This window comes from Nuphar pumila, chromosome 2 (assembly GCF_984573655.1).
Source record: "Nuphar pumila chromosome 2, dmNupPumi1.hap1.1, whole genome shotgun sequence".
Taxonomy (NCBI): domain Eukaryota; kingdom Viridiplantae; phylum Streptophyta; class Magnoliopsida; order Nymphaeales; family Nymphaeaceae; genus Nuphar; species Nuphar pumila.
Genome location: NC_143250.1, coordinates 31,517,160 through 31,661,338, shown reverse-complemented (window position 1 = coordinate 31,661,338; position 144,179 = coordinate 31,517,160). Strand labels below are relative to the sequence as shown.

At 38.0% G+C, this 144,179-nt stretch overlaps 1 protein-coding gene across 1 annotated transcript; it reads left to right on the top strand.

Annotated features, from left to right (window-relative positions):
* Positions 1 to 48,179: 48,179 nt before the first annotated feature.
* On the top strand, positions 48,180 to 110,023 carry LOC149845169 (P-loop containing nucleoside triphosphate hydrolases superfamily protein). The gene is made up of 7 exons (XM_089995574.1): positions 48,180 to 49,195; positions 49,299 to 49,610; positions 49,844 to 50,127; positions 50,428 to 51,462; positions 53,299 to 53,467; positions 89,527 to 89,684; positions 109,516 to 110,023. The coding sequence occupies exons 1-7, from the start codon at positions 48,379 to 48,381 to the stop codon at positions 109,756 to 109,758; spliced, it is 3,018 nt and encodes a 1,005-aa protein (XP_089851700.1). The 5' UTR covers positions 48,180 to 48,378; the 3' UTR covers positions 109,759 to 110,023.
* The last annotated feature ends 34,156 nt before the right edge of the window (positions 110,024 to 144,179 follow it).

The window sequence follows — 144,179 nt, the reverse complement described above, 5'->3', positions numbered from 1 at the left end:
AACTGGATCTAGAACCATCTGATTGGATCCAAAATCCTCTGATTGGATCCAGAATAGTCTAACTGGATCCAAAATAGTCTGAATGAATCCAAAACTGTCTGACTGGATCTAGACCATGTTCTGATATGGATCCATGACTGATCCAATCAGACCCAAAATAGTCAATCCAGATCCAGATTTGGTTTGGTCCATATCACACTGGATCCAGACTAAAAACCGAGACCCAGTCAGACCAAACTGGTTTGGTCTGGACCAATTCAATCAGAACCAGTTTGGTCTGAACTAGTTCAATCGAAACTGGTTCCACCAACATATTTGTTTTCTTTGGGTCTGTCTCGGTCTGGGCCGCACCCAGGCTGAACCGATCCTCCTTGTTTTGGCTCGGTTTGGGCATGACTCAGATCAGCAGGTAGAACTGGTCCCCTTGATAAAAACCCAAAAAAGAAAGGCGAAAGGGCATCATCCCTTCCATCTTCCCCTTCTTCTCAAACAGTGAGGGACCGACCGTCGGAGCCGACCCTCTCTGTCCTTCTTTGTGGCAGAGGGGCCGACCACCGGCGTTGGCTGATCCCGTCCTCCTTCCCTCCCTCTCTCTCTCACTCTCGTTCTCTGTTTTTTTTTCCTCTGTAAATCGCCGGCAGCCATGGCTGCCGGCTCTCACTCACCGAAAAAGAAAAGAAAGAAGAAGAAGGTGAAGAAGGAGAAGCGAAGGAGGGTGCTCACCTTGTCGCCGTCGTCGCCGGTAAGTTCTTCTCTCTCACTCTCTCTACTGCTCTCTCTGTCTCTCCCTATGCTGCTCGTTGAGGTGCGATGGAAGGGGCTGTGTGAGGGCCTTTATATCCCTCACGCAGGGTGAGGATAAGCCTCACCCTCCACGGATTTTGGGGGGGTGAGGTTTATCCTCATCCCCTTTGGCAATGTGGTTTCCTCAAAAGGGAAACTGTCATTTCCTTTTTTCTTTTCTGTTTTTGCTTATCCCTTCTAGCGAAATTGTCGGAGGGAGTTACATAGCCTGTCGGGCTCTACTAGTCATTGGGTTGGGACAAGCTAGCCTGGTTAGACCCTAATTGGAATCACACTTCAAATGTTCTACTTTATTTAAGTCTTCGTTTGGAAACTAGTAACTGGGATGGGAGTCAATGGAGTTGGTAAAAACTTGATCAAACTACCATGGTGGTGGATGTTTGGAAACTGGCAGCGGAGGTAGGTGTTTATGCATTTAGAATGGGAAGTGAGCCCTCTTTGTATTGGCAATAAAGAATGAAATTGATAGCTACCACCTCCTAGAGGTGGTAGCTACCAAGTCCACGGTTTGGTAGCTGCCACTTTTTCAAATACGTAATCTTCATCCAATTACCAGTTTCCAAATGGAGCACAAAACAAGGACTTGGTAGCGTACTCAATGCATAATTTTGACATAGCAAAGGGGGGTTTGCCTGCCAGGACATGGGCTGCCCTAATGTCGGCATCCAAGGATGCAAGAGTCGTACCCACGTTTGCATGGCAAGACATGGGTTGTCCTTGTGTACGGGTGCAAACAGGTCAGATTTGGGCCAGATCCAAATCCAAATCTGAAATACAAACAACAGATCCAAATTTCAATCTGGATCCAAATTAGATTCAATAAGGTAAGGTCGAATCCGGATCTGAAATATAAGTGATAGTACTGGATTTAGAAAAAATAGAAGAAAAACAAGCTTACATGTAAAAAATTCAAACAGATCAGATTTTGATTCAAATCAATTCCAGATCCAACATAAAATATTGATCTGAATTTGACATGTATCGAAAAGTAATTTGATTGAACAAATTTGAATCCGACCCGAATGAACATTCAGATTTTACTTAAAGGATCCAAATCCAGAAATAACATTCAGACTCAGATTGGATTTTGGACCATATTCGATCCATTTGCAGCCTTACCTTCATGCCCACATCTTGGGACTCAAACTACGCTAAAATGCATAAACATCTCAATTCTTAATTGTGAAAGTATAATTGAAGCATCTTTGATTGTGTCCCTATCTAGGGCAGAGCCATGTTATGGGGAGGGTGGGCTCATGCCTACCCTGACCCGTAGAAATCCCCCTTAGGGGGCATGGGTCAGGCACTGGTGTCTGACCCAAAGGGGGCTGACGAACTAGCATTGCCTCCCTCATCTTGTCCCTCCAACTCTCAAAGCGTAACTTACCGCTCTTGGCAGGCCTGCCCACCACCAACACATTCCTTATCTTCCTGGATGGTAGGTTTTCTTCCATGATGTGCCTCTCCTTGTTGTCCTCGGCGTAGCTCACACCCAGTGAGTCTAAGATGGTCGAGTAGTAGAGGATAGCCTCCACGAAGCAGGCGATGGAGAAACCTCATGGCTTACGTCTAGCTCCACCAGTGTTACCACCTTGGGCTCCAACCTCTGCACCACCCACAACATGTTTCGGTCTGACACTATCACATTGAACAATGAGTGCCTGGACTAGTGCACCGCCACGGCGTCCACCTTGCTCACTCGGATGTGGTAGGAGTCCAAGTCCCTGACCTTGTTAGCCACCTGGATGAACTCGAACAACAGGCCCAATGTCCCTACGAAGTCTGACAGTTGCTTGCCTGTCGCCTCTAAGGACTCCGTGGAGGAGCCAACACCCGTCAAATTTTTATTTAGCATTTTTTTTAAATAGCATGAATATTTAATTCAGTTTCAGAGTTTTTTATATGTTTTTATAATCATATTTAATTTTTTATTTTTTAAATAATATAAATATTTAATTCAGATATTTTTATGTTTTTTAATTAACATTAAACATGATTCTACATGCTTGAATAACATAAATATATAATTGATGATGTAAGAACTAGGGTTTTAATTAACATTTAGGTTTAGAGTTTTTTGTATTTTTTTTCTTCAATTAACATTTAGGTCTTTAATGAGATGGATATTAATTAGTTATTTTTGTATTTTTTTCAACACTACACATGATCCACATGCTTTATTTTAGTTAAAAATTTGGCATTTTGTTAATTTTCATTTTAATTAGCTTATGTATAAAAACTATGAATGTTCTTTTCTAGGATTGAGGTTTTTATTTAGTTTTTTTTAAATAACATGAATATTTAATTAAGTTTTAGAGTTTTTTTGTGTTTTTTAAATAGCATTTAGTTTTTTATATTATTTTTAAATAAGATGAATATTCAATTTAGGTATTTTTGTATTTTTTTAATTAACTAAACATGATTCTATATGCTTGAATAGTGTAAATGCTTGTGCCCACCTTAACTCGCTGAAATATCTTAAGAGGGATATGGGCCAGGGTGGGCATTGTGCCCAACCCAAACGGAGCCAATCCTTTCGTTCCCCAATCTCAACCCCTCCCCCAATTTTCCCTCTCTCTCTCTCTCTCTCTCTCTCCATAGTTGCACAGGCCTTCACTCTCCTACCCTCCCTACGACCCCAGGGTGCAGGCCCATAGGGGCCTCGCCCCTCTGGCCCTCCCTCACCCTCCCCGCGACAACATGATGCACAATAATGCATGCCCACAAGACGAGGTCCTCTTTCTCTTGTTTTTGGATGCTTTAATTAATACTTTTTAATTAGTATTTAATTAATACATTTTTTAATTAGAACATGGAATTATGATTTTTGTTTGTTAGGATTAGGATTTAGGTTTTTTATTTACTTTTTTTAAATAGTTGTATTTCAATAATTTGGGGGTTTTATTAATTATTTTTTTATTTCAATTAGCTTATGTATGAAAAGTATGAATGATGTTTACTAGGATTGGGGTTTTTATTTAGCTTTTTTTAAATAGCATAAATATTAAATTAGGTTTTAGAGTTTTTTGCATTTTTTTAAAATATCATTTAGATTTTTTTGTTTTTAAATAAGATAAATATTTAAATTAGGTATTTTTATATTTTTTAATTAACATTATACATAATCCACATGCTTGTTTTAGTTAGAAATTTGGTGGTTTTGTTATTTTTTGTTTCAATTAGCTTATGTATGAAAACTATGAATGATGTTTGCTAGAATTAAGGTTTTAATTTTTTTTAAATAGCATGAATGTTTAATTAGGTCTTAGAGTTTTTCTGAATAGCGTTTGGATTTTTATTTTATTTTTAAATAAGATGAATATTTAATTTAGGTGTTTTATATTTATTAATTAACATTAAACATGATTGTACATGCTTGATTAGCATAAATGCATAACTAGAATTAGAGTTTTGATTTTGTATTTATTTAAATGACATGAATTTTAGATTATGCTTTTAGGGTGTTATTATTTTTCTTTTTAATTAGCATTAATTATGAATAATGAATACTTGACTTTGGTTAGAGCTTCAAATTTTAGGGGTTTTTATTTCAATTAGCATAGATGAGAATTTTAATACTTTTCTATTAGTTTTATTATCTTTTGTTTATTGGATTAGTGTTTTTATTTATTAACTTTATGAAAAAAATAAATTTGGTAAAAACATAAAATTTATTAAATGTGTTTTATGTTCCTCTTCATTTCGAATGGCTTATACTTTTTCTAATTATTTATAAAATATTTATGATGTCCTTTATAAAATTTTTGTAAGATTAACTAATTAATTGATTATTTATTTGTAGGGTGTTTGTGTTTCTTTGTCATGTTTTGCTGAATGAATTTCAGGATCGAAACTTGAGCTTAGTCATACCTTCCATTATTTATGGAAGGTACCTTCTTTGGTCTTTATATCAAACAAGCTAAATTTTGGAGTATATATGCATGTTATTATGATACTATGCATATCTTAAATAATTTTATTTATTATTGAAAACATGTTTAATTTCAACCAAGGTTCCTAATTATGAAAACCATATTGTTTAGGTTCAACCAAGGTTCCTAATTATGAATATGACAATATGTAGTTCCTCAATTTTTTTTTCACTTGCTAATATAGTTTATTGACATATAAATTATTTTTCATTTTTACTGTGCATTCATTTGTGCCCACCTTAGCTTAAATTCCTGGCTTCGCCCCTGGTCCCTATATGCATTTAACTTGAAATCCAGTTTAAAGATGGTGGTGCACTTAATGATCCGGGGTGAATTGGCAACTCTGATTGTTGTTATGTCGAAAAATCAGCACGTTCGCGCGCACACACATTCAGAGTGCATGTGCCTTTTATAAGAGAAGGCTCGTTATACCAATAATCTGAACCTTCATAAGTGAATAGTTAAGATTTGTCAAATATAGCACATGAGAGATGTAGGAGCCACTAATTAAGTGGCATTTTCTTAATCCAAAGTCTATGCTAAAAGATATTATTATTATTATGTGACTTATAATACGTCTTTAGTATTCAATAAATTGATTTTATCATTCAAAAAAAAGAAAGTGCTAGGCTGCATCCGTGGAGAAGGATGTAAAAAAAAGATAAATGACAAATAATTAACTTTTTGTGGACAACATACATTTTCTTTAATGAATTCATCTTATCCTTCAAAAAAAAGAAGAAGAAAATGGCCGTCCTATCCAAATTGTTAGAATAAGAATATTATTTGTACTAAACAAACAATGCCATGTTAGTAAGATCTCACAGTACATTTACTTACACAAAACAAAAGCCACCACCTTCACATTAAAGAAAACTAGGAAGCTCTAGATCCTAGAATTTTTTTTTTTAACTTTTTCTCCTCTATATAACACCTGTGAGATGACTCGAAACCTTTTAACAATGTTTGTGCTGTAGAAAATCTCAAGTGTCACCTTTTCCTTTTATTAAAACGAAATTCATTAAATATGAAAAATAGCCTATAAGATTCACGGTCTAAATGAAAAGGAAGGAACTCAGCAATAATTATATGGATACACTTTATATTTGTTTCACAATTATACTCTTTCAAATATCAGGTATTTTCAATTATCATTGAGAGTTGCCAGGTACTCTGCAAGGATTTAAGTTCCATGAGCATTCAACCAAACAAAATCTAAAGCAGACTCAATGATCTAAGGCCAAACACCTATAAGGTGCTCAGCCCCAACCACAGCGCCACGTTATGCCTGTCTGCCTCCATTAAGAGAGGGGCCCCCATACAGAGGCGTAGCCACATTGGGGCCAGGGTGGGCACGTGCCCACCCCGACCTGAAATTTTCCCTAATAGGGGTTCGGATCACGGAGTGCCCACACTGACCCGTCTGGATGGCTACCTAGTGCACACCCTAACTCTTTGTAAGGTCGGATCAAGGTGGGCACAGCTATACTAGACCGACACCCCTCCCATTGCCACATCCTCGACCCCGACTCTCTCTCTCTAGCCCTCCCGACCCTCAATTTTTCCTAATGTTGATCCATTCCCATCCCCCGTTGCTTGATCTTCCACTCCGACGGTGTGTCCCACGTCCGACAGCACCAGCACCAGTGCAACAGTCTCACACTCTCTCTCTGTCTTTCCCTTTCCCTTTCCCTTGCTTTCTTCATCATCCCCGTCCCCGTCCTGACGCCGGGCTCTGGACGCTATTTACGATTGCGCGACACCATACGCCGGGTTTGACGGATCTCTGACAATAAAGCAGGTCCTCTCTCTCTCCCCCCTGCCCGACTTTGCCTTTCCCTTTCCCTTGCTCCTTTTTGTGCCTCTCAACGACGGAACCCTAGCGGCTGGTGGCGAGGTTTTCCGGTGTAGCGTGGCTTCGTGAGGCGTCGGAGGGTGACTATGGTGCGGTAACTGACAGCCACGCAACGAAGGCGTGACCCTCTTGATTCCACGACACATTTTGGGTAGCCCTGGGGTCGCCCAACAGGTCGAACGTCTTGGAGAGGAAGCCGGTTCTCTCCTTGTGCTGCTTCAATCCTCCCAATCCCACTGAGCTCCCGCTGCACCACCTGTTCTGTACTTGCCCCCCCCCCCGACACCTCCATGGTCTGTCTGCCTAGACCCTCTCTCTCACACACACACACACACAACCTGCTCTACATAGGAAAACCCTACCCTGCCTATTCCCCTGCTTCAACAACCACTGAAACCGCCATCGACCCTTCTTCCGACTCATTTGCTGCCCTTGGTTCATCGTTCTCTCTTCCGGCGAGCCCCCTATACCATTGCCCCTCCGGTTCACTCCATCGCTAGAAAGGAGCCGGTCCTCTCTCTCTCTCTCTCTCTCTCTCTCTCTCTCTCTCTCTCTCTCTCTCTCTCTCTCTCTCTCTCTCTCTCTCTCTCTCTCTCTCTCTCTCTCTCTCTCTCTCTGCGAGGCCTTGTTTGTTTGGATTGTCGGGTGAAGGGGCATCGACAGCCAACCAGCGGTGCGGTGACGAGTGACTTGGTGACTGAGGCATCGTCAGCACTCAGCCATGCAGTGGTGCTGTTGTTTGATCAATCCATCGCAACGTGAAGAGCAGGGCTAGGGAGCATGGCCAGATCAGCACTCTTTCTCCCTCTCTCAACAACTTCAAATCTCTGCAACTCGGGAGGCAGAGAAAAGCAGCAGAGCAGGTTTGGTTCAAACACACATGACAGAAATCTAGTGATTCAGGGTATGACACTACAAGAAACCTGTGGATTAGCGACGACCTAAATCCATCGCAAATCCATCGCTAATTCGTCGCTAAACAGTTTAGCGACGGATTAGCGTCGGATTAGAGACGGATAGCTTTCATCGCGAATTTTTTGACGCTAAGTAGCGACAAAACTTATCTGTCGCTATTTTGCGATGGATTAGCGACGAAAATGATCCGCCGCGAGTCTGTCACTATTTTAAATTAGCGATGGATAATATTCGTCGCGAGTCCTTCGCTATTTTAAATTAGCGAAAAATAATATCTGTCACTAATCCGTCGCTAAATTTAAAAAAAAAATTACTCACTGCTGGGAGGTATTCCGGCAGCAATAGGCCGGACTTGGAGCGATTCGTCGGTGACGACGAAGGAGGAGGACGACCCACCACCGGATCTCAGCAAGCCGTACTCCTTCGACCCCAAGATCTCCAATTGGGTTTCGCAGAGGTCGGAATGGACCGATCTCGTTGTTGACGACCATGATGGAGACGAGGCCGGTGTCGGGGCGGATGGCATCGTGGAGGCGGTCGAGATCGAGGAGGTCGTCAGAGCCGACAGGGAGGTAGGTGGCGTGGAAGCGACCTGCTCCCTGGCGCGCTCGACCGCCTCGTCCGACTCCCAGCCGTAGAGGTGAGTGCGGGAATGGGGGTTGCCGAAGCGGCCAGTGAAGGAGGGCAGCATCGCGTCTAGCACCCGCGGGCCCATCGGCGACGTCGCCTGCATGTCCAGGTACAACGACCGCCCCACGATCCGCACGCCCTTCATCGAGATTCCTCTGCCCTCCTCTGCTGCGTCGGAGTTGGGCGACGGCAGTCGCGGCGGTCGACATCGTCCAGCAAGATCGTCCGGTGAGCCTTACTGCGGCGAGCATGAGGCTCGGCTTCATCGACCAGCGGGAGCATGAGGCTCGGTTTAAATCGAACATCAGTTTAAATTTTGAACGGGGGAGAGAGGGAAAATTTCGCGCCATAGGTGGGACGGTTTAAATCGAAAATTAGCGACGGATTTAGCGAGGGAATTTTTCCGTCGCTAATTCATCACTAATTAGCAATGGATTAGCGATGGAAAAATTCCCTCGCTAAATCTGTCGCTAATTTCCTACAGTTTTGCAGTGAAAATTTTTTGTCATCGATCTGTCGATAATTAGCGACGGATTTGAGACAGAATTTATACCATCGCTAATTTCAAAAATATTTCAAAGATTGGCGACGAATAATATTCTCTCACTAAGTCCGTCACTAATTTGCGACGAAAAAAATCCGTCGCAAAGATCCGTCGCTAATAAGGGTTTTTCTTGTAGTGTGAGTTTGTGGCAAGGTTCGGCTCCAACTTTGCCTCCACAGACCTTTCTTCAATGCTGATTTGAGCTTTCGTTGAACAATCACCTTTGCCTTTCTCTCTCTCCTCCTCTATTTGACCAATGCCTCCCTCTTCCCCCTTCTTTTGGGGCTTATGCGCATCACATCCCCTGCATGTCAATCAGCTCGCACTTTCTTCAATTCAAAAGGCTTTGAACGATTGAGGGCTCACTTTCACTCTTCATCGACAGGGTGCTTTTGTTGCCCTCCCGTTCCGCTTATCCTTTCGGGTGTTTTTCTCCCTCTCGAAGGCCTTTGCATCCTGTATCTCTTCTGGATCGCTGCTCCCAAGCGACGTCGAGTGTTTCTTGCGGGCCGTGAGGGTTGAATCCCTTCAGGCGTGCTCTGTTGGTGCTATGCTTCAGGCTCCTTTTTTCTACTGCATCTCTCCGAGTTCAATCACTGGTTGGGGCTGGCAGGAGGTGATCGCATTCTGGCAGTGCTCTTTCTCCAAAAAACTCTCTAGGTCGCATCTTCACCGGGCTTTGCAGGGTGATTGGTGGTGCGCGGACTGTCTGTCTCTCAACTTTCATAGGCGTCGTGCTTGCTTCCATTGCTCTGCGTCGTTCAGGTCTAGGAGGCACCCAGTATCCAGGCTCTCTGCGACGGCTTCCTCTCCTTCCTCCTGTGGTCAGGCCTCATCGCGAAGTTCGTAACTCCCTCACAAAACATCATTCTTGTCTTGGGTCCAGATAGGCAATTTGCAAGATCCTTCGTCGTCGTTTGTGGGTATCAAGATCGACTCCTTTTGGGTGAAGACGCTTTCGTCGCCGGTCGCGCCGATGTCGTTCTTAGAGAAGCGTTTCGGCCGTAACCTTCTCAGTCGCAACCGTCACGGTGGTTCGCTCAAACTTTTGGGTCGGGTCGGGTCGGGTCCTGCTCCACTTTGTCGGTTTCCCCCCATCTTTGTGTTGATGTCGTATCTAAGGGCGCATCTTTCGGTGATTATGGCAGGTCAGGGTTGCAGGTTGCGTGCTCTGAGGTGGCTGCAATAGAGTCACCTTTTTCTATTTGACGGAGGTACTTTTTCGGTTCTTTCTCATTTTTCATTTTCTGAGGTGGTGTAAAGGATATAGGTAAGGCAGGCGGTCTCCCCATGTTGCCTAGGCCATGTCATCGACTTTTTCTGCTTTGGTGGATGTATTGGCCCCTCGATTTTTGTGCTTGCCAACCTCCTGTGGTCAGGGTGGGGCCCTTGTCCAACGTCGCGGGGTCCACATGGGCGTACGGATTTTTTCAACATCCTATGTTGACCTTTTGCTCTCCTTTGGAGGCGGTGGCATACGAGCACGCTTGACAACTTGGCAGTCGTTGTGTTGTTGAGTCTGCGTGCGGGTATTTTCTGTCTCGGGTGAGAAATCATCATCGTCATCACCCGATGTCATCTCCTCCTTTCGGGGCTCGCCGTTCGGAGATTCTCTTCTTTCTGAGAGAACACCTTTTTCCTTTTTGGTGATCGGGATCGATGCACGAGGCAGTTTTGGCAGCACGTTTCTTAATGTCACATCTTCAATTTTGCATGCGCTGTCTTATGGGGGGTCTGAGTTTGGGACTTTCACACAGCAGAGGTTATATCCACCGGAGGCTTCATTTGTTGCATGGACCAATACATTGCCTTTTTTCTGGAGTCTCGGTCCAGAATCATTTTTTCTGCAAGCTCGTGGATGGCCTTTTAGCCTTGGTTTCATCATCCTTTGTCAAAGGCATAGTCAGTCTGCTTCGCCTGGTCTCCTGCAGTATTGTCAATCCTTCTCCATTATCCATGAGTTGCAAAGCTCCGACTACTGTAGACTATTCATCTTCCTCCGAGGAGTGCCCCTTCGATAGCCAGGGGAGCGACCACTCCTCGGTCTCTCCTTCTCTTGCGGCTACGACAGAACCAAGCAGTCCCATCTCTTCCTATATGGGTATGTCTGTGGGCGAAGTTGCTCATCATCTAGACTTATCGCTTCCTCTACCACAACTACTAAGCGTCGAATCCGTTATGCCTGAAACCTTCGCCGCTATCGCAAATGTCTTACTGTCCTTGGTCGCGACTGAGTGGCGTAGGCCTGACATCAGCCTAGCTCCTAATTTGGTCGGGGGAAATCTCCTACTGGGCAGAGTGGTCTCCCAATCAAAAGACGTCGCCGGCCTCTGCATTCTCCATTTGGCGAGTTGGGGGTTTCTCCGAGGCGGTCTGGGAGGATCCGTACTTCGAGGAGATTTTTGGATTATCAGTTATGAAGATCTTGTGTTGGAATATTTGGGGCCTGAATTGCCCCTCTAAGCGTCTTTTCCTAGCAAGTTGGATCCGTCAAGAAAAGTTCGATCTCATTGCTCTTTATGAAACAAAGTTGGAGGTTATCTCACGCCCTATCGTCTCTGAAATCTGGCGTGGTGTAGATTTTTTCTTCAAGCCTGCGATTAACTATGTGGGAGGTCTACTCATCCTTGGGAAGCACTCTCTAGACTTACACCAGGTTGATATAGGAACTTTTTTCATATCAATCGCTCTTCCCCTCTCGCCAAAGCCGGCGCCAGCTGTGGTCACAATGGTTTACGGTCCCACCGCAATTCCCGATGGGAGGAGTTTTGGTCAGACCTGAACAGGGTAATTGCTTCTTTCAAAGACCAGCATATTGTCATGGGTGATTACAACTGCCTTATGTCGCTAATCGACTCAAGATTTTCGGTTTCCTTCTCGGTTTCTATAAGGGGCTTCCAAAATTTTATTCAGATAAACTGGTTGTACCCAGTACCCCATGTAGGTGAAACGTCCTCTTGGACCAATCAACGATCTCAATCGTGCTTTCGTCTGCTAGATCGGGTGCTCGTATCGCCGGATCTTCTGAACTCTATTAATGACATTTCTTGTTGCCTACTTCCACCTTCTGTCTCGGACCATGGTCAGATTGTTATCCGATGGGGTCAAGGCTTCTCTGGTAACAGAACCTTCAGATTTGAGCAATGGTGGCTTAAGGAGGCAGGTTTCGAGTCGTTAGTCCAACAATCTTGCAGTAGACCTTGCTATGCGGACCGAGTGTCTTCACGATGCATGGTTAAACTGTTTCGCTTATCTTGCGACATCAAATCTTGGTTGGTCTCCAATAACATAATCAAATTCCAAAATATGAGGGAGTGAGAGTGTGAGCTGTCTAATATCAATCAGTCGCTCTTGGGTATGTCCTCAATGTCTGCATCCGATATTGAAAGACTCAATGTTAGATCGGTCGAGTTGTCTCTGCTATTGCAATCTTGGCATCTAAAAGATGAGATACGCTGAAAGCAACGATCAAGGATGATTTGACTTAAAGCAGGTGACAGAAACACAAGGTTCTTTCATTCTTTCGCCTCTCATAGGCATAGAAGACATGTGATTCATTCTATGTTTATCGACGGTGTCTCTTACTCGGGCGATCAGGTACTCACTGTTGTCACCAACTATTTCACTAACCTGTATTCCTGCAGCCGAGCGGCAGGTGGCGCGATGGGTACTGCATTATTCTTGACCATGGCTCTCTCCAAATTGATTCAGGTGTCGTTCACCGAAGATGAAATCTTCTCGGTTGTATGAGATTCGTCTGGGTGGAAAGCTCTGGGCTTTAATGGGTATCCGATGGATTTCTTTTGCATTTTCTGGCAATGCATTAAGAGTGACATCCTTAGTGTCTTTGTTGAGTTTCATCGCAATGGCCGTCTGCCAATTCATTCTCACCTAGCCATTGTGTCTCTTATTCTTAAGAAAGTTGCCTCATCGGACATCTCGCGGTTCTGACCTATTTCTGTATTAGGAGGTTTATACTGCATTATCGCAAAGGTTTTGGCAAATAGGATGCGGTCAGTCGCTTCTAGGATTTTATCAGAGGCTCAGTTCGCCTTCATCCCTAATAGAAGGCTTCAACATTCTTTCATTTTGGCCACAGAAGTATTGCATTCTCTCAAGATCAGTGGGGGGCTTTCTTCACTCTTAAGCTTGACTTTCATAAAGCCTATGACTCGGTTCATTGGTCATTCCTTTTCAACATGTTGATGAATTTGGGCTTCGACAAGCACTTCTCTAGCTGGGTTCATGAGCTGGTTACCAATGCACAGACACAAATTCAGATCAATGGGGTAAAGGGCAAGCAGTTCGAACTTAGTCGTGGTCTTCGGCAAGGTTGTCTCATGTCTCATTTACTCTTCAACATCGTTTCTGAGGGCCTTGTGGTTTTGGTCAAAAGGGCAGTGGAGTGTGGTCTAATTGAGCCACTCGGTATACTGGAGTTCTCGTGTCATATCCTGACCTACGTCGACGATATGATTATCTTTGGAAGAGCTTCAATCCTACTTTTTTCCTGTCGATGTCAGGTTTATCTATGAACTATGATAAGTATTGTCTGTCCTTGGTTAATGCCCCTCCGTCGATGTTGGCCATGGGCTAGCGGATATTCGGATACACGGTAACGGAAACCGCCTTTTCTTATCTGGGTCTGTCGCTTCAGATCAGCAGGGTCACAACGGCAACTTGGAACTCGACTCTGCAAAAGGTTCATAATAAAATTTTGGCCTGGCTAGCTTCCTACCTTTTCATCGTGGGTTGACTGACTCTCATCAAACACGTCCTAAATGTTATGCCAGAATTTGTTATGTCAATGCTCCTGATGCCTGTGGGGGTTAGTAAAACGCTATCTCAGGTCTTGGCAAACTTCCTGTGGTCTGGACGTGGCTCCAACAACAAGCGTCACCTGATAGGGTGGGATACCCTAAGGCTTCCTCTTTATAAGGGGGTTTTGAGAATCAAGGACCCCAGATTGAAGAGTATGATTCTCGTCGTGAAGCAGAGCTGGCTTGCGCACCAACATGGGTCCTCGTGTGCCAGCGTTTTCTTGCTAAATACGGGGGTGTGGAATCGTTGGTTGGGGCCACTCGCTTGAGTCAGCAAGCAATGTCAATGCTTCGTCGATCATGGATCCAAGCTTGGTCTGCGGTTCTTTCTATTAATGGCCTTGTTGACTCGCAAACCCAGTTCTTAGGATGCGCCTTTGCTCCGAACGACTCTTTCTACGCTAAAGGATGCTACCTCTCTCTCCTTCATTTGGGGGTGGACCGGTTCCCGGCAAGCCTTATCTAGGGCAAGGGACCGACTCCTCGATCTCGTTTCCTAGCATGGTTCATCCTACATGATCGGGTGCAGACTGACAACTTCCTCAAATCCATCGGATTCCATCTTTTGAGTAAATGTGTATTGTGCGAGGCAACCGAAGAATCTACATTTCATCTATTTTGGGAGTGCATTGTATTTCAAAACATCTTTAAGGTCACCTGGAATAAGCCTGTGGTCTGCATACGTCATGAATCGTTCACAAACGACTTGTTGTGGGGTTCTCAACTTGTTCGTCAGTGCAACAAATGGCGGATTATTTGGCGAACTTGGCTTCTCTCATCCTGGTGGGCCGTTTGGATGACCCGCAACAACGCCATCTTTCGGCATATTTCAGTGGTTTTCAATAAAATAGTGAACCTTATCTTGGCAGACGTGTACGCCATTCTGTGCATCAACCTTCCTGAGCTTCAGCGCAATCAACTCCATCGCCACTTCCTCAACCAGGGTGACGATCGTCGATCAACTGTATTTGTATCTTGCTTTCTTTTCTGGGCTTCTTGGCTTGTATTTTCCGACAGGTTCAATGTTGGTTGAACCTGTTTTTCGCAAGGTTGATGGCTATACTCTCTCTCTCTCTCTCTCTCTCTCTCTCTCTCTCTCTCTCTCTCTCTCTCTCTCTCTCTCTCTCTCTCTCTCTCAGCTTTGACAGATTGGGTTCAGTTGTTCGCCATCTATTGGCCTTTTTTGTGCAAGGCCCTAGCCACGGTGGATAAGACACTGAGTTTCCTCCTCTTTCTTTCCAAGCTTTTTTTTTTAAAGGCTTTTGATTTCAAGGTTCTTTTTTTTTCAATTAGCCTAATGTATTGTTAGGGTTTAGGTTTTTGTTGTAGTTTATTTTTTAAATACTATGAATATTCAGTTAAGGTTTTAGGGTTTCTTGTATTTTATATTCCAATTAGCATTAGGCATGAGCAATGAACGCTTGATTTTGCTTAGAATATTAGAGTTTTTTTCAAATAGCTTAAATCTATCATTTTTTAGGACCTTGGGTATTGATTAGGGTTTTTCTAAATGACTTGAATATGTGTGTAATTAGGGTTTTAGGGTTTTTTGTACTATTTTTTTCAATTATCATTAAGTATGATTCCATTAATGAATGCTTAATTTTGGTTATCAAATCCCTAAATCTTTGATTTTTGCTAGAATTTAAATTTTTTATTTTGGTTTGTCAAATGACATAAATATTTAATTTTGAGTTTTCCTTTTTTTAAATAGCATATTTATGAATGATGTTTGTTAGAATTTATGGTTTTGATTTGGTGTTTTTATATTGACATAAATGAATACTTTATGGTTCTAGCATTTTTTTTGTGTATGAATTGTTGAATATTATGTGATTTGATTTTTGTTAGAAAATTAAGCTTTTTTTATTAATTAACATAAATCATATTTTTTGAAGTTTGTTAGAATTGAGATTTTGATCTGTTTTTTCGGACTTATTATCTTATCAGTAATCATTGTTTTTTGATTCATGCCTAAACTTAATGCAATTCATTTAAGTTCTCATCTTGCATAAATCTCGCAGATACTACAAACGAGTCAAATCCCGAGTTCTAAGGTAGTCTCCAACTGTATTTTAAACACACAATTTATATTTTATTAACTAGGTCTCGCACATGTTCCTCGACCAACGTCAAGAATCATCACCCTAAGTTAGAACATCAGGAATCATCACCTAATGTCTGAACAACAAGGGCATTATCACCCTTCAATGCCACTTTTTTTGGTATACCAATAATTGCAGTTGAGTCAAAACAACACCACCCCAAACAAAGTGGTGAAACTTTCCTACAACTGTATCTAGGAACACAAACCACATATTAGGTTCTTGGGGGTAAACAACGCACATGGCATTCAGTATCCTCACGGCCCCCCATGACCACCATCCAAGGATCTCACAATTTCAGAGGGCAACCAATGTACAAAATTAATTACACTGTTAAGTTTCTTGTATCCTTCTTAATCAATAAAGGGTTCTTCACACAAGAACAACATGCAAATCAACATGCATTATCTGATTGGGCTATCACCCTTGTCAATTACACTATAAGAAAATAGGCCATTACCGACCAAAAAAATAACAACGATAGATTATCATCATCAATAATAATTTAATCACAATGATATTTTATGTCATAGTAAAAACACATGTTGCCGACAATATTTTATCGTCACTCTTATCCCATCGGTAATATGAATAGAAAGATGCGAAAGATGGTTGAAAAGAGATATTGTCAAGGATATTATCATCGATTTTAAAATGACGATAATTAATCATCATCAAATATCATTTATATTTACGATGATAATTAATCATTGACAATAATCACACGATGATAATTACCATCGATTTTATCCAATAGCCAACGATAATTGTCTTCGGCTTAAAATTATATAGCCGACGATATTTATCATCGTTTTAAACTAACATAATCGATGATCATTTATCATCAGTATAAGGCACATACCAATAATTTTATCATCGCCTGTGTCCAATTTTTTAATTTTGAAACTAACATAGCTGATGATAAATTATCATCGCTATAAGAAAATAGCCAACGACTTTTACCGCCGATTAAATCCATTTATTTATTTTCTAACTAAATTAGCAAATGATAAATTATCGTCGGTATAAGAGCAATAGCCGATGATTTTTACCGTCGACTATGTTAGTTTCAAAATTAAAAAAATGGATATAGCCGATGATATTTATTGTCGGTTTTAAACTAACATAACCAATGATAATTTATCTTCGGTATAAAGCATATAGCCAGCGATTTTTATCATTGTCTATATCCAATTTTTTTATTTTGAAACTAACATAGCCAATCATAAATTATCGTCGCTATAAAACAATAGCCGATGATTTTTATCATTGGTTATATCTATTTTTTATTTTTAAACTAAATTAGCTGATGATAAATTATTGTTGGTATAAGAACAATAGCCTGCGATTTTTATCAACTGCTATGTTAGTTTCAAAATAAAAAATAGATATAGTCGACGATAAAAATCGTCGACTATATTCCTTATACCGACGATAAATTATCATCAGTATAAGAACAATAGCTGGCGTTGGCTATGTTAGTTTCAAAATTAAAAAAAATGGACATGGATTTTTGCTAAAAATTGTTGGCTATATTCTTGATACCAATGATAAATTATCGTCAGTATAAGAATAATAGCCGATGATTTTTATGTTAGTTTTAAAATTAAAAAAATGGACATAGCCAACGATAAAAAATTTCTTTATATCGATGATAAATTATCATCAATTATGTTAGTTTAAAGATGTTGAAATGTTTTAACGAGTGTCTTTGAGGTGTGTCTTCCCCTCGAGGCATGCCTCTTCCATGAGGAAACTGAAAGCCCTAATTCTCTCTCGCTATTATAACCTAGGAACAGGAACACTCGGTCCTCATTATCTCTCGCTCTGAGGATGCAAGTGAGGCGATCATGATATTTTTCTTTTTCTTTTTCTTTTTCTTTTTCTTTTTCTTTTTCTTTTTCTTTTTCTTTTTCTTTTTCTTTTTCTTTTTCTTTTTCTTTCTATGATCATCTCTTTGTGATCGCTTGTTTTCTCTGGGATCTTTTTGTGATTATCCTCTTCACCATCATCAGACGCTGGATGCCGGAGGACTCTCTATCCCTTACTGTTGAAGATCACAAGCTAGAGGCAAGATGCTGGAGCATCTCTCTCTGATTCAATAGTGAGTTTTTTGTTCTGTGTCACCCTAGGGCTTTTACCCCTTCTTTCTAGGGTAATTGTGTGTGTGGGTTTTCTATTTTTTCCCTAGGGTTTTTTGTTCAATGGATGGAGTCTTTCCTGCCATGTTACTTTTGCTAACGTAGAATCCCAATTGTGTGGCTCCTATTTCTCCCTTCTATGCTTTATGGAAGACCTCTACGTGTTGGTTGAGTAGTAAAAGGCAACCTCTCTCTCTTTCTCTGCACAAGTTGGAGACCCTGCTCGATGAAATCTTTTGTCCTACGGCGGAGATAGCTATTAGCCACTAGAATCTTTTATAATATTTCATAAATTTTCCATTAATTTTAAGCCTGAAAATATAATTTTAAATTAAATATTTAATTTGATAAAATCATGGAAAATATTCAATTATGGGATGACATCAGCTTGGGTCTGGGCTCGGTCCAGAGCCCACTAACAAGATTTAAATATGTTAAGTAAAATTTGTGAATTCATTTGTTTTTAACCTTTTAATTCAAGCAAAATTTGGGTTAAATTCAGGCTAATTTTAGGCAAAATTCGAAAGCGAAATTGAGCTAAGACCATTGTTAGATCCGTCTTAGAATGTAGATCTCGTAGAAGATCTGTTTTCTCAAAATTGGATACCTATTGGTTTTAAAAATGCATTTTTCTAAAATGATTGGCCTCTATTTTTTTGTCTTTTTCGGTTTGAATCAAACTCGGCCCGCTTAGTTGAACCCATGTTAATAGGGATTTGAACCCAATCTAGGATTCATATTAACTAGGAACTGGTTCGAGTTGAGATCCAATTAGATTAAATATGGATTTGGATCATGGATTCAAGCTGGATCCATAATCCATCTATGTCATTTTAAAACTAAAATTAATTTAAAATTTTAAAAACAAACCTTTTAATTTAAAGACTAAGGATGAGGTAGAGTTCTACCTGGTGTAGAACTCTACCCCATGTGGTTGGCTAGAAAGGGGCATTTTCCCTAGAATATTTTATAGGATAAAATATATATATATATAATATATATATATATATAACAAAATCTAGAAGGATAAGGGTTGTTAGAGGTAGAGTTCTACACATGGAATAACTCTACCCACTAAAGGACTAGAAAGGGGCATCACCCACCTCTAGACCCTTTCTTAAAATTATAAAAAGGGGTTGAGAACCCTCTTTCTCTCTAGAACTCATTTTTTAGAGAGAGAGAAAGAGTGAGAGTTGAGAATGAAAGAAAAAAAAAGAGAAGAGAGAAGAAGAAGCCATCATCTATGGTTTTTCCTCCTTCCATTAGATCTTTTTCAAATAAAAAATCAAGCTACGATTTTTTTCCATAAATCTGAACAGAAAGGGAGTTAGTGTATGTTGATTCAGGCATGGGTTTAGATGAAAAACAAAAATCTGGTCATTAGAACATGTATATATTTTTACTGTTGTTGATTCTGCACATGAATCTGATCATATACATATCGATTTTTTTGTCACCAGATTCATGTGCATGAATCTGATCAGAAATATGTATTTCATTTCAGTTGCCAATTTTATGTTCATGAATTTGATACATGTATTTTTCTAGTTGCCAATTTCATGTACATGCATCTGAAATATGTGTTTTTTTTCAGTCTGCCGATTTCATGAGCATGAATAAGATTGATATATATTTCAATCTTGTTGATTCATGTGCAAGAAATTAATATATATACAGTCTAACAATTCATGTATTTGAACCTGACCAGGCATGTTTTATTTTTTAGTCTGTCGAGTTTATAAACGTGATTGATATATATTTCAGTTATGCCGATTCATGGGCAAGAACCTGATATATATGTCAGTCTGATGATTCGGGTATATGAACCTGATAATGTTTATTCACTTCAGACTGTTGATCATGTATTTGAATCTGATGTGTGTGTGTGTGTATATATATATATATATATATATATATATATATATCAGGTTGCCGACCATATATAAAACCAGATTTACATACTTATTTATCATTCTACAGATTCTTGTGTAAGAATTTGATATATATGTCAATCAATTAATGTTATAAATCTGATATATATGCCAGTCGATTCATGTTGTGAATATATATATATATATATATATATATATATATATATATATATGTGTGTGTGTGTGTGTGTGTCATTTTACCTATTCATGTATATGAATCTGATCTTGCATATGTATTTTTTTTAGTTCATTGATCATGTGCATGAACCTGAGCATAACATATGTCTTTTTTTCAACAGTTGATCATGTACATGAAGCTGATATTTAGCATATGTTTTAATCAGAGTCAGCTGATCATGTACACGAATCTGATTACAGATATATGTTTTTACAGTCGGCTTATCATATACATGAACTTGATTGAAGATATGTGTTTCTACACTCAGCTGATCATGTACATGAACTTGATTGAAGATATGTGTTTCTGCACTCAGCTGATCATGTACATGAATCTGATTGTAGATATTATTTTTATAGCCAGCTGATTATGTACACAAATCTAATTGCAGATATGTATTTCCTGCAGTAAGTTGAGCATGTACATGAATCTGGTCAGAATTTACATAGATTACTTATTGCAGATCAGGTATATAAATCTGGTTGTGAGTGCTGGCATTTCTATCAGTCGATCAGGTTCATGAATTTGATCATGGGTGGCTGAATTTAGGTCAGTCGATCATATAGTCGAAGCTGATCATATGCAGTTGTAGTCAGCTGATCGATTAGATTAAGTGCATATCCTGTTAATCGATCAGATCTGATGAAGAACATATGTGTTTACAGTTTATCGATTAGATCTGATCATAAATCGATGGTTAGCATAAATCTGATCCTAAACAGATTAGTTTACAGTTTCTTATCATACACATGAAACTGATTATAAATAGATGTTTGCATGACTGCTGATCATATACATAAATATGATCTTATTTAGATTATTTACATGTCTGCTGATTATATGCATAAATTTGATCATGAATATTGTGGTTTGCAAGCTTTTTATATGCATGTGTATCTGCTTGGTTAAATGCGTATTTTTTTTTTGTAAAATGGTTCTTATGTAAAGAACATGAAATTGGTTTTAATAGAAAAAGAAACCAAAATAATGTAATTATGTTTTTTTTAATGTCCCTTTTATAGTGTGAGAATCTTGAATAACGGTCATGAGAGACCATGAGGATACTAAAACTCTTTGTGCAATTGTGTCCTCAAAACCCGTTGTGAGGTTTACGTTCCCGACCATGGTTTTAGGAAGCTTTCAGCTATTTTGCACGAGGGCGGTGTTGTTGACTTAGCTATAGTTATTGGTATAACAAGAAAGTAACGTCAATGGTTGATGATTTTTATTGATGTCCCATCATTAGGTGAAGATTCCTAACATTTCGATGAAAGGTGAGGATTCTTAATATCGGTCACCTAATGTCTCAGTATTAGGTGATGATTCTTAATGTCACAAAATTAGGCAAAATCTTGGTCAAGAGCCCGTGGTGGTCCCGTTTGAGATCTTGGGGATAGGATGAGCGTTTATGCGTTTAGGATGGAAAATGAAGTCCTTTCTCCTTTGTATTAACTAAAGGATGGATTTGGCAGGCAAAGCAGCTGTCACTTCCTCAAATGCACAAACTCCATAAACACCCATCCCATCCCAGCTACCGATCCCAAAGAGGCCCTTGTATTTATTTACAGAGATGGGGTTTGTGAAATCCAAAACAGGAATATAGACTTCTTCGCTTATTTCCCATCACCACTATTTGCCTGGTTCTCTGATCCTTAACATGACAACCAGAGGATGAGAAAACAAAATCATAAGAAAAATTAAACATAAGCTTGCTAATAGACAGTAAATCAACCTTCATATCTAGAACATACAAAACATCCTTAAGCTGAAGAGAAAGAGGATGAGTGAAAATCTTAGCATCTTCTGTGTGAGAGATTCACAATCTTTCTCCATTCCCAATCATAACAAAATCATGCCCGACATATGAAACTAAGTTAAACAACTTACCAGCATCTTCTATCATATATGAGGATGCATGCAAATCTACAAACCACCCATTATCTTGAGAATCGACTACAGATAGAGCAACAAGGGCTTTAGGTGTGTCATTCATCTGATAAGAATGATTGAATCGATGATAGCAGTTTAAGGCAAAGTGATTTCGTTTTCCGCATATTTGACATTGCATCCTATAAAATTTGTTCTTGTTTTGTCCAGTATTATGAGATGTGTTAGCCGAAGTCTTGGAACTATCTTTGACAGTTCTATTGGAATTATTTTGACCTTGATGAAACCCTCTACCTTTGCTATTGAACTTGAAATTGTTTTTGCATTTATTGAACTGACCTTGATTTGCATAATAGGCAACTTGTGGTTGGACATCATGCAAGGTGTTCCTTGTCTCATGACTTTGTAACAAGGGCAGTATTGTAAAACCCGCAAAAATTTCGACAATGATCAAAATAAATAAATATTATAATTCCTAGAAATGGATACGATAAAGGGATGTAGAGTCGATCCAAATGGATCAAACAAATCCAGTAATTGGATTCAAATACAATATATGAATTCGGATCTCGGATGGAGTCAAAACCCACTTAAAAAATCAATTTTCAATTACAGCTAAATTAGCAAAGCACATCTCTAAAGTCTCATCTCTTGCGAATATCGCCCTCGTTATGACCATATCCGATTGATATACGCTTTCCAGTAATTCACATGAAATAACAAGGTTTTTTCCTCGTTTGGGTCCCAAATTCGGGGATTTACTAGTCATATGTAATATGACTTTGATTTATAATTCTCAGGACTTGATTTCTCATAAACAGTGCTCACGCTACTTTGTACGTCATACTTACGCGATTCCAAACATCTCTCATCATTGAAGTAGTTCTAGTCGCAAAGAAGTGCAACCAAGTAAGAGTTGGCACACTAGTATGGTTGGTTGCCTCAACAGAAAGAGAACGTGAGTCGAATCTCTGTGTACACCAAAAATTTTGTCAAAAACTGCTAGTTTGTAAATTGCGTTAAAAGAGAATAAAAGGATTACGATTGCAAGAGTATGCAACGAAACAAGAAGTGACGCACTGGTGGGGCTCGTTACCCCTTAGGTTGAAGAACCCTGGTTCAAATCCTCCTGTGTGCCTTGGATACTTTTTACAAAAAAAAAAAATAGATTTGATTGAATTTTTGGAAATTCGAAATAGTCATCAAAGGCTCATTTAAGAAGGAATTAAAGAAATGGTATGCATTTTTTTTTAGAAAGGGATGACTATGGTTGGAAACCCAACCATCTGGAATGGGAAACACCATTCCACAGGTTTCCAGAAAGGGGTGGCCCTATTCCATTATGGGCCTCCTATGAATTTAAGAGGGTGGGAGTTACCATGCCTCAATTATGAGGTAGGTTACTTGAAGAAGAAAAAAATGGAAACTCAAAAGGGGATTACAAAAAAAAAAATGGGTTGCATTGAAACTTGTTCTCTTTCTCTCACGCCTCCCCTTTCAGCCCAGCCGTGTGATCCCTCCTTCTCTCTCTTAAGTTTCCCCTTTTCTCTCTCAAGCCTCCAACCAGCTGGGCGACTCCTCACCTTCATTGCTTGCCGCCATTGATTCCGGCGAGGAGCCGGTGCAAGGCTACCGGACGTCCGCGAGGAGGGCGAACATTTTTTCAACGGATTCACGCTCTCACGAGGTAGGGGTACAGTTCCTTACACATGTGGATAGCGCCATTTGACCTTGTATGTTATGTATAGGGTAATGTATAGGGAAATCCTTTTTTTTGGTTCATATGCGTGTAAGGGTAATTGTATTTTCAGTGAACTTCTGTGTAGCCATGGAAACAAAGCTATCGTACTCCTTATGAGTACACACAACTTGGTCAGATTCATTTTAGCTGTTAATGGATTCATGTTGTGCATACCGGTGTCTCACTTATACTCGTATGGTGGATCATTTATTCATGATAGGTGGACCTATATTTCAATCAGATTTGTCGAGTTGATTTCGGTTGCACATTATTGAATAGCCATACAAGAAAAAAAGAAATGACATTTCGAAGGAATATGTGTTTCATCCGTGGCTAAGAAGATGTTAGCTCTAATACCTCTGGAAACATACTAAAAAGGAAAACAATACTCATAAGTATCGGGTTATGCAATTGCGTACTTCAGCCTGCATACCCATGACAACCGTCGTTTCGGGTGTATAAAGGGGGGTGTTCTCCATCCCCGAGATGACACAGGTCAGGCCCAATCGACTAGTAGGTTTTCAATTATAGATATACCACTATAGATATTAAATTTTTGGATTTTATTTAAAAGTCCTTAGCCCCACGTTTTGGACCTATGTTAGTCCATGCTTAAGTTTAGAAATATCTCATAGAGAACCGTGAGACCATGGCAGTTACTTAGTGGATGAACTGAACTATGCACATATACATTTAAATTTTTTTTATAAAAGACAATTTATGTAGTGAGCGTTTGAATCATTTTTTTTATAAATGTGTTAAATGATGGGTAGTATTGAATGTCAATTAGCATGGGTCTCAACCTATAGGTATATAAAAGGTAATGTTCAGATATGTACATTGTGGAATTAGTAACTCACGTTGCTTAGGATTAAGCATTTAACTAGAGTTCAATGCATCAATAACTTGTGTATTTGGAATTTGCATAAAAAGGGGAAATATGGAATTAACCCTGGTCCAGCGTAACTTGTGCTTAGCTTACCATCCACCACCGATACAACAAGTAAGTATTTGACTCACTACAGGTTCACTTAGGTGAATATACATACAATTTTTTTTTTATTTAGAAATAGATCAGAGAGTTGACGTAAATGTGATTCACTCGGTTAAACCATAGTCTTAGGAAATCATTTACCCTTATGTACATTAGGACTGAATTGGGAAAGTGTGAATTTTCTCCATTTATTGAAACTAGCAAGTATACCTTAATGCACGTATTATACCATCACTGTACATAAAACCACGACATGGTGGTTGGTTGGGGTCGAGTCTGGCAAATCTGAACCAACGATATGGGGTTTGTTATGGGTGCTAAAAATTTTTGTGGCAGCGGGTATGTCTGGACTGTTAGTGGTAGCTGGTGTCACCGGATTTGGTAGAACCAAATCCTACTGGGGCCCACGACGGGTGTTGGCAAATTTACAGTGGTAAGGCAGCTGACCGAACGCACTACTGTTGGTACTACACAAACCATAGTTGTTGAATATATATATATATATGGACTCTCTTCTTTTCCACTGTGTGGCGCATAAGTAAATAACCATTATTGTATCATGCGGAAGAGGCTGGTAGTGGCCACTTCCTTTGTGTGAACCATCCATGTGGGTGAAGTATGGTGGAATGCACTTGGTTGAAAAACCAAAGGAGCCAAATTGTTCGCTCACCCAGAAAAAAGTCGTAGAGCACGACTTGAGTATGGTATAACTCGAGATAGAATTATATGTCAAGATGGATATGTGAATCCGGTGAGCTAACTGGCATAAGAAAACTTTGTCGGGTTAGCCATACATAATATATATGATAAAATAAAGAAGAAAAGTTTTATGAGAACTGGGTATACCGAAATGGGTATATGTTAAGGCGGTGTATGTTACTGAATTCCCGGATTCTGGGTACACTGGATCACAGTGTATGTTACCAGATCCATGCTCCACTTTGGAGAGAGTGGGTGGTACACACTCCGTGGGACATTTTTGTGTTGTGAGAGCGAGGCGTCTCACCCGGTCTCCAGTCCTCGGAGTAAGGGGATCAGGACTACCAGTGAGTCCTAGGTGGTAGGTCTGAGTCTTCTGCAGAAGAGTTATGGGTGCATCCAATGTTAGTTCTTGCCAATTGGGGATCTCTCTCGGTCGAGCACCGTGCCCCTTTTGGGTATTCTTACGGCTAGTTATACGGGTTATAAATAATGAACCCCCGTATAATCTCGGTCTGCTATGATGTTGAATGTCTGTGCATACCCATAGGGTAAGAATGAAACAAAAATTCAAAACAATAAATGTGGTAATAACTAATGAGACATAGGGGTTCAAGTAGAACAAAACTTAGAAAATTGAAATCATAGGAATTCTTACTCAGAAATCATATTAGACATGATAGCCTAGAAAGAAAAGGATTTTTACATAAGTATTAAATCTCTGTTAAATTATAATTCATACATACTTGTTCACATGACACTGCACATATGTATTTTGGACTGTATCACTTACTCAGACAATGGTAGTCTAATTCCTTTGTAGTTTATTGTTTTCAGGTGAAGCTATAAATGAACTATCAGAGTGAGAGTGGCGGCTTCATCGAGGCGATCATGGCACTACTACTCTGTTTTAAGTTTCTGGACTTTGAGCCGATGTAATAAACTTTGTTATGATGTGGAATAAGATTGAAGTTCTTAGCTCCCCATTTGTTTAATTGAATGTTTCAAAAAAAAAAATTGTTGAATTTACATTAAAAATAAATGGAGTGTTACAAGTATATTTCGGTATGTAGAAACCAGCAACTTAAGCATATTGGTAACAAAATTCTCATATCCAGGGCCTAAGCCCTATAGAAGCCAAAAGACTTTTACCCTGTCTTCCGCGGGTTTGCCTATGGTGGCCAGATCATCTTGAAACGTCTAATATAGTCATTAAGAGAATTCATCCATTTCTTGACAGAAGCAAAACTCCCTCTCTTGTGAATCTTGAGCAAAAGAAGTAATCAACATCTCCCATATTTCTTTGGAGGTTTCAAGGCCTACAACAAGGCCAAGAACTTATTCAGATAATGTTGCTGTAATCCAACCTTTAAGCAATCAGTCAGATTTTTTTCATAGCATATATGAAGGATTGGCGACAACCTATTTTTTTGGTCCTTCAATGGTAGGATCTGGTGGAGACATTTCTCCATTAATGAATCCTTGTATGTCTTGACTCTCGATCAAGGCAAGGATCTAAGTGTGCCACATCAAAAAGTTTGAGTGATTAAGCTTCAGTGAAATGAAATTTTAGATGTTTAAGGTGGCAGAATATGGATGTCTTGAATCTCAAGACAATTGAGCCATCACGCGAACCAATGGCATCTTAAGAAAGCAAACTCTAATCAAGAGAGAGACAATGAAGAACAATCGATGTTGTAGCTCTGATACCATAAAGAAATATCAAGCAAAACGAACACACAAAAATCGTTTACGTGGTTCAGTTCTCGAATAGAACCTATGTCCACGGAAAAAATTCTCTCACACTCTTGTTATTGATATTATCAAGAACACAATTGAGATACACACAATGCAGCATATATAAAACATGATCCAGGATTTTCTGTTGTAATTTTTCTATCATGGATCACTCATCCTTATCCACTAAGTCAAGAGTGGTTGTTTATTAGGATTGCGTTGATGGTGCAGATTCTTTCCTTCAATGCCAAGATTATCCTCAGTTGTGATGGGCAACTGTGGTGGCGTGAGTGCTGGATATTTTGGGTTACGGGTCCAACCCACAGTCTGACCCGGTTTGACACCATCTTAGTGGGTCATGTAAATGGCTGTTTAATGGAGATAGTGGGTGGGAGTTACGTGAATGTGGAGAGACCACATTCATGTAACTGCCCAATTCCTCCATTATATAAAGAGGATAGAGGTTACGAAGTTGATGAGAGTTCGTAACATATTCCCTGCCCAAATTCAGTTCTGCATTCAGGCTTAGCAGAATAGGGTCCTGCTCACCGTCGACATTAGGCCTGGGCTCATTGTGGGAGTCGACCGACTGAGGAGAACACCGAACTACCTACACGGACAATGGCAAATCCAGGTACGCTCCCTGTCTTGTTGTTTTTTACAGGGTTTCACCCAACATTGGGTTATGGGCCCACCACGCTTTCGTTGCGCGTGGCAGTGTAGGCAATTTTGGTGATTTGGCGTCGGTGGAGTCGCCGTGGGGCGACAACCACCGATTAGCATCAGACTGTCGCCATGGGGCGACAGTCTTCACCGACAAATTGTCACCGTAAAGGGCGACATCAATTCATGGTTTAGGCAAAACCTGTGGCCGTTGGGCTGCAGGGAGGTTTTTGTCGTCGCCGGGATCAACGCCGGAGTAATCGCCTGATTATGTAACCGGCAGATATCGAAAGGGGTTTGAAAAACCTCTTTTCTTTTTTCTCTCTGTTTTTCCATTTCAGTTAACGGGCAGAGGGCTTTTGCCGGAAAGCAAAGGAATCGGAGGCGGTCATGCCGGCGCCCAGGATACCCCACCTCATCGCCGGAGTGACCGGTAAACCGGCGGCAACAAAAAAAAATATATTTAAACCCTTACCTGTCGCCGGGGAAGGGGTGGGTTTTTCGCCGGGGCTGTCGCTGGATTGGACCATCGTCGTGGGGCGATATGCCGGCTGAATCATCCGCTGGTCACCGGCGATCTTGCCGGCACTGTTGTTCCGGTCGTGCCCTTCTACCATCGGACGGCAAAGTCGTGGATCGTCGTCGTGGGGCGACGTCGTCTGACAGGGAGGGTGTCGTCGGACCGGCGTCACCGTGGGGTGACGCAGGTTGTCGGCGGCTGCGCCGGTCGCCGTGACGGCGACGTGGGTCGCCGTGGAACCGAAAAGGGCGGAAACCGAAAACCCCCTTTTCGGTTTCCCCTAAAACTGAAACAGAAACCATCGGGTTTCTGTTTAAGTTTTTAAAAATTGGACCGGATCGGGTTCGGCGAGGAGACCCGATGACAGACCCGATCCAAACCCTTTTGGGTGGATCGGGTCTGCTCTCTTACTTTTTGGATCTGACCCGGACCCATAAAGATACCCGGTCTGGGTCTGATCCGAAAAGGATCGGGTCTTTCTATTGGATCGGGTTTGACCCGGGTCTATTTTGGACTAGGTCTAACTCAGGTTTGATTTGGATTGGGTCCGATCCGGGTCCATTAAGGACTGGGTCCGGTTTGGACCGGGTCGAACCCGGTATCCGGTTTGGACCGGGTCGAACCCGGTATCCGGTTTGGACCGGGTCATACCCGGATCCATGTAGGACCGGGTCATACCCGGATCCATGAATGACCGGGTCATACCCGGTATCCGTTCTGGACCGGGCCCGACCCGAGTCTGTTTTGGACCAGGTCCGACCCGGGCCTGTTTAAGACCGGGTCTAACCCGGGTTCTGTTCGGGCCGGGTCTGATCCGTATTAAGTATGGGTCGGGTCAGATCCGGATCCCATTTAAAACTGGGTTGGATCCATAAGAAACAGGATCCAAACACTATTGAGACTGAATCGGATCAGGAACCTCATCCGACCCCTTCCGGAACCGGTTCGGAGCCGTTTTCGACCGGTTCTTTCCAGTTTCTCACCGGTTCCGAGATGCTGAGACCCTATTTTCATAAATATAAAGAATTCCAGGGATTTTGGCATACAGTTATAGGGTTTTATGAACTTTTGTTCATATTAAGTATCGGTTTATAAGGTTCAGAACCGGTTCGGACCCTTATATGACCGGTTCGGGGCGGTTTCCGACCGGTTCAGAGTGTTTTTAGACCGGTTCCTACATGTGGACCCTGGGTTTTACCCATATGAGCATGCTTTTGTTATTTTTCATGCTTTATAAAGTATTTATTTTGAATAATGTATGACTTATGCATGTTAATTCATGTGTTTAGCGTTAGTTAAGTTGTGCATGATAATTTAAGCATGAATTATAACTAAATTCATGAAAATTAGTTTATGCATATTTGTTGAAGTATGAACTGATATTAAGTCATGAATATACATGCATTAAAATGTGTGCATGGGCGTGCTCCATAATACGAATAAGTTTTTCGGTAAAAGATTTTGATTAACCGATTCATGTAATCACCAAAGTGATCTGAGTCGCGTTAATTAAGGATTCTTTGGACCGTATTAAGATTCGTAATTATGGTTGTATGTGAATTTATGAAACATCGATTCTACCCAAAGGTAGGTCGTTGTGTTCCAAAATTTACATAGGGTGTGATAGTAGATGTGCATTCCAGCCCATGAAGCATGTTCGTACCCAAAGGTACAATGCTAAATTGCCTCTGGATTCATGATCTACTAGTTTCATCAACTGAAGTCAATTCCTTGAGAATTGAAGAGACGGAGCAATTATGAGTATTGTCGTTTTCACCAAAGTGAAACGATAATGGCTCAACTATGCTTATCTTAGAAAAGGTGAAAATAAAGGGTCTCACTTTTACCTTTTCAACACTAGTCTCATCTGAGCAATAATAGTAATGTCTTTCCGTTTTTCGTTCCTTTGATTTATCAGGTTCCTTCCATATCGACGGTTTTAGTAGTATCCCTATCTTAGACGGATCGAATTTTTCTGATTGGAAAGAAATTATGTTATTCACTTTGGGCTATATGGATTTAGATCTGGCCCTTAGAATTGACGAACCTCTCGCTCTTACAAAGCAGAGTACAGCCGATCAGAAGGCTGCCTCTAAGAAGTGGGAGCGCTCGAACAGACTTAGCCTGTTGCTTTTGCAATCTCGGGTGGCTAAGAACATTCGAGGCGCAATTCCTCACTGTAGGACTATGAAGGAATTTTTGGGAGCCATTGAGGCTCAGTTCGTCACTTCTAATAAGACAAGGGTCAGTACCCTCATGTCCAAATTAGTGTCTATGAAATATGCTGGTAACAGTCACATCCGACAGCACATTTTGGAAATGAGGAATATTGCGACTCAATTGAATGACATGAAGTTCGCCATCTCTGACTCATTTTTAGTCCATCTGATCTTAACCTCGTTACCTACTGAATATGGACCCTTTAAAATCTCCTACAACACACATAATGATGAGTGGTCTTTTAATGACCTCTTGAGTAAGTGTGTTGAGGAAGAGGAGAGATTGAAGGGTGAGAGGGTGCCAAGTGCACATATGGCCTCTCATAAGGATAAACAGAGGTCGAGGCCAAAGAAAAGCTCCTTCAAAAAGAAGAATCAGAAGAGAGCCACTGGGGAGAGTTTAAACTCTCAGACGAAAGCCAAATCCCAGTTAGGTGGTCCTTCTATAAAGTGTTTCTTCTGCAAAAAGAAAGGGCATAAGAAGGTGGACTGTTTGAAGTTCAAGAAGTGGCTCAAAAATAAAGGTAATAAGTCATTTGTTTCTCATGAGTGCAATCTAATTCATGTTCCATTGCATAGTTGGTGGATTGATTCTGATGCCACGGTGCACATTGCCAACTCTTTGCAGGCATTTCTGAACAAAAGGGAACCAACGGAGCATGAAAGAAGCATCTTCTCAGGAAATAAGATGCGTTCGCATGTCAAGAATGTTGGGACCTGCAGAATTGTGTTGGAGTCGGGATTCATGTTGGATTTGGTCGATACTTTCTATGTTCCATCTTATAGTCGGAACCTAATTTCAATTTCAAAACTTGATAAGTTTGATTTTGTATTTAAATTTGAAAAATCTGAACTTATTATTATGAAAAATTCAATGAATATAGGTTCTGCATATATGTGTGATGGTTTGTATCGATTAAGAACCAAACTCCAAATTCAGGAATCTCACTCCATTGAGAACACAATGATAGGCAATAAACATGGTCTAAAGGATGATCAATCCTATTTGCTTTGGCATCGAAGATTAGGACATATCTCGAAAGAGAGAGTCCAAAGACTCGTAAAAGAGGGAATCCTTGGATCCCTTGATTTTACGAATATAGAGCCATGTGTTGACTGCATAAAGGCTAAGCAATCTAACACATACAAGAGAGATGCCAAACGCAGCAATGGAAAGTTAGAAATAGTGCATACGGATGTCTGCGGCCCTTTTTTCACCGTGTTATACGGGTGAAAAGTATTTTGTCACCTTTATAGAAAGTATTTTGTCACCTTTATAGACGATTACTCACGGTATATGTATCTCTACTTATTATCTGAAAAATCTGAAGTCTTTCAAGTTTTTAAGGACTTCAAGAAAGAAGTAGAGAAACAAACCAGTGAAGTTATTAAGGTTGTCAAGTTAGATAGAGGTGGCGAATATTATGGTCGTTTCACTGAGATGGGACAAAAGGAAGGTTCATTAGCGCGGTTTCTAAAAGAGGAAGGCATTGTACCTCATTATACCATGCCTGGTAGTGCTTATCAGAATGGTGTAGCTGAGAGTAGAAACCGTACGCTTAAAGAAATGGTTCGAGTGATGTTGAATCACTCAAACCTTCCTTTGACCTTGTGGGGTGAAGCTCTTAGGACTGCAGTGCATATTTTGAATAAGGTTCCTACGAAGGTTGTTCAAAAGACTCCTTACGAGTTATGGACAGGTAGAAAACCTTCTTTGTCATATATGCACATATGGGGATATCCAGCAGAAGCTAAATTGTATAACCCACATATAAAAGCTTTTGATCCTAGGACAACTAGTGGTTTCTTCATTGGTTATCCAGAAAGATTGAAAGGCTTTAGGTTTTATTGTCCATCTCATACACCACAAATAGTGGAAACAGATAAAGCAAGATTTCTTGAAAATTATTCTGTTGGGATAGATGCATCTCAAAATATTGATTTTGAGGAAATGCAGGATTCAGGTTCTACACCTGCTGAGTATAATGACCCGATTTTCTCTATCATTGTTCCTTCGAGTAATGTAAGAGAAAGTCCAGTCAATGAACATCAATCCCAACTAAATCCGGTTGTTGATGAGGATATACAACAACAACAGGATACAGAGGCTCATTTTGAACCACCTGTAGCACCTGTATGGAGGTCCACCAGAATTAGGAAATCTGCTATCCATCCGGACTATGTGGTGTATTTACAAGAGTCAAATGATTTCATAGACATTGATGAAGATCCCTTCACATTTGCAGAAGCCATTGAAAGTGAAAGATCAACACATTGGATCAATGCCATGAAAGAAGAGCTTGACTCTATGGCAAAGAACCAAGTGTGGGATCTTGTACCTCGACCTGATGGAGTTAGACCTGTTGGTTGTAAATGGGTTTACAAAACCAAAACAGACTCTAAAGGTCATGTGGAGAGGTACAAGGCTAGGCTTGTTGCAAAAGGTTTCACACAGATAGAGGGCATTAATTATAATAAGACTTTTTCTCCTGTCTCAACTAAAGAATCATTAAGAATAATCATGACCCTCGTAGCTCATTTTGATTTAGAGCTGCATCAGATGGATGTGAAAACCGCCTTCCTGAATGGGGATCTGGATGAGGAGGTATACATGCAACAACCACCTAGTTTCAGTATAGATGACTCAAATAACTTGGTTTGCAAATTGAATAAGTCAATTTATGGACTTAAACAGGCCTCCCGCCAGTGGTATAAGAAGTTCAATCAGGTAATAATGAGCTTTGGATTCACTGAAAACATTGTTGATCAGTGTATTTACATTAAGACTAGTGGGAGTAAGTTCATAATTTTGGTTTTATATGTTGATGATATTCTTCTTGCAACTAATGATTTGAGTCTTTTACATGAAACAAAAGACTTTCTTTCCTCTCATTTCGATATGAAAGACATGGATGAGGCCACTTATGTCCTTGGAATCGAGATCTGTCGTAACAGAACTAAGGGTGTCCTTGGCCTATCTCAGAAATCCTATATCCTTAAGGTTCTTAAAAGATATGGGATGGAGAATTGTTCTCCTAGTTCGGCACCTATAGTGAAAGGGGATAAATTGAGCTTGAAGGACTATCCTCAAGATGATATTGCGAAGGCTCAGATGGATGTTGTCCCATATGCTTCAGCAGTTGGGAGTTTACAGTATGCGCAGACCTGCACTCGACCTGATATAGCATTTGCTGTGGGAATGCTTGGTAGATATCAGTCAAATCCAGGCATTGCGTACTGGAAGGCAGCGAAGAAGGTCATGCGCTATTTACAAGGAACGAACGACTATATGTTGACCTACAGGAAAGCTGACCACCTAGAGGTCGTTGGATACTCTGATGCGGACTTAGGAGGGTGTATTGACAGTAGAAAATCCACTACTGGATACATTTTCCTTCTAGCGGGTGGTGTTGTCTCATGGAGAAGCGGAAAGCAGTCTACCACTGCTGCTCATACCATGGAGGCGGAATTTATTGCTCTATACGAGACTTCATCACAGGCCATTTGGATAAGAAACTTCATTATGGGTCTTGGTATAGTGGACTCTATTGAGAGACCACTAAAGATCTTTTGTGATAATGAAGCAGCCGTGTCCTTTTCAAATAACAACAAGAGCTCAATATCGTGTCGACACATGGAGTTAAAATATTTTGTTGTTAAAGAAAGGACTGAGAATCATCTGGTATGTATTGATACAATTGGGACGAAGGAAATGACTGTGAATCCCCTTACTAAAGGGCTAGCACTGGGATTGTATTCCCAACATGTAAAGGGGATGGGTCTTTTTGATTCCTTCTGATGTATGACAATACATTATGTAATCACATTTGTGTTTATGTTTTGATTCTCTAAAGTTTTGAGTTATTGTTGATTTTGCATAAAGAATCTCTCATATGGGTTAGAGAGAATAGCAGAATAACAATATTAAATGACCAATAGAATAGGTGAGAGACCAACCTATTCATAAAGGTAATTTCTTTACATGCCTAAGCACTGAAGGTGAATTGTAGTGTAGTACAAGGAAATATGACATTTCATAAAGGGGTGTTCATATCCTTGACTCATACGATTCATCCTTGTGATAAAGGGTGGCATGTGAACCCACATGAAGAATTAAATTGAGATAACGGTATACACCTCGATTTATTACACTTTTGGTGTCAATGGGTCAAGTGGGAGAATGTTGGACATTTTGGGTTACGGGTCCAACCCACAGTCTGACCCAGTTTGACACCATCTTAGTGGGTCATGTAAATGGCTGTTTAATGGAGATAGTGGGTGGGAGTTACGTGAATGTGGAGAGACCACATTCACGTAACTGCCCAATTCCTCCATTATATAAAGAGGATAGGGGTTACGAAGTTGATGAGAGTTCGTAACATATTCTCTGCCCAAATTCAGTTCTGCATTCAGGCTTAGCAGAACAGGGTCCTGCTCACCGTCGACATTAGGCCTGGGCTCATTGTGGGCGTCGACCGGCTGAGGAGAACGCCGAACTACCTACACGGACAATGGCGAATCCAGGTACGCTCCCTGTCTTGTTGTTTTTTACAGGGTTTCGCTCAACAGTGAGATCTTCTGACATGGTTTATCTAGCTGACAGATGACGTTAATGTTGCATCGTGGATCTGGATCTTCAATAATCTCTCCACAAATTTTTCCTAAGGTTTTATACGAGTTAATTTCTAATGCCTTCTGACTTATTTTTTTTATAAAGTTTCATCATCATCCACGTTATCTATGTTGCTACTTGCAAATTGAATTCTTGAGGTTCCTCCTGCCCCGGCAGCTTCAACCTGCAAGGGTTGTCTCCGTCTCCAAAATCATAAAATGACTTGCAAGGAAAAAAAAAAGATCCTCACACATTAACAGTGGAAGAATTAACACAACCATCAATACCAGTGATAACTTATCACTCGAGGAAACGAAAAGAAAAACAATAATTTTGTGCCCCAACCCATTCCAGGTCTGAATCAGGCCATTTGAGCCTGAGTCTCTGGCAGAGCTCGACAACAATTCCGTGCATAGTAGCTCGAACGTCAGACATCACACCTTTAAAATTCTATTATTCCTTTTAAACCATACAAACCTCCATGGAATCAGAATCTAGTTTCTCCAAACAAACAACCATCTGGGTCGTAAGTGAGCGACTGGTCCAGCCACCAAAAGGTCTCTAACCTGAACATTATCCCCCCAAAGAATCTGCCTGTCCCTCACTTGGAATAAAAAATATACTACAGTAGTGGGCAAAGACAGAGCAGGTGGATCACCATCTCCTCTGGATTTCCACACTTTAGCAGATGTTAAGGTTAGGAAGTGATAAATTATAATGCCACTCACATGCACACACAAACACCAGAAATTCTGTGGTTCGATCTTGTGAAGGATCTAAGTCCACGGGGACTAAATTTCTCTCTATCTCTTCACACGTTTTGGAGAGAGTAGAGGTTCTTTAAATACTTGTTCATGGGTTACATGCAATGGATTATTTTCAATATGTTTGGACTCTCTCTACACGACTTTCTATTTTTTAGATTGCAATCTTATCTAATAGCCTATTATCTTGATAACTCTTCTTGGCTGACGTGTCTTCTTCATTTGATTCATTTATAGGTCTCTTAGACATTGCAACCTCTTCTTTATTTGTAGGACTCTTATCCAGATCAGTATCTATGGGTTGATGCTTATCTGGATCGGTCCTTGTAATCTGGTTAGAATCCAGATTATCGTTAACAGCTCTTCAAGTTGGACGTTTGGGGATGGGTGTTCAGCTTGTCACGAAGCATAGCGAACCTGACTGAAGATAGACGTTTAGTCATGATATCGCCAAGTTGGTCAACTGATGAAATGTACTTCATGTGAATATGTCCTTTTGCCACATGATCCTAAATAAAATGGACATCATTGTCGATGTGTTTGGTGTAATTGTAAAATACGGCAAAACCTCAGTGAATTTTCTTGCGTCAACATTACCAGCCCAGTCAGCATCAGATAATATAGAGATGTGAGGAGTAGGACTCTTGAGAAGCAGAAATCCATAAGCCAAAGTATGTTTAACGGGATGCATTTCACTGCAGTCCAGTGCACAGAAGTCGGTTGATGCATGAACTGGCACACTTTATTAATAGCAAATACCAGGTCTGGTTTGGTCAGGGTGAGGTACTGAATGGCACCCACAACTTGATGATATTTGAATGGATTGGCCATAGGTTCACCATCATGAAGAGAGAGTTTGGCAGAGAAGGCCATTGGTGTGCTGACGGGTTTAGCACCAATCATGTTGGTACGGTCCAATAAATCTAGCATGTATTTTTGCTACGATAAATAGAGACCATCAAAAGTAACTATAGCTTCAATACCCAAAAAATAGTTTAATATACTTAAATCTTTGAGAGCAAATTCTTGTCCAAGCTTGACAATAATGTGATCAAGATACAAAGTAGAACTCCCAGTGATAATAATGTCGTTGACGTAAATGAGAATGTAGACCTGAATCCCATTGCAGTGTAAAACAAATAAAAAGGTATCGACTGGAGAGCTCACAAAACCAATACTGAGAAGAAAGGAGCTTAATCATTGGTACCAAGTGCAAGGAGCCTGCTTAAGACCATAGAGTACTTTGTGTAACTTATACATATGTTGAGGGTAGCAAGGATCAACAAACCCCTATGGTTGAGCCATATAAACCACTTTCGAGAAGACACCATAAAGAAAACATTATGCATATCGAGTTGTCTAATAGACCATCCCCCAAAAAATGAAATTGTGAGGACATACTTAATAGTACGGAGTTTAACCACGGTGCTAAAGGTCTCAAAGTAGTCAATTCCTTCTTTCTGACTATAGCCTTTGGCCACTATGCGAGCTTTATACCTCTCTAGGGTACCATCAGCATGTCGTTTGTTGATGAAAACCCATTTGCAACCAACAAGATTAGTGTCAGACTTGGGAGAGACAAGACTCCAGGTGTCATTGCATAACAATAAACAAATTTTTGTGCCTGAGAGAAGCATATAGGTTCATGGTCTTGGTTGAGCTCAGTGAGGAGAACCATAGGTATATGATAACAGGATGCAACATAAGTTTTGGGTTTGAGAGAACCAATTTGGAAACCGGTTACCATAGAATGGGAACACACATGAGGCGGTTCCAGGGTAGGTTTGATGGGAGTAGTAGATGATGGGGACCGCGATGGGGAGTCCATAGCAAGAACAAGTGTACCTGAGTGTGACACTGAAACAGGGGACATAGGAGAGTCCAAAACAGGTGGGTCAGGGTGAGGAAGGAGAACCAAAGGTGTGAGGGGAAGGCTAATAGGTATAGGGTTTTGGGAAGCAGGTATGGACATGGGTGTGGTTGACGTAGAGAGGAAGGGAAAAACATGTTCATCAAATTGAACATTGTGACTAAATAAAATTTGTTTAGTCGCATGATCAAGACAAAAATAACCTTTGTGTTGACTACTGTATCTCAGAAACACACATTTGGTACTCTGAAACTGTAATTTATAACAATTAAAGGGACTCAAGCAGAGATAGCAAGTACATCCAAATTTTTTAAGAAATTTATAATCCGAGATAGTATAAAACAAAATTTGATAGGGAGACTTGTTGTGGGTGACATTGGATGAGAGTTTATTGATAAGATACACAGTAGTGAGAAACACATAGTCCCAATATTGTGGAGGGATGCTAGCCTGAGCCAAAAGCGTGAGACCAATTTCAACTATGTGTCGGTGTTTGCGCTCAACACACCCATTTTGTTCTTGTGTGTGAGGACAAATGCCACAATATTCAATACCATAGTAGTGAGAAATGCATAGTCCCAATATTGTTGAGGGATGCCAACCTAAGCCAAAAGCGTGAGACCATTTTCAATTGTGTCGGTGTTTGCGCTCAATACACCCATTTTGTTCTTGTGTGTGAGGACAAATGCCACAATATTCAATACCATAAGACTATAAATAAGTGGAAATTGGTCGATATTCCCCTTCCCAATCACTTTGAAGGGCTTCGATCCTACGCCCAAATTTATTTTTCATAAGCTTTTGAAACACTGATAAAACTTGAGACTTTTTTCGATAAGAAACATCCAAGTTGAGAGAAAGCATCCACAAAATTAACAAAATATAAATATCCTCTACTACCCGAAACTGAAGTCAGTCCTGAAACATCAAAATAAACCAAAACAAGTGGTATGTTAACTTTATGTGAAGACAGTTCAAAGGGGAGAGCATGGCTTTTCTCTTTTTGACATGCCTCACAAACAAAACTATTATTATTATTCAGAAAAGGAAGATTATGCATATTCAAAATCTGAGAACCTAAACAAAAAGCAATATGACCTAGCTGTCTGCGCCACTGTTCCACTGAAGTATGCTCTCCTACATAGGTTGACACAGGGGGGAGCTAAATGCTTGATCCACTTTACTAATGTTCACTTTGTATAACCCATGATCATTGGTACCCTACATAATTGCTTGCCCTATTTTGCAGTCCTTAGCATAGCATCGATCATAATGAAATTAAAAAATGACATCATTGTCTTTAGTAAACTTTTGAACAGATAATAAATTGCCAGTAATGATAGGGACATATAGGATATCATTTAGAAGAAATTTAGATTTGGAAGAATTAAACACGTAATTACCAATATGTTGAATCTGTAAGGATGAGCCATTACTGATTTTCACATGATCATGTCCATGATATATTGATTGGAGGGAGTGGTTGTTCGGGTCTGCAGTGACATAAAGGATAGCTTCAGAATCCAAAAACCATGTGCCATCATCAACATGATCCATCACAGTAGCAAGGTTTGCATTGGGAGCACCTGCATCTTTTTAAAATTTGAAGACTTTGAATTGTAAGGCCCCATGACCCTATTTTCGGCAAGCTTGACATGTAGTACGATACTGTGCAACCAGATGACCTTGGTTTCCACATGAATGACATATCATCGAGTTGGTCGAATTGTTTGAGTTGCCTCTATTTTGACCAGTCCTATTAAAATTTCATCCTCCCTCTCTGCCTCTAGGATTGTTAAATCGATTTTGAGGGGGACGATTTTCCTGAAATTGATTAGGATTTGGCTGTCTAACGGACAGGTTTGCCATAAGAGGTTCTGGTTCATCAAGTTCACGTAGCTGAGCTTCGTGAACTAATAACATGCCCAATAGATCTTCGAAGGAAATAGGGTTATCTCTAGTGTTTAATACAGTTCATAGTGGTTCGTACTCACTCATAGGTAGCCTTGTAAGGATATGCATCTATAGATCCTCATTAGAAACAGATTTTCCTGCCATCGCAAGTTGATGGGCAATATTTTTGGCTTTATGAAAAAACTGTTGGATTAACCACCACGATTGGCGTGGTGGTTATCCACGATGTGGATACATCCCCACATTAGGGATGATCCATCCGATAAATGTGCATGCGATTAGGGGGAACGGTTACGCAAACCATTCCCACCATATGCTTTATATTGACTGGGTATCATGAGCGACCTAAGTCGAGCGCAATACATAAATTAAAAAGGGGAAAAAGGTCGACTTACCGGTAGCATTCGGAGGCCTGCGCTCTTGGTGGCTGCATACCGGCTAAGTTGAAGCAAATCTCCTCTCCGGCAAGCACAACTCTTTCAATGGCCGCCTCAGGTACGCCCTGCGTGTTTTCTGTTTGCAATGCAGGGCCACTGCTACAAGGAGGCCGTCTAGTATGCCGCCTCGCCGGAAAACTGTCGCCGGACCCAACATTGGGTTATGGGCCCACACCCCGTTTCTTGCTGCGCGGGGTGTGCTCCGGTTTTGACCAGAAACGCAGGTCACCGTGGGGTGACCCTGCTGCTGGTCACCGGCGCATGTCGCCGGCACCGGCGACTGTCGGCGTTGGGCGACAGATTAAAAAAAAAATCCACTTACCTCTGTATTATTTGGGGGTTTTCTGTCGGCGAGGACTGCACCGGCGTTTCACTCTTTCATCCGGCATTAAAGAGCTACTGGGACCGTCGTCGGCGACTATTAAGTCGCCGGATTTCTGGAAGTGCTTCTGCGGCATCGGTTTTTTTTTTGGCTGGCGGATGGGAGCTTTCGCCGGAGAAGGGCGCCATCTGATGGCGGCGTTGGTCGCCGGTGGATGGCGGCGTTGGTCGCCGGCGGACGGCGGCAATGATCGCCAGCAGGCGCCGGCGTTGGCTGCCGGCAAGCGGCGGCAAAACCCTGCAACAAAATGAAAAGGGCGAAATAGGGTTTTGGAAAAACCCTAATTTCGACTCTTATCGTTTTTGTTTTTCGGGTCGGGTTCATTTTTGAACCGGACCCGCTCACCCGAATCGGATCAAGGGATTCGGGTGGGGACCCGCTCGGGTCCGACCCGGATAAGGTAAACCCCGGGTCAGACCCAGATCCAGCGGTTACCGGGTCCGACCCGGATCCGGTCATTACTGGGTCCGACCTGGATCCAGTTGTAACTGGGTCCGACCCGGATCCAGTTGTACCGGGTCCGACCCGGATCCGATCTTAACCGGGTCCTACTCGAATCAGGATTGTACCGGGTCCGACCCGGATCCGGATAACCCCGGGTCTGACCCGGATCAAGTAAGCAGTCGGGTCTGACCCGAATCCAGTAAGCAGTCGGGTCTGACCCGGATCCAGAAGGGTCCAGGCACTATTTGGCCTGAACCGGATCAAGGACTGACTCAGTCTCCTTCCGGGACCGGTTCGGAGCCATTTTTGGCCGGTTCCTTCCAGTTTCTCACCGGTTCCGAGATGCTAAGACCCTGTTTTCTTAAATATAAGAAAATATAGGGGTTTGGGCATACGGTTATAGGGTTTTAATGAATTTTTGTTCATATTTGACCCAATTCATAAGGTTCAGAACCGGTTCGGACCCTTGGATGACCGGTTTGGGGCTGTTTCAGACCGGTTCAGAGTGCTTTAAGACCGGTTCGTGATACATATGACTGGTTCATTCAGTTTAAGAACCATTTCGAGGGTCATATGTCTAGTCCATTCGGTTTACGGACTATTTTAAGATATAATTTTGCATATTAGCATTAAGGATAGTTAAATGAATCAGTGTTTTTATGTCACCAAAGTGACTGAATACACGTGAGTCATAAATGAATTTTATACTATCATACAGTTCCTAAGCCGATATGCACATTGTACTTATATTCATGAAACGATAGATGACCCAAAGGTAGTTTTATCGTGTTTGGAATTTAAGTAGGGTAGAATAAGGTAAATGTGTCGAGATACATCACACATGAGTATCCAAAGATACCTTGTGTTGATGGTCTATCTTCACAAGAACCTTAGTTTTACCGAATATGGTCGGTAGGCGAAGTGGTTTCGCGTGTCGGAGCTCTTACCAAAGTAGGACTCCGATGACCCCATTCACTCGCCTAGAAAGAAGCATATCAAGGGCCTTTATTATTTTGCTTTTTCCACTAAAGTTTTAGTCTCGTATGAATGTTTCCTGATACGTGTCTTTTGTCATGCAGTTTCTAGTTCTGTGATTTTAGATGGCTCTAGCTCCATACCTTTTCTAGATGGATCCAATTTTAGTGATTGGAAAGAAACTGTTTTATTTGCATTAGGGTATATGGATTTAGATCTGGCCCTAAGGATAGATGAACCTGTTGCCCTCACTGATCAGAGTACTGCTGATCAAAAGATTGCTTTTGAGAAGTGGGAGCGCTCGAATAGACTTAGCTTGTTGCTTTTGCAATCTAAAGTAGCTAAGAACATTCGGAGTGCTATCCCACAATGCAGAACAGTGAGAGAATTCATGAATGTCGTTGATGCACAATTTGTGAGTTCAAACAAGGCCAGAGCCAGTACCCTGATGTCAAAATTGATATCTATGAAATATACTGGAGGGGGAAACATTCGCCAGCACATTTTGGAGATGAGAAACATAGCGTCTCAGCTGAATGACATGAAGCTCACTATCTCTGATTCTTTCCTAGTGCATTTAGTTCTAACGTCCTTACCCTTGGAATACGGACCTTTCAAAATCTCGTACAACACACATAATGATGAATGGACATTTAATGAACTTATGTCCAAGTGTGTTGAAGAAGAAGAGAGGATGAAAGGTGAGAAGGTGCAAAGTGCACATATGGCTTCTCATACGTCCAAGGTAGGACCAAGGAAGAATGCATTTAAGAGAAATGCTAGGAAGAAGCCAACTGGGGATAAGTCATCCCAAGATAAGCAATCCAACTCTGCTCCCATAAAGTGCTTCTTTTGCAAGAAGAAGGGACACATAAAGGCAGATTGCATAAAGTACAAGAAGTGGTTGGAAAAGAGAGGTAATTTGTCATTTGTTTCTCATGAATATAATTTATTACAAATTCCTGAAAATAGCTAGTGGATTGATTCTGGTGCTACTGTTCATATTTCCAACTATCTACAGTTGTTCCTGAGCAGAAGGGAACCAACAATGCATGAGAAAAGCATCTATTCGGGAAACAAGATGCGTTCACATGTGAAGGGTGTTGGAACCTGCAGGATTACTATGGATACAGGCGTAGTTTTAGATCTTCATGATGTCTTTTATATTCCATCGTATAGTAGAAACTTAATTTCAATTTCAAAGTTGGATAAATTTGGATATTGTTTTAAGTTTGAAAATTCCAAATTGTTCATATTCAGAAATTCAATTGAAATTGGTTCTGCATCCGTTTATGATGGTTTATATAGATTAAATGTGAAGATCCAAACTCAGGAGTCTTTGACTTCTGAATGCGCATTAGTTGGAAATAAACGTAGCATGACAGATAATAAATCTTACATGCTTTGGCATCGAAGGATGGGTCATATCTCTGAAAAGAGAATAAAGAGACTGGTAAATGAAGGGATCTTGCAATCTCTAGATTTTACTGATAATGACCCATGTGTTGATTGCATAAAGGCTAAGCATACAAACACATATAAAGAGGGTGTCAAACGCAGTAGTGAGATATTAGAAATAGTCCATACGGATGTATGTGGACCATTTTCCCCCTGTTACACAGGCGAAAAATATTTCGTTACCTTTATTGATGACTATTCTCGGTATATGTATCTCTACTTGATTTTCGAAAAATCTGATGTTTTTCAGATGTTTAAGGAATTTAAGAAAGAAGTAGAGAAACAAACCGATAAGGTTATTAAAATAGTCAGGTCTGATAGAGGTGGCGAATATTATGGTAGGTTTACTGAGATGGGGCAAAGGGAAGGACCATTAGCGCGATTTCTTAAAGAGGAAGGCATTGTGCCTCAATATACCATGCCTGGTAGTGCCTATCAGAATGGTGTAGCTGAAAGGAGAAATCGTACGCTTAAAGAAATGGTCAGGGCTATGTTGAATTATTCAACACTTCCCATAAAGATGTGGGGTGAAGCCTTAAGGACAACTATGCATATTTTGAATAAGGTTCCTACGAAATCTGTGCCTAAAACTCCTTACGAGTTGTGGACAGGTAGGAAACCATCACTGTCTTATATGTACATATGGGGATGTCCTGCAGAGGCTAAACTATATAACCCCCACATTAAAGCCTTTGATCCAAGAACAACCAGTGGATATTTCATTGGTTATCCAGAAAGATCAAAAGGGTACAGGTTTTATTGCCCATCTCACTCACCACAGATTGTTGAAACGGATAAGGCTAAATTCCTAGAAGATGGTTCAGTAGGATTAAGTGCACTTCAAAGCATTGGTTTTGAGGAAATACAGGATCCAGTTTTATCATCTGTTAAGGAAAACATCAAAAGATACCACATTGTTATTCCTAATGATGGTGTGGTTGATCATTCGATTGTTAATGCACAAATCCAAAGTGAACCTATTGTGGACAATGCGGAAGAACACGAGCAGGATGATCAGGTTTCATCTGAGCCTGAGGAACGACCTGTTTGGAGATCCACAAGGATTAGGAGATCTTCCATACATCCTGATTATGTGGTGTACCTTCAGGAGCCTGGTGATTTCATAGATATGGATGATGACCCGTTGAATTTTATGGAAGCTGTTGAGAGCAAACAATCTTCGCACTGGATTGAAGCCATGAAAGAAGAGTTAGACTCTATGGCTAAAAATCAAGTGTGGGATCTTGTCACGTTACCTAAAGGAGTAAAGCCCGTAGGGTGTAAATGGGTCTTTAAAACCAAGAAGGACTCCAAAGGTAACATAGAGAGACATAAAGCAAGATTGGTTGCTAAAGGATTCACCCAGATGGAGGGCATTGACTATAATGAGACATTTTCTCCTGTCTCAACTAAGGAGTCAATGAGGATTATTCTGGCCCTCGTAGCTCATTATGACTTAGAGCTACATCAGATGGATGTGAAAACAGCGTTCCTCAACGGGGATCTGAATGAAGAGGTATACATGGAACAACCTCTTGGTTTCTCTGAAAATGATCGTTTGGTTTGTAAGCTTAACAAATCAATATATGGACTTAAACAGGCCTCCCGACATTGGTATATTAAATTTTCCCAAGTCATTGTGACTTTCGGGTTTACAGAAAACATTATTGATCAATGTATATACCTTAAGGAAAGTGGGAGTAAGTTCATTATATTGATGTTGTATGTGGATGACATCTTACTTACAACCAACGATATTAAGTTACTTTCAGAGACAAAACAGTTTCTTGCATCATATTTTGATATGAAAGATATGGGTGAGGCAGCTTATGTACTTGGCATTGAGATTCGTCGAGACCGAGCAAAAGGGTTTCTAGGCCTCTCCCAAAGATCCTATATAGAAAAGGTGTTAAAGAGATATGGGATGGAGAATTGTTCTCCTACTTCTACACCCATATCAAAAGGTGACAAGCTGAGCCTAAAGGATTGTCCACAGAACGATATTGACAAAGCACAGATGAGTGCTTATCCATATGCATCAGTTGTTGGCAGCTTGCAGTACGCGCAGACATGTTCTCGATCAGATATTTCTTTTGCAGTAGGGGTACTTGGCAGATTTCAGTCTAATCCAGGTTTACCCCATTGGAAGGCTGCCAAGAAAGTCTTGCGGTATTTGCAAGGGACAAAAGACTATATGTTAACGTATCATAAAGTTGATCACCTCGAGGTCATTGGCTACTCAGATGCGGATTTAGGAGGATGCCTTGATAGTAGAAAGTCTACTACTGGGTACGTCTTCTTACTTGCTGGGGGAGCGATCTCTTGGAGGAGTGGAAAGCAGACGACCACTGCTGCCCACACCATGAAGGCAGAATTCATTGCATTGTACGAGACTACTTCGCAGGCTATATGGTTAAAGAACTTCATATCACAGTTAATGGTGGTCGATTCCATTGGGAAGCCACTGAAGGTCTACTGTGATAATGAAGCTGCAGTGTCCATTTCGAACAACAACAAAAGTACTACGTCATGCAAGCATATGGAATTGAAGTATTTTGTTGTTAAAGAAAGGACGGAGAATCATTTAGTGCATATTGTCAATATTGGTACCAAAGAGATGATCGCTGATCCTCTTACTAAAGGGCTAGCACCGGGATTATATTCCGAACATGTAATGAGGATGGGATTGTTAAACTCTTTTTGACATATGCATATAAATAAAGTGATCACTTTCAGTCTTTTGATTCTCATTATGGTTGTTGTTAATCTCATAAGGATTAGAGATTCAACTAAGGACCTTTAGAATAGAATATAAAGGTCATTCTATTCATCAAGTTATTCCTATAAGGTTTTTCTGGTTAAAAAATTTATCGTCGGATCAAGTGGGAGAATGTTGGATTAACCACCACGATTGGCGTGGTGGTTATCCACGATGTGGATACATCCCCACATTAGGGATGATCCATCCGATAAATGTGCATGCGATTAGGGGGAACGGTTACGCAAACCGTTCCCACCGTATGCTTTATATTGACTGGGTATCATGAGCGACCTAAGTCGAGCGCAGTACAGAAATTAAAAAGGGGGAAAAGGTCGACTTACCGGTAGCATTCGGAGGCCTGCGCTCTTGGTGGCTGCATACCGGCTAAGTTGAAGCAAATCTCCTCTCCGGCAAGCACAGCTCTTTCAATGGCCGCCTCAGGTACGCCCTGCGTGTTTTCTGTTTTCTGTTTGCAATGCAGGGCCACTGCTACAAGGAGGCCGTCTAGTATGCCGCCTCGCTGGAAAACTGTCGCCGGACCCAACAAAAACTTGTTATGTTGTCAGATCTCTTTCTCAGGTTTTGCAATTGTGTTTTGAGTTGTTGAACCCGGGCCTTGGAATGAGCCACATATGTTTTCCTTAGTGTGTTTCTCACTATATGAGGTGGTTAATCCAACTACTTGGCAGTGTATTGTATTAGACAATGAAGACAAGATCCAGCTTAATAGAAGCTGATCCATCCTTTCCCATTCAACAAATTCAGGGTTTTTCTCGACCTTTTTGCCAGGCTCACTACTATATTCTTTTGGACAGGGTTTTGTTTCATCCACAAATTCCATGAGTTTATAGCTTTTTGGAGAGAGTAGAGGTTCTTTAAATACTTCTTCATGGGTTACGTGCAATGGATTATTTTCAATATGTTTGGACTCTCTCTCTACACGACTTTCTATTTTTGAGATTACAATCTTATCTAACAGCATGTTATCTTGATGATCTTGATAACTCTTCTTGGCTGACGTGTCTTCTTCATTTGTTTCATTTTCAGGACTCTTAGACGCTGGAACCTCTTCTTTCATTTGTAGGACTCTTATCCAGATCAGTTTCTACGGGCTGATGCTTATCTGGATCTGTCCTTGTAATCTGGTCAGAATCCAGATTACCGTTAACAGGAAGACACCGAGTGTGACACGTTGAGAGAGAGAGTATGTGGTCTGCAAAAAATTGATTTTATTTACTTTACTTGAAGATAGGATCATATATTTTGGTGCTTAAAATATGCCTTATTTGAAAATTTTGAGTCTTGAATGTAAATCTAAAGATTTTTAGTAGCCTCTGCACGATTGAGATGGTTCGGTTCGGTTGAAGGGGTTTCTTTTTTTTCTGTCAATCCATGTAATGCATCATGCTGTTTACCTGTTCTGTTTTGTTTTTTTTGTTATTGGTCATTTCCATGTGTTGCCAAAATGTGGTGTTGAGCATGGAGTTGGCACAAACGTCCTCTTGTGAATGGTGTTGGAATGTCGTGCTGAGGCTGCCAGCTTTCTCAATGCTGTGTTTTGGCAACACCATGAATCTATCTTGATATTATTGTTTAGATGAAGATATCATGTTTATATCGTGATATATATTTTGTATATAATTTATTCTTTACACTTTACCTTTATATTTTTAAGTTATTTATTCTTCTTGTGATTTTGCTGAAAAAATGCAAAAAAAAAAAAAAACTATCACGACATTTTCATTACTAATAAGTTGTCATTTAAAAAGCTTATTGCCATGGGGCATCATTTCTAGCTGGGAAGAAAAAGGAAAAACATCAACAAGTAATTTTATGTGTTCATCTAGAAGCCACATACCGTATACAAGTTTCATAACTTTCATTGGTGACAAAAAGAAGCTCAGAGGGTGGGACGCTCAGGCTTTCTTAAACATGGGAGTGTGATATATACCCAACCCAACCGATATCTCAAACCAGTTAGACCTGGTTTTGATAGACTCCATGAGCGGGCTACAGTCGAATTGGGTTGGATTTCAGTGTCATTTTTAGACCCGAATCAAATTGGTTCGGATTCTAATATAATTGTACATCTGATTTAAAAACGAGTCTTAAAACCGAATCAACTGCAGACTCGATCTCAGTCAAGTTCTTGGAGCAGCAATGAGTCGATGACCAAAAAAATCTTGGGATGAAAAGGAAACATTTGGTGTGGCCCAATAAAAAATGAAGAAAGCAGTTTGTTTTCGTCTCCCGAGAAGGACTGAGTCTCACCGCCTCCGCACCAACACCAACGGTTGTCTGCCTCCCTCTCTCCCATCCACAATTTTCATTCGCGGCCCTCAGGCTCCGCACGCCTCTACGCGGCACCTTCTCTATGCCTCAGTCTTCGCTGCCTTTTCTTCTGCTCCATATGTGATTCTTTTCCTCCTCAAAAAACAATCGGATCATGCCCACCAATGTGATTCTCAAGTTAACTCACACACTAGTCACTAAACAAACAAACACAGAGAGAGGGAGAGAGATGGAAGCATTGTCTTGTTGCTTCCATGTCCTCCCCACGTCCACCCTCTGGTCCAGCTCCCCTTCCTTCACCCTCTTCCACTCCCCACCCCTTTTCGCTTCGTTTACATCTCTATCCAAGTATTCTTACAACCACCATCCTTTCTCAACCCCCTCTTCTCTTTCACTCAGCGTTCATTTCCACAGCGATGCACCCTGTTCCGCTTCCACCACCACCACCAACACCAATGGGTTCCATTGGAATCATGGTCATCGAAGAAGGTGCAGAATGATTGCTGCTGCTAGGCCTGTTCAGGATGCTACCATCTCCTCAGCTACAGATGGTGGTGGTGCTCCATTGCCCGCTCTGTATGAGAACGGGACGGCGAACCCCCTCGGCCGGAAGGATGTTGGAAAATGCGTGGTGAGCTGGGTTTCTCAGGGCATGAGAGCCATGGCGTCCGAATTGGTGTCCGTTGAGCTCCAGGGAGAGTTCCAGGAGGTGAGGCAGAGGATGGGCAGCGGGATGACGATCGTCGCCCAAGCTCAGCGTTATCTCAACGCCATTCCCATGCCCAAGGGCATGGAATCCGCCTGCCTGAAGGCGTCGACGCATTACCCAACTCTGCTCGACCACTTCCAGCGAGAACTCAAAGACGTCCTTCAGAACTCACGGTTGCTCGCGCCTGAATCGTCGGCTCCGGCCTTCAAAGATTGGAGGAAGACCGAATCGTGGAAGCTGCTCAAGGAGTTCGCGAATTCAGGTTGCTTTTCCTTTCTCTTTATCTTCCGATTTTTTTCCTTTTTGAGCGAATTTTGATCGACTGATAGCAAATATGGATCTGGTACCTTTCGCTGCTTGTGCAGCTCAGCACCGAGCCATCGTGCGCAAGTCGAACAAGCCCAAAATCTTGCACAGAGGATTGGGGATGGAGCTTCAGAAGGCCAAGGTGATTCAGGAGAGGATCGATAAGTTTGTCGAGCACATGTCCGAGCTTCTTCGCATTGAACGCGACGCGGAGCTGGAAGCTACTCAAGAGGAGCTGAATGCAGTGCCTGTGCCTCCTGATGAGAACACGGATCAGTCGAGGCCAATCGAATACTTGGTCACCCATGGACAGGCTCAGCAGGAGCAATGTGACACCATCTGCAACTTGAGTGCAGTTAGTTCTTCTATAGGTATCGTGTTCTTAATCAAGTGGCTACTTCCTTTGCCCAGTCAGTCTAAAAAATTTTGGAATTCTTTTCATTCGAATAACAATCACTGTTAAAATCTTACCTTTTGTTCACTGGTGTTGATCCTAAGCTCTGAATTCATTGAATTGATTCTAATGCCTGCATTCTATTCTTAACCAACATTGAACATTCATCAGTTTTGTGGTTTAACATGGAATGCTTCGTGCGTTATACAGGATTAGGTGGGATGCACCTTGTGCTATTTCAAGTTGATGGTAACCATCGACTGCCTCCTACCACCCTTTCTCCTGGAGACATGGTGTGTGTACGTGTGTGCGATAATAGGGGTGCTGGTGCAACATCTTGCATGCAGGGCTTTGTTAACAGCCTAGGGGAAGATGGATGTAGCATCACTGTGGCGCTTGAATCTCGCCATGGAGATCCTACATTCTCCAAGCTTTTTGGTAAAAATGTGCGCATTGATCGGATACATGGATTAGCTGATGCACTTACGTATGAGGTATGGTATGCCTTGGCAGCATTGCTTTTCCTAGTCTGGATAGGAAACTATTAGCACAACCTGCAATCTGTTTTAGTTTTATTGAGAGTCCCCTCATTATTTTCCACATTTTTTTCAACTCTGTTAGAATGAACTTGTAAGACTGCCAGTCTCAGAGCCGACGTTGGTTGCTATAGAAAGAACCTGCAGTTACATATCTCTCTATTTACAAGACATTCAGTAACAATTTTATTTATTGTGTACTAATTACAAAGTTACATTATTTCGATTTTATTTTCATCAGTCTCTTTTCCTTTACAGCGCAATTGTGAAGCATTGATGCTACTTCAGAAGAATGGATTGCACAAAAGAAATCCTGCTCTAGCTGTTGTTGCCACACTATTTGGAGAAGCGGAGCATATTTCATGTCTTGAGCGGAATAATATGGTAGAGTGGGGGGAAGAATCAAGTTTTAATGGGATCATAGACAGTGGTGGGTATGATGAGATGCAGTCAAGGGCAATTTCTTTGGGTCTGAACAAGAAGAGGCCTCTTTTGATTATTCAAGGACCTCCTGGTACAGGAAAGACTGGGTTGCTCAAGCAATTAATTATGCTTGCTGTTCGACAAGGGGAGCGAGTACTTGTAACAGCGCCTACTAATGCTGCCATAGATAACATGGTCGAGAAGCTCGCTACTGTTGGTTTGAACATTGTTCGTGTTGGAAATCCAGTACGTATATCTCCAACTGTGGCTTCAATGTCCTTGGGGGCAATTGTCAATGACAGGCTCGCAGGTTTCAGAAAAGAGTTTGAGAGAAAAAGAGCAGATCTGAGGAGGGACCTTAGGCAGTGTTTGAAAGATGACTCTTTAGCATCAGGCATCCGTCAGCTTTTGAAACAACTTGGAAAAACACTGAAGAAAAAAGAGAAGGATACAGTAAAAGAAGTATTAACTAATGCTCAGGTTGTGCTGTGCACTAATACTGGTGCTGCTGATGTCTTAATCAGAAAGGTAGACAACTTTGATCTTGTTGTTGTTGATGAAGCTGGTCAAGCAATTGAACCATCTTGTTGGATACCTATGTTGCAAGGAAAGCGTTCCATTCTTGCAGGTGATCAATGCCAGCTTGCACCAGTAGTTTTATCAAAAAAAGCTTTGGATGGTGGACTTGCAGTATCTCTAATGGAAAGAGCTGCAAATTTGCATGAAGGTCTCCTAACTACCAAGTTAACAATCCAATATCGCATGAATGATGCAATAGCAAGCTGGGCTTCAAAGGAGATGTATGATGGTATCCTACAGTCTTCACCTACTGTAGCTGCACATCTGCTTATAGATTCTCCATTTGTCAAGGTATGCACCTGTTGTCAGCTCTGCTCTAGAGTATGTGTAAAATAACATCCTCTTTCTACGCAGAAATATTCTGAATTGCAAATATTCTGAATTGCTGTTAGATATATGTAAATGAAAAGTTTGAATGCTAGTTTCTTGCTCTTTTTTTTTGGTTCCCTTCAGTGTTATATTGATTTGAAGTATCAACTAGCTGTCAACAGAACTTGAATAGGCACCAGTCTGAAATTATAACAATTCATGATTTTAATGTGACTGAACTAAGGAACTAACTGCCCAAGTGGATGATAAAGAAATCCTGTATACAGAAGCACTTGTTGGCTGCTAAATCAGTAAAGAGCATATGAATCATTCAGAAAAAGTTATGTGCCATAATGTCATATAAGAGCCGGAGAAAAGAGTCTCATTGTCAAGCTTTTTATTCTGTATATTGAGTTTTTTTGTTTTTTTCACTTTTTAATGGCAGTCTAAGCTGTCCTATGGAAAAAATTTGAGCTTATTTGCCATTTTAAATTCTCTTTACAATTTGGCAGTTACATGTTATGTTATTCAACTAGTATCAATGGTGTATGTGCATATACTACAAACTTTTAAAAATTCAAGTTAGCAAATTTACCAGAAAACAAGGGAATTTGGGAGTTCAGAAATTTACATACCAAATTTTACTTTTTTACATTTGGTAAATGAGTACAGGATTTGTTAATATCCTAGAAAGTTAAGGACAGATATGACATGGAGTGAAAATGCTACATTTAGATAAACTTAGAGACAAGGAGAACCACTGGAACTTTTTGTAAAGTCCACCCAGACAATAGATATACTTTTGTCAGGTTCTTGCAACCCTCAAGTCCTGAAGAAAAAGATTGTCATATTTAAACTACTCATAAATATCAGTCTCAATGATGCCTTTAAAGATAATCTATTAGATTATCCTCAAAACATTTTTTTCAGCAAATATGGTAGAAAGTTTTTGAATGATAAATTTAATGGGACTTGAAAATGATGTGTGTGTGTGTACGTTTATTTTCTCAAAATTCAACATCATATCAGAGCCTCAAGTAGGTGAAGATTGAATGAAATGTAAATCTTTGTGCATGTTATTTCAACAATGAAAGACTGATGAAAGAAAGATAAATAAGAGAAGAGAGGAGAGGAGACGAAGGCTGACATAAACCCTAAACTTCTCAATTGATGATGGACAGCACCTACTTTATACTTTATCACTTTTCAGGATAATAAAAAATAAATTAAATTTTCACAAGATTATATGCCACAGGGGGCATCCCATAGATTTGTATTAAAGTACAAATTGCGTAATTGCTACTTATTAATGCTTTTATAACTTTAGTGGCTCCTTAAGGAACTAATTTAACAATCCTTTTTAGATAAACTGTTTCCCTGAAATTGCAAGCAAATGAACTTTCAACGTATCATTTGTACCAACACCTACTTCATATCCATGTGATATAGCCTTATGCTTGTGTGTGTGTGTGTGAATGAAAGCAATGTGTGTGTGCATGCAGGACATCTTTTAAATAAGCATCCTCCATCATGTGTCAGATGATACATTCTCAACATGTGTATGGAAAGGAAGAAGTGTACATGTATATTTGCATGTTTATTGTTTACCTAAATGCCCTGTGAGCATTGTGAGATTGCATTTAGCCTTGTTTAACTTCAAGTTGATGCCCTTCCAGAGAAAGCAATGAAGTTGTATATTGATTACATGCTTTCAATTAAACCAACAGTCTTTTGATGCACCTCATCTGTGTGCGCATGCATTTGTCTATATATAAATTCTTCTTTCTTCTTCTTGAAATGAACATGTATTGATTGCAGGCCACATGGTTTACTCTGTGCCCTCTGCTCTTGCTCGATACACGAATGCCTTATGGTAGTTTGTCGCTTGATTGTGAGGAGCATCTCGATCCTGCAGGCACAGGCTCTTTCTATAATGAAGGAGAAGCAGAGATTGTTATGCAGCATGTATTTTCTCTGGTTTCTGCTGGTGCGTTTCTTTTAACCATTGATATAAGAACTTATGGTTTGTCTACACCACAGATAACTGTTGCATAATTCGAAAATTGTGAAAAACCATGAGCAGTAGCTTACCCGAAAGTATGTATCTCCATTTGATATGTATTCCATATAGTATGTGTTTCATGCCATAGTTGGCAAACCCATGACTCGGGCTCGGATCACCCGACCCTTGACTCGCGGGTCAGTGGGTCGACTCGGTAACTCGAACAGGTTAGGACCTAATTTTTTTTAATGTTTTTTTAAATAATACTTTAAATATTGAATAATTACAAAGAAAATAAAGGCGAAAAATCTAAATACCTCATTCGTGTTGGGTTACCGAGGTTCAAAACAATCGGGTCAAGGAAAAAAACCTAAATCCCTCAATCATTCATGTCAGCTTACCGAGGTTCAAAACAATCGGGTCAACCCAATTCTCACTCATCGCTACCACTCCAAAGACAACCCTAAAAAATTTTCTAGGGTTTCTCTCTCTTTCAATAAAAGGACGCAGTCGCAGACGTATAAGAGGAGGAGGAGGAGGAGGAGGAGGAGGAGGAAGAAGAAGAAAGAAACAGAGAAAGAGGGAAAAGGATGCCAGCGTGACACGGGGTTCGGTCTCGAACACACACACAGAACCTGGCTGTCGACGGTGTTGGTGGTCGAGTCGTTGGTGTCGCCAGTAGATAGTGATGCTAGGGTTCATCTTCGTTTGGACTCCAGAGCGGGAAAACGGAGGGAAAGAAGGGTCTCAACTATTGACTTTCAAGACCCTTCTAAAAAAGGTTTTTATACCTTAAAACCAGTTCATCTCGGAATGAACCGGTATGAATCCTGTTTTGTCTCGGGACAAACCGGTATTTGTACCTGTTCGACTCAATGAATTAGGTCGAAACTAGATTGTGCAGTCTTGGTCTTGAATCATCTGACTCGACGAGTTGCCGAGTTCATGCCGAGTCAAGCAATTCCTGGCCGATTCACGTCTGAACCTGACTTAAACAGGTTTGGGGTGAATCATTGGCCCAATTAATGGGCGATCTAATCCGACTTGGGCGATTTCCGAGTTGGATCGGCGGGTTTGCCAACTATGTTTCAAGCAACCCATAGAAAAGTTAGAAGTATTTTCGATATAGAAAGGAGAAAATTCCAAAATGTGGACCAAATGTGTGTGCACGTGCATATTGTAATGTACTAATATGGTTAGTCCATTTTTGGTATAAAAGTCAAAGTAAATATTATGGTTCTGCCATGTGTTCATGCTGATGGTCGGTCTGGAGAATTTTATGAAGCCCTTTGCAATTCAGACAATTGCTATAGTTTTTTATATAAATTTCAAGAAAAACTTGTATTAAAAAAAAAGAAATGATACAGAAATAAAAAACGAAAACTAGATTTCAGTAAAATTTTCACAATAATATAAACAAAGTTATAGAAGTTATCAAATTGCTGGAAAATAGTGAATAAGGAAAAGACACATATTTAAATTACAATAAGCAATAAAAAATTAAAACTAAATAGCATATATACATGCATACTGTAAAAATGTCTACGAGGAGACAATACGCATACAAGCACTAATACTTCACAAAAGATGTGCACAAGTGCACTCAAACCACACTTAACAAATATGCACAAAGGCGTAAAATAATGCAAACATGCATAAATGCATGTAACAAGAATATATTGAATGAAAATGAGGAGCTTGAGTCACTCAAGCCTTAACAAAATATAAGGGGAAGACCCCTATTTATACAACTTTAGAGGAGCCACATAGAGGGCTCCCAAAGGAGTCGTTGGGAGCCCCCAACGGTCACATTTGTGACCGTTGGGGGCTCCCCAACGACTCTTTTGGGGAGCCTCCCTAGGTGGCGCAAAAACAAAAAATAAAAGAAAAGAAAAAGAAAAAAGGAAAAAATAAAAAGAAAGTTACAAACATATTCCAAATGGAATATGCATAAAAATATGAATTTACAGAAATACCCTTTTTGGGTATTATAAGCTAAATATATATATATAGGTACATATACATATATACATAGTATATATGTATATGTCTCTCTCTCTCTCTCTCTCTCTCTCTCTCTCTCTATATATATATATATATATATATATATATATATACAACGAAAAATATGATTACATTTTAACACCCCCCCTCAAACTTACGGTGTGATGACCGTAAGTTTGCTCAAAAGAAAATTAAATATGGGGGAGCAAAGCGCCTTGGTAAAGAAGTCTGCTAGTTGATATTCAGATGTCACATATGAAAGATCGATGACTTTCTTCAAATATTCTTCTTGAATATAATGACAGTCCATCTTTATATGTTTTGTGTGCTCATGAAAGGTATGATTTTTGGCAATATATATCACACTCTTATTGTCATAGAATATGAACTCCCATATCTTCTAGTAGACGTCGAATCCATACTATTTTCATGGTTATAGATGCCATGGCTTTATACTCAGCTTCAGTAGAGGACAATGATACCTTTTGTTGCTTCTTGCACCTCCAAGAGACCAATGATTCACCTAAAAAGATACAGAAACCAGTGGTAGAGTGACGATTATTAGGGTCACCTCCCCAATCAGAGGCAGTATACGTAATTAAATTTAATTCAGAGGATGGAGAAAGAAACACTCCCTTATTTGTTGTTCCCTTTATATATCGGATGATTCGAAGGACTACACTCATGTGAACCGATATATGAGCATGTTAGAATTGACTTTCAATGTGAACTGCATAAGATATATCAGGCCTAGTGATGCTAAGATACATCAATGACCCAACCAACTGTTTGTAAGGAGTATTATTATCTAAAATAATCCCATCATCAATCCTCATCTTGGATCCAACAACTTCGGGTGTTTCGCAAATTTTGTCATCAGTAATGCCAGACTTGTCAATTATCTCGCAAGCAAGCTTAGTTTGGGATAAAAAATATTCTCTATGAGAAAAAGCAACTTCAATGCCCATAAAATATGTTAGAAAACCTAAATCGGACATTTCAAATGTTTCAGTTAGCACAAACTTAATTCTTTTAATTTCCTTGATATCATCACCTGTAATTAACATGCCATCAACATATAGTGAAATGAAATGGGGATCTTCGAAACACGAGCTTTGATTAACAAGAGCAAGTGTCAAGAATGACACTAAAGCATAACCCTTAAAAAGGGTATAACTGGAAACAAAATAAAAATAAAAATGTATTCTTTATTGATATGAAAAACCAATTGCTTAAGAAGCATTGGAGTGAAATACAAGAGGGGCTGCACCCCTTTATATACACAGCTGAAAGAGGACTCAATAGAGCTGTTGGGCACAGTCCAACAGCTCTATTTAGAGCTGTTGGAATGTGTCAGTCCAACAGCTCTATTAAGAGTTGTTGGACTGTGTCAGTCCAACAGCTCTATTGCTAGTCAAGTCTGGACAGGACTTGACTAGCAACAGTCATTCTAGTTCAAACTGAACTAGATGACATAAAGACAAAAAATAAAAATAAAGGAAAAAAAATACAGAAAAGAAAGAAATTAAAAATGTATTTATATATATATATATAATAATATAATATTATTATATATACATATATGTACAGTTTTACATTTTAACACTCCCCCTCAAACTTACGGTACAATGAGCGAAAGTTTGTCTAAGAGAAAGTGAAATCGGGGAGCAGCGAGAGGCTTTGTAAAGAGGTCTGCTAACTGATATTCTGAAGTGACATATGGCAGATCAATTATCCCGTGTAGATATTCCTCTCTGACGTAGTGACAATCCATTTCGATGTGTTTGGTGCGTTCGTGGAATGTTCTGTTACTGGCAATGTAGATCGCACTTTTGTTGTCACAACACATTTGTGAAGCCTTTGTTGCTTCAACTCCCATGTCAGCAAGCAGTCGTCGGAGCCAAACTACTTCCATGGTCGTGGTTGCCATGGTTCTGTATTCAGCTTCGGTGGATGAGAGAGATACCTTCTGCTGCTTTTTACACCTCCACGAGATTAATGATTCCCCTAAAAAGACACAAAAGCCAGTGGTTGAGTGTCTGTTATTGGGATCACCTCCCCAATCAGCATCAGTATATGCAATTAAATCAAGAGAAGAGGAGGAAGATAAGAAAAGTCCTCGTGAAATAGAGGACTTGATGTATCTGATAATACGCATGACTGCTCCCATATGAACAGAAGTAGGAGCATGTTGAAATTGACTTGCTGTATGAACAACATGTGCTATATCTGGTCTGGTAATGGATAGATAGGAAAGTGCCCCGACAAGCTGTCTGTAAGGAGTAGGGTCTGCAAGAAGTTCTCCATCATTAATCTTCATTTTAACACTAACAACTTTTGGAGTGTCAACTTTCTTATCATCAGTAATACCAGACCTGAAAACAATATCAAAAGCAAATTTAGTCTGAGATAATAAATATCCTCTAGGAGAATAAGCAACTTCAATGCCTAAAAAATATCTCAACAAGCCCAAATCAGTCATTTCAAAATAAGATTTAAGAAGTGTTTTGATTGTTTCAACTCCCTGTTTATCGCTTCCGGTGATGATCATATCATCCACATAGAGAAGAAGCACAATGATCCCTGCATCAGAATTCTTAATAAACAAAGCAGTGTCAGTTAAACAGAATTGAAAACCAATATCAATCATAACACGACTAAACCTATCATACCAAGCTTTTGGTGCTTGTTTAAGTCCATAAAGAGCTTTTTCTAAGCGAAGGACTTTACCCTTAGGAATACTTAGACCAGGAGGGGGTTCCATATATACTTCTTCAACTAGCTTTCCATTTAAAAAAGCATTTTTGACATCCATTTGAAAAATAGACCATTTTTTGATAGAAGCTAAGGCAATTAAGGTTCGGACAGTAGTCATACGAGCCACCGGAGCAAAGGTTTCTTCATAATCAATCCCATATTCTTGGGCATAACCTTTGGCTACTAAACGGGCTTTATATCTTTCAAGAGTACCATCACTCTTGGTTTTAATTTTATAAACCCATCGACATCCTATAGTTTTCTTCCCTGGAGGAAGATCTTGAATATTCCATGTAGAAGCCTTTTCAAGTGCATCTAATTCAACTTTCATGGCTTCTATCCATTTGATATCATTTTTTGCTTGAAAAAATGTGGATGGTTCTTCATATGAGTGAATTAATGCAATAACTGCCCTATATGTGGGTGAGAAAGACTCGTATGATACAAACTTTTCTGGAGGCCTCGAGATTCGGGATGATTGTCTAGTTGGAATGTTAGAATATTTCTCAAGTGCACATGGAGTATTAGACTCTTGTCGCCTGGAATATTGAATACTAGTATCTCTATGAACTTCTTCATTTTCAACATTAAGATCAATAATTCTTGGATCATCATCAAAGTTACAATCAAGGTCATATTCATCAGATGTTGATATTTTGTAACGAAGAAGATGGCATCCTATTAATGAGATAGGTGGCAGTTAAGGCAGCTTCTGCCTAAAAGTCTTTAGGGACTTGATTTGCTATTAATAAAGTTCTAGTGGTTTCTATAATATGGCGATGTTTTCGTTCTGCCAGTCCATTTTGTTGAGGTGTATAAGGACAAGATCTTTGATGTGTGATGCCATGCAATTTAAGATAATTTTGAAAATCTGTGGATAAAAACTCTCCCCCTGAATCTGTGCGAAAAATAGTAATATCATTTTGAAATTTGTTTTTAACCATATTATGAAAAGTTTGAAAGTATGAAAATACTTCAGACTTATGTTTGAGAAAGTACATCCACGTATGTCGGGAGAAATCATCGACAAAAATAACATAGTAAACAAATCCTCCTTTAGAAATTACTGGTGCAGGACCCCAAACATCCGAGTGTATTAATTCAAGTGGTCTTGAAGAGAAAAAGGTTCTGTTCTGAAATGGTAATCTTTTCATTTTGCCGAGAATACAATCTTTACAATCAAATGATTCAGAGTTACAAAATTTCCCTAGATTTGGAAAATGTTGGATTTTAGCTATATGTGGGTGACCAAGTCTCTTATGCCACAGTTCCAACTCTATTTTTTGAATATTATAACAAAAAGCTTTCTTCGGCATTTCCAAAAAATCCATGTAATAGAGTCCTCCTTCTCTATGGCCTTCCCCAATCAGCTTGCCTGACTGGCGATCCTGTACCCAACAACCATGAGAAGAAAAAGAAATATTACACCCATAATCAGAAATTTGAGATACAGATAAAAGATTTAAATTTAATTTGGGAACATGTCTAATTTCTGGAATAAAAAAATTTTTTGTTTTATAAATTTTTTCAAAATCTCCTATTCCTTCTATTTCAAGAGAAGTCCCATCAGCAGTAAAGACCTTTGACACACTTGTTTTATTTTTAACACATTTGGATAGACTTTGATTATTTGGGGTCATATGAAAAGATGCACCAGAGTCAAGAAGCCAAGAAATTTTACCTAAATCAGAAAAAGATGAGGCTGCTGCGCCGGTTGAAGCTTCAGATGAGGAAGAGGCACCTTTGATGAGAGGCTGAAGGATCTCCATTAGTTGGGCCAGGGAAACTGGTGCATCCTGATCTTTAGGCTCCGATCCAGCAATTGCAGCTCTTTTTTCTCTCAGCTCCTTAAGTTTGGGACATTGTGGCCTGTAGTGTCCCGGTTCATGACAGTGATGACAAATAACTTTCTTCTTATCATAGTCACCATTTTGTCGGTTAAAGTGAGGAGGCCTATATGATCGAACATGATTCCCTGGTCTAGACACGGCTAAAACGGAATCATCTTCAATTTTTAAAGAACCTTTCCGGAGACGATTTTCTTCCATTGTTAACTCTTCAATAGTTTCAACAATAGAAGGAATTTTTCCCCGGTGAAGTAGGGCCGATTTAGTGGTTTCAAATTCCGGCCTTAATCCAGTGATAAACTGGTAAAAATGTTCAACATCGAGTTGTTTCTGACGAAGCTCGATGTCTTCGGCACAATGCCACTTTGGTTCTAAAAGGGAAAGTTCTTCCCAAAGTTCGGACAACCCATTGTAATATTCACGAATAGTTTTGTCTCCTTGTGTCATCATTCGAACTTTTTCTTGGAGGTTGCACACGTGTGCAATATCTTTAAAGGAATACATATTCTTAAGGTATTCCCATGCCTTATCGGCATGATCAAATTTGGCAAGACTTGAGCATTTTTTAATGTCAACGCTATTGATAAGCCATGACATTATCTTCGCATGAGATATTCTCCATTCTTTCCATTTCTTCTCGTATGAGGCAATAGCCTTGATTTTCTCTTCTTCCGATAGAGGGACGTCTTTATCTCCCTCCTTTTTAGTAAGAGATAGCTTAGGTTCCGAATCGGAACCATCCACAATCCCCCATAAGCCTTTTCCCCATATATGGTGCTTCATGATTGAAGCCCATGTTACATAGTTCGTATCGCTTAGTTTCATAGGCATGATGGTGACTTTATCATTGTCATCCATCGATTACAAGGAGAGAAAGAATAGGGATAGAAGAGAAACAAGAAGGAAAATGAGAAAGAAAGAAAAAAAAAACAATACAACAAGATGTGAAATCTTCTCCAATGAAGTGATAAAACACTTCTCTTCAAGTGGCGAACACTTTTGCAAACGGGCACGGAAACCGAGGCAGCTTTTCCTCAAGATTTAGTACTTCCGCGGCTCTGATACCATGAAATGAAATGGGGATCTTCGAAACACGAGCTTTGATTAACAAGAGCAAGTGTCAAGAATGACACTAAAGCATAACCCTTAAAAAGGGTATAACTGGAAACAAAATAAAAATAAAAATGTATTCTTTATTGATATGAAAAACCAATTGCTTAAGAAGCATTGGAGTGAAATACAAGAGGGGCTGCACCCCTATATATACACAGCTGAAAGAGGACTCAATAGAGCTGTTGGGCACAGTCCAACAGCTCTATTAAGAGCTGTCAGTCCAACAGCTCTATTGCTAGTCAAGTCTGGACAGGACTTGACTAGCAACAGTCATTCTAGTTCAAACTGAACTAGATGACATAAAGACAAAAAATAAAAATAAAGGAAAAAAAATACAGAAAAGAAAGAAATTAAAAATGTATTTATATATATATAATAATATTATATTATTATATATACATATATGTACAGTTTTACATTTTAACATATAGCAGCAAGATTACAATTCCTGCATCAGATTTCTTTACAAATAAGGCAATGTCAGTATAGCATGAGACAAATCCATTTTCTATCATTAAATTGTTAAATCGGTCATACCAAGCTTTATGAGCTTGTTTTAAACCATAAAGAGGCAATCCATTCCAGGAGGAGCAGTCATATAAACTTCTTCATTTAAATCTTCATTTAAGAAAGCATTTTTAATGTCCATTTGATAAATGTTCTATTTTTTAATTTATGCGATGATAATAAGGCATCTAACTGTAACCATTCGAGTAATGGGGGCAAACGTTTTATCATAGTCTACCCCTTATTCTTGTTCATATCCCTTAGCAACTAGACGAGCCTTATATTTCTCAAGAGTTCCATCACTCTTGGTCTTGACTTTAAAAACTCACCTTAATCTTATACTTTTCTTTCCTTTAGGAACATCCTGAAACTCCCATATTCTAGCTTTTCTAAGAGTTCTTAGTTTATTTTTCATGGCTTCTACCCATTCATTCATCTTTTTGGCTTCTTTAAAATTTTTGGGCTCAACGGATGAGTGTATGGCACTAAGGCATGCTCTATATTTGGGAGAAAAGGAGTCATAAGATATGAATCTAGAAGGAGGTCTCCTATTTCTCTCAGTTCTTTGAAAACTTTCACTCAAAGTGATTGTTTCACTAAGCTCACTATATTTTTCCATAGCACTTTTAAAACTGCTTTGGTCTTTATGTCTGTATACAACAGATTCCCTAGAAGATCTATCATCAGCCTCATGATAGATAAAAGGCTGAGGAGGATTGACATTCTTTTCTACTTTATTTTCACTTGGTGTGGATTCCTCATCACTAATGTCATCATCCCTTGACAAAAGATCAAATAAAAAAGAATAATCCATATTTTTCTCATGAGATTTAGATTTTTCAAATCCACTAACATTTTCTAGAAAGCTTACATTTCTAGACACATATAGCTTATCATTCTTGATATCGTAGCACCGAAATCCTTTTTGAGTCTCGGAATACCCAAGGAAGGCACATGGAATGACTTTAGGAGAAAGTTTATCATTTTTATCTATCAAAATAAAACATTTGCACCAAAAAACCCTTAACCTACTATAATCAGGATCTCTTTTATACAAAATTTCAAATGGTGAAATTTTATCCAAGTTTTTGGATGGAAGACGGTTGATAAGATAGACAGATGCAAGGGCGGCTTCGGCCCAAAATCTTTTTGGGATGTTTTGGGAAATAAGTAGGGTTCTGGTTGTCTCAATAATGTGCCTATGTTTTCTTTCGGCCAAACCATTTTGTTGGGGTGTTTTGGGACATGATTTTTGATAAATTATCCCATATTTCTCAAGATAACCTTTAAAATAATATGAAAGATATTTTCCCCCATAATCGGTTCTAAGAATTTTTAAATTTTCATCAAATTGATTCTTAATCATTATATGATAAGATTTAAATGTTGCAAAAACCTTGTGTTTATATTTGAGAAAATATATCCAAGTAAATCTAGAGAAATCATCCACAAATATCACATAATAAGCGAACCCTCCTTTTGAAATAATGGGTGTCGGGTCCCCAAACATCTGAATGAACAAGTTCAAAAGGTTTTGTAGTAAACATAGATCTTTGATAATATGGCAAACTTCTCATTTTTCCAAGTGTGCAATCATTACAAACAAAATTTTCTTTACATAAGTGTTTGGCAAACGGAAGATACAAATTTTTTGTGATATTGGGGTGACCAAGTCTTTTGTGCCATACATTAATGTCTTTGTGATGCAGTACATTTCAAAAAGAATCTTTTGAAATTTGGAGAAAGTCCACATAGTAAAGATATCATTTTCTAGAGTCCTCCCCAATCAATTTCCTGGTCCGGCGATCCTGTATCCAATATTTATCAGATGAGAATTTTATATCACATCCATGATCCGAGAGTTAAGAGACAGAAAGCAAGTTTAAATTTAGTTTTGGAATAAATCTAATTTTAGGAATAAAAAAATCTTTTTCCTCAAAATTTTCAGTTCCTTTAATTTCAAGAGAAGTGCCATCGATAGTTGAAACAAAAGATGGCAATGAATTTTTAAAAAAATCGGATAAAGAATATATGTTGGGGGACATATGAAAAGAGGTACCCGAATCTAAGAGCCAAGAGGTCTTACCAGGAGAATAAAAGGTAGATGTAGCGGCTCCAAAAATGGCTCCCTTAAGAAGTGGTTGAAGCGCTTCCACGATCTGATGGAGAGAAAAAGCTTTATTCAAGGGAGGCACATTTTTTTCCTTTTGAGATATGGTGGCCATGGCAAGCAACTTCTTCCATTTAGGGCAAATAAGTTTGAAGTGCCCGGGTTCCTTACAAAAATGACACACAATTTTGTTGTAGTCCTTTCTTCCTCCTTGACCACTTGATCTTTGATTTTGATTTTTGAAGTGAGGAGGCTTATAAGTTTGAATATTGTTCTCTGGTCTTGAAACGACATTAACGACATCACTTTCTTCATTAGTTGTAACGCCTCGAAATTTTAACCCAAATTTTGAGGATCATATATATATATATATATAAACAAATAATACTATAAGGTTAAACATTCTGGAACATTACAATGGAGAGCAAGCCAACACATTTATTTTATTTCATTATCAATGAATAATAACATCAGAGTTTCAATGACATGTTCCAAAAATGAACTCAAACTATCCAGAAACAGTAAATCTAAAATCTCGATTGAAGCCTCATTACGCAGTCGCTCATAAACTCTACCCATCACCTGAAATTTGGTAAATTTATAGGAATTAGACTACAACTGTCTAAATAGAAAATACTGTAAATTTTCTAGTAGGTATATCATGTGTCAAGTATGTGATGTGGGTGCTGTGTATAATTTTCAGCATATACAAAAACAAGTAAAGGAAGCTACACAACAACAATAACATGTATAAAACTTAGCCGACCATTTCAACATCAGCAGGATCTAAATCTCACCGTTATAATTTCTAAAGCATGCTAAAAGTAAAGAGATACATTCTGAAAGAACTGTTTAATTGTGAAACTGCAAATTTAGTAATTCTACTCAGTGTGATACCTAAAATGTTCTAATTAATGTTTATCTTATCTTATCATCGTTTTATACTAATTGCACAACTCATTCAGGGTAATTCAGTACCTTTAAACCAGTCAAACACACAAGCCCCGGTGCCTTTAAACCAGTCAGGCAAAAATATTTATATATTTCAATTTCTATATGAATTTACATTATAATTTCGAGGTTCATGCATTATTTTAAGGAAAATGCAAATATGACAATTTATAGTATTTAAGAGATTTTCCATGCAATCGTTATAAGTGTTAGGCATGCAGAAACATTAAAGCAGAAGCAAGTAACAAACATTTAACAGGCATTAGGAAGTAAACATCATACACTCACCATCATGTAATGATTGAGGGAACAATTAGAATATGCATGATCTAATGCATAGCAGGAAAATGCATGACTTATGTGTAATGCATGAATCATCTTATTATCTTTCATTTAAGTTCTCTTTTCCATATGCATGCCCTATTAAATGCACACAACTTTAAGCTCCTCTTTTTAATTACCATTGCTCGTGGATACACCAAATGGGTACAATCCCCGAGGTCAAGTTAGGTTCACATGGTAGCTTAGCACACAAGTTGTAATTTATTTATTGGGTTATAAACTTAGCCCTCGATCAATATCAGGAAACAACACCATCCATCAGAACATTAGACCTTCACATCTAATGTCAGGGACACCCCACGCCCACAAGTGTCACTTCCTTGGTATACCAAAACAACAGTTGTGTCGAACACGGTAGCCCCAGGTCAAGTGGCGGACTCTTCCTAAAACCGTGTCCAGGAGAAGGAACCTCAATATCGGGTTCAGGGGACAAAATAAAACACACAAAATTTTTGTATTCTCACAGTCTCCCCAAGACCGGATCTCTAAGAACCTTATTCTTCAGATGGGAGATCTCAGAACGTATATTATACTATTTTTAATTATTATATTTTATTAAAAGTCAATTGTTTAAGTTTTGCAACACCATATGCAAAAGTAAAGGTAAAAGCTCGCATCCACCCCTACGAAGACCCTTACGGGACTCTAGCCCGCGAGGACAACAAGAACATCGTAGTAGTGTGCAATACCAACTTGTGTGGTTTAAGTGATACAATTAAATATATATGAAAAGCAACCAAGCTCACGGCTCTTTAGGCCGATGATGATCCATTAGGTCATCGATGCATCATATATCAAAACCAAAGTAATGTGTTATTCATAACACCAGACCAATGTACCAAATGCATGTGCAACCATGCAAAACAAAGCCAATCATAAGCATGTAATTTCTCAAATCATATGCATCTTTGCCATGTGTATTTCTTACTTCAATATACACGTAGCCGTGCCCACGCATACTCCCTTGAGCGCGTGTGCACGTAAACAAACATGCTCATTATGCATGTTCATGTTGAATGAAACATCATTCACATAGTATTTGCATGACCACATAATTTACATGATTTGTTGCATCCCTATGACACCGGCTAACCCAATCAGTCAAGAAAAATCACATGAGTCTACATGATTGTCAATACGACAAGATCAAATGAAAATTTGCTACATGTTAGATGACTAATTAGCTACGTCATAATCTTCAGTTATAGTACATCACTACAAATTCTGTTTAGTTGCAAATAATTTTGAAATTCATTTGATAAATACTCACCACCCGAATTGGATCTAAGAATAAAGATGTTGCTTTGAAATTGATTTTTGACAATCATATGAAATTTTTTAAAGAAGAAGACATCGTGTTTGAAATTAAGAAAGTATATTCATACATATCTAGTGAAATCATCAATAATGGTAACATAATATGAATATCTTCCTTTTGATATTATGGGAGAAGGTCCCCAAACATCTGAATGCACTAATTCAAAAGGTTGGAGACAAAAGTTCTTTTTGGAAAGGGAGTGGATTTAATCTTTCCAAAAATACAATCTTTGCAAACTAATTTTTTTTCATTGCAAATTTTTTTTCATTGCAAATTTTTTTCCCAAAAAGAAGAAGAAATATCTTAGAGAAGCTTGGATGCCCAAATCGTTTATGCCAAGTTTCAATATCTTTATCTTGGACATAATTATAAAAAGAGTTTAGAGAAAGATTTAGATAGTTCATGTAGTAGAGATTGTTAAATTGTAATCCATAAGACAATGTATTTTATAATATATATTTTATATGTATAAAAGAAGATACATATATATATATATATATTTCATATATATGTACATGTATCCATCTACTTATATATAATATATATTTCTTTCTTGTATTAGTTGTAGGGGTATTTTAGTCATTTTACGCATATTCATGTCGTTGAATATGATTATAATTTTTCCTTTTAATTTTTCTTATTTTTGTAACTTTTTCTTTTTATTTTATCCTTTTTTTATGTATTATTTCTGTACACTGACTGTTGTACATAGGTAAGAATAAGAGACGTTGGGGGGTTGACTCCCAACGGCTCTAATTAGAGTTGTTGGGAATCAGCTTAACAACTCTTATGAGTTGCTAAAGCTTATAAATAAGGACTGTAAGCCCATTGTAAAGGTAGAATTTCAGTAAGGAGTTGTCTCCTTAAGCTTATAAACATTGTGCATTTATTACACTTCTTTTGTGGTGTAAAGCTTATAAACACTGTGCATTTATTGCATTTCTTTTGTGATGCAAAGCTTATAAATATTGTGCGTTTATTTTGTGTCTTGAGTATTTGAATTATTAAGTTATTTGAAAACTTGATTGTTTGCAAGGATTCTTCACATGGTATCAGAGCAAGGTTAGAGAAAGAAAGATCGTGTGGATTTTCAATTTTTCGGGTGCCTCAAAAAGCGTGCCCTTGATTTTTTGGTGATTGAAGTGGATCCTCTTGTTCATCCAATATTTTAAAAGACTCTTCTATCAAGAAAGGTCTAAAAATCCTGTGGTACGTATTCTTTTTCATCATCTCTCCTCTCTAATGGGTGAAAAAGACTCATTTTTCTCTCGGCTTCAAACGCAATAGGTCCAACTATCATGTTTGGGCCGGAAACATAAAGGCTTATATTAAAGGAAAAGGTCTTTGGGGCTATGTCCAAGGCTCGATTCTTGAACCGAAGCCAAAGATAACCTTGATGGAAAAAGGAGAAATAAAAATCCTTGATGGCGAAGAAAGAGCCAAGGCTCTTGAAGACTACACCAAAAAGCATGAAGAATGAGAGATGAAAAAATTTAAAATTCTCTCATGGATTTTTTCATCCGTAGAAACAAGAATTAATGTCAATATTATCAAGTTTAAGAAGGCTTATCAAGAGTGAGAGTACCTTGAGAAGATGTACACCTCTAGGTACTTGTCCCATAAATATTACCTCCAAAAGAAAGCGCTAACTCTTCATCAAGGAGAAATGACTATAAGGGAGTATTTTGCCGAACTCTCTTCTATTTGGGATGAGATTGCTATGCTCGAACCCAAGTGGAGTGGAGAAGCTATAGAGTTTCGTTATAAACAATTGGAAGAAGATAGATTTTTTAATTTTTTGAATGGGCTTGGGCCTGAATTCGAACAAATCCAGTATTCTCTTTTATCCGCATTCACTTCCCCCTCTCTTGAAGATGTAATTACTAAACTAAGTAGGGAAGAGACTCGTATGGGTATAAGCAAGAACAACCCAAGTGTTCTAGCTACACCTTCCAATAATGAAGAAAATGAAGGAGTTAATGACGTCTTAAGACCGGAGAGCATGTAACGACCCTAACTCATACCTTTGAAAAATGCAGATTTTTTTTTTCTAAGAGTTGCGAAAAACTCCCCAGAGACCTTGGGTCTCTACAGTTCCAATTTCAGTTAGATAACCACACACCACAAACCAACTTACATTTATCATTCATAACCAACCAACTGAACTCTTTTATTAATGAATCAATAAAAGTCATATTTAATGCCAAAAGTGAAATAGCCATTTGCAGTAAATAAGATGAACTAAAAGAAAATAACAGTAGAGCCACTTTGTCCATAGGTGAAGCAATCTGAAGCAAATGTGACCCTCGTGTCTCCTCAGAGCGAGTCAGTTTCACTGATCACCTGTATCTGGGGAAAACCAATAAAATGAGAGGGTCAGAAATCCGAAGAATTCTGCGTACAGGTTTCCCTAATGAATCAAATAAGAAAAAGAGCATAAATAAGATCCATGTAATATTTTGAGGAATACGGTTATAATCAATTCATAAGACAATTAACCATTCATGCAGAATTGAACATAAGGGAACACGAAGTAATTAACATTGATCATAACTTAATCAATAAGAAAATTAAATGCAACAGTGATCAACATCCTCCAATGATCAACATATAATAACCAAGTGAATAGGTAAACATGCATGAACTAATGCATAGCAAGAATATGTATGATTTATGTGTGATGCATGAACCCTTATTATCTTTCATTTAAGCTCCCCCTCTTTTCATATGCATGACGTATTAAATGCACACAATCTTTAAATTCCTCTTTTTAATTTACCATTGCCCGCGGATACACCAAACGGGTACAATCCCCGAGGTCAAGTAGGGTTCCCGGGGTAGCTTCACACACAATTTGTATTTTATTACCGGGTTCCAAACTTAGCCCTCGACCGATATCAGGAAACAACACCATTCATCGGAACCTTGGAAAACAGCATCCAAAGTCGGGGACACCATGGAAAACAGCATCCACTGGCGCCACTTTCTTGGTATACCAAAACAAACTCACAGCTGTGACTAACACACCACTCCCGGGTAAAGTGGCGGATTCTTCCTAAAACCGTAGCCAGGAGAAGAACCTCAATATCGGGTTCAGGGGCAACAAAACACATACGGAGTTTTTGTATCCTCACGGTTTCCCCTAAACTGCAATATCCAAGATTCCCACGCTAAAGCAGGGACATCAAGGAGAAAATGAATTACATTGTTCTTTACTTTCTTTTATTTGGTTATTAATCCATTTCTTTTACATTTGCAAATTTGCATGCAGAATTAATAACATGAGCTTGCACATCAGCATGTTAAGCTTTTCACGGGACCACAGCCCGTGACAACATAAAACAGTGCGGTAAAACAACAATATCACATTTGATTTGTTGCAATGCATCAAAATAACTAAAACGGAGAACAACTAGTTCTCGAGGCTCACCCAGCCCTGATGATCCAATTTGATCATCACTACATTGATAAGCAAAAATCATAAAGAGTATGCCACTTATGCATTCTTTTCACATGTTTTTCAATGCACATTCATCTATGACAAAATCAATAATATTTAAATGCATGAGCACGAGTTCCCACACCAACATGCAATGCATACTTTCATTCATTGCACAATTCCTGTCAAATGCATCATTCCAATTATAACATGTGAACGATCATGCAAAACTCATAAATTTCAGTGTGCGTGTATGAACAATCGTGAAATCGACACTTTCACTGAAGCATGATCATCTAAGCATATGCACGTGAATAACTCATTCTTTCACAGGGGTACAATTGACTCCATTATCAATAGAGAGAATTCCAGAATTCAACATGCTCGAAGAAACCTTTTATTTGGCTCAATCGAGCCCAACAATTGTACCTGGAAAGCAACTAGTTACAAGTTAAGGAAATCTGAACTGATCCTGTAAGCATATAAAAAAACAAAACCTGGATATTTCAACTGGTACAGACCCTGCTTGGGGGGTCCAACACGGCTGTCAGGTAACTGCTAGGCCTGACAGTCACTGCACAGACTCTACCAGAGCCCACGCAGGAGACTGCCAAGGCCTGGCAGTCAGCCCTTTCTTCAAAGAGGGCCCGAAAACCCGTTCAGGCATAAACGAAGATACCTAGAGGAGGGAGATTAGGAAGGCACCAATGGAACTGCCTCCTTTTTTTTTTCTTTTTGTAAACTTACATTAAAAGTGCAACTTAACATGTAGAAGGTTGCCTCAATTGGTAAATTGGGTTCTGAATGCAAAAAGTAGATGTCTAATCCACATGATGTACATGAGACACAATGTGTTAGTTTGTTTTCAAGGAATCTGATTTCAAGAAATCAGATAGGATCTTGCCAACAACGACAAATAGGAAAAATACATTTTTATTAGCACTGCCAGGCTAACTTACGACAACTAATTTAAGCAATACTTTATGCTCATGTAACTCAGAAACCTAGTTGGCTTGAATTCTTCTTTTGTTACTGGGTCCCATGTCTTTGTCAACCTCTACAATCATGCCCTATATCAACCAGACATCCCTGGAATGCCCTGGGATCAGATATGATATACAACAAAAGGTATGGAAACAGATCTCTTTTCGTATGAGAATAAAATGATAATACCATGAGCCCCCTAAACAAAAACATAATCATGTAAGTTTGACTGTTCTATCAATGTCTTGATTGAACTCTAAGTTGTTGGATTGCATCTGAACTATGTTATCAACCCTAAGCAAGAAACAAATACCCTTTCATCAAATAGTCTGAATACAAAAAGAGTAGGCAGCTAATACATGCACACAAGTAACCAATCGGGTTAGATACAAGTATGTTGAGACATGGTAAAAAAAAAAATCTGAAAAAGCTTTAAATTGGAATCAGGGTAAGTACACAAATTTGGACATCATACAGCAAGAAAAAGATCAATGTATTCATATCCTAATCAGGAACTCCCAACAAAACAAGTGATATCCAACTCATATTAAATCACCGATCGAACTTAAAAATCAATTTTTCACCCAGGAACCCGATTCTTAATGGTTTCAAAAAATGCCATCCTGAAACCCTAAACCCATTCGATCTGAAACTTCCCTTGCTTGCTCAAAATAAATCCTTCTCAAGGAGCATGTGAAAAACTCGCAATTTAACCCCCTGTGATTTGTCCCACTGAAAGCCCAAAAAAAAACACAGAATTTCAAAATGAGATTTCCCAAAAATTTTACATGGGATTCAGTTTATACCCCCTTTCTGACCCGATTTCAAGAGAGAGAGCCCGTACCTCTTGAAGAAATTTTCCGGCGAACTCTCCGGCGATCGAAGGCTGCAGTCGCGAGGGTAGGGCCGGTTGGTGATGCTCCTCTCACTGCCGTGACAGGGTGCTTGCTAGAGGTCGGTGACGGCAGCAGGTAGCCGGAGCTTTGCCGGCGACTGAGCTCCCTCCGGTGAGCACGAAAACGAGAGAGAGAGAGAGAGATGGGAATCGGGGAAAGAGATCCACTTGGGACCCCTTTTGAAGAGGAAGGTCCGGCGAAATCGGAGCCCCCTTCCCTCCAGCGGCTGCGCTTCAAGCCTCCCTTTCTTCCTTTGTTTCAAACATATCGGGCAACCCTTATCGGGTTGCCCTTTTCTTTTTAAAAGGGCTGTTGCAGGGGCGCGGTTCGGGTCCAAACCCGAGACCCGTAACTCGACCCCAATCTATATGGATCCACAAGTTGGATTCGAATGGATCCAACTGTGGATCCTCGAATAAATTAAGAAAAATTTAAAATTTTACTTATTTCTTCTTCTTCTTCTTATTATTATTAGTTTTATTATAGATATGGATATAAAGACCACTTTATGGATCTTAGATCCATATGTTGGATCCATTTGGGTCCAAACACGGATCCAACCTTAAATACTTGGTTTTTTTTTATACTATTAATTATTTATTTAAATATTATAAGTATAGTTTTAATACCCTATTGTGGGTTATTTACTCATTCTTTTATGGATCCGGTAACGGATCCGAGGCCCAAATTTAGAAAAGTACCTGTTATTTTCAAATAAATTTAAATAAATAAATTACAAAAATTGAGGTTATTACAGAGCAACTTAAGGACTTACAAGCCTCCTCACTTCAAGAATCAAAACTCAAGTGGTCAAGGAGGGAAGAAAGATTATAGCAAGCTTTTATGCCATTTTTGTAAGGAACCGAGGCATATCAAGCCTATTTGCCCAAAGTGGAAAAAGTTACTTGTCATGGCTACTACATCCCAACCTCAAAAGGAAGAGCGCTCGTCATCTTCAAATGGAGCTCTCTCATTGCAATAAATCGTGGATGCACTTCAACCTCTTCTAAAATGGGCTATTTTCGGAGCCGCCATGTCAACCTCTTCTCCTCCCGGTAAGACCTCTTGACTTTTAGATTCGGGTGCTTCTTTTCACATGACCCCAAGTTTTAGTTCTTTTTTCGAATACTCAAAAAATCGCTCTCCATCTTTTGTTTCAACCGCGGATGGAACATCTCTTGAAGTAAAAGGAATAGGAAATTTTGAAAAACAAGGGTTCTTTATTCCAAAAATTAGATTTATACCCAAATTAAACTTAAATTTGCTTTCCGTTTCTTAACTCTCGGATCATGGGTGTGATATAAAGTTTTCATCTAACAAATGTTGGATACAAGATCGCCGGTCCAGGAAATTGATTGGAGGAGGCTCTAGGAAGGGCGATCTATACTATATCGATTCTCTTCAAATTCCAAAGAACCCGTTTTGTAATGCTGTCCAACAAAAGGATATTAATGTGTGGCACAAGAGACTTGGACATTCAAATATTGCAAAAATTTCTCATTTACCTTTTGTTAAAAGTCTATATAAAAGTGATTTCACTTGTAACGACTGTATTCTTGGGAAAATGAAAAAAATGCCTTTTTGTCAAAGATCTATGTTTACAACAAGACATTTTGAAATTATCCATTCGGATGTATGGGGACCAGCACCCGTCCTATCAAAAGGAGGCTTTGCATATTATGTCATTTTTGTTGACGACTACACGAGATATTGTTTGATTTATTTTCTTAAACACAAATATAAAGTTTCTCAATTTTTAAAACCTATCATATGATGATTAAAAATCAATTTAATGGGAATCTAAAAATTTTTAGAACCGACTCTGGTGGAGAATACCTTTCAAGTGAATTCAAAAATTATTTTGAAAGTCATGGTATTCTTCACCAAAGATCTTGTCCAAAACCCCTCAACAAAATGGATTAGCTGAAAGGAAGCATAGACATATAATAGAGATAACTCGAACATTACTTGTTTCTCAAAACATCCCAAAAGGTTTTTAGGCTGAAGCGGCTTTAGCATCTGTCTATCTTATAAATCGGCTACTTTCTAAAAACTTGAAAAATATCTCGCCTTTTGAAAAATTGTATACCAAAGAACCCGACTATAGTCGGTTGAGAATTTTCGGTTGTAAATGCTTCGTTCTTACTGACAAGAACGACAAGCTTTCACCAAAAGTCATTGCCTGCGCTTATATTCCCCAAAAAGGGTTTCGTTGTTATGATATTAAGAATGACAAGCTATATGTTTCCAGAAATGTGAATTTTCTAAAAAATGTTAATGGTTTTGAAAGGAGTGAACCCTTTGAAGAAAATATGGATTACTCTTTTTTATTTGAAATGTTAGAACATGATGATGATAGTGATCATAGTGATGACGATTTCATTCATAATGACGTCAATGACAAAGAAAATGGCTCTTCCCATCCACTTGTCTCCCAACATAGAAATGAAGGAGCATTGAGAGATCCTATAACATATACCCATAGAGATAGAAACAGTTTTAGGAGTGCAATTGAAAATTTTAGTGAACCTAGTGGGTCCAATTCAACAAATGATGAAAACCTACGAAGATTTGAGAGAAGTAGAAAGATACCTTATAGGTTTATTTCATATGATTTGTTTATGTAATGAAATGGTGGTCTTCAACAAATGCACGAATAACTCACAAACAAGTATCTATTGGAGACACTACAAGCATGACCCTTGAAAGGGTATAAAAGGAAGAACACTTGAAAAATAAATAATACTTTATTCATGAACAAAATGCTTAAGAAGCATAGTAGTTTACATTGAAGGGGTTCACCCCTATATATACAAAAAAGTGGAAGAGAGAGGAGAGCTCATTTTGAGCTCTCCAAAAGAGACGTTGGAAGTCCAACGTCTCTTAATATAGCTGTTGGACTACAGTCCAACAACATTTATTATTATAGCTGTTGGACTATAGTCCAACAACATTGGACTACAGTCCAACAGCTATTTGCACAGTCAAGTTCCAACAGGAACTTGACTGGATCAAATATCTAGTTTCTATTGAACTAGATGGTAAAAAAGAAAATAAAGAAAAATAGAAAATGAAAATATAATAATATTAAATAATATATATATATATATATATATATTACAGTTTACATTTTAACACTCCCCCTCAAACTTACGGTACAATGAGCGAAAGTTTGTCTAAGAGGAAGTGAAATCTGGGAGCAGCGAGAGGCTTGGTGAAGAAGTCTGCTAATTGATATTCTGATGTAACATATGGCATATCAATGGTTCCATGTAAGTATTCCTCTCTGACATAGTGACAGTCGATCTCAATGTGTTTAGTGCGCTCATGGAATGTCCGGTTGCTTGCAATGTAGATTGCACTTTTGTTGTCACAACACATCTTTGAAGCTTGCGTTGCTTTAACTCCCATATCCGCTAGCAATCGTCTGAGCCAAACAACCTCCATAGTGGTGGTTGTCATGGCTCTGTATTCAGCTTCGGTGGAGGAAAGAGAGACTTTTTGCTGCTTCTTGCACCTCCACGAAATTAAGGTTTCACCTAGGAACACACAAAAACCAGTAGTTGAGTGTCTATTATTGGGATCACCTCCCCAGTCAACATCAGTATATGCAATTAAATTTAATGAAGATGAAGCAGACAAGAAGAGTCCTCGTGAAAGAGAGGATTTTAAGTATCTAATAATACGCAAAATTGCTCCCATGTGCACGGAGGTGGGAGCATGCTGAAACTGACTGGCTGTATGAACCACATGAGTTATATCTAGCCTAGTAATGAAAAGATAAAAAAGAGCTCCAACAAGCTGTCTATAAGGAGTAGGATCATCAAGAAGTTCTCTATCATCAATTTTCATTTTAACATTGACAACTTCTGGAGTGTCTACTTTCTTATCATTTGTAATTCTAGACCTGGAAACGATATCAAGAGCAAATTTAGATTGAGATATCAAATACCCCCGAGGGGAATAAGCAACTTCAATGCCTAAAAAATATCTTAATAAACCTAAGTCAGTCATTTCAAAGTGAGTTTTAAGAAGAGATTTGATATTTGCAACTCCCTGTTTGTCGCCTCCGGTGATGATCATATCGTCCACATAGAGAAGAAGAAGAATGATGCCTGCATCAAATTTCTTAACAAACAAAGCAGTGTCAGTTAAACAAGGTTGAAAACCTATATCAAGCATAACATGACTAAATCGGTCATACCAGGCTTTTGGAGCCTGTTTAAGACCATAAAGAGTTTTTTCTAGACGAAGAGCTTTACCCTTAGGGATACTAATACCAGGTGGGACTTCCATGTATACTTTTTCAACGAGATTCTCATTCAGGAAAGCATTTTTGACATCTAATTGAAAGATAGTCCATGTTCTAATGGAGGCCAAGGCTATTAAAGTTCTAACAGTGGTCATACGGGCCATAGGAGCAAATGTTTCTTCATAATCGATGTCATACTCTTGGGCATATCCTTTTGCTACTAAACGGGTCTTATATCTTTCCAGGGCCCCATCACTTTTGGTTTTGACTTTGTATACCCACCTACAACCTATAGGTTTTTTACCCGGAGGGATATCTTGTATCGTCCAAGTATTGGCCTTTTCTAGTGCATCCAATTCTATTTTCATGGCTTCTATCCATTCTATATGATTTTTGGCTTGAGAATAGGATGATGGTTCAACATATGATTGTATTAATGTAATGGCGGCCCTATACGTGGGTGAAAAAGATTCATAAGACACAAATTTTTCTGGAGGTTTAGAGATTCTAGACGTTCTTCTAGGTGAGACTTCAGAGTATTTTTGTAATGCACATGGAAAATTTTGCTCTCTACGTCTTGAATATTGTAGACTAACATCCCTATGGATTTGCTCTTCATTATCATTATTTTCAACAACAATAGGACTTTGATCATTGTCAAGGTCACATCCAACATCACATTCATTGGATTTTGAAGTTGGATCAATTAAAAACGAGTATTCAGTGACATCCTTGGATTTTTCAAATTCAAAGAAGCTTTCTTTTTCCAAAAAAGATACATTTCTTGACAGATATAATTTGTCATTTTGAAAATCAAAACACCTGTAGCCTTTTTTATTATCAGCATATCCTAAAAAGGCACATGGGATTGCACGAGGAGAGAGTTTGTCATTTCTGTTGGTGAAAACAAAACATTTGCATCCAAAGACTCTTAATCTAGAATAATCTGGAGTTAAATTAACAAGCTTTTCTATTGGAGTTGTATTCTTTAATGAGGAAGATGACATCCTATTAATGAGGTAGGTGGCAGTTAGGACCGCTTCAGCCCAAAAACTTTTTGGAACTTGATTTGCAATTAGCAATGTCCTAGTAGTTTCCATAATATGCCGATGTTTGCGTTCGGCTAGGTCATTCTGTTGTGGAGTGTGTGGACATGATCTTTGATGTGTAATACCATGTAAATTGAGATAGTCTTTGAATTCGTTGGACATAAATTCTCCCCCTGAATCAGTGCGAAAAACAGAAATATCATTTTGAAACTTATTTTTAACCATTTTATGAAATATTTGGAAGTTAGCAAGGACATCAGATTTATGTTTAAGAAAATAAATCCAAGTATGTCTAGAAAAGTCATCAACAAAAATGACATAATATATATAACCACCTTTGGAAATAACTGGTGCGGGGCCCCAAACATCCGAATGTATTAACTCAAGTGGTCGTGAGGAAACAAAAGTTCTACTAAGAAATGGTAACCTTTTCATTTTGCCAAGAATGCAGTCTTTACAAGAAAAATTTTCAAAATTACAAAATTTTTCCAAACTTAGAAAATATTGAATTTTAGACATATGAAGATGGCCAAGCCTTTTGTGCCATAAATCCAATTCTAATTTCTGAATATTATAACAAAATGCATTCTTGGGTAATTCTAAAAAGTCCATGTAATAAAGTCCTCCTTCTCTATGGCCTTCCCCAATCAGCTTCCCTGACTGGCGATCCTGTACCCAACAACCATGAGAAGAGAAGGAGATATTACATCCATATTCAGATATTTGCGAGACAGATAAGAGATTCAAATTAAGTTTAGGGATATATCTAACTTCTGGGATAAAAAATCTTTTGGATTTTTGAAGATTTTCAAAACATCCTATTCTTTTTACTTCAAGAGATGTGTCATCAGCTGTAAAAACCTTTGACACACTTGAGTTATTTTTAAGACATTCGGATAGACTATTAACATTTGGGGTCATATGAAAAGAAGCACCATAATCTAAAAGCCAAGGAAAGTTACCTAAACCGGAGAAAGATGCAACTGCCGCTCCAGTTGAGGCTTCGGTTGAGGAGGATACCCCTTTGAGAAGAGGTTGAAGGATTTCCATCAGTTGAGCCATAGACACAGGTGCATCTTGATCTTTTGACTCGGATTCAACAGATGCAACTCTTTTTTTTTCTATTCTTTTTAACTTTGGACATTGAGGTCTATAGTGCCCCGGTTCATGACAATGATGACAAATAACTTTTCTTTTATCAAAGTCGCCGTTTTGCCTTCCAAAATGAGGCGGCTTGTAAGTACGAGTATGATTCCCCGGTCTAGATACAGCTAAAACGGAGTCATCATCAACTTTTGGAGTACTTTTTCTAAGTCTATTTTCCTCCATAGTGAGCTCTTGTATAGTATCAACAATAGAAGGAATTTTTCCACGATGTAAAATGGCCGATTTGGTGGATTCAAACTCCGACCTTAGACCATTCACAAATTGATAGAAATGTTCCATATCGAGTTGCTTTTGGCGAAGCTCGATATCTTCGGCACAATGCCATTTGGGCTCAAGAAGAGCCAACTCTTCCCAAAGTTCGGACAACTCATTATAATATTCTCGAATAGTTTTATCTTTTTGAGTCATTGTCCGAACTTTATCTTGTAAATTGCATACATGTGCAATATCTTTAAGGGAATACATGTTTTTGAGGTATTCCCAAGCCTTATCGGCATGCTCAAACTTAGCTAGACTAGAGCATTTTTTAATGTCTATGCTATTGATGAGCCATGACATAATTTTTGCATGCCCTATCCTCCATTCTTTCCATTTCTTTTCATAAGTGGCTAACGCCTTACTCTTCTCTTCTTCCGTTAGAGGAACCTCTTTATCACCCTCTTTCTTGGTAAGAGATAGTTTAGGTTCCAAATCGAAACCATCCACTATACCCCATAAACCTTTTCCCCAAATGTGGTGCTTCATAATCGAAGCCCACATTACATAGTTAGTATCATTTAGCTTCATAGGAATGATGGTGATCTTATCATTGTCATCCATCTTTTACAAGGGTAAGAGAGGAATAAATAAGAGGAGAGAGAGAGAAAAAGAAAAAGAAAAAGAATAGACAAAGGAATAAGAGAGGATACAAAACCAAAAATTTTTGTAGCACAAGTTCGCCTTTCTTCAAACAAATCTTCTTGATCCAAGAACAAGGTGATGAAACACCTTTTGTAAATGTGGCACGGAAATCGAGGTGAAAGCACTTCAAGATCTAAGGATTTCGTAGCTCTGATACCATGTAATGAAATGGTGGTCTTCAACAAATACACAAATAACTCACAAACAAGTGTCTATTGGAGACACTACAAGCATGACCCTTAAAAGGGTATAAAAGGAAGAATACTTGAAAAATAAATAATACTTTATTCATGAACAAAATGCTTAAGAAGCATAGTAGTTTACATTGAAGGGGTTCACCCCTATATATACAAAAAAGTGGAAGAGAGAGGAGAGCTCATTTTGAGCTCTCCAAAAGAGACGTTGGAAGTCCAACGTCTCTTAATATAGCTGTTGGACTACAGTCCAACAACATTTATTATTATAGCTGTTGGACTATAGTCCAACAACATTTATTATAGCTGTTGGACTACAGTCCAACAACTATTTGCACAGTCAAGTTCCAACAGGAACTTGACTGGATCAAATATCTAGTTTCTATTGAACTAGATACTAAAAAAGAAAATAAAGAAAAATAGAAAAAGAAAATAATAAAAGAAAATATAATAATATTAAATAATATATATATATATATATATTACAGTTTACATTTTAACAGTTTACTCCTAAACATATAGCATGCCTTAGCGCCATTCATTCCTATATAGAACCCAGAAACTTCGAAAAAGCCTAAAAGAATGATGAATGGCTGAAAGCAATGGAATGTGAGCTTTCTGTTTTCAACAGGGCAAAGACTTGGGAGTTCCAAGATCTTCCTAAGGGTAAGAAAACAATAGGGTGTAGATGAGTATTTAAGGTAAAAACTAAGAGCAATGGATCTCTTGAGAGATATAAGGCTCGATTAGTTGCAAAGGGATATAGTCAAGAATATGGGATTGACTATGAAGAAACTATTGCTCCTGTGGCCCGAATGGTTATTGTCCGATGTCTCATTACCGTTGCCTCAATCAACAAATGGAACATCTATCAAATGGATGTTAAAAATGCTTTCATAAATGGTGATCTGAATGAAGAGGTATATATGGATGCTCCACCAGGAATGGAGACTCCCAAAGCACTTTATGGTTTAAAACAAGCCCTCAAGGCTTGGTACGATAGATTTAACTCCGTAATGTTAGAAAATGGTTCTTCTTCCTATTTCACTGACACTGCCTTATTTGTTAGAAAAACCAATGCAGGGATTGTCATTATGCTCTTATATGTGGATGGTATGCTTATAACCGGAAGTGATTCTAAAGGGGTTAAAAGCATAAAATCAATTTTGAAGGATATGTTTGAAATGTCTGATTTGGGATTTCTAACTTATTTTTTGGGTATTGAAGTAACATACTCTCATAGAGGGTATTTTTTATCTCAAACTAAGCTTGCCTCTGAGATTATTGGCAGGTCAGGTATTATAGATGATAAGGTTTATGAAACTCCTGCTATAGTAGGAGCCAAAATAAAGATTGATGATGGTATTTCTCTCTTCGATCCCAACCCTTACAGACAACTTCTGGGATCTTTGATGTATCTGAGTATTACTAGACCAGATATCTCTCATGCACTTCATACTGCAAGTCAGTTCTAACATGCATCAACATCAGTTCACATGAGTGTCATCTTGCATATTGTGAGATACATAAAAGGCACACTAAACAAGAGAGTATTCTTATCCTTTTCTTCTGAATTAAAATTAATTGCTTATACTGACTTTGACTGGGGAGGTGACCCAAATAACCGTCACTCCACCACTGGTTTTTGTGTGTTTTTAGGAGACTCGCTGATTTCATGGAGATGTAAGAAGCAACAAAAAGTGTCTCTATCCTCAACAGAAGCTGAATATCATGCCATGGCGACTACTACTATGGAGATTGTATGGATTCATCAGCTACAAGAAGATATGGGGATTAATGTAGAAGGGGCCACCAAGGTATGCTGTGATAACAAGAGTGCAATTTATATTGTCAAAAACCACACATTTCATGAGCGAACCAAACACATCGAGATGGACTGCCACTATGTCCGAGAAGCATATCTGAAAGGAGTCATCTTCCATATGTAACTTTAGAATATCAACTGGCAGATTTCTTCACCAAATCGTTGTGCTCTTCGCGATTCGACTTCCTTCTTGGCAAACTTTCGGTCATTATGCTCTAAGTTTGAGGGGGGGTGTTAAATTATAATCCATAAGACAATGTATTTTATAATATATATTTTATATGTATAAAAGAAGATACATATACATATTTTATATATGTACATGTATCCATCTACTTATATATATATATATATATATCTTGTATTAGCTGTCGGGGTATTTTAGTCATTTTACGCATATTCATGTCGTTGAATATGATTGTAATTCTTCCTTTTAATTTTTCTTATTTTTGTAACTTTTTTTTTTTATTTTATCTTTTTTTTATGTACTATTTCTGTACACAGTCAGTAGCTGACTGTGTACAACAGCCACTGACTGTTGTACACAGGTAAGAATAAGAGACGTTGGGCTGACTCCCAACGGCTCTAATTAGAGCTGTTGGGAATCAGCCCAACAACTCTTATGAGTTGCTAAAGCTTATAAATAAGGGTTGTAAGCCCATTATAAAGGTAGAATTTCATTAAGGAGTTCTCTCTTTAAACTTATAAACATTGTGCATTTATTGCACTTCTTTTGTGGTGTAAAGCTTATAAACACTGTGCATTTATTGCATTTCTTTTGTGGTGTAAAGCTTATAAACATTGTGCATTTATTTTGTGTCTTGAGTATTTGAATTATCAAGTTATTTGAAAACTTGATTGTTTGCAAGGATTCTTCACAAAGATCTCCCTTCCTATGGCCTTGCCCAATCAGCTTATCGGACTGGTGATCCTGCATGGCGCAACCCTTAGATGAGAAGGAGATTCTACATTCATGTTTAAGAATTTGTGAAACGGAAATAAGATGCAAATTTAGTTGTGGAATAACTCTTACTTTTGGCACAAAAAAGTTTTTAGAAGAATTTAAAGTTCCAACACTTTTAATTTGCAAAGATGTTCCATCGAGAGTCAAAACATAGGAGGTTTTTGAATTAGTGCATAAGTCAGATAAACCATTCTCAAGAGGTGTCATATGGAAGGAGGCCCCTGAATCAAAGATCCAAGATGACATACCTAAGGGAGAAGATGAGGCTATTGCAACACCTAATGTGGATGGAGATTTGAGTAGCATTTGAAGTGCCTTTGCTAATTGAGCAAGAGAAAATAAATCTTTTCCTTTAATTGGTTTTTCTTGGTGTGGTTTCTTCAACGGAAGTAACTTTGTTCTTCGGGTTTTCATATAACTTGGGGCAATTAGGCCTTATATGACTCGGTTCATGGCAATGATGGTAAATAGCCTTTTTGTAGCCTCTATTATAGATATTTTGCCTCCTAAAGTGTGGATGTTTGTATGTTTTGACATGATTGTCGGGCTTGGACACAACTAACACTTCATCTCCTCATTTTATCATACCAAGACGAGTCTCCCCTTGGCATATTTCGGCAACGACATTTTTCAAAGGAAGAGGCTTAAATCGATGAAGGAGAGACGATCTAACTTGTGCATATTCGGGCCTAAGCACATCTAAAAATTAGAAAAAAATGCTCTTTTCTTATTTGCTCTCTTCTTAGTTCGGCATCTTCACTAGCAACTCACTTGGGTTCAAGAAGAGATAGTTCATCCCATAAGAGAATAAGAGTGCTAAAATAATCGCGGACACTCATGTCCCCTTGTTTAATGGTATGTATTTTTTCTTGGAGAAAGAATTGCCTTGCAAGATCTTTTTGTGTATACATACTTTTCATAAAAAACCATGCCTCGTTTGCCTTGCAAAATTTGGCTATATTGGCATAAATCTTGAGTTCAACATTGTTTATGAAGCATATGAGAATCTTGGTATGTTTACTTTTTCAATCTTCTATTTTGAATTGATGATCTTCAATAGCTTTTATGCGAGCATTTCCTTATAGAGCTTTTTCTCGACCTCCTTCCATCTTGGTGAGCTTGAGTTGAGGTTCTGGAATGGAGCTCATCACATATCCCCAAAGCTTCTTGCCTTTGAGGTTATTCTTCATGGCGGATGCCCACATCATGTAATTTGTTACCATTTAACTTGAAGGATAGATCAATCTTATGCTCATTCTTAATAGTGACTTAGAGAGAAGGACAAAGAGTATGGAAGAGATCCTCCACTTAAATTGCGGCAAAGACTTGATTCTCGAATCACAATCTTTTAATGGTCACCTTTAAAGAGACCAAGAGCACAACCAAGCTCTAATACCATGTAATAAAGTATGTGAAATTTCAAGCTTAAGATGCAAAAGCATCAACCAAGTCCAAGAATGGACAAATACAAATGCACAATAAGTACAGAAGCAAGAAGTTCACGAAGGGACAATATAAAAAGCCTCAAAAGGCAAATCAAACAAGTAAACAATGAATATTATTGAAGGAGACTTGTGAAAATACAATACAAGAACAAAGGGGGACTCCCCCTATTTATACACAAAAAGGAGAGAGGAGGAGACCATTGGGAGCTCCCCTCATAGAGTTGTTGGGGAGCTCCCAACGGTCATATTTATGACCGTTGGGGCCCCAACCACTCTATGAGTGGGGCCCCAAATGCTAAAAACAAAAAGGAAAAAGAAAAGAGAAAAAATACATAAAAAAAATAAGATAAATAAATAAGAAAATAGTTGTTTCTAGAAAACAACTATGAGAACATGTGAAAAGACAAAAATGCCCCTATCAGGCAAACTAAAACTATATATATATATATATATATATATATATAAGAGAAACCATACCCGGACCCGATAAGAACTACATGAATCAGACCCATGCCATACTTGGTAAAATAATATTTTTTTATCATTTTTACATTAAAAAATTGTGGGTCTTAATTGGAACTGAGGTCGAGCCCGGGTCTGGTATAAAATTTCACAAACTATACCCGGATCTATGTATTAATCAGACCTTCAGGTCTGGACCGGGGTCTTAATCGCGTCTTCTTATTTATCACCATGCCCAGACCCTATAGGGTTTGGTACGGGGCGGGTCCGGGTAAACCCAACCCGTTGACACCCCTTGTTGGGACTAGTCCAACGGCTAGAAATCTAGCCATTGGACTAGCTCCAACTGCTACAATGGGCTCTCTTTTAAGTCTGTTTTGGCCCTCATGTATGTGTATATAAAGGGGATGAATCCCCTCATTCTTGTAATGCGTTTACAAGCATATTTGAAAAGTTTAATAAATATTATTTTATATTTGAGAGTGTTCTTTGTGTGTGCTATTGTGGGTGGGATTCATATTGGTGGACATTTATGTTTTGGAGACTCATTTCATGACAACACACACAAGCATTCTACATCATTCAAACAAAAGGAAATAAGACCACACTTACAAAGCTTCTTCACTGAATCTACAGTATAGTGAACTAATCTATTATGCCAAAGATGTGCATTAGCATTGACTTGATTTAGAATGACCAATGTTTAAAGTTTTTTCAATTCATCAATGAAGTAGAGTTCTCCACAACCTAGTCCTCTAGTTGGTGTAATCTCCAATAATCAATCCTTAGAAAGAACAATGTCGAAAGTAAATAGAAAGAGTAGAAATTATTCAGGACATATGTGATATAGAAATGGAGCTTCTAAAATTGGATATCAGAAAGCCTTTAAAAGAATCAAGGCATATCTGGAAGTTTCAGTATTACACTATCATTGTGTGATGGGATCTGCTGACTCATCTTCTGTAACAAATTAACCACCTCCTTTGCAAGGGACTACAGATTATACATATCTGAATTTCCTATCACGTGATTTACAATTTCACTGTCACTGTATCAAGAAGCTTTTGAGAGTGAGTTTATTGCTAGATCTACAAATTTTGAGTTCAAATCAGCAACTCCAGTATTATAAGTTTATAACCAACAAGACTTCCATTATAGCTTACTGCAAGTGCAACCCCTCCATCGAATCCATTATTTTGACCTTCCATCAGTCATTTATTTGTATGCAGACTTTGAAAATTGCCTCAATTTCTTTCATATCCTTTGTTATTAAGATAAAAATTGATGACTGCATGATGGTTGGTGTCATAACATCTATTGCCACTTCCTCTGTATCGATCTCCATAGGTTCTAATTATATTATTGTGCAGTCCATAAATTTGGCAAGGTCCAAAATAGTTGTTTCTGTTATTTGATCTGCAAAGCTGCTGATATTTTGCACTTTAGGCAATGGTATGATTCAAAGGCAAGCATTAGAGAAGTTGCCACCAACCTTCATTCCTCGTCCGCCAGAACTTTGTTATCTTTCATGCCTTCCTCTGGAGCTATGTCTGTAGGTGTCATGATACTTTCCACCTGTAGAAAAAGAATCACTTGGTCTATCATGTGGAAATAATGTTTCATAATTCAGTCAAAGCAGACATCGTTCAACATATGAAGAATATTTTGCTTTGCTAGTTATATTAGTGTCATAATATTCATATGCATTATTGAATTCTTTAAGTTTTCTTTTACAGGAAATGATTTTTTTAAGGTGTAATAAACTTTATCAAAATCTCTTGCTGACTATTGTGTCATTGTGAGTTGATTTTCGATTCCCTTTTATAACTTTATTCATGTGAGATGCTTTAAAACAGATTTATTTTCTTTCTTACACTTCAAGAGTTCTTTCTAGATATGCATAAGATTTGGTGCACAAATGCATACAAACTCTTTAATTTTTGCTATACATCAAACAGTATCATGTGGTCCACGACTTGCAGATGGATATCTTTGCTAGTTGGTCTACCTAATTAGGCCTTATTTAGCCAATCATCAAGACTGGATGGTTTTGATATCTGCTCTTTCTTCCTATCCTTTTGTTTCTTTTCTAGTGACAAACTCTTGCAGTGGAGCAACCTTCCTCTCGATGTGATCCATAAGCCTCAAGTGCTAAATATAAGGAAGGATGACTCCATTTTAAAGTAAACTATCTAATTAGGAGTCAGTCAGAAAGCAAATATTAGAAATGCCTAGAACCATCGAGGATGAGGATGACGATTCGATAGGAAAGACTATTGACTCAAGATAAGAAAAACACTAATATTGATAGGAAATAAATAATAGAAATTAGATTGGATGTAAGGACATGGTCTCTCTCTCTCTCCTGTTTTCAGACCCCACTTAAAATTGAGTAATCTGGCTGATGGCGGCTCTGAGACTCGACCAGATGTTAAGCTCAGTAGAGGGATGACATCATCTGGCAATGATCCCAATGCAGATTGTGTCAGTATTTCTTTTAATGAAGATAATGGCTGTTGAAGATTGAAATTTATAAAGCAGTGGCTTGGAAGAAGACTTACAGAGGAGAATGAAGAAAAAGCAGGGAAAGAGATCAAATAATGAAAGAAATGGCAGTTTGTTGAATAAGGATTACAGATCGAGGAAAAAGATTTAGAAGGAAAAGGGGGGTCCCCAAAAGAGGAAAAAAGAAAAAAATGCAAAAAGGAGAGCAACAAAGAAAGGCATTTGCAGGTATTGTTCACTATTATTAAGGTTGATTGGTCCAATACCATGTGAATCCAACTCAAACATAGTTATCTCATAAAAAAGCCAAAGGAAAATAATAATGACAGATATATATATTGGGCCTTTCTAAAAATAGGAAAGGCAATATTAGCAACCAAATGTTGTCTGAAATGCCAAGTTTTGCCCTCAATATGTTGTGTTGCATCCAGGGTCATGTCATGTCTTTCACTAATAGATGGGATAAAATGGAGTGTCTGTTAAAATATATATATATATATATATAGTATTCTTACTAGGGGTATTTTTGTCTTTTCATCATTGTAATAGTTGTTGTCCACTTGGGATATTTTGTATTTTCTTTATTTTTCCTTTTTTTTTTGTATTTGTGTCATTATGTACGGGCTCTATGGTCATTGAGACCATAGAGTCGTTGGAAGCTCCCAACGGTCATAAATACGACTGTTGGGAGCTCTCAATGACTCCTTTGGGAGCTCCCACTTCATGGGTTTGCTTATAAATATGGGACTTCAAGTCCCCATTTTGTTAATGCTTCCTTTAAGCATTTTATGAACAATAAAGGATATATTTTTTTTGTTGTTGTGTTTATCTTTTTGACTCTTTGAAGTCTTGTATGCACTTTGTGCTTGTGTAGTGCCTTAGTGCTTTGTGTATTATCCCATATTGGGCTTGTAATAGTTCTTTGCTTTTGTATTTCCGCATACTTCATTACAGTATCCTGGTAATATAGTAGTTCATCACACTGGTGGACAATGATGAAGAAAGGTGTTTCTCTCAAGTACATTAGTATAATTAAAGATATGTATGAAGGAGTAGTAACCAATGTCCGCACTTGTGGAGGGGTGACAACCAATTTCCCGATAACGGTTGGGTTACATCAAGGATCTGCTTTAAGCCCTTTCCTATTTGCGATAGTGATGGATGAGCTTACGAGATCAATTCAAGAAAATGTACCGTGGTGTATGTTGTTTGCTGATGATATTGTTTTGATTGATGAGTCTAGAGCTGGGGTTAATGCTAAGTTAGAATTATGGAGACAGACATTGGAAGCTAGAGGTTTTAAGTTGAGTAAGAGTAAGACTGAATATATGGAATGTCGGTTTAGTAAGCAACGAAGTAGTGATGGGAGTGTAGTGAAGCTTGGTGAGCAAGATATACCGGTGAATGATTATTTCAAATATTTGGGATCCATCATTCAAAAGTATGGAGAAATTGATGGAGATGTAAATCATAGGATAAAGGTTGGGTGGATGAAATGGAAAAGTGCTACTGGAGTGCTGTGCGATCGTAGAATGCCATTGCGGTTGAAGGGAAAGTTTTATAGGACGACTATTAGACCCGCTTTACTATATGGTACGGAATGTTGGGCTGCCAAGAGACATCATATTCAAAAAATGAGTGTAGCTGAGATGCGGATGCTTAGATGGATGTGTGGTAATACAATAAAAGATAAGATTCGGAACGAAGAGATACGTAAGAAGGTAGGTGTTGCACCCATTGAAAATAAGATGCGAGAGAATCGTTTACGGTGGTTTGGACATATTCGGCGAAGGCCTAATGATGCTCCAGTTAGAAGGTTGGAGAAATGGGAAAATATATTAGTTAAAAGAGGTCGGGGTAGGCCTAGGAAGACTTGGATGGAGATGATAGGAAAGGATATGAATGCTTTGAACCTCACCGAGGACATGGCGTTGGATAGAAATGATTGGAGGAAAAGGATTCATGTGGAAGACCCAAAATGAATTTCTTTTTTGGTTCATATCGCTGACCCCAATTGTTTTGGGATGAAGGCGTAGTTGTTGTTGTTTGTTGTTGTATCACACTGCAATTAGGTGTTTGCTGCACAGAGAGAATTTCAAAATATGGTTAGTCATTTATTTAAGTGCTGATTTTGCTTAAATGTGTTCATCCATTGCGTGGCTGGAGGACAAAATGCTAACAAAAGGACCTGCTCATGGGAGCAAATATTTGCAAGTTTAAGATTTTTAAATTTGGACTGACTCTCTGTTGTTAGAATGAAGTGCAAGCTAATTCTGGGAAAAATGTTTATACATTGTTCTTCATCATGCTTCTTGTGTTCAACACTTAAACCATGTGAAACAATCGCTTGATTGATGAGTGATCTACAATGGGTATTTTTTTCTTTTTCTTTTTTATATAGGCAAGCTGGGGCTTAACCACCATGTCATTCCAACCATTCCACAATGTTATGATGGATTTTTATGATGAGATGCTTAACTTTTGTACTCTATTTGTTTTCAATTAATTTTGTTTTACTTTTCAATCCTAAAAGAAAATGAACATTTCTAGTTAATCTCAATTTACACAAATTGCAGACTAAACAAATGTTGAAGAGGATAGCATGGGATACAATAATGTGTATAAGGAGAAATGACCTGTAACAGTAAACACCAAAGAAAGATATCATTGTTTTGCAAGGCAAGCTGTGTCCCATCTGATTTAAATCCAAGGACCCTCAGCTACATGTGTAACATTCTAATCTAAATGTGTCCCTTGCTGTGCGTTATGCATGACCACTTTTGACTAACTTATTTGCATCTCTGGGTACCATAAGCAAAGACGATAAAGTTGGTACTCTCTTTTCATGATCATTGCACATGCTGTATAAAGATAGTCATTCATACAGTGTATTTGTTACAGTTTAACAGGATATGTCACCTTTGGTCCTATAAATGCATCAGCTGTATCCTGTTATTTTATTCCCCTGCACTTTTATCCTGATACTATACTTGCCTTTCTGAATTGTATATAGGTGTCTCCCCTACTGCAATTGCAGTTCAATCTCCATATGTTGCTCAAGTACAGCTTCTAAGGAACCGACTTGATGAACTTCCAGAGGCCTCAGGTGTTGAGGTTTCTACTATAGATAGTTTTCAAGGTCGAGAATCTGATGCAGTGATTATTTCAATGGTATGTTTATTGAAGTCTTCCACCTTTATTTAAGGAAATCTATCAATCAGAATTTTCTAGGTTTTTGTTAGTCAATTCACACAAACATTATGTAAGAGAACTTATTTGCTATCTTTTTTTTCACTTTCAGCAGAACTTGTGGTACTTTTGAAATTAAGGTTTAAAAAAAAAGTATAAATAATCTAAATACTGCTGGCATTAATCAGCTTTATCAGAAAGCAATATCTTTCGAAGAAAAAATATGCCTAACATGCTAAAAATTCATGTTTATTAAAAGCACTTAGACAAAGTGGGAAGCCCACTTCTTGGAAGCCCGATTTGAATGCAGGGAGCAGCCCAATTCCAAAATGAATATGAAGCTGTTAGAAACCATGATCCCAAGTTCCCAACTAATAAGAATCTTGATTATTCATATTTAAGAATCAGAATTGATCAGATTAAGAAGTTGAGATTCTTCAAGCAATTGTTGCATAAATTTATTAGAGCTTTTAGTGAGAAGATATTATCCACGTCTTATAATGCTCCTCTGGATGTGCTAATACACATTATAGAATGTGTTAACTGTTGGATTACTTTGTCCTTATTTTTAATTCCTTGATATACAATGGCAAGCCTTCCTATTCATGCATGTCATCCTCATCTCAAATATGGTATACATAGATATTGTTTTTTGAGTGTTCCATGCATATTTCATATTCTTTTAAATAAGGTAATTTAGTGATTTTTCAATATAACTTCATTTATTATGTATCATTTTCTCTTTTTGTTCACTTTACACATATTGTTTTCCCTATCCAAAGTCTAAACAATTCCCAACAGCACCTCCTTTTTGTTTCTCAGTTCCTGTATCCTTTCAAAACATAAATCTATCGGTTTTTGCATTTCCATTTTTGGTTCCTGCATCGCCTCTCATTTTTGTTTCCTTCCTACTTCAGCATCTATGCTGGGTTTTTTTTCACTTGAAATTTTGATGCTATTGATCATTGATTTGCATACACACTGTAAAGAACTGAGAAGCCTTTGATCACGAGCAAAAGGTCCACCAATAGTCAAAATTGACAAGCACAAAAGTGGTCACTATGGACACACAAAACCCACAAAGGCACACACAAAGAATGCTCAAATATTAAAAAATATTATTTTATTGATACACAAATGTATTCAAGAAGCATACATGCAAAGAGGGGTTTCACCCCTATTTATACAAGAGGAGACCCTAACAAAAAAAAAGTATAAAAATAAAAAAAATAAAAATTATAAATAATTATTTTATATATAATACATATATATATAGGTAAATATACATAGGTATGTATACATATAGATACATATATATTATATATATACATTATATATATAATTTTAAGACCCCCCCTCAAACTTCCTAATGACCAAAAGTTTGCTAAGAAGAAGTGAATCTAGGAGCTGAGAGAGGTTTGGTAAGGAAGTCTATCAATTGGTACTTTGAGGTGACATAGGGCAGATGAATAAAGCCTTGAAGATATTCCTCTCGTACATAGTGACAATCCATTTCGATGCACTTTGTTCTCTCGTGAAACATATGATTGTTGGCGATATAGATAGCGTTCTTATTATCACAACACTGCTAAGTTGTATATATATATATATATATATATATATATATATATATATATATATATATATATATATATATATATATATATATTATTTATAATGATGTAATAGGTAATACCCTCTAAGGGTATTTTCAGCATTTTATAGCATTGTAATAGGAAGTGCCCATTAGAGGCACTTTAGTCTTTCTTTCTATGTTTTCTTTTTTTTTTGTCTTTTTGTTTATGGTCCTTAGCTCTGAGAGCCGTTGGGGGTGGTCCCAAGGGCTCTAAGTCCTCTCCTTTTGTCTATATAAATGGGACAATTCCCCCTCTTGTAACTAATGCTTCTCTTAAACATTCGTGCGCAATAAAATGTATATTTTTATATTCTTGTATTCTTGTTTTTAATTCTTTTGTCTTGTATGTACTTAGTGCTTGTATAGTGCCTTAGTGCTCTTGTATTATCCCTTAGTTAGACTTGTGTATGTGCATATGCATGTTAAATTGTAACTCATAAGACTGTATTTTTTTATATATATTTTATATATATAAAAGAAGATACATATACATATATATTTCATATATATGTACATGTATCCATCTACTTATATATATAAAATATATATTTCTTTCTTGTATTAGTTGTAAGGGTATTTTAGCCATTTTCACATTTTACGCATATTCATGTTTTTTAATATGATTGTAATTCTTCCTTTTTAATTTTTCTTATTTTTGTAATTTTTTATTTTTATTTTTGTTATTTTTTATGTAATTTTTTTGTACAGTGTACAACAGTCAACCATTGGGGTTAATGCTAAGTTAGAATTATGGAGACAAACATTGGAAGCAAGAGGTTTTAAGTTGAGTAAGAGTAAGACAGAATACATGGAATGTCGGTTTAGTAAACAACGAAGTAGTGATGGGAGTGTAGTGAAGCTTGGTGAGCAAGAAATACCGGTGGATGATTGTTTCAAATATTTGGGATCTATCATTCAAAAGTATAGAGAAATTCATGGAGATGTAAATCATAGGATAAAGGTTGGGTGGATGAAATGGAAGAGTGCAACTGGAGTGTTGTGCGATCGTAGAATGCCATTGCGGTTGAAGGGAAAGTTTTATAGGACGACTATTAGGCCCGCTTTACTATATGGTACGGAATGTTGGGCTGCCAAGAGACATCATATTCAAAAAATGAGTGTAGCTGAGATGTATATGCTGAGATGGATGTGTGGAAATACAATAAAAGATAAGATTCGGAACGAGGAGATACGTAAGAAGGTAGGCGTTGCACCCATTGAAAATAAGATGAGAGGGAATCATTTACGGTGGTTTGGACATATTCGGCGAAGGCCTAATGATGCTCCAGTTAGAAGGATGGAGAAATGGGAAAATATATTAGTTAAAAGAGGTCGGGGTAGGCCTAGGAAGACATGGATGGAGGTGATAGGAAAAAATATGAATGCTTTGAACCTCACCGAGGACATGGCATTGGATAGAAATGATTGGAGGAGAAGGATTCATGTGGAAGACTCAGAATGATTTTCTTTTTTGGTTCATATCGCCGACCCCAATTGTTTTGGGATGAAGGCGTAGTTGTTGTTGTTGTTGTTGTTGTTGTTGTACAACAGTCAGCCATTGACTATTGTACACTATTTGAAAATGAGAGATGTTGGGCTATTCCCAACGGCTCTTATTAGAGCTGTTGGGAATCAGCCCAACGTCTCTTTAAGAATTGGAAAACCTTATAAATAAGGGCCATGTGAGCCCATTGTAAAGTATTATTACAGTAAGGAGTTTTGTCTCCTTAAGCTTATAAACACTGTGCATTTATTGCACTTCTTATCTTTTGTGGTGTAAAGCATTTGAATGTTATTGTGTGTCTTGAGTATTTGAAGTATCAAGTTATTTGAAAACTTGATTGTTTGCAAGGATTCTTCACATGATATCAAAGTCGTTGGAAATTATTGAAGGAAGGTGATTATTGAAGAAGATCGTGTGCCTTGAAAAGCATGCACCTACCTTTCTCTTGATCCTCGGCATGGAGACCACTTGCAATATATATCAACCACTTCCAATATATATCAAAATAATCATACCATATCAAGTAAGCTCTAAAGACTCGCTTGTGGTAAGATCTTCTTCACTCTATATTCCTTTCTTCTCAAGATGGGGGAAAAAGACCCACTTCACTCTTGGGTTCAAACTCAATGGCTCAAATTATCATATTTGGACCGGTAGTATGGAAGCACATATCAAGGGTAAAGGGCTTTGAGGATATGTCTAAGGCTCAATACCGGAACCGGAATCAATGATTACGTTGGTAGAAATAGGAGAAATAAAGATTCTTGAAGGTAAAGAGAGAATCAAAACGCTTGAAGACTATAGCAAGAAACATGAGGAATGGGAGATGCGAAATTTTAAAATCCTATCTTGGATCTTTTCATCCGTTGAAACAAAAATCAATGCCAACATTATCAAACTCAAAAAAGCCTCTCAAGCATAGCAATATCTTGAAAAAATGTACACTTCAAGAGACTTGTCCCATAAGTACTATCTTCAAAAAAGGGTCTTGACCCTCCAACAAGGTAAAATGACTATTAGAGAGTATTTCGCGGAGTTGTCCTCTATTTTGGATGAGCTTGCCATGCTTGAGCCCAAATGGAGTGGTGAAGCCATTGAGCTTAGGCATAAACAATTAGAAGATGATAGCTTTTTCAACTTTCTAAATGAGCTTAGACCCGAATTTGAACAAATACAATCCTCCCTTCTATCCGCCTTTACTTCCCCTTCTCTTGAAGATGTAATTACTAAATTAAGTGGGAAAGAAACTCGTATGGGTATAAGAAAAAATAACCCAAGTGTTCTTGTTACACCTTCCAACCAAGAAGAATGTGAAGGTGTTAATGTCGTTTCAAGACCGAGAAACAATTTGAAAACTTACAAACCTCCCCACTTCAAAAATCAAAATCAAGGAGCAAGGGAAAATAGTGGGCAAAGCGGAAAAAGAGTTTATAGCAAAATTGTGTGCCACTTTTGTAAGGAACCGGGGCACATCAAACCGGTTTGTCCAAAATGGAAGAAGTTGCTAGCCATGGTTACCACATCCCAACCCCAAAAGAAAGAAAGTTCATCTTCTTCCAATGGACCTCTCTCTTTACATCAAATTGTGGAAGCGCTTCAACCTCTTCTCAAGGGGGCAATTTCTGGAGCCGCCATGTCAACTTTCTCTTCTCCTGGTAAGACTTCTTGGCTCTTAGATTCGGGTGCCTCTTTTCATATGTCTCCAAGTATTTATTCTTTTTACTAATATTTAAAAAATTCCCCTCTATCCTTTGTTTCAACCGCGGATGAAACTTCTCTTGAAATCAAAGGAATTGAAAATTTTGAAAAGCGAGGTTTTTTTTATCTCCAAAATTAGATTTATACCAAAATCGAAATTAAATTTGCTTTCGGTCTCTCAACTCTCGGACCATGGATGTGATATAAAATTTTCATCTGATAAATGTTGGATACAGGATCGCCAGTCCGGGAGGTTGATTGGAGAAGACTCTAGGAAGGGAGATCTATACTATGTTGACTTTCTTCAAATTTCAAAAAATCATTTTTGTAATGTTGTCCACATAAAGATATTAATGTATGGCATAAAAGGCTTGGACATCCCAATATTGTTAAAATTTCTTATTTACCTTTTGTTAAACATCTTTGTAAAAGTGATTTCACTTGTAATGATTGTACTCTTGGAAAGATGAGAAGTTTATCTTTTAATCAAATATCTATGTTTACAACAAGACCTTTTGAAATTGTCCATTCGGATGTATGGGGACCGACACCTGTTTCATCAAAAGGGAGGTTTTCGTATTATGTGATTTTTGTTGATGATTACACTAGATATTGTTGGATATTTTTTCTTAAGCACAAACATGAGGTATTTACGACATTCAAAACATATCATATGATGATCAAAAACAAATTTAATGGTTACTTAAAAATTTTTAGAACTGACTCTGGAGAAGAATACCTATCAAATGAATTTAAAAGATATCGTGAGAGTTATAGTATTCTTCATCAAAAAACTTGTCTGAACACCTTAACAAAATGGATTAGCCGAAAGAAAACATAGACATATTATTGAAACTACTTGAACCCTTCTCATTTCGCAAAACATACCAAAAAACTTTTGGGCCGAGGCAGCTCTCACATCTGTCTATTTCATAAATCGATTTCTATCCAAAAATTTAAACAAAATTTCGCCTTTTGAAATGTTGTACACAAAAGTACCTGATTATAATAGGTTAAGATTTTTTAGATGCAAATGTTTTGTTCTTACAGACAAGAATGACAAGCTTTCACCAAAAGCTATCACATGTACTTTTCTTGGTTACTCTGAAACTTAAAAGGGGTTTCGATGTTATGATATTAAAAATGACATTATGTGTCCAGAAATATGAGTTTTCTGAAAAATGTTAGTGGTTTTGAAAGATGCGAACCTTATGAAGAAAATGTGGATTATTCTTTTTTATTTAAGTTATTGTCTAGAAATGATGATGGTAGTGATGATGAGTTCCCACATAATGACTCTAGTGATAATGAAGTTGAGGAAAATAACTCTTTATTACACCCACCTACCTATCAACATATTGATGAAGGAACATCTAGAGATCTTATAACATATTTTCATAGAGATAAAAATAGTTTTAGAAGTGCAATAGAAAAATATAACGAATCTAGTGGAACTACCTGTAACGCCCCGAAGCATGTGTAACCAAAACACGAGTTCTACACAATGTGATCTTGAAAATATCAAAATCAACTAAACCTCAAGATACGTAACTTCAACGTAGTTCGAGTTATGCACACCAGATTTAAATCATATATGCATGTAAGATATTTAGATCATTTCATCGTTTCATGTGCTTTGATAATTCTGACATCATATCACATTCAATTATTCCGACGTAAAACATACGCACATGTCTACTAAGAAATTTAGTCGGATATTCATGACACACTCATCTACAATGAAACTATGTAGGCGTGAATTCAACTATATACTAATATAAGCATCATAATAAAAAGTACCAGTAACACGACCAATAACAAAACAAAATAAATTATACTTACAGAGCGCTAGGAGGGTGTGGCACGACCGTGATCTTTGATTTAGTGTTCCCATGCTCTGATACCATAACTGTAACGCCCCGAAATCTTAACCCCAATTTTTGAAGAATTTTTTTTTTTCAATACAGCGGAAACAAGTCATACCATAGGGTTAAGCATTCCAGAACATTACAGGTGGAGCAAGACCAAAACATTCTTTTTATTTCAATATCAATGAAAATTAAGATCAAAGTTCTCACACTGTCCCCGGAACAGTAAATCCAAAATCTCGATCGAAACCTCGTCCCGCAGCCGCTCCTAACTCCAACTCTTTACCTGAAATTTATAGAAATTAGACTACAACTGTCTAAGTAGGAAATCTGTAACTTTTAATGTGGTATATCATGAATCCAGTATGTGATATGGGTGTCATGTATGATTTTCAGCACGTACAAGGATAAGTAAAGGTCTATGCTACGACAGTCAACAATTTATCATAAGCTAACTGGCAGGTAACATTGATAGCAGCATTTACATATCCCACAACTACAATACGAATCCACACAATTATTCAGAGAAATGTAATCCAGGTACGCATTCATCCCACAAGGTACATCCATTATGCATAAAGAAACATTAAACCATACCATGATGCACAGTTTTAGTACAAAACATTTAACATACATTGAAAGTTAAACATCACGCATCCACCAACATATAACGATTAAGGAAACAGATAACATATGCATGTTCTAATGCATAGCAGAAAAATGCATGATTATGTGCAATGCATGATTTCTTCTGTTATCTTTCATTTAAGTTTCATCTTTTCATATGCATGTCCTATTAAATGCACACATCTTTAAGTTCCTCTTTTTAATTATCGTTGCCCCCAGATACACCAAAACGGGTACAATCCCCGAGGTCAAGTAGGTTCCCAAGGTAGCTTAACACACAATTTGTATTTTATTACTGGGTTCCAACTTAGCCCTCGACCGATATTAGGAAACAACATCATTCATCGGAACATTAGACCTCCACATCTAATGTCGGGGACACAAGGGACACCCCACGCCCACAAGTGCCACTTCCTTGGTACCATAACCTCACAGTTGTAACTAACACACCACTCCAAGGTAAAGTGGCAGACTCTCCCTAAAACCGTGGTCAGTAGAAAGAACCTCAATATCGGGTTCAAGGGACAAAATTACAGCACACAGAGTTTTTGTATCCTCACAGTCTCTCCATGACCGGATTTCTAAGATTCTCATACTCCAAATGAGATATCCCAGAACGTATATTACACTGTTCTTATTCATTATCTTTTTATTATGAGCCAATTAATGAGTTTTGCAGTTCCACATGCAAAAACAAGGCAAAAGCTCGCATCAACCTCTGCAAGAACCATCACGAGACTTCAGCCCGTGGAAACACATCGAACAGTGCAATATAGAACAATAATATAAAATATGATTTTTGCGATGCATTTAAACAATTAAAGAAAAAGCAAACCCAAGCTCAAGGCTCTCCAGGCCTGTGATGATTCATCTAGACCATCGCTGCATCGTATGCAAAAATCATAACTTGCAATGTATGCAATAATACCAACATGATTCCAAATGCACATTCATTCATACCATGTTAACAATGTGCATGAGCTTCCACAGTCATATGCATGTGTTCACCATCCATGTGTAAGTGCTTTCATGTAATCACTTAAAACACATGCATTCATCCATCATCCATAAGCACATAAGGATATTTATACCTGATTTTACATGTTAAACACACATCGATTTCGTGCATGCACATGTACTCAAAACAAATCCATAAATGCACGATAAATAAACAAGTCCCATCAATATAGGCACAGGAAACCTTTTCATGTGTTAACATCCACACACATGAAGATAACCCAGATTCAGCAATTGAAACTTCAGGCTGCACCCATTCATATCATGTATGCGCCTATATCAAAACAACTTTGCCATGACCTATTAATAGACATCAAATACCTCACATGTTACAAACTATAAAGCATGCTAACATGTGTCAAATGCATGTGCACTCATGCAACCCTAACACAATCATAAGCATGTCATACCTCAATCATATGCATCTTCACTATGTGTGTCACTTACATCACATACGGTTATCAACCAATGCATATCTCTTTTGAGTGAGGGAGTATACATGTAAAATTTCACATACACATCAAGCATACATGCTCAAAGAAAAATGTTAATAACTGAACCATGATCACCTTCATGATTGCACAATCAGTGTATTGAAAGGCTAAAATAACATTTCTCATATACACGAGCAGAAAGATGAGTTTTTTGCACATGTTAGGGACGATGGTCAGCTTTACCAATCCCGAACCTGCTATCCTCCTAGCTAAACATCCAACTAAGTCCCGAAATTTTCTTGTCATATGTTATATCCATTGCTCCCCATATACTAAACATGAGTACCCACCATAGTTATCTATCTGATAAATATGACCCAATTGCTCTTGTTAACAAAAGTATCATATAACTTAAGATTTTGTTCTAACCGATTTATTTTCAGCTAAATAGCAATTAAGCTATCCTGAAATTTGTGGTAAACTATCTTTTTGCTGACAACTGTCCAATATAGAATGCAGTTAAACACAGAATCAGTCCAGAAACACACCTTGGTGGAATTTAAAAGAAATATAACATTTTATGCATAAGAGTGCAGTATCTAACCGAACTAATTTTAAATAAAACAGATAACATGTTACTTCTTCAGCCAGATTCAATAATCAGTCACAACCAAAATGGATAAGATCTGATAACAGCTCCAAATGTGCCAATAAATAATCTCTTACATACAGCTAATGTCCACTATTAAAATAAACTGCTAATAGGGTATATAAGAAAAATAGCACTGATCTTAAGGATACTCTTTCGTGTTAACATGAAATCGCCATCCCTGGCTAATCCAAAAATAATAAAAGATTCAGAACCATCCTGTATAGTTTTAAAGGTGTCGGTTACAGTATCAAACACTCTGCATCCACACAACTCATCAATCACGAAGGTAGGCTTAATAATGTATCTTTTTTATTCTCAAACGAGATTAGATAAGCAATAAAACATATACAGATTTGCTTAAAGATTAAAATCAGATGTGGAAGTTGCCCATGCAGTTCATCAAGAAACAAGGTTTGATCAAGAAAAGCTAATCTGATCAAGAAAACGCAAGTTAGGGTAAAGTTCAATATATCAATTCTAACAAAAACCACAGACTTCATTTCTATTTATTTCAGTAGAGATTCGGGTTTAAGGCCTATCAAAAATCAAATCAACAAAATGGGTACATGAATAAGCACAGGATCCATTTTGTATGTACAATTCTCAAACACCTATCCAAAAACATCGATTCACATGGAACCAACAATGCATGAGAACCATCTCAAATCAATCGACGACTAGCATGAACCAACAACTCAGGAAACTATAACAAATTTATTACCCAAATAAAATCCAAGATTTCTGTAGCAAATAAAGTTGAAACTGGGCATCACGCTAAAACAAAATTTAATTGAACCAAAATATTGATTCTTTCATATGGTTTAACATCCCCCACTTGAACCCAAAATAAACAAATTTCGTTTACCTCTTTCCCTTCCGTATTTAGTTTATCGAGTCCCAAAATAGGAAAACCCCCAAATCAGACACCAAGAATCGAAAAATCCCCAAATTAGAGGATCGATCCGAGGGTTTCTTGGACATCCAACACAACCTTCTGACCCAAGACTCAATCGAACCCTCGGTTCCCTCTCTTTGACAGACCCTAATCGCACACCGATTTCATTCAATACCTACAGGAAAAAAAGGTACAGGATCCTACCTTTTCCGGCGACTGGAGGAGGTGGTTGCTGCGGTTGGGAGGTCGCTGGCATCGATTACTCCACTGCGAGGGAGCCGGTGTCGATGTCGCCACTGCCGAGCTCGGGCCGAGAGGGAAATATAGAGAGACCGAGCGTGAGGAAGAGAGGAGAGTGACAGAGACGAAGAGGAGAGACCCCCCTCCAACCCCCCCTTTAACGCACTGAACTCCACCCCCTTCTCTCTGAGAGAAGGGTGGGGTTGGTTACCTTTTGTAACCCCTCCCCCCTCTTTGGCTCTCTTGCAAGGATCGTGCCCTAGGCACGATTCTTGTAATCGGCCCCTATTAAAAAAAATTGTGTCGGGTCCGAGTTCGAACCTCGTGACCCGCTATGCCGGATCCACCTTTTGCGTGGATCCGGGTTAGCCTCTTTAGTGCTAGATCCACAATGAATGTGGATCTGTATCGGATTTTGGGTCCATATGTTGGATCCATTTAGGTCCAACCATGGATCCCACCCAAAAAAATTAATTTTTTTTTATACTAATTTTATTCTCTTAAAAATACTTTTATTTATTTATTAAATATTGTTATTATACCTATATATATTGTAATACTCATATATATATATATATATATTCCCTTTTTAGATCTGGGTAACAGATCTCGGGTCCAAATGTATGAAACTACTCATCGAATTTTTACGGGTATTACACTACCTCTTCAGATAAGGAAAATCCATGAAGAACTGAGAGAAATAGAAAAGTCCCTTCTAGGTTCATTTCTTATGATTCATTCACACCTAAACATAGAGTTTGCCTTAGTGTCATTCACTCATATGTAGAACCCAAAAACTTTGAAGAAGCCAAAAAAAGTATTGAATGGATAGAAGCTATGGATAATGAACTTAGAGCTCTCAGAAAATCGAAGATCTGAGAATTTCAACATCTTCCTAAGGGTAAGAAAACCAAGAGCGATGGATCTCTTGAAAGATATAAAGCTCGTCTAGTAGCCAAAGGATATAGTCAAGAATACAAGATTGACTATGAAGAAACATTTGCCCATGTTGCACGAATGGTTACTGTTAGATGTCTTATTACCATCGCTTCTATTAAAAAATGGAACATCTACCAAATGGATGTTAAAAACGCATTTTTAAATGGCGATCTTAATGAAGAAGTGTATATGGATGCTCCTCCAGGAATGGAGACTCCTAAAGGAAAAATACTTTGTCTCCAGAAAGCACTTTATGGACTAAAACAAGCCCCCAAGACTTGGTATGACAGATTTAACTCTGTAATGTTGAAAAATGGTTTCTCCTCATGTTTTACTGACATCGCTTTATTTGTCAAAAAATCCAATGCAGGAATAGTAATATTGCTGCTATATGTCGATGATATGCTAATAACTGCAAGCGATTCTAAAGGAATTAAGAGCATAAAATCTATTTTAAAAGATAAATTTGAATTGTCTGACTTAGAATTTCTAACCTACTTTCTGGGAATTGAAGTTGCATACTCACATAGAGGTTATTTTTTATCTCAAACTAAACTTGCTTCTGAAATTCTTGACAGGTCAAGTATGATAGATGATAAAATTTGTGAAACTCCTGCTATAGTAGGAACCAAAATGAAAATTGGTGATGGAATTCTTCTCAAAGATCCCACTCCCTACAGACAGCTTGTAGGTTCCTTAATGTATCTAAGTATTACTAGACCAGATATGCCAGCCAAATTTAACATGCACCAACATCTGTTCATATGAGTGCAATTTTGCGGATCATCAAATACATAAAGGGATCGTTGAATAAGGGAGTATTTTTATCATCTTCCTCTGAATTAAATTTAACAGCTTATACTGACTCTGATTGGGGAGGTGATCCAAATAATCGTTACTCCATCACTGGCTTTTGTGTGTTTTTAGGAGACTCACTAATCTCATGGAGATGTAAGAAACAACAAAATGTATCGTTATCCTCTACCGAAACTGAATACCGAGTCATGTCAACTACTATCATAGAGATTGTATGGATTCATCAGCTATTAGAAGATATGGGGATTAATGTAAAAGGGCCCACCAAGCTATGCTGTGATAACAAGAGTGCAATTTATATTGTCAAAAACCACACTTTTCATGAGCGGACCAAACACATCGAGATGGACTGCCGCTATGTCCGAGAAGCATATCTGAAAGGAGTCATAGATCTTCTATATGTAACTTCAGAATATCAGCTGACAAATTTCTTCACCAAATCGTTGTGCTCTCCGCGATTCAACTTCTTTCTTGGCAAACTTTCGGTCATTATGCTCTAAGTTTGAGGGGGGGTGTTAAATTATAATGTTAAATTGTAATTCACAAGACAATGCATTTTTTATATATATAAAAGAAGATACATATACATATATATTTTATATATATATGTACATGTATCCATCTACTTTTATATATATATATATATATAATATATTTCTTTCTTGTATTAGTTGTAGGGGTATTTTAGTTATTTTTATATTTTATGCATATTCATGTTTTTTAATATGATTGTAATTCTTCCTTTTTTAATTTTTCTTATTTTTATAATTTTTATTTTTATTTTTGTTCTTTTTTATGTAATATTTCTGTACACAGTCAGTAGCTGTGGTTGACTGTGTACAGTGTACAACAGTCAGCCACTGACTGTTGTACACCGTTTAAAAATGAGAGATGTTGAGCTGTTGGGAATCAGCCCAACATCTCTTTAAGAATTGGAAAGCCTTATAAATACGGGCTATGTGAGCCCATTGTAAAGTATTATTACAGTAAGGAGTTTTGTCTCCTTAAGCTTATAAACACTGCATTTATTGCACTTCTTATCTTTTGTGGTGTAAAGCATTTGAATGTTATTGTGTGTCTTGAGTATTTGAAGTATCAAGTTACTTGAAAACTTGATTGTTTGCAAGGATTCTTCATAGTGCACTTTGTGTTTTTTATCATGTAAGCCCTTAAAGACCTTTGTTTTGTATTTATGCATATTTCATTATATAGTATCAGAGCTAGGAAATCCTTCTTAGTATTTTGCCTCTTTTGGGTCTTGGGATTCTTTGGTTTGAGTTCATGTTTCATGAAGGATGTGATCGTTGTGTGGCTTGGATTCAAGGAAAATCTTGATCCGATATGTATCTTAAATCTTGTGTTATTTGAGTTATCTATCTCATGCATTATGCATGAGAAAACACTCATTTTTCTTATCTTTGAAGAGTTATTTGTTATTTTTGTTAAAAACTAAAATCTTTAAATGCTTTTCAAATTATTATTGGTTTTATTTTTATTAAATGTTTTATAAGGTTTATAATATTTTTTGATCTTGTGAAATGTTATATGTGTATGCTTCCATGAGATCTAGTTTGAATCTTAGATCTTTTGAACTCGCTCTATTTAAAATGTATGTATATGATCTAGTAATTTTGAGCATGTGTTGTTGGCATTTAGATGCTTTATTCGAACATTTCATGGATACAAATGTCAACTTTGTTTTTAGTTTGTTAAACAAAATTTCAAATATTTTTAAAATAATTTGAAATATTTATTTTTAAATAGTTTTGTGTCATTCACGAGTATGATTTTATGAGATTTTGCTTAACTTGTGTTTAATTTTTTTTCTCTTTGATATATTCTTATGTGAAACATAAAATATTTTATGAAGTATTAAAAATTATGTGGTTAGGATCTTAGTAATCATATATCTCTTGTTATTTTTTGAAATTTGAATAAATGATTTTTATATTGATATATGATCCTTGTGCACTTGAGATTATCTATTCATGTATAAGGTATTGAGCATGATTTCTTCTTATAAGAATTATTCACTTTTATGAATGCCTTTTTAAATTTATTAAAAACAGTTATGTTATTTTGTGTTTCTCTTGTTGACCCTTTATTTGTAGCCCTTGTGATTGTTTTATTTTTTAATCTCATGGCTCTTTAATAAACATTATCTTACATGTTTTTACATGGGATTTGAGCAGAGTTACCAGAAGTGCCATAGAGAGTGAGGAAGCGCAAAACATCATGCTTCTGAAATGTGTTGGGAAGCACACAAAAAAATTGGAAAGCGCACTTCCCACCCCATTTACTGGAAGCACACTTCCCATTTACGAGAAGCACACTTTTCGTTTAAGGGAAGCTCGCTTCTTCCTTTTTTTATTTTTTTTTATTTTTATTTTTTTTTCCTTTTTTGTTTCCCCCTCGCTTCCTAGGTCGCTTCCGGTTCGCTTCCTAGGTTGCTTCCAAGATGATTTTTGGTTCTCTTCTAAGTCGTCCCATGCTTCCCGCTTCCTAAAATTTTGAGAGTGTCTCGCTTTCCGCTTCCTACTCCCACTTCCTCGACTGACAACTCTGGATTTGAGTATTATGCTTTTCGCATAATTGGTATTAATAAAATATTAATTTGAGGATTATGAGAGTCTTCTTTATGTATGCCCTTTGTGAATGTTATAAGGGTTTCCTTCGTGGTTCACTCTGGTACTTGTCCATTTTGTATCTATTGATGTACATGTTGGTTTGTAATTGAAGACTCTCATTGGTAGACATTTTCATCTTGTCGTATGATTGCATTTGCATCATGATACCTCTCATGAGTTTTTAAGTGTTAAGTTTCTTTTTGCACACTTGTGATATTGAATGAAATATTTTTTCTTGTGACTCCTTGTGTGGATGTTTGTGGTATACATCTTTGTGGGTTTGTGAGTGAATCACATAGTGGGTTCCTTGTTGATGTTTGTCTACTTTTATATCTATTTGATGGACTTTGCTTGTGATTAAAGGCCTATTCATTCTAAGTTTTTTATCTACCATTATTGGATTTGATTTAAAACTTTGTTTTTTAAATCGGTTTTTATATATGAACCCTCGTATCTGCAACTCATTAAAACATTCTAAAACAAAATTTCAACATAACATTCGACCATTATTCACAAGTGATGGCACATATACTTAGCCTCATTAGGCACACATACGGTACACCTACAGGTCATATATCCATCTGGTTCACGTTTGAAACCAAACCATGTTCAACGATTTGTTTTTAGAATCATGACATGCATGCAACCACAAGTTCCAAATTCGGAACTGCATGGACAAAATTTTTCAGTCAATAGAAATTCTATCATGACCTATATACCATGAATCTAATTCTAGGATTTTTACTGTAGATTCATATATGTGTCAGTTGTCTACATGCAAAAACCTAGACTCAAACTCATTCTGAACTATGGAATAATAATTCAATACGTGAAACCTATTTTTTGTTTACAGAACAGACCTGTCCAGTTCGGACTTTCTGAAAAAATATCAGTCAACCATTATACATAATGAAATAAATTCTGTAATTTTTACTATAATTAACTTAGTATGTCTCTTTCTCGATAAAGAATTAAAAATCATGTGATACAGTCCATTTCTATTATTAAACAGACTGTGCTCCAGACAATCAGTGCACAAGATTTTTTTTCATGTGTTCTTCAATATATAAACTAACACACATAAAAATATTAGTTATAAATCTTAACTAGTTTGGGAGCAGTAAAATTTACAAAAACGTGCAGCCAACACAAAATTTCTATCAGGACAGAAATTTTGTGCTGACTTGTAAAGGTTGTATCTCCTAACCTAGAACTCTAATAAACCCAATTTTTTTCTACGATTGCTCCTATATGTTTGGAATATCCCTCTAGATTTTTAGTATTTATGAGTTTACTATTTTTTAGAACCACATTTTTCTTTAAGATTGATCGGAATAAAAATAACAGGACATGCATTTTCAAGAAGCACATAAAGAACTTTGTGACTTTCGTAAAGAAAACACCAAAAGCATGCTTCCAATGAATTTGATTCAACATAAACATATCATATACATGGATGTACACATTTAAGCATATTAGAAACACAAAGATTAAATTCATAACATGAATCGAATACAAGCTCCAACATATTTAATTAATAAAACATGTTTTTCTCCAAAAAATGTATCAAAATCTATTTTCAAGTAGATAACTGTTTCTTGGAATATTAAACCAGTCATAAACTACTTAATATCAGATCTAACATGACCCTAATCAAGAATAAATCTGACACAAAACATAAATCAATAATCATATAAAATGATTTTTCAAAAGAATCATTTGATTTATGCTACAACTCTAAAAACAATTGTGGAGATTTTAATACTTCATGGACTGTATAACATCAGTCCCTACATCAACCATGGCATATATATATATATATGGGAATCTTATCTCAGCATACTCATGCTCCTTATCATCATACGTGCACCCATAGTTAGAGTGTACCTACCTTGAATTTGAAGAAATAACCAGAAAAAAGTTCTCTCGAAACCGTGAACACCAACCAGACGTTCTCCTATGTATGTGCACCTCCAAGATGCAGCCACATCAAGCCTTCAAGAACTTTCTCCAAGGGAGGGGCACGTGGGAGGAAGAAGGAAGAGAGAAGGGAGAGAGTGAGAGAAAGAGAAAGAAATTCTACTAGGGGTGTGTTCTTATAATTGAAAATCGAATTCAAATTGAAATTTAACTCCAATTAACATACAAATTAACTCGAGATTCACATTCACATTGAAATTCAAATTAAATTCTTATTCAAATAGCAATTCACCCCAAATTCGAGACATGAAAATTCATCTTTATTTATTGAATAATTATAGAAAATTCGCAGGTATTACAATAGCCTTTTTCAATCAGCTTTCCTGACTAGCGATCTTGCACCCGACCACCATTAGAAGAGGAGATATTACACCCATGGTTCGAAATTTGAAAGACCAATAAAAGATTTATATCAAGTTTGGGAACATATCTAATTTTTTGCATAATTTTTTTTAGAGTTTTGAAAGTTTTTCTCAAAATTTTCTATTCCTTTGATTTCAAGATACGCACCATCAGCAGTGAAGACATTAGACACACTTGAGTTAATACGACATTCAGATAAAATATCAAAATTGAGGGTCATATGAAAGGATACACCAGATTTAAAAAGTCAACGAGATTTATCGGGATTGGAGTAAGACAATCCTCTAAGAAGAGGTTAAAGCGCTTCCACCAATTGTGATAAAGACAATTAAAACGGAAATATTTTGTGGGTTGCTCACGTCCTTATCTTTTTGAGGTGGACCAACCGAAGCCACATTTTTTTCCTCCCTTCTTCTCTACTTAGGACATAAGGGTTTAATGTGTCTTAGTTCATGACAATAGTGACATATTTTTTCTTTTATTGTCATACGCATTGCCTTGTCTCTCAAAATGGGGCAGTTTGTAAGTGAGAGTATAGGTTTCCGGTCTGGATGTGACCAAAACAGAATCATCATCATTCTTTTGTGAATGCTTTTTCAACTATTCTCCTCCATACTTAGGAATTGGTAAAAGTGCTCAATGCCAATTTGCTTTTGCCGAAGCTCGATGTTCAAAGGACAATGCCACTTTGGTTCAAAAAGGGCTAATTCTTCCCAAAGTTTCGAAAGAGCATTGTAGTACTCCCTAATGCTCATTTCCCCTTGAGACATGGTATGGGACTTGTCTTGAAGATTGCACACATGTGAAAATACGTTTTCTTGAAATAGTCTCACGCATCATTAGCATATTCAAATTTCACAAGACTAGAACATTTTTTGATGTCTACGCTATTGATAAGCCAAAATGTAATTTTTGCATATCCCATTCTCCATTCTTTCCATTTTTTCTCATAATTAGATATAGCTTTGGTTCTTTGTCTATCCAAAAGAGTCATTTCCTTTCTGTTCTCCACTATGGTGAGAGTTAGTTTAGGTTCTAAATCGGATCCATCTACTAACCCGTTCAACCCCCTGTACAATCCCTTGCCCCAAATCTGATGCTTCATAATTGAAAACCACATTACATAGTATCATTAAGTTTGATGGGCATGATGATGAGACTTCCTTATCATCCATGATTATAAATAAGAATATAGGAGAGAGAGAGAGAGAGAGAATAAGCACGTCCACTTGAGCACCATGAGCATCGCACCACGAAATACTTTGAGAAGCGATCCATGAGCACCCAAACAAAGAGTCAGGTCAATCTTCAAAAGGAGGTACATGAACACGAGCACACGAGCATGTAATTTGTCAATCACCAACGATCAATATCACTATAGCTCTAATATCATGTAAAGAACTAAGAAGCCTTCGATCATGAGCAAAAGGTCCACCGATAGTCAAAATGGACAAGCACAAAAGTGATTACTATGATCACATTCACAAAACCCACAAAGAAGGCTCAAATATTAGAAATTATTATTTTATTGATACACAAATGTGTGCAAGAAGCATACATGCAAAGAGAGGTTTCATCCCTATTTATACAAGTGGAGACCCTCTATAGCCGTTGGAATTGTCCAACAGGTAGAAATCTAGCCGTTGGACTATCTCCAACTGCTAGTGAACTCAAAGTTGATCAAATAAAAAAAGCTATAAAAAATAAACAAAATAAAATTACAAATAATTATTATATATATATATATACAATTTTAACAGCACATGAGCACACATGCACTTCTTACTATAACATCTATGCTGAATTTTTTTTTTGTCACTTGAAAATTTGATGGTATTTTTCATTACTTCACACACACACACACACACACACACACACACACACACACACACACACACACACACACACACACGCGCGCGCGCACGCGCTCGACATACAAAATCTGAGTAGGCCTTAGTGTTCTGTACTAAGGTTATTGCTTTGGGATTTTAAGGGGATGCATCCTATCATGATGCTGTTCTTACTCTATTGCTACTCTACTTTGTGATGAATGTTGTCTTTCCTTCAGATCTTAAAGGGATGCATCCTATCATGATCCTGTTCTTACTCCATTGCCACTCTATTTTGTGTTTTTGGCGAGTTAAAAAAAATTAAGCTGTTCAAAGAGCAATACCAAAAAGGGCTAAAGCTACCTTACAAGAATCAAAGCAGGCTCTCTTGGCACCAGACACTCATTTGCATGTATCTTTTTTTTTACTCGGAGAAACCGCTTCAGGATCATAGATCTAACCGTGCTGACTCTGCCTGCTGTACTTACACATTTGCACGTATCTTACAGTCAAAAGGTGGAATATGTGATAGCCAACATTGATCTTCAGTCACTAAATGTGTTACTATTTTCGTGAAAACATACTTGAAACTGTCAGAAGTCCTATATTTTTAATTAATGGACCTCTTTTCATGAAAAATGTGTTCATTTTTATTTCTGTATGCTAACTGAGTTTGGCACCTATCTAGGTTCGATCAAATGCCTTAGGAGCTGTTGGATTTCTGGGTGATAGTAGGAGGATGAATGTTGCAATTACCAGAGCAAGAAAGCACGTGGTTGTTGTATGTGATAGCTCCACCATATGCAACAATACCTTCTTGGCAAGGCTCCTGCGCCATATCAGATATTTTGGAAAAGTAAAACATGCAGAACCTGGTTCCTTTGGTGGCTCTGGACTGAACATGGATCCCATGTTGCCTTCCATATCATGAAGCTGCAATGCTGCCATTCTTACTTCCTACGGTGTGTAATTATACGGGAGGACAACTGCAAGTAATATTTATTTCCTCAAAAAATGGCTGCCTCATTTTGTGAAGAAATTGCTCAATTATCTCAATTTGTAAAGAATGTCTTGTGCAGTCCATACGTTCATTTGAGAACCATCATATTGATGGGACTCTATTTGTACCAGTACAGCTGAAATGTATATAATATTTGTATAGATTTTATAGGGAAAATGCCTAAACTTTATCAAGATATAGCTCTTTGTCATTTAGGCACTTGAAAATCTGGATTTCTATCAGTTTGCATGTCCTCTTGGAAAAAGGCATACTTTCTGTTGGAATTTATCTGCAATAGGTGGGGATCAAAAGCTTGGAGGCGTGCAACAATGACGCTTTCTTAAAGAGACAGTTGCCCCATAAGATGTGAACCTGGCTGCAATAGGGTTGGACACAACCTCGCTTTCTGGATACAACTAAGCCCAATACCAGCCACTCCTAGCATTGACTAGACGGGCCGCCATGACACAGCTACCTTTAACAACTTCATGAAAAAATGATAAGAGAAAGAAAGAGCACAAGAAAAAAGGTAGTGTTGATGGGCTAAGCTCATTAATGGATTGACCTGAGGCAATTGAGGTTTATATAGACCCCAGTAGAACGGTATAGAAAATTGTTTGTATGGGTTCATCAATGTCCACATGTACCTATTTAAGGCTCAAACAGGTAGTGTCACGGGCCTATTTCCTTCAATGGGCCAGCGCGGCGCGATGGTCCTTCCTCACCGTCGCAAGCCTACTCGTCAGCTCACTTGCCGATCGCGGAAGCTTGTAATCAAAGTGCAAGAGAGAATATAGGGAGAGAATAGAGGGAGAGAAATTGCAATCACAAGAAGCAATCACAACGAGGGTGAACAAAAGAAAGCTCAACGCATTTACTTCATTCACAATTTTGCCCGCAGACTATTACAGTTCAAGTATACGGGCTGCCCCTTCAGGGTATTGATTCACTTGAACCGGGCAGCTTACATCAGACTCAACAAAAGCAAAACAGACTCTAAGCGCAATTGTACACTGTACGTCGTAAGGGAACATGCTCCCCCCTTCAAATCATGCGCCGCCCTCGGCGCCATCTGTTTCGTGGTAAGCCCTGACTTCAGCCGGGTAGCGGTTATTCATTCGAAATGCAGGCTCCCACGTTGGTTCCGTTGTTTCCTCCCACTGCATCAAGTATTTCTTCGCTTGCCCCAAGTAGTTGACCTTGTGGCGAAGGATCTGACTGAGGTGCTTCTCGGCCCGTTGTGCTGCCGGGGCCCTCTGCATGATGGGAGCGCATTGTGGCACACTGTGTTCTGGGTCTCCATCATCTGGATGGAACTGCTTGAGGTTGCACACGTAGAACACCGGGTGCACCTTGAAGTCTGGGGGCAACTCCAGCTTGTATGCCAGCTTGCTCACCTTCTTTGTGATGGTGAAGGGTCCCTCATACTTCCTGAGTAGTCCGCGGTGCCGCCCGCGGAAGATGCTTGTGCGACCAAGATATAACTTCACCAACACTTGGTCCCCAACTTGGAACCCTGCGGGCCGACGGTGTTTGTCTGCCCACTTCTTCATTCTCTTTGTCGCTTTGTGTAAGAATGCCTTCGCCAACTCATTTTGCTCGTGCCAGTCGCGAACAAACTGATAGGCGAAGGATGACCTTCCATTTTCTTGTGCGGCAAGAGTGTGCGGGGTCAGTGGCTGCTGCCCCATGGCTATCTCAAACGGACTGTGGCCTGAAAACTCGTTGTTCTGTAGATTGTAACAAAACTGTGCCACATCAAGGAGCTTCACCCAATTTTTCTGATTGGCACTAACAAAGTGCCTAAGGTACTTCTCCAGTATCCCGTTGATGTGCTCTGTCTGCCCATCTGTCTGCGGATGGAAGCTTGTTGAAAATAGCAACTCAGAGCCAAGTAGCCGAAATACTTCACGTCAGAACTTGCCCGTGAAGCGAGCATCGCGATCACTCACAATGCTCTTTGGTATGCTCTAGTGATTCACCACATGCTTTACGAACAACTCTGCAGTCTTCTTTGCAGGGCACTCCTTGGAAGCTGGGATGAATGTGGCATACTTTGAGAAACGATCCACTACAACCAAAATAGAACTGAGGTCATCTACCTTCGGCAGACTAACAATGAAGTCCATGGAGATGCTATCCCAAGGACGTTCTAGAATTGGTAGAGGCTCAAGGAGACCGGCAGCCTTCTGGTTTGTCCTCTTATCTTGCTTGCAGATGAGGCATGTCCGCACATACCCCTCAACGTCGTCTCTCATCTGCGGCCAATAGTAGCCGTGCTCGAGGAGTGCTAAGGTCCGCTCCTGACCAGGATGGTCGGTCCATAGTGTATCATGGCACTCCTTGAGTAGCTCTCGGCGAAGGCTTCCCCACCGTGGCACAAAGATGTGTCCCCCTTTTGTTACGAGGAGGCCATCCTGTAGCCAAAATCGCCGAGTTTTCCCTGCCTGCGCCAGAGAAACAAGGTGTTGTGCGGTCGGATCCTGCTGCGTACCTTCGCGGATGCGGCTCAGCAATGCACCCTCCAAATGCACTTCAAAAGGGTCTGCGCGCGTAGCTGCCAGTTCAGCCCTACGGCTCAGGGCATCCGCCACAACATTGGTCTTTCCAACCTTGTATTCCAAGGCAAAGTCAAACTCAGCAAAAAACATCTGTCATCGAGCTTGTTTAGGCGTCAACTTCTTCTGCGTCTGAAAATAGCTCGTGGCCACATTGTCCATCTTGACAACGAACTCGGCACCCAAAAGGTAGTGCCGCCAGGTCCTGAGGCAATACACAATGGCGGTCATCTCACGTTCATGCATTGTGTAACGCCTCTCTGCATCTTTCAGCTTGCGACTCTCATATGCGATCGGATGACCATCTTGCATAATAACTTCGCCAATGGCAAAGTCTGAGGCATTCGTGTAGACTTCGAAGGGTCTCGAATGATCAGGCAGTCGTAGCACTGGCTCTCTCACTAAGGCTTTCTTCAAGCCATCGAAGGCATCTTGGCACGCTCTTGTCCAGAGCCATACCCGATTCTTCTTTAACAAATCTGTGAGGGGCGCAGCAATGAGGGAATAACCTTCGATGAAACGCCGATAATAGTTTGTCAAACCGAGGAATGACTGCAATTCTGGCACTTTGCTTGGCGGAACCCATTCCTGGATGGCCCTTATCTTCTACCCATCCATACGCAGCACGTCACGCCCCACAACGTGGCCAAAGAAGCTGATCTCCTCCTGCCCGAAGAAACACTTCTCTCGTTTGACACATAGGTCATTCTCCTTCAGCACCTGAAACACTGTTCGCAAGTGCCCAACATGTTCCTCCATGTTGCTGTTGTAGATCACGATATCATCCAGATATACTACCACAAACTTGTCTAAGTAAGGGTAGAAGATCTGGTTCATTAAAGTCGTGAAGGTGGCTGGAGCATTTGTCAACCTGAATGGCATTACTAGAAATTTGTAAGCACCATATCTGGTGACACAAGTTGTTTTCGGCTCATCACCTTCGGCAATCCTCACCTGCCAGTAACCCGATCGCAGATCTAGCTTGAAAAAGATACGTGCACTGCCTAGCTAATTGAACAAGTCCGCTATCAATGGCAATGGGTACTTGTTCTTCACTGTGACCTTATTCAGAGCATGGTAATCCACACATAACCGTTTAGAGTCATTATGTTTCATCTGGAAAATGACTGGGGCACCAAATGGGGCTTTTGATGGACGAACAATGCCTGCGTCCAACATCTCGTCTAGCTGCCTGCGCAGCTCCTTCAGTTCAACTAGCCCCATACGATATGAAACCATTGCGGGAGGCTTTGCTCCCGGGGTCAACTCAATCTTGTGGTCGACCTCACATCTTGGCGGAAGACACTTTGGCAATTCCGGAGGCATTACCCCCCGAAACTCCTTCAATAGTGGGGCTAGGGTCGGCGGCACTGCTGCTTCTACCTTCCCTTCATCTGCACGCACTGCAACTAAGAATGTCTGCTCCCCATGCTTGACACCCTTCTTCAGTTGCATTGTCGATAACACTAAAAACTTGCCTTTCTGCATAAGGCATTGCACTGTGTGGGACAAGTCTGACCCCATGATCGTCAACGTGTTAAACTTTGGCAACATCATAACATTCTGGCTTCGCAGAAACTCCATACCCAGAATCACCTTGAAATCATCCAGGGGCACCACAGAGAAGTTGGTTTTGCTGACCCAACTCCCCACTTGAGTAGCCACATCTCTTGCTTCACCAAGGATGGGTTTGGCCTCAGAGTTTACTGTTTTGATAGTCCTCTGCTTTGGCCCAGTTTTCAAGCCCAACCGCTCTGCCTCTTCCCGCAAGACAAAGTTGTGTGTGGCTCCGAAGTCTACCATTGCTGACGTAGACTTTCCATTCATAATGACTTCTACGTACATAAGTTCCTTACTGACCTGCATATTCTTAGCTGCGTAACTTCTAGTTGCGTTAATAGATCGCATGGCCCCCATCCTTGGTTGTGTGGTCTCAGTGTCACTGCATTCAGTATCGCTGCATTCTTCTCGTGCAGCATTGGCTTGCCCGTCGTCCTTTACAAGGCGTTTTGGGCACTGCCTGGCGATATGTCTATCGCCGCAGAACCAACATGTCACAACCGCACCCTTGTTGCTGTTGTTATGCTTCGTGAAGTTTTGTTTCTTTTCGGATTGATGGCGTGTCGACGCCTCACCTTTATCATTGCGCTGCTCATCCTTCTTGCCTCTGTGGTCAGGCTTCTTCCCAACTTTGGTTGATGGGGTGAAAGGCTTGTGTTGAGTGTCAACTAAGCGCTCGGCCGCCACATATGCATCTTCCAAAATATGGGGGTTGCTCATTTCCACTTCAGACTGTGCCCATGGCTGAAGTCCCACAATAAACCAGTTGAGCATGTCGTCTTCTGGCATGTTAGGTACCTCCAGCATAAGCTTCTGGAATGTTCTGACATAGTCTTGCAACGAACCAGTGTGTTTGAGCTCACGAACCATCCGATAAGCCTGTCTCTGCGCATTTCTTGGCATGAAGTAGTTGCGCAACTCCATTTTGAAGTCATCAAAGGTGTCGATCACACATTCACCCCTCTCCATGTCATTGCGCTTCCGCCTCCACCAAGCGATAGCATCTCCATCAAGTAAGGCCGCTGCAGCCTTAATCATCAGATCTTCGAGGGTCACATTCTGGATATCCAAGTAGTCTTCTACTTGGAACAAGAAGTTCTCAATGGCCTTGCTGTCGCAAGAACCATTGAATTTTGCGGGTCTTGGTACATCAATCCTTGATGGTCTCTCACCATTTCCGCTATTTAGGGTCACCATTCGCTGCAATGTACGATTCTTCAACTAAAGCTCCCCTACTTTAGTCTGTAAGTCGGCCACTGTAGTCGTCAACGAAGTGACCTGCCTCATTAATAAGGTTACTTGCTCTTGCAGGGTCACCACCAGATCATTCAGTCCATTGAATGATTCACATGCGCGTGAAATTGCTTCATCATGCGAAGTCACTTCTTCCACCAGCTTGTTAACAGTTGCAGTCAACTCTTCTTGGCCCCAAGGTGAATCCATCTCCTTAGCTTCAGCAACTGCCTTGCCTTTGGTGTTGCGCAAGTTTTGATAAGGTGCCACGATGTCTTGCTCACAAATCGCAGCCTGTCGGCGTGTCTGTCGACACCGACTCTAGAGTCCCTTTCTCAGCACGAGAACGGGCTCTGGTACCACTTGTCACGGGCATATTTCCTTCAATGGGCCAGCGCGGCGCGACGGTCCTTCATCACCGCCGCAAGCCTACTCGTCAGCTCGCTTGTCGATCACGGAAGCTTGTAATCAGAGTGCAAGAGAGAATAGAGGGAGAGAAATTGCAATCACAAGAAGCAATCACAACGAGGGTGAACAAAATAAAGCTCAACGCATTTACTTCATTCACAATTTTGCTCGCAGGCTATTACAGTTCAAGTATACGGGCTGCCCCTTCGGGGTATTGATTCACCTGAACCGAGCAGCTTACATCAGACTCAACAAAAGCAAAACAGACTCTAAGCGCAACTGTACACTGTAAGTCACAAGGGAAGAGGTAGCATGCTTCAATTTAAAGCCTCAATCAGATCTCATGCATTCACTCGCTTTCTCAACGTGCCCAAGACATTGACGCTAGTTGTTTCTCCCCAAATAGGTCAAAAATGACCTTTGATTGCTTTGTTCAACCACCAAACGGTTTGAAAAAAATAGTTTTTTAAGCGGTACAAAATTATCTAAAATAAAGTGATAAATAGATTGGTCAAAGTCTAACTAAGTGGATGCTAAATCTGTATCCAAATTCAAGAGTCTAAAGTCCAAAGTTCAATTGACCTCTAAGTCAACTCTACACATTTTAAACCCAATGAGTTTCTTAAAAACATTCAACGTAGGACTGAACATATTTCATAAAATAGATTTTTCTTCTAAAATCTATCTTCCAAAAATCAAGAAAATTTGTGTGTTATTTGATCAAAGAGCTTGGTTCAAACAACAACAACTACGCCTTCATCCCAAAACAATTGGGGTCGGCGATATGAACCAAAAAAGAAAATCATTTTGGGTCTTCTACATGAATCCTTCTCCTCCAATCATTTATATCCAATGTCATGTCCTCGCTGAGGTTCAAAGCATTCATATCCTTTCCTATCATCTCCATCCAAGTCTTCTTAGGCCTGCCCCGACCTCTTTTAACTAATATATTTTCTCATTTCTCCATCCTTCTAACTGGAGCATCATTAGGCCTTCGTCGAATATGTCCAAACCATCGTAAACGATTCTCTCTCATCTTATTTTCAATGGATGCAACGCCTACCTTCTTACGTATCTCCTCGTTTCCAATCTTATTTTTTATTGTATTTCTACACATCCATCTCAACATACGCATCTCAGCTACACTCATTTTTTGAATATGATGTCTCTTGGCAGCCCAACATTCCGTACCATATAGTAAAGCAGGCCTAATTGTCGTCCTATAAAACTTTTCCTTCAACCGCAATGGCATTCTACGATTGCACAACACTCCAGTTGCTATTTTCCATTTCATCCACCCAACCTTTATCCTATGATTTACATCTTCATACTTTTGAATGATAGATCCCAAATATTTGAAACAGTCATCCACCAGTATTTCTTGCTCACCAAGCTTCACTACACTCTCATCACTACTTCGTTGCTTACTAAACCGACTTTCTATATATTTTGTCTTACTCTTACTCAACTTAAAACATCTTGCTTCCAATGTCTCCATAATTCTAACTTAGCATTAACCCCAGCTCTAGACTCACCAATCAAAACAATATCATCAGCAAATAACATACACCATGGCACATTTTCTTGAATTGATCTCGTAAGTCCATCCATCACTATAGCAAATAGGAAAGGGTTTAATGCAGATCCTTGATGTAACCCAACCGTTATAGAAAAATTGGTTGTCACCGCTCCACAAGTGCGGACATTGGTTATTACTCCTTCGTACATATCTTTAATTATACTAATGTACTTGAGAGAAACATCTTTCTTCATCATTGTCCACCAGAGAACATTCATAGGTACTCTATCGTATGCCTTCTCCAAATCAATAAAAACCATATGCAAATCTTTGTTCTTCTCTTTATATCTCTCAATAAGTTGTCTAAGAAGATGTATAGCTTTTATAGTTGATCTTCTAGGCATAAAACCAATTTGATTCTTCGATATCATGACAACATTCATCAACCTATACTCAATCACCCTCTCCCAAAGTTTCATAGTATGACTCATGAGTTTTATACCATGATAATTTGTTCAATCTTGTATATCACCCTTATTCTTATATAGAGGCACCAAAGTACTTTTCCTCCACTCATTAGGCATCTTATTTGTCTGTCAAATCTTGTTAAAAAGATTTGTCAACCATTCTAAACCTTTCTCACCCAATCATTTTCAAGCCTCGATAGGTATGCCATCTGGGTCAACTGCCCTTCTTGATTTCATTTTTTTCAAAGCCTCTGCAATTTCTTTCTTTTGAATCTTGCGCATGAAGTCACGATTATCTCATGAAAAGGAATTGAGAAGTCTCCAAAATCCTGAGCATGACTTTCATTAAATAGCTTATCAAAATAATCTTTTCATCTCTCCTTAATCTCTTCATCTTTGACTAAAACCCTTTGTGTTTCATCTTTGATACATCTAACCATACCCAGATCTCGATTTCCTATCTCTCACCTTTGCAAGCCTATAAATATCCTTCTCGCCCTCTTTGGTATCCAACTTGTCATAAACCTCCTTATATACCTTATCTCTCGCGTTTTGAACTACTTTTTTAGCTTCCTTCTTTGCTATCATATACTTCTCCAAATTCTCATTATCACAACTCTTACTTAGATTTCTATAACTCTCTTTTAACCTTAATAGCTAATTTGACATCTTCGTTCCACCATGATGTATCCTTACCTAGCGGTGCACCGCCTTTAGACTCACCCAATACTTCCTTAGCCACCTTTCTCATGCCACCCACTATCTTATTCCACATTGATTTTGAATCCTCCTCGAGAAACCAATCAGCTTTCTTAACTACATGCTCTACAAACATTCCTTGTTTAGCTCCTTTCAGTGCCCAACACTTAATTCTAGGAGTTATCATATGTCTATCTCTTTTGCGGCATTTTCTAATTCTAAGATCTAAAATTAAGACTCTATGTTGTGTAGCTAAACTTTCTCTCGGTATAACCTTACAATCAATGCAACAACCCCTATCTCTCTTTCTAAGTAGGAAAAAATCTATCTGACTTGTATTAACCCCACTTTTAAATATTACTAGGTGAGACTCCATCTTCCTAAACCAAGTGTTTGCTAAGATCATACTATAAGACAAACCAAAATCTAAAATCCTTTCTCCACTTTCGTTTCGTTCTCCTATACCATAGCCTCCATGGATACTCTCAAATCTATCCCTACTAATGCCTACATGTCCATTAAGGTCACCGCCGATGAAAAGCTTTTCTCCATAAGATATATCCCTTGTACTACTCCATCTAAATCTTTCCAAAATTGAAGCTTAATGGAATCATCTAAACCTACTTAAGGTGCATAAACACTAATAATATTCATACCTAATACTAATTTAATAAGTAAAATCCTATCACCCTTTTTACGGACCTCAACTACATTATCTATAAACTCACGACTAATAACAATCCCTACTCCATTTTTATTCCTATTTATTCTTGTATACCAAATCTTATATCCTCAAGGTTCTATCACTTTTGTTTTCTCACCTACTCATTTGGTCTCTTGTAGACATAAAATATTCATCTTTCTTCTACACATAACATCTACTAACTCTACCAACTTACCAGTTAAAGACCCTATGTTCCAAGTGGCTAACATAATTTTATGGTCTTGAACTATCTTCTTTACCCCCATCCGTCCAACAAAGTGAGGAAACCCTTGCCTATTTGACACTGCACCCGAGCGTCGGTGTGACATGTCGCTTCTGAGCGACGACCTAGCAACCCTTGCCCATTTATCACTGTCTCCGGGCTTATAGAGTTCAGCGTGTCGCTCAGTAGAGAACGCCCCAACAAAATTCTCATATTGGTTCATAGGTGTGACGGCTGTCACTGGCCTACCGCAACCCTTCTCTTTTATCCGGGCTTGGGACCGGCGGTGTATAACTAGGCGGAGTTTGGTTTAAAAGACTATAAATTTTGAGTCAGACAATAAAACATTTACCATCATTAAAAAATTCCTGATCTTGACCTTTTTCTTAGCTCTCCTGCAGCACCATCAAATATGCAGTGCTAAGGGGTGGGGTTGGGATGGCACTCTGGATATGCTTTCCCGCCAAACTATGATTGAATTTTAGAATATGAAAAGACCAAGTGTTGGGAACGCAGGTTTAGGTTTCTAAAGTCAAGTTGGATGGCTAATTTGGGAAGATATTGCATCTTCCAGTTTCCATTGTCTTCCTTGTGGCCACTTGTTAGAATGCCTTGTTCCATATCACTATCATCATCATCCGCAGCAGCAGCAGCAGCAGCATTTCAAACCCAAGCCTGCCATTTAGGATCATAAACACGGGCTATTTTATAGGGAACACCACAATTTATCTTCTCCTAATTACATCTCCACCACTATGTTTCATAATATTACACTTACTGTGACTAACAAATATCAGTAATTTTTTTAGGGTAATTTTCTTATAGAACCAATCTTTTACCTGATATTACATGTCAAGTACCATATTTTCTCAAATTCCTGTTATAGGTCTGTATTTTTCTGACAATGGTCAAATAAAAACCTCGCATTAACCTCTGAGGAACGCTTTAAAGTCCTCCAAAATTCCTATTCTACTCTTGTTTATTAAAACTACATGAATGCCCTTCTAAACAGCTACCCTTATTACATCTTATAAGGGTAATATGTCCACCGATTTTCGGTTTAGAGTAATATGTCCTAGTTTGCGTCAGATCCATGATAAATATATTTTAGGTTTATTTCGCTCTGGGTTGGACCCAAATTATCATTATAGTTGAATTAGAATCAGGCTAAAACCCCCCATTTTTTCACGTAAAAATCATTATGTATCTTTTTAGCAGATACCATATCATAAGGTCAAATTTTCTAACTGGATTGAAAATTTTATTATGACACCTGAGTCGGATATGGGTCTAAAACTAGAACCAAACTTTAAAAAACAAATACAAAAGTATATCTGACCCATAATTTCATACTGGACAGCGTATATATACAAATTTGGACTAAATAGTTAACTTATACATTTGGGCTTGTTCAGATCCATGTTAGAACCAGCTAAGTGTTAAAGTTGAGTTTGGTAAAATTTGGGTAAAATTTGGGTCCAATAAGACCCTTTTTCTTTATACTTGAATTAATCGGTCGATTGTAAGATGAGATCCAAAACAGGATCTGACATATTTTTTGTATATGTAAACGTTTTGGTCAGATCTAAGGATGCCAAAGCCTGGGTATTACCCAATCAATGAAAGTTTGACCCATTGACACTCTAATCAGATCCATAACAAATATATTCTTTTTTAAAGATTAAAATGCTAATGGAAAGGAAAAGGGGAGAAGGATATTAAAAACTTACGATTAATTGGGTAAGGGTAACGATAGGTTAGATCAGGTCCTTATTTGACCATTGTCAGAAAAATGTAGGTTCATGTCAAGAATTTCAAAAAAGGTGGTACCTGACATGGAATTTCAGGCAAAAGGTGGGTTTGTATAAGGAAATTACCATTTTTTTATTACCGTTTATCATCATAAAAATCAATTCTGGATAGAGCCTTTATTATCCATCTCCCACAATGTGCTTAAGCCCAATATTTTTTTAGGTGTAGAGTTGTCTATAATTTCAATGAGTAAAATAGACAACCTTCCAAATTCCATCCTTCTGTCATTTACCATCAATGCAGCCACATACTCCAAAACAATATCCTAGTATTAGAAGAATCACTTATCATATAAGTCAAGAATTATCTTGCAACCATCCGAAGCCCTGAGCCCTCAGATCTTTACTCAGGAGCTCGGTCAATGTAGTTGATAGTGGATGTAATAGCAGATTCCAAGAAAAGAGGAGGCAGGATCAGGTACAATCACATTGCACCGCTGCACCTGATCACCCTCTATCTTCTGTTGTACAGCCTGTTAGAGTGGGACCCAACAGCAAATGGATGGTGATCAGGTGCAGCAGCACATTGCAATTGTGCAATGTGATTGCACCTGATCCAGAAAATAAGTAAAAAAAATGAAACTTTTGAAAAACCAAAACCGACGGCATACTGTTGGTAAGAGGGATCAATCACGACATATATAATCATATATCATTCAAATATCTACTCAGGAACTTGGTCAATGTAGCTGACAATGGATGTAAGCAGATTCCAAGAACAAGACCGCCTCTTTACCCAGGTGAACGGCTGAGGACCGCCTGCCACAACTGCCCACTGGCCACCCGCGCCCCCCTCTCTCTCTCTCTCTTGCTGTAGGCTCGCTTCTCATCTCGGACGTTCAACATTTCCTGCGTGGAGTAAGGCTGGAGCCTCTCACTGTGTGCTCTGCTCAGGCAACGTTGGTTCCGCCATTCTTCTTTCGTGTGCCATCGGTTCGGAAGGCGGATAAGTTGTGGCAGCAAGTTCCTTCTTCTTGGCAGTGTTTCTTCCATGCCCTTCATTCTAAATCTCAGTTAAGTCTTGCCAGGCCGGGGGATTGGTGGTGTGCTGCTTGTTTCTCCTTGAATTCTCATAAACACCTTCACTGCCACAAGTGTGATTCCTTTTTTTTATCTTGGCATCATCCGGTATGGATGCACAGGCATTATGCCTTCTCTCCTCCACTCTCGGTGGGGCCATCTCTTCCTTCCCAAGCCCCTGCTGGGTTGGTGCATTTTCATGCTCGCCGGAGTAATCCTCGGTCAATTGGACATCTATCTTTCTCGTCGTGGGTGCAAATCAGTGATCTTCAGCAGCTAACGGATTCCTCCATCGCGGTCAACATTGGGTCTATATGGGTCCCGGTCCGGTCGCCGCCCATTGCTAAGGTTTCTCAGTCCTCGTCTTCGGATTCCCATGCCTCTTCTCCAATGAAGACTATCCTCATTCCAGCACGGCTTTTCGATGCGTGTGTCTCCCAACCGTCGGTTGTTTCGCACAGGTCTGGTTTTTCTGTCTCTCTTTCCCGAGTCTCTGTGGCGGCTCTTCCAGGTATGCTTGAATGCAGTGGGGAATCAGACCTTCATCATTCAACATTGTCGCTCGTGCTGTCTGGTATGGGCTCGCATGCCTATGCCCAGGCCTGCATTGATTTCTTTGATGCAGCTCATACGATCAATTTGTCATCTTCTTGGGACCTAGCACCTTTTTCATCCATCTCCAGGACATCGGCCATTCCGCATGGGGATGGCTCCATGCAGTCTGTCACTTTCAATGATTTCTCTTCTCGGGACCTGGCGATTTTTTCTCCTCCTGGGCGGGACCCTTAGTCTGCTTATTCTTGCGCACATTCCCAAATCTCATTGGTGACGCCTTCAGGTTTGCTTACTCGAGGTCAGTCGATCATTTCTTCGCATCCTTGGGACCCGATATTTTCTTCGACCTTCTCCCTCTCCAGTTGTTGCTCGATGGCGCGGGTGGACAGTCTTGCTCATGGTGGCCTTAGTTCAATCTCTTCCTTCATTCTCTTTTCATCCCAAAATTTTGCTTACCCTGTTATACATATTATAGTAATTCGCGCTCTCTCCAACAAAGCCAGCAGTTGTATGGTGATTGACTTCTTGGTTTCTCATCCTCGCCCTTTTTTCCCTCCTGCCTCAGAGGTTATCTCATATTCCCTACGTCCAATTTTTTCTCCTATCATTGGCCCTGACGACGGTCTGTTGGGGGGGTGTCAACTCACTTGCCTTCCTCTCAGCTCCATTTGCATCCCAGTTTGCACCTCCTGGGTATTGATATCGGTGACGCTGCTCGGCTGCTGGATATCTCTCTCTCTGCATCTCAGTTGCTAGCTCTATCAGCTATCATGGATTCAACTATTTCTGGTCTCCATTCTGTTTTTGGGATATCTTTTGCCCCCCCCCCTCCTTCTGTTTTGTTCGGTTCTTCGCTGGATGACTCTCCCGCCGGGAATGTTAAGCATTCGCCCATTGGTAACCGTAGACGAATGAGGGTTGTCTTTCTAGATTCGGTTTCTCTTTATTGGTCTCATTGTAGATCGCTCAGGCTGCGACAGCCACGGGTCTTTTCAGATTTTGTAACATGAAGCTTGTTTGTTGGAATATTAGGGGCCTCAATTTTGCCTCCAAGCGCTTGTTTTTGGCGAGTTGAATTAGACAGGCTAATCCAGACCTATTTGTCATTTGTGAAACTAAAATGGAGGACATATCGCTTGCGGTCGCTTCTTCCTTTTGGCGGGGTGCGGATTTTTTCTTTAAGCCAGCGGTCAACCATGCCAGTGGTATTCTCCTCTTCAGTAAGAAGTCTCTAAATTTATCGCAACTGGATGTGGGTCTCTACTCTTTGTCTGTTGCCTTCAGCTTACAGTCAATTGGTCGGAAAGCAGTGGTGTCCGTGGTTTATGGACTCAACCTCGCTAACAGGAGGCCCACATTTTGGGATGACCTTGATAGGGTGGTTACTTCTAATGATCAGTGCCACCTTATTATGGACAATTTTAATTGTTTGTTTTCTCCTCATGATTCCAATTATATCATCCTTCATGATCGTTCTATTCAAGGCTTCTAAGACTTTGTTCACTGACATCTTCTTTATCCTCTTCCTCTTACCGGTGAGCACTTCTCTTGGTCGAATAGACGATCGTACCCATGTTGTCGGGTTCTGGACAGAGTATTTGTCACCCCTTCTTTGTTGGACCCCATCCCTGACATTAAATGTGTCTTGCTTGCGCCCTCTATCTCTGACCATGGTCAACTCATCACTCTTTGAGGGAATGGCTTCTCCTTCACCAAGCACTTTATTTTTTAGCAATGGTGGCTTCAGGAGCCGGATTTCAATTCGATTATTTCGGCCTCTTGGTCTAAGACATCTATCGAGCATTGGGTTGCTCTTCGGCTTATCAGCGAGCTTTTGCGTCTTGCTAACATTATCAGGACCTGGATCCATAATTGCAACATTGTAAACTTTTAGCATTTGGATGTCTCGGAGCGTGAGCTAGATGAATTGTACCAATATATGTCTTCCCCTGACATTTTTTCTGAACATCAACTTTTGAGTTTTCAGGCCAGGTCCATTGAGCTATCTATGTTGTTGAATAATTGGAGAGTCAGGGATGAAATTCGTTGGAAGCAGCGATCAAGGGTGAATTGGCTCAAAGCTGGTGATGGCAACACTAAATTTTTTTACTCCTATGTGTCTCATCGCCATCGGAGGAAGGCCATCCCTTCTATCTTCATTGAGGGTGTCTCTTTTTGTGATCAGCTTGTCAACCAGGTTGTCACACGCTATTTTAAGTTTATTTATACCTCTTCAGTGGATGCAGAGAAGAATATTAAGTTTGTCATGCTACGGGCGATCTCTCATGACCAAGCCTATGTTTTACAAAGAAGATTCTCGGATGTTGAGATCCTTCGTGCTATCAAGGATCTGTCTGTTTAGAAAGTGTCTGACTTTGATGGGTTCTATGTTGACTTTTTTCAAAAAAAAAATGGGATTCTGTCAAACCGGACGTGGTTAGCCTCTTCGATGAGTTTTATTGCAATTCTAGGTTGCCCTACTCTTTTCATTTAGCCATTATTTCACTTATTCCTTAAGACGACAACGCTTTGGATATCTCTCAGTTTCGCCTCATCTCGGTGACAAGTGCTCTTTACTGTATGATTGTCAAGGTTTTGGCAAACAGGCTGAAATCAATAACTCAGCAGATCTTCTCATACTCCCAGATCGCCTTCATCCATAATAAAAGGGTTCATCATTCTTTTATCATGGCAACCGAGGTTGTGCACTCTTTGCATCTTTGTGGACAACCTTCTTTCGTTCTTAAATTAGATTTTCATAAGGCCTTTGACTCTGTACAATGGCCCTTTTTATTTCAAATGTTATCAAACTTTGGGTTTGGTCATCAGCTCTCTGGTTGGGTTAGGGAACTAGTCTTTAATGCCCAGGCTATGCTGAATATCAACGACACTTTCGAAAAACGGTTCAAGCTAGAGTGGAGTATGTGTCAAGGTTGCCCTCTTTTGCCTTTATTGTTCAATGCGGTCGCTGAGGGTCTTGTTGTGCTGCTTGTCGTTACAAGTTAAGTGTCTTTCCTTTGCGGCCTGGGCTCCGACACTTCTTAAAGTTAAGCGCAAATTACTCTCGTGGCAAGCTTCTTATCTCTCATATGTTAACCGCCTAACTTTAGTGAAGCACGTTCTCTCAACCATTCCAGAATTCTTTATGTTCATGTTTCTGATGCCTGTGGGTGTGGAGAAACAGTTGACGCGTCTGCTGACAGGCTTGGATTGTGTTATTTTGATCTAAAAATATGTTTTTTTTTTAGTTATGAAATTTTAGTGCATTGTGGGCTTTTGATTTTTGAAGCTCCTAAAAAACCTGTTTACATATCACACTCGCATGATTCAAAACTCATTTTCTACTAAACCAACTTGCACTTGCAGATCACATCCATCAAACAACAAAATCCAAAAAGTATAAAAAGGTAATTTATACAATTGTTCCCTGCCTTCAATAGTACCAAATATTAATTCTTGGAAATGCAAAATGCTTAATTTTTGTTTTTATTTTTTATACAATGATCAAGTGAAGACAACTACCAAACTTCCATCTTAGAGCATGATCCAACCCAGATTGTCAGACCCGGATTCACCAGGTCATCATTTAAAGAGCCCGATCCGGGTTCAACCAAGTTTCTATCCGACTTCTCTCCACCCACATGAAAAAAATCGGATTCCATGTACGTTTGTCGTCTGTTAGCCTCACCGACTCAATAGACTCACGGTACATGGGACCAAGATTCGTGTATGGATTTTCTAATAGGATCTGGCCTTAGATCCAACGTGATGCTTACATGCCCATGGCCTCAGCTGACTGTATTTCCAATGACATGTGGTGTTGTCATCAGTACGACTGTCATGAGAAAGTTGGTGTTATTCCTTTTTTTACTAGTAGAAGCATTGTTGAGAGAGAGAGAGAGAGAGAGTAGTAGCAGGAGTATTGGGCTTTGCACACATTGCCTTGTGGGCGCGCTCACAAAATGTTGCAAATGGAAGGCTTTCTATTGAAGTGATTTGACTCATTCTTTGCATGACTTGACTTTGTAAAGGGGAACATAGCCCTAACAACTATGACTAACTTTGACTTGTTTCTTATCACCACGGAGGCACCCCTGTGGCCAGTGGGGTGGTTGTGAGGGTGTTGAGATGAAGGTGCTGGATCAAACTCCACTGGCACGTGGCTGTATCCGTAGATTTTTTAAAGGTGGGTTACATAAGGCAGGGTGGACATGGAGTCTCACCCGGGGGTTTTCTTGCTTTGGTGAGGATTCCTGGTCATTAAAAAAAAAAACTGTGACATTTTATTATCAAAGTATGATATTTGCCCACCCTTTGTGTAGAGCTGTTAATGAGCTAAAAATCCTAAGTTCAGGTTGTATCAACTCAATCAGACCATATAGATGTGTGCAGCACAGTTTGTTTGCTAAGGATCAAATTTTGGATCATGTCTTTTTGAGCCGTGAAATTTTGGTACATTTTTTAAAAGCTTTAAAAACCTGTTTATATGTTACAATCATATAATTCAAAACTCATTTTCAACTAAACAAATCTTGTAGGTCACATCCATAAGGTCTGATCTACAAAAGAAGTCTAAAAATAAGAAAAAGAAGTCACTTTTACTCAATAGCTTCGTACCTTCATTAGCACCAAATATTCACTCACACACACACACACACACATATATATATATAATGTGGAGCTTCTAGATCATTCATCTCCTAGACTATCCTAGACCCCTTTAGAACATATTGGTCTGGGTGTCTTGTCAAGGGTAAGCGCCACCTGGTTGGCTGGCGTTTGGTGGTCTTGCCGCGTTCTATTGCCGGTTTAGGTATTTCTATACTCAGACTCAAGAGCATTGCCCTCGTCTTTAAGCAATGTTGGTTTGCTCATCAACCGGATAATCCTTGAGCTACTTTTCTTCTCTCTAAGTATGGGCCTCCTTCTCTCCTTTCGGTTTTCCTCCGCTCGCAGTGTGGAGTGTTTTTCCATCTGCGTAAGTCATGGTTGTAGGCTTTAGCTTTCTTCAGCGACAATTTTGATGATCTTGCTGATTTTGGTAACTTGGTGCATTGGGCTATTGCCCCTACCGGAAATTTCCTGACCAGCAAAGTCTATAGATCGTTGTTTCCCCCATAGATGGTTTGGTTGCCCAAATTTGTGCTCTGAGCGAAGGGTCCTTCACCCCGTTCTCGGGTCTTGGTTTGGTTAATCCTGCATGATAAGGTCCAAACTCACTCTACCTTAAAAAGGTGGGGCTTCCAGCTTCCGAGCTAGTGTGTGCTTTGTCATGCTGCTGAAGAATCTTCGCTCCACCTCTTCTGGTCTTGCCCTACCTTTGTGGAGATCTTTAGTAGGACTTGGAGGCACCCGGAGGTCCTGGTTATGGAGGAGTCATTTGCGCTAGACCTCATCTTGGGTCTGGTCTGCCTTCGGCGTAGTAAGTGGTGGCGGATAATCCGGAGGTTGTGGTCGTTTACCACTTGGTGGTTCGTTTGGATAGCCCGCAATGATGCCTCTTTTCGGGAATCTTTGGTTGACATTAATCATCTTACTCAAAAAATCCTAGTGGACGTTTACGCGATTCTGTGTATTCATCTTCTCGATCTAACGTTTCCTCTTGTTGTCGCTCCGCTCCCTCCGAACAGTATTGGTTTTGCGGCTCCTGCGTGAGCCATTTTTTTTCGTTTGTTTGGCTCTTGCTTGTTTCTGTTTTGTTTTTCTGCTTTTGTTTTCTTTGGGTTCAACTCTATTGACCCTTTTTGTGCCTATGTTGAAATCATGTTTTGGCTCTTTATGTAACGCCACAAAATTTAACTCAAATTTTTAGAGGAATTTTATATATATATATATATATATATATATATATATATATATATATATATATATATAACAGCGGAAACAACCATTTCATTGGGTTAAGCATTCAGGCGCATTACAGAAGTGATCAAGTAACAAAATTATTTTATTCCAAATAAATAATGACATCAAAGTTTTCAAATTACAAGAATAAGAATAAATTAAAATTTAATCTGAGATGTCCCGGGAACACAATAAATCAAACATCCTGATCAGCACCTCATCCCGCAACCACTCTAGATATTCTACTCTTCACCTGAAAATGGTAAATTAATTAGAATTAGAGTACAACTGTCTAAGTAGGTACTACTGTAATTTTTTCTTGCAGGTATATCATGTGTCAAGTATGTGATGTGGGTGCTGTGTGTAATTTTTAGTATATACAAGAACAAGTAAAGAATCTACACTATGACAACCACAATTATAAAAGTAACTAACATGTAAAAGCATTAGCAAAAATATAAATCTCTCATAACCACATATTTCATTGCATGCTAAAAGTAAATGCTCACATATCAAAAGTAATTGTTTATGTGTACAATTGTAAATCTGACACTACCTACTCAGATGTTATACCTAAGATAATCTAATTCAAATGTTTATCTTTAATTATCATGCAGGTACACGCAGGCCAAGGCAACCATTTCAAACGAGAACATTCAGAGGTTTATTATTCATTAGTGTTTTATTTACCCGAGTATTCTAATTGAAATTGTAAATCATAAGGGAACGACCAGTGGTCGAGAGAACCTCCCAAAGGCCCAAAACCAAAACGGGATGCATCCCTAACTTCTGCAGAAGAACAAAGAAATACCACCTAGGACACATTGGTAGTCTGGGTCTCCCAACTTCGAGGACTAGGGACCAACGAGCCATTTTCGCTCGAAACAAGAAACACACGTCCCTGGAGTTTTATACCACCTACCCTCTCCAAGGTAAGTCTGAATCTGAGTGGGTTGATCATTTCATTTAATTAAATTTCTCAAAGTACTGGGGCGTTTTCTCAAAATTTACTACCATAGTAGTAGATCCCCACTCTGTGTGATCTTACAAAGGTATACAAGCCAATTTTTGTCTATTTGATTTCACAGACCCACTCAGAGTGCTCTGATACCTTTAAACCAGTAAAGCACGGATGCTCTGGTATCTTTAAACCAGTCAGGCAGGAATATTATATTTTAATTTACCAATGTAGTTACTTTATAAACCTTGGCAACTCTCGTGTCAGCCTTGAACCGACCCGTAGGCTCGATTATGGGTTCATTCATTAACCCTTGTAGATGTGTTAGATTCCAAGGTGAGTCACCCAAAGGTAAGTGTAAAGTTATATACCGATATTCCTTTCATCAAGCATGTATCTATGATTACTCACTCTTGAACCCTACACTATATATATATACATGAGTGTGGCACATACATGCATTCCCTTGCATTTTAAATATTTGTATGTAACATTTTAGCATAGGTATAGTGTATGGTTATCATTCAGTAGTACTCTCTAGAAAAGCAACATGAAATCAACTAGCTTTGATATTGACCTTATTGCAAAGTTAGTTTTTCCTCAAGAGACTCCCTACAGAAATTAAAGTTTTCTGGGATTAAACTTAAAACAGAAATTTATTTCGGCTATAACAAGAAAATCACAGTATCTCTTAGTATATGTACAAGAAATTGATTCTCATCTAATACATTCAGAACATAAAATTGTCAATTAAACAATGAATTTACACCATATGAAATTCTGTATAAACTAACAATATATAGTCTGAGTCAAGTTCGCAGATTTGCAACACTTGACATGTTTTAATCACATCTCGTACAAACAATTACTCAGAGAAACACTCAGAACAAGCATATTAGATTGTGATCAGTTTACTTAATGCATCTCAATCTTTGAATTTACACCAAAATATTGATTAGTAGTTCATCACAGTTCTATTACAATAGGGTGTGCAGGTTCCGGTTAATGATGGTATTTTTGCAAGTGTTATTTTAAAATATTATTTTATCGTTGAAAGTGTTTTGGAAAATAATCAATCAAATAATAAAACTGATTTCCCACGTAAGCGGTGAGTCGGATCGATCCACAGGAAACAGGATACACTCAAATTAAATCTAAACTTTGCATTTTATTGATATAGAACTTGTATAATTACAGAAAATATTACAGGAAAATCAACTTAAACAAGTTATAAAAAAGAGAAACAACGAGATGAATCCAAAGCTTTACGGAGTATGCGAAGAGTTGCGGCTTGGTATCATCTGCATAACGCAAAAAAAAACACAGTTAGTAAAACTATTTAGAGAAACCAAAATAACTATTTCTAGATTAATGCTAAAATTAATTGCTACCCTAATTTTACGTAAAACAAGAAATTACCAGAGCTAATTTCCTAACGAATTATCATAACACTACAATTAACTCTGGACTAATATTAGGAACGGAGAAAGACACTAAAAATCATAATTAGAAAAACTACGTAAAATGGCAAATGACTATTTTGCCCCCACACTATGCGAAAATAAATCCTAAAATACTAATTATCGAACAAACATACATACAGACTAATTATAAACCTATATAAACTATATAAAGAAATCAAAACATAGAAAGATAATATGAACGAAATGAAATGGCAAATTCAAATGAAATCTAATGACAAATAAAACTATACTAAACCTACAATGTGAATATATGCAAACTAACTATGAACTATATAAACCTAATGACAATTCGCTAAGTAATTTTAAGAGCTAAATGGAATATCAAAAACAACTAATAGCAATTTGCAACTAAGTAAAACTAACTACAAATTAACTAAGTATTTCTAACTATAAAACAACTATGAAATCTAATTACAAAACACTAAGTGAATTTAGTATCAAAATACTACATTCCTCTAATTACAAAGATGCTAATTAAGTGTAACTACTAACTAATGACAAAGCACTTAACAATACAAATTAATTCTCTTAACAACTAACTAATTGTTTAATTCATCACTAACTGTTCATGAACTAACACTAACTAATCGATTAACTAATACTAATTAATGATATAACACTAAGATCTAATATTATTATTCACTCAAAATACTTAGTAAAAATCATTTAACAAGTAATACTCAAAACATTAAAATCAAGTGTGAAGACTAATCAATGAAACAGGAAACATCAAATAAAACTAAAGTGAAGACATTATAGTGAAACTCGGTTTCCTTCAAACAGTGGAACTTAGCAGTTAGGAGCATTTAACAACAGTAAACATTTTTCAGTGAAGTTCAGCTAATTCCAACAGTGAAGTTCAGAAACGAGTTTCAATAATACTGAAATCAGTAACATTGACACATTGAAAATCACAGCAAAACATATACTAAAAATCGCAGCCATATTCATAAAAAAAAACACTAAAATAGTAAAAAAAACTAAAGCATAGTAAAACAAACACTAAAACATGAATCACTATGCTTAAACAAACAGTGAAAGAAGAAAAACAATAAGTAACACTAAAACACTAAGTAACACAGTAAAAAAAAACACACACACACACACGCAGCCACTACACTTACTCTCTGCTTAACACACTATTATCACACACAGCACTAACTCACTCACAACACCAATAAGCAACCAATGAACACAGTAAAACACTAAAACTCAGCAAAAACCTAACGATACTTTCAAGCAATCAGTAAAAACAAACATAAAACAGTAAAGCAATCAGTAAAACCAGAAAGAACAGGCAACGAAAATGGAAAATGAACTCAGTAATACGAAAATGAAAATTGCTTATCAATTGTAATAGAAATGCTAAAAGAACGATGCAAATTGCGATGGAAATGCGAATTAAAAACATATGCTACCTAGAAAGTCAGAATCCAACTACAGGAATCAGAAAGAAATGTACGATTTTAATCTACTATCATAAAGAAACTATCAAATGTTATACGAATGCACAAACTGGAAAGAAAGGCTTGAATCAACGACAGGAAACAGAAATCTGAAACGAAAATAAAAGCAAGAAAGAAATAAAAAAGGAATCAAACTAAAAGCAAAATTCGTAGAAATCAAAGACAAACAAAATTAAAAACAAAACAAACATCTAAATCAAAGTAAGAACAAGAAAGAAATTGAACCGAGCACAGGAATCAAACTAAAATAGAACACTAAACAGAAATCAACACTAAACAAAACAGGAAAGAACAAGCAAACAGGGAAGAAGAAGAATCCACATTTAAACAAAACAAGCACCTATGCAAATCGAACCAGAAAAACAATCAAAATAGAATAATAGGGATCGTAATTCAAAACTAATCAGAACTGAAATCAAAACAACAACCAGGATCAATGCTAGAAAAACATATGGAAATCTTTTTTTTTCTTTTTAGTTTTTTCAAACAGATGAACTACCCCTAACATATAAACTAAAAGAGGAGAAGAGGAGACGACGACCTCTGGAGGTCGTCCGACAAGGGTGGAGGATAGGAAGAGGTAGAATTTGCCAAGGGGATGCACGCCCATACCTCGGTGATGATGTCTAACCTCTCTTTGTTGTAGTTTGCAGGAAAATGCAGGTGGAGCTACTCCGGAAATGGCGTGCGGAACTGGTGGCAATGGGGGGTGCAAAGAGCCGAATGAGGAAAAGGGTCTGCTAATCCCTCTTGTGGTATACGGCACCACAAGAGGAAAAGGCGTATCCAGCAGCTTCTCTTACCTGCAAAATAGCAACATGGAGCATTAGGGTCAGCAAATGGAAAAGCAAGAAAGATGTGGAAGAAGGAGGGAATGGAAGGAGAAGATGGCGGCTATGGAGGGCTTGGCAAAACCAAGCCACCCAAAGAGAAGAGATGGGGCAATTTGTGAAGGAGGAGGAAGATGCTGGAGTTGGAATCGGTTGGGGAAAGCGCATTCTCCAAGGTAAAAACGTGAGATTAGGGTTAGAGTGTGGTTTTTAAAGCTTAAAACCATATTTTAGTTAATTCCAAAATAAGGATTAAAACCAAAAGAATGGCTAGGCACCTCTTTTGATGGGGGTTTTAGCAATGGTTTTCAAAAATGTAATTTTGGTTGATGTGGGTTGGATTGGGTACATTTTGCTCATATACAAGGCCCAAAATGAGCGTTTGGATTCGTTTTGACCCGCATCGCCCCGAGGTCTGACCTGTTTCACTAAAATTGCAATATCTCTCTCGTTTTAAGTTTGATTCGAACGAAATTTGAATCGTAGCTCAATGACATTTATATGCATCTAAGTGTGGATTTTAAACCTATAAATGATGTGTTTATGCAATAAAAATATATTATATTTATGAGTAATTAACGCATCATCAGTTAATATGACTTAAAAATATACATTTACATGCATACAACTTCTTTAGAAATATTATATTTTAAGCAAGCCTGAAATCATTTTAGATGTACAATAGAGATTCCATATTCGTGGCACACTAGTTAAATATCCTGTATTATATTACACACACAAAAGATAAAAAAAAAAATTTGTAACATCTTAGTCGATTTGGTGATTAACAATAATCACATGCCTAATCTGATTAGGGATTCTCTGATTTTTTTCTTTCATAGAAAACATGTTTACGCCTAAAATAGCCAGATCAAACACATTATTGAATCTATGAGTCAACCATGCAGCTAATCAAAATTCCTCCCTTGACCTAATACTGAATATTTTCAAAGCCATACATGCATACCATAAATATTTGTTGTTGTTGTTTTTAACATCTTACACAAATTCTAAATGCTCTTATCCAATTACAAACTGAGGTTCGGTCCCCAAACCTCACACCCAATTGTCCGATGATTCGATCAACATAAGAAAAACCCGAACAAGAATAGGGTGAGACTATCATGCTAAGTCCCCCTTCGGTTATTGGCCCAAAATCCCCAAATATGTCGATTTGGGGTTTCTGCAACCCTAAAAAACCTCTTTTTTCTTTCTCAAATATAGAATAAAGATTCACGGCAGCCGAAATCCCCAAATTTGTTGATTTGGGGTTTACGGCAACCCACACACATGCTCAACCCACAGAATACCCTAAAGAAAAAACAGAAAACATACTTATTCGGTGCTTCTCCTTTGAGACACCATTGTTGGAGGTGCAACTGACCACTCTTGCTCCTCTGGAAGTTCGTCGGCGACGGCAGCGGCGGTGGTCAAACACAGGGAGCGAGAGGGAGAAAGAGAGAAGGTCGGGCGACGGGGAGAGAGGAAGACAGAGAGGGGAAGAGAGAGAGAGCATGAGAGGAAGAGGGAATTAACGAGAGGAAGAAGATAGAGGGCGTGAGAAGGAGGAAGAGGAAGACATAGGGAAGAGATCGTGGAAGCTTACCTGTGAGGGAGACAGTGTTGATGGGTGGCTGGCGGCGTTGACTCAATCACACGCAGAGAGGACAGAGCCGAGAGTGAGGGAGAGAGAAAGGCAGCAGGGGAAAGAGAGAGCTCGGGATGAAGAGGGTGAGGAGAGGGGAGTAATATAGGGAGGGTGGCCCCTAGAAAGGAAGTAGGAGATGGGTATCCCCCCCCCCTTCCACTCTGGTGGTTGCGCACTACCCCCTCCCATCACTTTGGGTTTTCGTTAGGGTTCTTTCAGAACCCTAACAGACCCCCCCCCTGTGTTTATCGGCATGCACAGTGCCCACTAAAAAAGAAAATTAACTTGTCGTGTGTATGTGGGGCGCAATCCGGGTCCGGACACAAAACCGAGGCACGGGAACTAGACTCGATCTGGATCCACGATAGTGTTACGAAGTGGATCCGAAGGTCAGATCCATCCATGGGTCTGGATTTTCTTTTCCTCATAACTTACTAGTATTAAAATTTCTGATTTGGACCTAGCTAAATCACTATGGATCCAAATATATTTACTTGAATTCCAAGTAATTTATAATGGTTCCAATAAAATTTACCTTGCACCTTACACTTCCGATGCACAAATCTTCATTCATATTGAAATTTCGATGTTCAATATCCAAATAAAGTAATTTGGATCCAGACCTTTTGGGCATACATTTTGGGATCCAAACCTTCAGTAGATTGATATGGATCCATAATAAACTACTATGGATCCTATATAAAAATTTTCTTTTTAAGATCCGATTATAAATTTGCAGATCCACATAATAAGTTTTGGATCCAATATCAAATCTAAACATGATATCGAGGATTCAATATCAAGGATCCGAACCAAAAATTAAAATCTACTATTAAGTATTTATCTGGATCCAATTATAGAAGATTCAAATAGAATTTTAAGGATCCAACATTGAAGATCCAAATAGGATACTCGAGATCCAAATACAAATAAACAAATGCGATGCTATAAATATCCTTATACCAGATATTGACATAAATTTTAAGTTTATTTATCTGGTAAAATCATGGGTATTACACACACACACATCTCTCTCTTCACCGAACCACAGTCCTCTCTACGGCGTCCCTCGCTCTAAGCAGCATCCTCACCAAAGGTGCCCTCTCTTCCCTCCTATTGAGGGTTTTAAACTGATCTTTTTGCGGGGTGTTGCAATTTAAATCCAATTTGGTTTTTTGGTTAGAGAATATTTTAGGTGTTTCACATTTTAATCGTTGTTTTTGTAATTTAATGATTGAATGCATGTTAATTTTGATTTTTTTTGGGTTTTGTATTTTAAATCAGATTTTTATAATTTAATAAGTAAATGTGTGTTAGATTCAATTTTTTTTTATGTATGCTTTAGATTTTAGGTGATTTGTATTTTAATTTCTATTTTTGTAATTTAATGATTGAAAGAATGCTAAATTCAACTTTTTTTTATGCTTTAGATTTTAAGGGTGTTGCATTTTAATTGCTATTATTGCAATTTATTTATTGAATGCATGCTAAATCTGGTTTTTTTATAAGAGTAGATTTTAGGAGTTTTCCATTTTAATTGCTATTATTATAATTTATTTATTAAGTTAATGCATGCTAAATTTGATATTTTTTTATATATAGTTTAAATTTTATGGGTTTTGTATTTTAATCATTATTTTTATAATTTAATAATTGAATGCATGCTAAATCTGATTTTTTTTTGTCATATAAGGGTTTTGTATTTTAATTACTATTATTACATTGAATTCATTGAATGCATGCTAAATCTATTTTTTTTGTTAGAAAGAATTTCAAGGGTTTTGCATTTTAATTGTTAATATTATAATTTATTTATTGTGTGAATGCATGATAAATCATTTTTTTCATGCATGGTTTAAATTTTAAGGGTTTGTATTTTAATCGCTATTTTTATAATTTAATGATTGAATGCATGTTAAATATAATTTTTTTTCTTATATGTGATTTAGATTTTAGTGGTTTTGTATTTTAATTGCTAATTTTATAATATATTGAGTGAATGCATGCTAAATCTGCTTTTTTTTATATATAATTTAGATTTTAGGGGTTTGTATTTTAATTCTTATTGTGTAATTTATTTAGTAAAATTATATTAAATATATTTTTTCTCATATATAATTTAGATATTAAGTGTTTTTCATTTTAATTGCTAGTTATGTAATTTATTTAATGAAAGCATGATAAATCTATTTTTTTTTTATATGATTTTGATTTTAGAGGTTTTGTATTTTAACAGCTAATTTTGTAATATATTGAGTGGATGCATGCTAAATCTATTTTTTTTCTTATATATGATTTAGATTTTAGGGGTTTTGTATTTTAATTACTAATTATGTAATCTAGTTAGTGAATGCATGCTTAATCTGGTTTTTTTCATATATATTGTTTAAATTTTGGAGGTTTTGCATTTTAATTCATAATTGTGTAATTTATTTAGTAAAAGCATGCTAAATCTGTTTTTTCTGTTATATATGATTTAGATCTTAAGGGTTTTATATTTTAATTACTAATTTTATAATATATTGAATGAATGTATGATAAATCTATTTTTTTCTTATATATGATTTAGATTTTCAAGGTTTTGCATTTTAATTATTAATCATATAATTTATTTAGTGAAAGCATGCTAAATTTATTTTTTTCTTATATATGATTTAGATTTTAGGGGTTTAGTATTTTAATTATTAATTTTGTAATATATTGAGTGAATACATGTTAAATCTATTTTTTTATATATGATTTAGATTTTAAGGATTTTGTATTTTAATTCTTAATTATTTAATTTATTTAGTGAAAGCATATAAAATCTATTTTTTGTTATATGTGATTTAGATTTGAAGAGTTTTGCATTTTAATTTCTAATTTTGTAATATATTGAGTAAATGCATGTTAAATGTATTTTTCTTTTTTATATATGATTTAGATTTTAGAGGCTTTGTATTTTTATTTTTAACCGTGTAATCTATTTAGTGAATGCATGCTAAATTTTATATATATATAGATATAGATATATATATGTGATTTAGATTTTAAGGGTTTTGTATTTTAATTTTTAATTATGTAATTTATTTAGTGAAAGCATGTTAAATCTATTTTTTGATATGATTTAGATTTTAGAGATTTTATAATTTAATTGTTGATTTTGTAATATATTAAATAAATGCATTATAAATCTATTTTTTCTTATATCATTTAGATTTTAAGTTATTATTCAATTTTTAATAGATACAAAATTCTACACTAGCATCAATACAAGAATTTGAAATGCTTGTCATTAGGTATTTGTTATGTCATATTAACAATGCAATGTTGTTTATGGTAACTAACAAATTATCAATGCATGTCTTTTCAGTGTAGTAGCTAGGAGGACAAGAGGGCGTCCAGATGCTTTAGCTACCATAGGCATTCGTCCGAGATAAAAGCATGAGGTTGTCATTAATTAGTAGAGACAGCTCATAGGGCGAGAGATACAATACCTTGGTAGATTCATAGGAATCATCACACAAGATCATTGCCAGATACCTTTACATTTTTAACCTAATGTGCATTACCAAATTCTTATAAGGAGGATACTTAGACTTCAATTCTGGTATGTATATTCTTTATTTTTATTTTGTAATTGATTTAATCTTAAACATTTATTTTTTCAACAATAAGTAAAATACATATATTGTTAATGCTTGAAAAGTATAAAATTTTGGAGATGTGAAAGGATGGGTGTTGAAGGAATACACTAGAGCTTGGAGAAACTTTAGGTTTGAGTTTAGGATGATTTACAAGCAGCATAGTACTCTTGAAATGTGTCTTGCTGCATGTCCACCTTATATCCCTGATAATTAATGAGAATGTTTGATGTGTTATTTTAATTCTTATCAATCGAAGGTTTGTATTTTTCATTATATGTTAGTATTGTAAGCATTAATTATATCTGGTTGTAATAATGTATATATATCTCACTTACTTGTCTTTATAGATGCTAAGTACAAAGAATACTCAATTGGGTCCAACAAAAATTTTTGCATACTACGAGCATAAAGAATTTCACACGATATTGAGAAGAGAATGTATGTATCATATTTTGTATGGTTGTCAATCATTTATAGAACTTTACACTTTTTAATCATATTTTATTTATTCGTAGATTTGTGATGATATGGTGGGGCATTCTCAAGGGCAAATGTTTTGCATGATACATATCAACAGAAAACCTAAGGTTATTAGTGCGAAAACAAATCAAGCAATGGTAAGGTATATTTGCTTTATTAGGGTTCATTGTTGTTTATAGAAGAATTATAGATAAAAATACAATATATAATTTTTATAATACATTGTCTTGCAGATGGAGATCCGAGACAAGATAGCTTAGTTGTCTTAGATGTTGAATGCATCCATAGACAAGATCGCGAGGAGATGTCCTCTCTCAGGTTTTGTGACCATACAAATATGGACATGTACGAATGTTTGGAATAGGGGATTCCAACAATAAAGTATTTAGTGTAGGTCCGAGCTGAGCAAAACTCTTGCAATAAAATAATGTTTATCGCGAGAAGATAGATGTAATGCAAAAGCTACTCGCAAGTTTAAAAACTGAGGTCATAAGGTTGAAGGAGCTATTGTTGAGAATGGTGACTAACAATCAATCAAGTTCTTCACAAACTCATAGGTAAGTTGATATAACTAATGATTCTAATCTTGTACATGAATTTGTATTTGGTTATATATATATAATCACTCAAATATGAGAACTTAAATATAAAAACTAAAAATATGGGCATTTTCAACGCTTTTTTTCAAATCCAACCATGTGGATGTGCTTTGCATGATAAATTTGCTAGGAATCAACCATTGGATCGTGTATTTTTTATGAAAAAATATATTTTTTGAATGCTTGAATATTAATGAAGAATATGAGTCACTGATTTTAAAGCCTAAAAAAATCTCATTTATGCATCAAAATCAAATGATTCAAGAGTGTGTTCTGATAAAATCAAGCATGTAGGTCACATTCACATAGTTAGATTCAAGAGAAAAGAATAAAAAAATCATGAAATTTATGGTTCATAGATTAGTTCTCATATTCTGGTAACTCTCTCTCTCTCTCGTAAATCTTTCATCTATGTTTATTTGTAGGCCTCGTACACCAGCATGGTTTACCTTTAGTTATGAGATTGTCTTTCCTTCATGTAATTCATAAACTTTTAAATTGTTTATATATATTTAAAATAAAACTTTTTTTTGTTATCTAACATTATTTATATATATGATTTTTTTTATATTGGTTTGAATATATCCATGAAATTTTAGATTATCTCCTCTTTATGCATGAATTTTTTATATCAGATTAAAAATGTGCATGATGAAGTTATAGAGGGTTGAAATTATGTATGTGTATATATAAATATTGGAGTTATGGAGGTTTGAGTTATGGAGGGATGAAGGAAGAAATATATATACTTGTGTATGTATGTATGCTTTAAATATTGTGCTTCTTGCAGGACTTCAAATGTATTAAAGTTATGGAAGGTTGAAGAAAGAAATATACAGTTGTGTATGTATATATGCTTTAAATATTGTGTTTGTTGCAGAGCTTCAATATAAATGTTGAAGTTATAGAGATTGGAGTTATGGAGGTTCATTATGAAGGTTGGAGTTATGTAAGGTTGAAAGAAAATATATATAGTAGTGTGTGCATGCATGTTTTAAATGTTATAATTTTTGTAGGGCTTTAAATGTAAATATTGGAGTTATGGAGGTTCGAATTATGAAAGGTTAAGATAATAAATATATATTTGTGTGTATATATATGCTTTAAATGTTGCAAGGTTTCAAATGTGAATGTTGGAGTTATATAGGTTTATTATTGAATAAATGCAATGAATGAGAAGTATGATTTAGGACGAATAAAATAAATGAATGTATGAACTACTTCAAGTTAAATGAATGAATAAATGTATATATAAACATGTTTATTTTTTAATGAATATATGTATAAACATGTTCATTTGGTGATGAATAAATGATTGTAAGAGTTGGTTTATATTGAATGCAAAAAATGAATGTATGTATGAGCATGTTTATTTAGAATGAATGAAATGATTTAGTAGCTTCATTTCAAATGAATATATGAACTGATTCATTTTTAAATGAATGAATGCATGAATAAATATGTGTATGAGTATATTTATTTTTTAATAAATAATTGAATGTATGTATGAGCAAATTTAGTTTTTAATAAATAAATGTATGTATGTATGTATGATCATGTTCATTTTTTAATGAATGTGTATATAAGCATATTCATTTGGTGTTAAATGAATGAATGGTTGTAAGAGTTGGTTTATATTAAATGCAAAAAATGAATGTATATATGAGCATGCTCATTTTAGAATGAATGAAATGAATAAATGTATGAATTGGTTCATTCTTAAAAGAATGAATGCATGAATGAATAAATAAATGTATAAACATGTTCATTTTAGAATGAATGAATGAATGTATGTATAAGCAAGTTATACATGAGAAAAAGATTAAATTAGTGAAAAGACTATCACTGATACTAAAAAGCACCAGAACAAGTATTTTTGTGTTATTTTATCACCAGAAAAGTTATTTTTCTGACACTATTTTATTGCTAAAAAAATAATTTTTTCTGACATATTTTAGCACCAAAAAAGTCATTTTTCTTGGATCTTTTTTAGCACAAGAAAAAGTTCTTGGCGCTATTTTAGTGCTAGTAAAAACTCATTCATTTGTGTTATGCATTATTGCTAGTAAATGTATTACTGACATCACTTTTACTGGCAAAACTACTAGCGCTAGGCAAATTTTTACTAGCGCTAATTTAGCGCCAGTAAAAGATTGATATATTGTAGTGCCCTTTTGCTTTTACAATATTAGATTAGAGATTTAATAATGCACCAAAGTAACAAAATATTTTTTATAGGCATGCTAGGGTTAAGCATATCCTTACTGGTTACAGAAGAATAATTACATTCTTAAGAAAATTACCGAAGGAAATCAATCAGATGGTTTATCCTTCCATACTCTATTTTTACCTAGGACTCCTAATTTAGCAAAATATCTAGCCATATTATTATAGTTCTTCAAAATCCACTTAAAACTTTTAAACTTAGCAAAGCAAACTAAATCTAATTGTGAAATGTTAGCTCTGTAAGCTCTACCTTCAATGGCATTGGGGGTAATTTGAATTACATTATGACTAGACCACTCCAATGCAACTTTAAACTAAGATTACCCCATGCCTTTCATGTTCACCTTTAATGTTAACTAGGCTTCAGCAAAGTCAAGAATTCAATAAAAAGATCTTTACCTGAAGAGCTAATGAAAGTTGAACCTTTTTTTTAAGATATCTTTCTAACTAGTAGAGACTTGATCTTTAGTTTATTGAACCAGTCATGAATGATATAGCATTTGTGTCAATCTGACTTTGATACCACTTTGTAACACCCCGATCTAGTACCTCTCGAGTCCAGGTGAATAGGTATCACTTCCTAGAGAGAAAAGTGCAAAGAAAGCACAAAGAACATGACATAATTTTTTTTTTCAAATTAAAACATCATAATCTAACCAAGGTCATATCAGCAAACTCAAAAGCACATATTTACATAAGGTTCAATAAATAAAGACAGTAAAGTAAAAGTCTATGCACAACTCTTTAGCCATATGTTAACACTTGTGGACGTAAGCAGCTATGTCGACCTACCTCAAGTAGATCTCTTGAAACCGACAGTTGTAATTATTAAGCGAGTAAATCTAAAACTCAGTAAAAAATAATTATAAACAATTTAAGACTCTGACTTACAATTGTAGTGGGCTATAAGCCCCTAGTCTTAGTTTAGTTTTTATCACAAAATACACAAGTTTGTCTCTTTTAAATTTTTTCATTAACGTTCTCAAACTCACAAGTTAGCATTTACTGATGCTAACTAGTATACTAGATTGGTTATACCAATTATAACCTACTATGGGCATAGCAACCCATGTAGAATACCACAATTCTATGATGTTGGACAGACTATGAACCATTTTGACCAATCTTAGTTAGGATCACTAAGCACTGTAGTGAAAGAATACTCACCGGTAACAAGCCAGAGAGTCAAACTGATGAGCTATACCTACCCCTAAGGTTCATGGTTCATGATTCATGGTTCATGCTACATCCCGATCTGCCTAGATTCTCACTCATTATATGAAAATAACCCCTAAGGTATTTTTATGCAACTCTCACTTTCCCACGTAAACTACCTCCAGTTCATTTGCCCTCTATCTCAAATAAATTTCTAAGAATATTTCTAGGGTTTTGATATTTGCAAATATCTAAACATATAGAAGATGTAGTGTCTCTACATCAATAAATCGCCGATGGCCTACACTTATGGCAGCTCTCACTCTTATGGCCATTAGGTAGCCTTGTTCATCTGTCGCTTCTTTTAGAATTTATGAGATTAAGTCTAGTATGCTAAGATAACTTGAATCTCATAATAAACATAATTGAAAGAAGAGACTCAAGAAAATTACCCAAATACTAGTTCTATTCTCATACATGTAATTCTATGTTCTCATACTCAGTATATATATTTGTGTCTAAAACACAAATTTTCTCTAATAATGTATATTGTAGCTCAGGAATACATGAAATTATTTTTTGCATGGTAGCTAGCTCATATGCATTCATTCTATCTCTCAAGGATGTATAATTTCTAAGAATACAATACAGCTACTGCAACTATCTAATACATGCAAACAAAAGCATTATTTATTATTAGCTAGACATATTTATAATATTTCTTACCTCGAATGAAAAAGATGAACTCTAACTTGTGATCGAGTCTCTCACAATAGTAGTCGAGTGAGTACATTACACAAAAACTCATTTAATTACTAAACCACATTTCTTATATTTTATAAAATTACCAAACTACACCTCTCGAAGGTGGTCTGTCCAATCTCGATTTTTGTGTTGCATATTTGGTCATGAGATCAAGATGGGCAGAGTCACCTCTGTGTCTCGATTTCAATGAACTAAACATCACCCAATTCAGAATTCAGGGTGAGAAATTATAATTGTTTTACTAATCTCACATCATAAGGTTATTTTGGTTTTTTTACTGTCCTATGGGTCTGACCTGACTCAATCCAGGTCAGAACTGGTTCAGTCCAAATTTGACTGACTGGGACTAATTTTGGTTGTCCCAAGGGTTCATCCATCTTTTATATATATAAATTATCAGTACATACACATAAGTATGTATACGAACAAGGTTCGTCCTTACTTGGTCCGGACTCACGCAGAGACCAAGTGAGTTAGTTTTGAACCAACCCCTACCAGAAGAGCAGAGAGTCCTT

What these genes read in the sequence shown, in the direction of transcription:
- LOC149845169 (XM_089995574.1), top strand. Translation starts at nt 48,379, where the DNA reads ATGCCCACCAATGTGATTCTCAAGTTAACTCACACACTAGTCACTAAA. An exon ending in CTGATGCACTTACGTATGAG is followed by an intron (nt 50,128 to 50,427) that starts GTATGGTATGCC and finishes TTTCCTTTACAG; the next exon opens with CGCAATTGTGAAGCATTGAT. An exon ending in ATTTTCTCTGGTTTCTGCTG is followed by an intron (nt 53,468 to 89,526) that starts GTGCGTTTCTTT and finishes AATTGTATATAG; the next exon opens with GTGTCTCCCCTACTGCAATT.